This window comes from Natator depressus, chromosome 1, assembly GCF_965152275.1.
Source record: "Natator depressus isolate rNatDep1 chromosome 1, rNatDep2.hap1, whole genome shotgun sequence".
In the NCBI taxonomy this organism is placed as follows: domain Eukaryota; kingdom Metazoa; phylum Chordata; order Testudines; family Cheloniidae; genus Natator; species Natator depressus.
The window spans coordinates 81899597-82016276 of NC_134234.1; the positions used below are offsets into that span (position 1 = coordinate 81899597).

At 41.5% G+C, this 116680-nt stretch overlaps 1 protein-coding gene across 3 annotated transcripts; it reads left to right on the forward strand.

Moving 5' to 3' along the window:
- Positions 1 to 22202: 22202 nt before the first annotated feature.
- NDFIP2 (Nedd4 family interacting protein 2) lies at positions 22203 to 89209 on the forward strand. Of its 3 annotated transcripts, none has more exons than XM_074962370.1 (9): positions 22203 to 22426; positions 48036 to 48189; positions 49401 to 49528; positions 50390 to 50449; positions 57893 to 57980; positions 76330 to 76454; positions 79792 to 79858; positions 86945 to 87050; positions 87956 to 89028. In XM_074962370.1, the coding sequence occupies exons 1-8, from the start codon at positions 22391 to 22393 to the stop codon at positions 87046 to 87048; spliced, it is 762 nt and encodes a 253-aa protein (XP_074818471.1). In that variant the 5' UTR covers positions 22203 to 22390; the 3' UTR covers positions 87049 to 87050; positions 87956 to 89028. The 3 variants fall into 3 exon arrangements, with proteins under 3 accessions (XP_074818471.1, XP_074818470.1, XP_074818472.1); XM_074962369.1 differs by lacking the exon at positions 87956 to 89028 and adding an exon at positions 89101 to 89209 and having other exon boundaries at positions 22204 to 22426; XM_074962371.1 differs by lacking the exons at positions 50390 to 50449; positions 87956 to 89028 and adding an exon at positions 89101 to 89209 and having other exon boundaries at positions 22207 to 22426.
- Positions 89210 to 116680: the final 27471 nt, after the last annotated feature.

Below are 116680 nucleotides of genomic sequence, written 5' to 3' on the forward strand. Positions count from 1 at the left end.
TCTTAGCACAATGGCTGATTAGTTTCAAAGCTGGAAACTTAAGCCTAACCGAGAAAAAAACCATGGTAACCATAAAATAGCTAATACCATACTTGATGTGCAGTTCTGTGGCAAGAGCGTCAGCCACAAGGCTAACCCAAATTATCTTGGCATCACACTGAACTGGAGTTTGACCTTTCAACAATACCTTAAGAACACCCATGATAAGGTCAGGTCTCCTGTCCCGCTTATTGGAAAACAGGCTGCAACATCATGGGGCTCCAGTCCACGGACCTTACAAACTGCAACAATTGGCTTGGTATATTCTGCAGCTGAATATTATGCGCCAGTGTGGTCTCACAGCAGTCACACTAAATTCCTTGACACTCAACTCAGTAACGTTATGCGCATATTGTCAGGAATGCTTAAATCAACTCCAGGCAACTGGCTCCTGGTCCTATCGCACATCCAGCCTTCACAATTAGAAGAGCTACTCAGATATCTCGCTTTCTTAACCATGTCAATGCAAATGCAAGGATTCGAGTGCACGATGACCTGCAGAACCCACCAAACACAAGATTAAAATCCCACAGCCCTCTATGGAACCATATGAAGACCCTTACACCCAACTTTGACATTGAGGCTGTCAGGGTTCCCTCCCCTCTCTGAACTCTAGGGTACAGATGTGGAGACCCGCATGAAAGACCCTGTAAGCTTATTTCTACCAGCTTAGGTTAAAAACTTCCCCAAGGAGCAAATTCTTCCTTGTCCTTGGAACGGTGTCGCTGCCACCACCAAGTGAGTTAGACCAATATTTAGGAAAATGACCACTTGGAGTTCCTGTTTCCCCCAAATATCCCCCCAAACCTCTTCACCCCCTTTCCCGGGGAGGCTTGAGAGTAAACAAGGTGAGCACAGACCAGACCCTTGGGTTTTTAGGATACTAAAAACCCCAACCAGATTTTTAAAAACAGAACTTTTATTATAAAGAAAAAAAAGTAAAAGAAACACCTCTGTAAAATCAGGATGGAAGATAATTTTACAGGGTAATAAGATTTAAAACACAGAGGATTACCCTCTGGACAAAACTTTAAAGTTACAAAAAAACAGGAATAAACCTTCCTCTTAGCATAGGGAAAATTCACAAGCTAAAACAAAAGATACTCTAACATTTCCTTGCTATTACTTACTATTCCTGTAATTTTAGATGTATCATTCAGTAGGAGCTGGATTACTTGCTCGGTCTCTGTCTTTGTCTCCAGAGAGAACAACAAAAGCACAAAACAAAAACCCTTCCCCACAGATTTGAAAGTATCTTCTCCCCTTATTGGTCCTTTTGGTCAGGTGTCAACCAGGTTATCTGAGCTTCTTAACCCTTTACAAGTAAAGGAGGCATTTTATGCTACCCTTAGCTGTATGTTTATGACAAAGGCTCAATGGAGAATCAGATGGAGTGTTTTGACCACTCGAAACAAACAGCCCTTCATTGACCCTGTCAAGGAACCACTGCATTTTGATTCACATCAGAAAGACTGGTGCAGATTGAATCACATTCGGACATCTCATGGGAGATGTGGACAAACCCTCTTTAAATGGAAAATGAGGCAAACACCTGTATGCAACTGTAGTCACCAGGCACAAACAATGGAGCACATCATATCTGATTGTCTCCTTCATTCTTTCACCGGGGGTCTGAAGGATATTCACCAGCTCGCTGCTGTAGCAATGTACTGGCTATCAAATCTAGATATAAATGTGTCGTCGTTGCTTCCTACCCAAGCCATAAGAAAGAAGAAGATGTATAATATCTGTATTCCATGTTATAAGGTAATAGTTCATTGTTTGCTCTGTAACTGTAAATCATCAGTCAGGAGAGAAGAATTACCAAGTGTGAAATACGGTTTGACACAGAAAGTGTTATCTCCTTCCCAACAAAAGAAGGCCCATCAACACCAGACAAGCCATCAGAGGACAAGAGACTTTGTTTTCCCCTTCCACTCCCCCATGAAGAGGGGAGGAATTCAGTTGGACATCTCAACAGCTGAACTTGCAACATGAAGCAGAAGAGGGGAAGAAATAAAAGGCCTTAACAAGGAGAAACAATCTTTTATGCTGCATGGACTCTGAGGGGCAAGGATTACTAAGCATAAGGAAAAGATTGCAAGGGTTTGGCCTGGGTTAGCCCTAAAGGATATATAGAGTTTGTTTATAGAAGCTTGGATTACCTTTTCAGACTTAAGACTGGAACTGAGTTATGTGTGTACATATGCTTACTTGCTTTAACCTTGTAAATAATAACTCTCATTTCCTTTTCCTAGTTAAACTCTCTAAAGATTTATTATTATAGGATTGGCTTCAAGCGTTGTCTTTGGTGTGACATCTATGGAGCAATTGACCTGGAGTAAGTGACTGGTTCTTTGGGACTGGGAGTAACCTGAATATAGTTGTGATTTTTGGTGTAAGGGGCCATGTATCATAAAGGCAAGTTTGCCTAGGTGGCAAGATAGATCAGAGTATCCAAGGAGACTGGCTGTGACTCCATGTATAGGTTGTTACAGTGCTTGAGGAATTTACACTTGATACTTGGTTGGTGAAATCTAACTACAGAACTCTCAGCCAATTCAGGGTCTGTGCCTTGCTTATTAAGTCTGCCCTGAGGTTGGTACTCATGCTTTTGAGCCACTGTAGGACAGCTTGACATGGGCAATTCAATTAATTATTATAGATTGGAAGGCTCACCCAATCATAACGGAACACAACAGTTTGAGGTTTATGGGTCACATGGCCTCTTGCATCTATGTGATTAAAAACCCCAGACTGCACCTCAGAACTCTGCAGGGCTCACTGGCATCAGTTACTCCCAGTAGTAAGAGTGCCCTCCCATGTCTTCACCTCCCTAAATGGTGGACAGCTCCAGCCAGGTATGTGTAAGCATTCTTGTTTGCCCACCCACCACTGACTCTCATGCTAGTGACAGATGCTTCAGCTCTGGGATGGGGAGCCCACCTGGGTTCTCTACAAATGCAGGTCTGTGGTCCTCAGAGGTCTTTCATATCAATGTCAGAGAACTGAAAGTAGTTAGATTGGTGTGCCAAGTATTTCTACTGCGATGAGAAGAAACAGCCAGCTAGTCCTCACAGACAACATGATGGCAGTGTTTTACCTCACCAAGCAGGGGGAAGCCTGCTCTTTCTTCACTTTTTCAAGAAGCGACTCTGTTCTGGAAACTCTGTATTGCTAACTCAATAGATCTAGAAGTATCTTAGCTGCCAGGTGTATGGAATGACCCAGTAGACCATGTGAGCAGATAATTTCCAAATCACCATATGTGGGGTCTTCCAAGGTGGTGGTGGTGTTTCTCAAGTGGACCCACTTGCAATAAAGTCCAATAAAGTATCAGCAGTTCTGCTCCCTACAGGGTGACAGCCCAGATTCCATAACATACATTTTTACTGATGTGATCAGGCAGGCTCCTCTGCTTTTTCACCAGTCCCATTTATTTACAAGGTATTGCAAAAGATGAGACAGGACCAAGCCAGAGTCTAATACTTATAGCCCAAGCAAGGGCCCGTCAGCACTGGATCTCCACTCTCCTATCAATGATGGTGAAACCTCCAATTTAACTTTCACTGGATTTAGCCCTAATCTCCTACAATCATAGTCACCTATTCTACCCTTCACTTAACTACATAGATATTCCATGGCTAGAAACTAGAGAGCAGCCTTGCTTGAAAGACATTCAAGAAGTCCAGCTAAACTGTAGAAAGCCTTCTATGAAAGCTACTTACATTACTAAATGGAGGTGTTTCTTCATCTGGTCATCTTGCCAATATGGAGTATCACCAACCAGTTCTTCATATTTTGGACAACTTATTATACCTGAAACACTTTGCAGTTAGTTCCATCAAAGTACATCTGGCTACTATTTCAGTGTTCCATCCTAAATTGGACAATCACTGTTTTCTCCAGTGACATGTCCACAAGGTTTTTAAAGGGCTTAGTCAAATTATACCTTCAAGTGCAAGACCCCCAGGGATCTAAACTTAGTATTGCCAAGACTTATGGGTCCCCTATTTGAACTGTTGGCTACCTGCTTGTGCATCTATCACTGAAAGTGACATTTTCAGCATCCGTTACCTCAGCCAGAAAAGTCACGGAGCATTAATGTGGGCCTTAATGTTGGGACCTCCATGTGCAATCTTCTTTAAGGACAAGGTTTACCTGCGTCCCCATCTGTAGTTCATCCCAAAGTTTCTCACAAAACTGGGTGACTGGGGAACAAAATGGCAGATGAAATTCAATGTTGATAAATGAAAGGTAATGCACATTGGAAAACAGAATCCCAACTATACATATAAAATGATGGGGTCTAAATTAGCTGTTACCACTCAAAAAAGACATCTTGGGAGTCATTGTGGATAGTTCTCTGAAAACATCCACTCAGTGTGCAGCAGCAGTCAAAAAAGTGAACAGAATGTTGGGAATCATTAAGAAAGGGATAGATAATAAGACAGAAAATATCACATTGCCTCTGTATAAATCCATGGTATGCCCATATCTTGAATACTGCCTGCAGATGTGGTCGCCCCATCTCAAAAAAGATATATTGGAATTGGAAAAGGTTCAGAAAAGGGCAACAAAAATTATTAGGGGTATGGGACGGCTTCCAAACGGGGAGAGATTAATAAGACTGGGACTTTTCAGCTTGGAAAAGAAACAACTAAGGGGGGATATGATAGCAGTCTATAAAATCATGACTGTTTTGGAGAAAGTAAATAAAGAAGTGTTATTTACTTCTTCTCATAACATAAGAACTAGGGGTCACCAAATGAAATTAATAGGCAGCAGGTTTAAAACAAAAAAAAGGAAGTATTTTTTCACACAATGCACAGTCAACCTGTGGAACTCTTTGCTAGGTGATGTTGTGAAGGCCAAAACTATAATAGGATTCAAAAAAACAACTAGCTAAGTTCATGGAGGATAGGTCCATCAATGGCTCTGAGCCAGGATGGGCAGGGATGGTGTCCCTAGCCTCTGTTTGCCAGAAGATGGGAATGGGCAACAGGGAATGGATCACTTGATGATTACCTGTTCTGTTTATTCCCTGTGGGGTACCTGGCATTGGCCATTGTCGGAAGACAGGATACTGGGCTAGATGGACCTTTGGTCTGACCCAGTATGGCCATTCTTATGGTTTCCTCTTTCCACATCAATCAGCCACCTTATTTTCCTGTATTCTAGACAAACCCACATACAACCAGGAAGGAAGAGCGTTTGCATACCTTGGAGATCAGAATAGCCTTCATGTTTTACATGGACAGAATCAGTCACTTTTGTAAGTCCTCCCAGCAGTTGGTAGCAGTGATAGACAGAGGTCAATGAGTCTCCACCCAGAGAATGTCTTCTTGGATCTCATTCCTGCATGTATATGTGCTATGACTTGGTTAATGTCACTCCATCCAACTGAGTCACAGCTCATTCAACTAGGTCACAATCGGCCTTCCAGCCTTTCTGGCACAAGTTCCAATTGCAGACATTTGTTGAGTGGCAGCCTGGTCCTCTATCCACACATTTGCCTCCCATTATGTTGTGGCTCAAGATTGCAGAGATGATGCCAGAGTGGGATGAGTTGTTTTCCAATCTTTATTGAAATGGACTCCAATCCTGCCTCCAGTCTTGTGGCTTGTGAATCACCAAGAGTGGAATGCACATGCGCAATCACTTGAAGAAAAAAACTGTTACTAGCCTGTTCCATAATGGTTGTTTTTTGAGGTGTGTTGCGCATGTCCATTCAACAACTCATCCTCCTTCCCCTCTCTATCAGAGTTACAGGAAGAAGGAACTGAATGGGGGATAGAGGCAGCTCTGCTCTGCCCTTTATACCCATGCACAGTAGCAAGCAATAGCTGAGGGAACTCTAGCTGCCCAACAGGTACCACTGAGGGGAAAAGTTTCCAGTGGCCATGCACTGGGCACACCAACACCAAGAATGAAATGGACATGTGCAACAAATCTCAAACAACAGTTACAGAACAGGTTAGTAACCATTTTCACTGGGGGACAGGGGTTGTTTGTTTGTATCTGTCTGCCTGACTTGTATATTTCATTGCAGAAAGGTAGTCAGCTAAACTGAAGTGTATGTGCAGGGATCTACAGCAATCTAGTGTATATTAATGTTATTCCTACGATGCTACATGCGGGAGAAGTAGACGGGTTACGTTTTGATACAGGTGAGGTTTTTCTGCCATGTAGCGGGGTGGTCACCCGCTCGGGCCTTAAAGGGCTTAAAATAGCCCAGGAGAGGGCTATGGCTGGGAGCAAGCAGTTCCCAGGCTGACTTGGGGGGAAGCAGGCTCAGCTGTGGCTACGCCCCAATCAGGGCTCAGCTGGCCCTTATAAGAGGGCAGTGGGCCAGGGGTACAGAGTCTCCTCTAGCTTTGGAGGGAGACAGGCCTGGCTGCTGGGGAGCGTACCAGAGTACCTGAGGTGGAGCAGGGCTGGGGGAAGGCCAGAGGAGCTGGGGAGCTCCGGCCTGGAAACCCCCAAGGCTGCAGGCCTAGTGTAAGGCTGGATAGGTACTGGAGTTGCAGGGGGCCGCCCAAAGGTAGGCAGAGGCAGCAGGTCCAAAGCCCCCCTTGTCTGTGATGACTGGCTTATATACTGCAATCTGCCCCAGTGTGCCAGGGCTCAATGGTGACTGGCAGTAGCCAAAGACTGAGGTGAGGTAGGGATAGTGGGTGAGGGTTCCCTGCAGAGGGGAGACCCAGAGACTGTGGGGGTATTGCCAGGGGCAGCCCCCTAGGTAAAGGGGCACCGGGGTCTGGGAGGGACACGGGGGCCAGCAGTGAGCGGACACCAGCCTGCAGAGGGTGCTCCAAGGCTGGAAAAGCTAATTCCCTGGATGACCAGCAGGAGGCGCCGCAGGATAAGTCACCGCCCCGCTACACCCCCCTATTCTACATCTGGGAAAACACTTCAAAAATATTCCACGTGTATTTATTCAAATTTAAAAATACATTTGCTTTGTCCATGCTTGTGCTCCTTTCGTATTTGCTTGACACAAACATCTGAGCAATCATGTTTTACTGACATGAATGCTTGCAGAAAGAAGTTTTAAACCCAGATGTTAGTCTTAAGGATAGCAAATTTAAAACTTGCCCATCCATGTATTTATACATATCTGCAGTAGCAATTAATTCAGTACTAACTTCTCCCATCTCTACAATGGAAAGCATACTTCATTTTTTTGCACTGTCGAAGCAAGATGCTAGGCACTGTACTACTGTTAAGCCCTTTTTCTTGTCCACTTCTAGAACATTCTGTGATACTCTGCCTCAACAGCAACTTGCTCTTCCTTCTCATGTATAATAACCCTGAAATATGCCATCCTCAGATCAACCCTCTTCTCCAGAATACACTGACATTATCTGCCTCAGACTTTAATTAGACAAACTGGACTATGTCCTGTGGATTCAAAAATGGTGCCTAGTCCCTGAAATTGGCAAAACATTGAATTCCCCATGGGACCTTGCTGCGCTGTTTCTTGCAGAAATGCCAGACTGTAATGTAATGTAATTGGTGCTAATGTGAGGACTGGCTCCTTGCATTTTCCTGAAACCCAGCCATATCTGTTGGCAGACACATTTCTCCTTCCTGTTCTTCTATGATGATTTCTTTAAACTGTGTGCTGATGGTATATGGCTAGGGTCTCTCTCTCTTTTCATAAATATGGTGAGAAATTAAATTGAAACCCTGCTAGTAAATCTTACAATAGCCCAGCTTCCTAGCAATGATGGGTCTGGCAAGGTCTGTATGGCCTAGGGGGGAAATAAATATGAAACTTTCTAAAACAGTCTAGTCTTGTTTATTTGTTTAATCTCTTCCTGAGACATTCAAAGCCGCAGTTGCTTCTTCAAGTCCCCTTCCTGATAACAGTAGTTATGATGTTCAAATCAGATACCAGAACCAATACAAGACTTACATAACCAATGGCAAGTAGCTACCACAGCTCAAATTTCAAGTTAAAATATTTTTACAAATACATTCAAATAAGTACTTTCAGAGAAATCATGACCTGCTTTAAAACATTCCATGGGTAAATTAGTTAAATAGATCTAGCAAATTATTTATTTCTCAGTTGTATTACATATTTCAATAATAAGTCTGAATATCAACATACTTAGGATGCAAAATGAAGCTATGAAGAACGGAATGTTCTTTCACCTTTATTTTTGTGATGGTTCAGTGTTTGGGGATGGAAGAAGAAATGTGTGTTGCTTTTTGCTCTCTCTAGGTACTTATATTGAGATGGTAAAAAACGTATAGTATTCTTTCTTTATTAGAAGAGAAAACTGATTTAGTTCTGCTCTCCAGCCATTTCAGAAGAGCTGTGATAAAACAGCATTAAAGATCTGAATTAAATTTACACAGACAAGGAAGTGTAGACCTAAGGCTTTGAGCAGGGGGTTGGACTAGATGACCTCCTGAAGTCTCTTCCAACCCTAATCTTCTATGATTTTAAGGTTAGCACGTCTTTCTTTACTCACCGTTGACATAGCAGTAGAGACCAAAGACATGTTTGCTGTTGGGAAAGAAAAGTATGTGATAATGGAATTAAAGACTGTATCATACTGCATTTGCACAAGGGGGAGGAATTAAGGTTGCACAGGCAACCTTAATACTGGAATTTCCTAACTTTTGAGTGCGTCAGTTGGGTACTATAACTTTCTTTTAATGTAGGTGAGGTGTTTTTTTTAAAGTAATAGTGAAATAGAATGAAAGCCCCAGATTGTTTCAGTGCACTTCCAATCTGCAAACAACAATTCTCTTTAGAGGTGACTTCCTGTTACAATCAAGTTTCTCTGCAGAATCAATGACATCACTTATAAAACTTTCCACTATATATTTCTCTTGCCACAGCAATATGCAAGGCATCAGAATGGTGTCCTTAAGTCAACTGCATTTAGAACACACACCCCTCTTAACAGTAATACTGAATTTGCAATAACTATTACTACCAATAGTCAGAAAAACATGCCAACCAATGAGTAAGAGCTAAGTTCAAAAGTAATAATCTTGCCAGCAAAAAGCAAAGTAAAATCTCCTTATTCTGTCCTAAAACAATCATAGGACTGGAAGGGACCTCAAAAGGTTATGTAGTCCAGTCCCCTGCACTTACGGCAGGACTAAGTATTATCTAGACAATCCCTGGTGGGTGTTTGTCTAACTGCTCTTAAAAATCTCCAGTGATGGAGATTCCACAGCCTCCCTACACAAATTATTCCAGTGCTTAACTACCCTGACAGTTAAGAAGTTTTTCCTAATGTCCAACCTAAACTACCCTTGCTGCAATTTAAGCCCATTGCTTCTTCTCCTATCCTAAGAGGTTAAGGAGACCATTTTTTTTTCTCCCCCCTCCTTGTAACAACTTTTTATGTACTTGAAAACTAATACGACTCTCATTAAAATATATTGTTGACACTTTGTTTTAATTTTATGCTGAACAAAAACAGATGTCTGCTTAAAGTAAACACTAATATGATCAAAAAGACAATGGTAACTCATGCTGGTAGTGCAGGCCCCTGATTCAGGAGTTTGTGACAATCAGCTGGTGTGGAATCACAGAGATCATCATGTAGAAAACAATAATTCCTCAAAATGTCCCTAACCATAATAGCAACCAATCAAAATGTGCCACCTCATCTACACCTACATTTAGCAATGATTTGTCTGTTTAATACAGTAAAAAATTTCCAATTGCAACATCAAATTGTGTCAGAAGACTGGAAAATCAATGCAAGTAACTATTACTCTGATGTCCACTGCAATTGTTTGACTGAGATGCATCAGGTATGTGGATTAGCATGGTGGGGGGAAAAAGGAATCTCTTTTGCCCTGGGCACCTGGCATATTAAGTCACACAGAAATAGTTAAGCCTTGAAAACAAAGTGACTTTAAAAAAATTGAACAAACATGATAAATTATTCTAGGAGAGAGAAAAACAAAAACAAACCACTAACAATTATTTCATTTGTTTAAGAATTGAAGCATGATAGTCCTCTCACCTTCACCATCTACTCAACTAATTGTACATTAATATTATCATGAGTGCTTACCAATTATACATACCCCCAATGCACTTAAGATCAGTATTTTCCAACCAGCTCTAGCACTAACATTACTGTGGGACTCTACACTGTCAGTCAAATCCCCACTAATAGAGGTTAATTTGGACCTATTGGAAGACCTATTCACAAGTGGAGCTACAACTGAGGGGTTAATTAGTGGGAGAACCAACCCCAGCATCTGGGAGCAGATAAAATCAGAGGAAGGAGGCTCTGAAAGGGGGAAGCCAAGAGTCAGAATGGAGGGGGTAGAGGGATGGGCTCACTCCTCCATGCCATAATTGGGGGATGTGGTGGGGCCTTGTAAATAGCACTGCAGGTGGAGGCCTGCTGCAATAACAACATAAAACATAGTAGTGGTGAAGGAGACCTGAAGTGGTGTGGTCTGCAGTTAAGGCATGACAAGACTTAACAGGGGACTAGCCCATTACATGCTGTAACATGTAAGGGTAAAAAGCAAAAGCAAAGGAACATATAAACCAGACAGTGGTGCTGATATGTATAGACACAACAGTATTTTGAAAATAAAAACTACCTGGGCAGAACCACATGACACTTCCTTTTATCCTTTAGGATATCAGTGCACTAGAAGGGCTAGCCAGCTGTACAGCCTTAAAATGGAAGAGCTCAGTATGTCAGAAGGACCAAGGGCTGAAAAGGAAGCTTTGCTTTTTGTTTTTAAGAACCTGTCTATGATTAAAATGCTGCAGTGGCACAGCTGTGCTGCTGCAGCTATGCCACTGTAGTGCTTCACCTATGCGGACAAGAAGGGTTTTCCTGTAATCCACCTTCCTGAGCGGTAGTAGCTAGGTCAATGGATGAATTCTTCTGTTGATTTAGTGCTGTCTAAATGGGGATGTAGTCCTCTTAATTGTACCATGGAGGGCTGTGGATTTTTCAACCCCTTGACATGTTGTTTAAACAGATATAATTGTCTAGTGTAGACCAGGCCTAACAGTTTGGAAGTCTTTAAAAGCACAGTGCATTGATTAAGGATCAATCACATAAATACATTGTTCTTCTTAATGGAAAAAAGGATGAATTAGCTGTTTTTAGACGTGGCAATTAATTTCACTAGGATTAGGTTCAGAACCCCTATATTCAAAGGTGTTACAGATGTTTGCAACACTTTGCATCCATCCACATCAGCTCTGGAGAGGTTTTGATAACAGTTAATTGTGCTGGTTGGCTGCAGTACCTGGGCCTATGGACCAGATCCTCAGATGGTATAAATGATTGTAGTGACATTAACTTCAATGGCGCTACACTGGTTTACATTAGGTGAGGATCTGGCTGAAGTTCTTTTAAAAACAAGTTGGGCTGAACCACTGCAATATGTGATGACTTCTCAGTGGTGCTAGGAAACATCAGCATTACAGCGTCACTGGTTCCACGGGTCCTTCTAGTTCCATCCCATAATTCAGTCCCTCTCCTCCAGCAATTTTTTGAAAAATCCATGCTCCAAACAACACTCGGACACTATGGCATAGCTGTGTCAGGAGTCTCGGAATGTGCCAGTATAACCATGGTTGTAAGACGTACTATGTAGGGAAGCAACAAAATCATTCTGGGAGGGGCAGAAATAGCTCTGTGGATCTGCTAAAACACTGAAAAGCCATTTAATATATGTCCGGGCAACTTGCTTCTTGCAGTGGAAAAACCCACACAGTATGTTACAGTAGTTGGATACAAAAGGTTAAGTGATTTACCAAGAAACAGCCTGGAGTTGAAGCTTTGACTCTGAATTTTCCTTGTTTTTGTAGCTTCACTAAAACAAGTTGAATAATACTTTTTAAATAATCAAAACAAAAGAAGTCTCAGGGGAAAAACACCTTCCATGTTTTAGATAGAATTTTTTCAGGCAAGTTATGTCACCTGACAAACATGGCTTGTAGTACAAATGGTGACGGAGCCTTAATTAAAAAGCTTTAAGAGATACTACCTTGAGAACATAAATCCTTTATAATAATACTCAGTTGTCTGTTTGGTTTCTATGAGCAGCAGGTGCCTTCTATAATTTGGATCCAATCTGGAGGAGTGGCATGTCTTTTGTACTGCATGCCTCATAGCTTCCATAAAAATAAACAAATGTTGTAACCTAGTCTGGCAGCCCTGCTCCTTGTTTCTCAGTGACCTTCGCTAACATCCTCACAGCATCATAGAGAATTCTTTTTGCCCTTTTATTACTTGTTACATGACTTGTACATACTCTTGACTCGGCATCCTCTGAAATGTAGGTGCAATTTTCTTCCCTCTGCAGTGCCAAAAGGATAACTCTGTCACAAGTCATCACATCCTAATCTAGTTATCTTTAAGAGAAACAAAGTATGTGTGTGTGTGGGGGAGGGGTTGGCAGGCAGTAGAAACAAAAAAGAAAAATCAACACAGTAAACATTAAGCAGAGTGTAAACCTTAGTAGGGCAAATAATCCCTACTATAACTCAATATACTTCTCTGGAGTTACTCCTTAGCCCATCTCATTTAATGACTATGAAACATCTAGCTAGGTAAGCTATATGTTGAGTTATTTAGTATGGTATATATGAAAAGGGTTGGTTCTGACTCAATGCACAGGCTATCTATGTGAGCCATGTACTTCTTTCTCCTCTCTTTGGCTATAGTCTCTTCCCTTTCTGATGCAATAATAGTCCAAAATTCAGTATACCACAGCATAAATCACAACTGTTATTTTCCACTGCATGCATCCAATGAAGTGAGCCGTAGCTCACGTATGCTCAAATAAATTTGTTAGTATAGGTGCCACAAGTACTCCTTTTCTTTTTGCGAATACAGACTAACACAGCTGCTACTCTGAAACCTGTGTTCTTTGAGTCAGTTCCCTTCTAGAATAATTTCCTCCTGTTTCATCCTAAATTAATTTTGAAGGTAGTGGAGTTACATCAGAGGTTAATTTGGCTCTTTCTGTTGTGTAACAGCCACCTCTCATGAGTCAGCAGCAAGGTTTGAATTCAGGAACTTTGGTACTAATGCACAGAGCTAAAAGAGTAATGCCATTAGGATTTGATCCAAAGCCCCTTGAAGTCAGTGGGTGCAAAAATATAGGCAAAGAGCTTCTAATTAATCCTTTCCCTATCTACCTTATCATAGGGCAGTGGTTTTCAAACTGCGGGTTATGACCCAGTATTGGGTCACGGAATGTAAGGCACTGGGTCGCAGCAGCTCTGGTCAGCACCGCTGACCGGGCTGTTAAAAGTCCTATCGGCAGTGCTGCCCGGCTAAGCAGGCTAGTCCCTACTGGTTTTGACACCACGCTGTGCCCCAGAAGTGGCCAGCAGCAGGTCCGGCTCCTAGGCAGGGGGGGCCCACGGAGCTCCGCGCGCTGCCCCCGCCCCAAGCACCAGCTCCACACTCCCATTGGCCAGTTCCCAGCCAACGGGAGCTGGGGGACGGTGCCTGCAGGTGAGAGCTGCAAGGAGCTGCTTGTGCGGCTCTGCCTGGGGCTAGACCTGCTGCTGGCCACTTCTGTGATCCTCTGCGGTCTGGACTGTGCAGGAAACAGGTCCTGTTCGAGCGATGACAGTGGCAGGGACCCATTTAGCTCCAGAAGTATAATTCCGAGCCAAAACTGGCTGTCCTGGGCTAAAGGTTTGGTCTCTTGCTCTGGGTGCACGCCTGATGACATGATCTTTCTGCTGATGTTGCACAATTTGTTGGGGTTCAGAAGGTTTCAGCAGATCAAAGCAAGTGTGCAGCTGTCGTCCCATCATTAGAAAGACTGGGTATGCCTTGGTCATAGCATGAGATGTGTTTCTGTAGGATAGTTAGAAGGTGCCCAGACGCTTTTGAATGGATAATTGTCCCCTTGCCGATTTCAAAGCTTGTTTCATTGTCTGCGCAAATCTTTCAGCTAATCCATTGGTGGATGCATGATATGGTGCTGAAGTGATGTGGTGTATCCCAGTTGCCTTCATAAAATTTTGAAACTCCTGAGAGACTAACTGGTTCGTTGTCGCTCACAAGTTGTTCTGGCAGACCAAAATGACCAAAAAGTTCCCGTAGTTTTTGGATAGTACTCTGCAGTAGTAGACTGCATTATAGAGACTTCTGGCGATTTAGAATGGGCATTTACCACCACCAAGAACATGCTTCCTTCAAGTGGGCCAGTGAAGTCAACGTGAATACGTTGCCACAGGTTTTCAGGCCAGTTCCATGGGTGTAGGTGTGCCCACTGGGGTGCATTCCTCACATCCTGATGACATACAAGCTCTTGCCCTCTCTTCAATAGCACGGTCCAATCCAGGCCACCAAAAATAGCTTTGCGCAATTTCCTTCATGCGCACTATTCCACAGTGACCAGAATGAAGCTGTTCTAACATCTGTGATCTCAGTGGTGGTGGGATAATGACACATCTCCCCCACAACAACAATCAGATTGGATCGATCACTCCATCCTCCTGGACATGTAGGTAACAAGGTTGGGTGAGACCGGAGAGATTTGTCGATTTTCCATGCATCAGCAGGTCCCTAACTTGGACAATACTGGGTCAAAGAGAGTTACTTTCTTTACTGGAGTAGCAGTGATGGGTGTATACTCTACTTGTTCAAATTTAAAAAAAAATCCTTCTGGGCAATATCTTGATTGTTTGACTGGCAAATGCAACCTTGAGAGACAATCCGCATTACCATGCAGAGTGGATTTCCGATATTTGATTTCATATGTGTGCATGGAAAGCAACAATGCCCAACGTTGCATACGACTAGCCACTAATGGAAGAATACCTGTGTGGGGTCCAAAAATTGAAGTCAGCGGTCGATGGTCTGTGAGAAGAGTAAACTTCCATCTGAACAGGTACTGATGAAACTTAAGAAAACCATTCCCAATGCCTCACGTTCGACTTGGGCATAGTTAGTTTCTGCTTTGCTTAGAGTGCGTGAAGCAAAAGCAATAGGTCTCTCTTCTTCCGATGTGTGACACAACAACTTCCATTACATAAGGGGAGGCATCGCAGGCCAACTGTAGGTAAGGATGGATCAAAGTGCATCAGAACTTCAGAATTTAGCAATGAACCCTTAGCTTTGTTAAATGCAACATCACAGACTTCAGTCCACTTCCAGGGCTTGTTCTGCCCAAGGAGTTCATGAAGTGATTTTAGCAGTGTGGCTAACTGTGAGATTAACTTTCCATAATAGTTCAATAGTCCTAGAAACGAGCGAAGCTGGCTAACATTTCGAGGAGGGAGCCTCCACAATAGCCTTAACTTTTGCAGGGGTCTTACGAAGACCTGTAGCATCAATGATGTGTCCCAAATGTTCAACAGAGGGCTGAAAGAATTCACACTTGTCTTTACGGACTCGTAGGCCATACTCTTCCAGTCTTTGTAGGGTAGCCTCTAAATTCTTTAGGTGATCCTCCTGATTCCTTCCAGTGACCAGGATGTCGTCCAGATAGCACTGGACTCCTGGCAAGCCACACAAGATCTAGTCCATAGCCCTCTGGAACAAGGCAGGAGCAGACATTATTCCAAAGGGTAGGTGACAGTATCGATAAAGACCTTTATGCGTCACAATAGTCAACAGCTCTTGGGACTTTTCATCGACGTGCATCTGTAAATACGCTTGACTCAGATCAACCTTACTGAACTTTTGTCCCCCAGCCAGGCCCGCGAAGAAGTCATGGATGCGGGGAAGTGGGTATTGCACACAACACCGGGTTGACAGTAACTTTAAAATCACCGCAAATCCATAGGGAGCCATCTTTCTTCACTATTGGAATGATGGGAGTTGCCCATGGGCTATGGGTAACTGGTATTAGGACTCCATTTGTGACCAGGCAGTCCAGGTCCACTTCTACTTTTGGCCTGATGGCATATGGCACAGTTCTGGATTTCAGATATTTTGGTTGACTGTCAGGTTTAATGTTCAATGTGACAGTGATTACCTTCATACTTCCCAGATCCTCTCCAAAAACAGCAGCATGTTTCCTAAGTATAGCGGTCAGGCTGGTTTCTTCTTCAGTCATTAGGTGCACTTCTGCCCAGTTTAGCTGGATCTTCCTAAGCCAAGACCTACCCATTAAGGCTGAGTAATTACCTCTCACCACAAACAGTGGCAATTTAGGAGCCTTTCCATTGAGCTCCTTAACATCAATAGTGCCCAATATGGGCACAGCTTCTCCCATATATGTCTTCAGAACAGTTTTTGTTGCCTGAAGCGGAAGATGCTGTAGCTTTTCTTTATACACAGTCCTGGAGACCAGCGAGACGGCTGCACCGGTGTCCAGTTCCATGTGTATAGGTTTGCCGTCCAACAATGGGGTTACCCAGTATTCATGTGAGCCCACTGCCAAAGACAAAACGTGGAGTGGCTCTTCCTCTTGGTCATCCTGGGTCTGCTCTAGGGTATGCAGATTTCCCTTTTTGGTCAGCCAGACCACAGGCCTCTTTTTCCTTTGATTACAGGCACACTCAGTGTGTCCCTTTTTGCCACAGGGTTGACACACCAGGTCCTTACACCAGCATTCTGATGAATGGTGACCTGGCTTACCACAGTGGTAACATTCCTGACTCCACACAGTTTTGTGGGTAGGTTCTTCTGACACCTTATGCACTCTAGGGGATGCACTGATGGATTGTGCCTCCTTTGTTGCCAGTTCCATGGAGACTACAATATCAACAGCCTTCTGTAAGGAAAGCTGTGCCTCTGTCAATAGGTTCTTCTGTATAGCTTCACTGTGCAGGCCACACCCTAACCTGTTACGTAGGGCGTCATTTAATATCTCCTTAAATTTACAGTGTTCCACAAGCTTTTTCAAAGTTGCTACAAATTGTACAACTGTTTCGTCGTCTTTTTGGTCTCTCTTGTGGAACCTATATCTTTCAGCAATTACCAATGGTTTTGGAGAAAAATGGGGCCCCACGATTTCCACAATGTCACTGTTAGATTTGGTCTCAGGCTTAACAGGGTGTAGTAAGCTGCATAGCAGGGAGTAGGTCTTAGCCCCTACAACACTTAAGAATATTGGCACCTTCTTCTCTTCTGTAATGTCACTTGCAACAACAAAACGTTCAATATATACGTGCCGTTGCACTACAGTCTCCTCAAAAGGTTCCAGTCGCCCTGTAAGTGTAGCCATGGTTTTAGTTTCAGTTTGCACAGTCAATGCAAACAAGTCAGTTCTCACCCCCTTCCAACAGCAAAAAGTTTGGTTTTTTGTACCTTGACTTCTACTTCCTTCTGTTGCTGGGGCAGCACAGGAATCCCACCCTCGTCGCCACTTTGTTGTATCCTTGAGGGCAGCAGTTTTAGGAAGAAATCACTTGAGACAGAGCTATGAACCTTAAAAGCAGCCATTTATTGCCACACATTGAACTGATCAAACCAGCCAAAACTGGCTGGGCTATCCCCTAATAATCAAATTCAGTTGCCAGAGCAACAACAAGATTCTATTACCACGACAACCAAATACACAACAAAATTTCGTTGTCTGAGTGATTGGCTGAACAAGAAGTAGGACTGAGTGTAGGCTCTAAAATTTTACATTGTGTTATTTTTGAGTGCAGTTTTTTGGTACATAAGTCTACATTTGTAAGTTCAACTTTCATGATAAAGATTGTACTACAGTACTTGTATTGGGTGAATTGAAAAATACTTTTTTTTACAGTGCTAATACTTATAATCAAAAATAAATATAAAGTGAGCACTGTACACTTTGTATTCTGTGTTGTAATTGAAATAATTATATTTGAAAATGTAGAAAACATTCACAAATATTTTAAATAAATGGTATTCTATTATTAACAGTGTGATTAATCATGATTTTTTTAATCGCTTGACAGGCTTACAAAAGAGTTAGAAAAAATGTCAAAAGCGAAGTTCAGATGCAATTTTCAAAACATCAATTTAAAACTCCTCTTCTGTTTTTTATTTTTAAAATCAGACATCCCAGAAGAATCCTATGCTGCGGTAAGATGTAAAAGTTATAAATGTCTGGAACAGTGCTTTCTTTTAGAGAAGTTAAGGGAAACAAATCAATCTTTTAATGGGAAGCTCGCTCTGATCTTCTCCATGGAGTGGCTATTGACATTCCATAATTTAAACTACATATAAAATTAACCACAATATTTTTAAATATCAATACCCACCAAGCTAGTCTGATATCTTCCAGTCCAGATAAGAATTAAAGTTAGTTTAAGTTTGGTTGAAAAAATATGTGTTGTAAAGAAAGGCCCTGATTAGCAAGAAGAAGGAAGGCCTTGAAAATAAGTGATGAGGCCAGAAGAAATGAATTGGGGATGATGTCTGGTTCAAAGAATAACTAATGAAATAAGGGGACGTTTCTAAAAAAAAAGGCCTTTGACTAATAGGGGTGACTGCAGATGATTTTCAATAAGACAAAAATTTTTATCTTTCTTAAAAGGAACCAACATGGATCTTCCCACCCCACAGACCAGTGTTATCTCCTATATGAACCCAGGTGCAATAAAAAAGATGTTGGTCAGAAACAGGGAGAGGAAGAAATAAGGAGGAAAGGCACTGGGAAGAAAGGAGGTTGTAAATCTTATCTGGATTAAGACTAGAAATAAGGGTGAACCGTCTCAAATTGGTTTTTAGCTGAAGACAGTAATGGCAATTATATCTCTCTCTTTTTTTTAAGAGTATAAAAACTAAACTCTTACAGAGCTCATTGTTAATATCTGCTTGAGTATGTTGGAGCTGACCAATATGGGTCTAAGTACCACTGCGTTTAGCCGTTTGTAAGTATCTTGATCAAATGTTTATAAATGTTTTTTGTTATTGTTTGGATGTAGTAAATTGCTTATTAGTTAAGGCATGTTTACAGCAATTGCATAAAATACCATTTGGATTTAATAAATAAATTTATGGTTAAATTGGTGTTTGATTTCTTGTATTAATAATTTCAAATATTAATAATTCCAACCATGTTAAATTTCCCATTAGAACACGTAAAACTCCTTTCCATAAAGCGTGCTTCTAATGGCACAGAGGCAGGAGATATTGAACCTTAAACCTAAGCTGAATAGCCCTTCCCTGTGACATTTGGTAGTGTAGTTCAGTGATTTGACAGTCAAATCACTAAACTCAACACACTAGTCTGTATACACTATTCATAAAGTCAATAACATGACCTTTAGTACTAAATCTTTCTCTTAGGCTAGAGTAGTTAAACACAGAAATCCTCGTTATGCATGGAAGTGAAGAGGAAGGAGAAGAACATCCTGATAGGAAAATAAGCTCATTAGCCAATTTCTAAACTATACTCTAGTCTCAACTTCATTTTCATGCTGTTAAGGCCCCTGATGAATGACAAAGTTCCTGAATGAGGAATACCACAAACAATAGAATAGGTGGTAATAACTTGATGTGACAATGTAAGAGGAATTTATTTATGCACAGGTTCTTGGCCTGGAGATCACGATCACCCTCCATTTTCATTATGGCTGGATGGGAAAATTGTTTCAAAATATCTTCTGTTCTAACGTGCAGTAGTCGTAGTATGGAAAAAGTTGAGAACTACTGCTTTATGGTGAAATTTTTTTTTTTTTAAGGCATGAAGGGCAGATATGGCCTTGATTAAGACTCAATGGGAGTTGGGCATCTGTCCTTTGTGTCTTTGCCCATGTCTACACTACCACTTATGTTGGCAAAATTTGTTGCTCGGGTGGGCAGGGGGTGTTTGGAAAAAAACACCCCCCCCGAGCAACATAAGTTTTGTCGGCATAAGTGGTAGTGTGCAAAGTGCTATATCAGCAGGAGAGCTTCTCCTGCTGACATAGCTATCGCTGCTCATTGCAGGGTGGTTTATTATGTTGACAGTAGAGCTCGTCAGCATAGAATGGCTACATGAGAGATCTTACAGCGGTGCAGCTGCATTGGTACAGCTGTGCTGCTGTAAGATCTCTAGTGTAGACATAGCCTTTGAAAATCTCCCACTTAAAATATTAACATGGGCACCAAGTATTCATGAGAGACAGTCCCTATTATTTTTCAACTCTGTCCCTCTATAGAGTCTTTAGACCAGTGCATAATACTAGAATTAAAAGGGAAGTCCCTATTTTTCTCCACTAATGTCCCAATATCTAGCTTTCCAATTTGGTAGTTACGAATTTAGCTTTCCATAATTCAAGTTTAATGATTAAGGTCAGCAAGTGGCTGTAATTAAAAACAGTGATTTTATGCAACTGGGCCTACACCATGAAAATTCATCATATTTGCCCAGGTCAGTCCAACGTGTTTTCTCCACAACTGATATTAGAAATGGTTCTCGGTTGGCATGGTCAAGGTGAATGCATGCGGGTATGTGCAAGAGAAATCTTTTCTCTACAAGAGGAAAAAGGCTTAATTTTCCATTGTTTCACACTTTGTGTAGTCATTTACCCCTGTGGGAAAAGGTGTTGGAATGTGGTAGGTAGCATGTGTGAATGGAAAATTCTGTTAGGATGGTGTTGTACAGGTGTGAATGACTACATAAGATCCAGGACCCCATCTGCATGAGATATAGGGGTGTGAAACACTTTAAGTCGGACTCTCCCTCACTCTGTTCAGAATCCAGTGCTTAGTGGAGATAACCTGGACAAACTGTACTGAAACCAAACATGTTTTGTGCCCTATCACTACTGGGGAGAGGAGGCAGTGCAAATCCTGTTAAAAGTAGCATAGGTGCCGACTCTGTGGGTACTCCAGGGTTGGAGCACCCACAGGGAAAAAATGGTGAGTGCTGAGCACCCACTGGCAGCCCCCCTATTAGCTTCCCCCCACCCCCTCCCAATGCCTCCCACCTGCACGATCAGCTGTTTCGTGGCATGCAGGAGGCTCTGGGGGGGAGGAGCGAGGATGCAGCCGTGCTTGGGAGAGGGGGCGGAACTGGGAGTGAAGAGGCTGGGCTGGGGGTGGGAAGAGGGGTGGGGTCGGGGGGGGCAGTGGGGGACAGGACCTGGGGCAGAGCTGTGGGTCAAGTGCTCCTCAGCACTTTAGAAAGTCAGCACCCATGAAAAGTAGGGTTGCCACCTCTGAGGTTCCAAAAAATAGGACATCCATGCTGCTCCTGAGCCCATAAAACTGGACAACTGGCAGTATGTACTAAGTACCTTTACAGATTTTACAGGACATCTCTTCCCCCCCACACCCCCAAAGCCTTGGAAAAGGTAGCAACCCTAGTTAAGAAGGGGATGCCACGTGGGTGTGACTGTTATGAAAAGGACTGGGGATGGCTGGGCTATAGGGTGAGTCTCGGCATGCCATGCCGCATGACTCCCACTGCAGCACACATATTTGCAACCTTGCCAACTCTAGCTATGACCGTCACAATAATTGGTGTCTTTCTTAAAGCCCCAGCACCTGTACGTGAACATCTCAGCTTTCATTTTTCTAAAAAAGGTATGCCCTCATGATTGCAGGAAATAAAAATTCAAGCAATCCCAGTATAAACCAAAGGCTCAGAAACCACAAAGCAAGTGTGTGTGTGACAGAGGGCTGGGCTCTGAAGGGCACAGGTTTGTGTGTATATAGGCCACTGATGTATGTGAATAGGGTGACCAAATGTCCTGATTTTATAGGGACAGTCCCATTTTGGGAGCTTTTTCTTATATCGGCTCCTATTACCCCCTGCTGTCCTGATTTTTCACACTTGCTGTCTGGTCACCCTGTATGTGAAGGGTACAGATGTGTACATGTAGGGAGCTGGGCTGAGAAGCACAGTAAGGAGCTGGTCTGTGTGCCTGTGGCAGAGGTGTGTGTGTAAAGGGCTGGGCTGTGAGGGGCACTGATGTATGCATCTGTGAGGAGGAGGCTGGCCTCTGCAAGGGGCAGAGGGCTGTGTCTGCTTGAACAGGTGTGTGTAGGGAGCTGGCCTGGGGCCCAGCAGTGTGTGTGTGAGACGGGGGGACAGGGGTGTGTAAGGGACGGGGAGGGACACAGGGTGTGTGTGAGGGACCGGCCGGGTACAGGGGCGTGAGGGGCTCAGGTGTGTTGCTTTCAGAGTAGTTGGTGTGTAACACAGGAGGCCGGGAGCGACGTGCGTCCTTCCCCGCCCCCCTTTATTATGTGCGTCACGGGGGGAGGCGGCGGCGCTTTCACCTCCGTGCTCCTCCGCAGGGAAGTGGCTGTCGCGCCCCGCCCCCGGAAGGCGGGTGGGGCGGTGGTGACGGAGCGAGGAGGCCGGCTCCGCTTGAGAGGCAGCCGCATCCGGAGGGGGAAGGCAGGGCCCGGCCGCGGCGACAGGGAACCAGGGCGGTAGCCGCGAGGGGAGAGCGGGCGAGGAGGAGCCGGGGTTGGGCCGCGCCGCCACTCTGTCCCCGCGGGCGGCCGGGATGGATCACCACCAGCCCGCCAGCCGCTACCAAGTGGTGAGTGACCGGCCCGGCTCCTTCCGCCGCGCCGCGGCCCAGGCGGCTCTGCGGGGCCGGCGCTGGGGGTGGGGGAAGCTCGCAGCGGCCACTTCCCCGGCTGCGGGGCCTGTGGCCGGAGCCGGGGAGCTCGGCCCCTGCCCGAGCCTCTCTCTGCCCCGGGTGTGGAGGGACGTGGAGCTCCCGCCCCATGCTGGGGGGCCGGCCGGGCCGGGGGGGGGAGCCCGCCCCGTGGGGGTGCCTGCCGCGGCGGAGCCGGCCTGGGTCAGTGTCGTTGATGTGCTGTCTTGTGGCCGCGGCGCTGCCGCGGGACGCGGGGAGGGGCGCCGGGGAGCCCGGCTTGTTGGGGGCACTGTATGGGGCTCTGGGGGTGGGTAATTCACAGCTTCCGCGAGGGTGGGGCCGCTCGGAAACCTCAGCGAAGCGGCTCCGCAGCGCTTAACCTTGATCCCGTCTCGTGCCCCGGCGGCCGAGTGCCTGGCACGTAGGTCGTCCTCGCCCCACTGAGCTGGGCCACCCTCCCCTGGCTCCTGAACGGCCTCGATTTTGGAGACTGGGGGGGGGGGGGGGAACGGGGAGGGTGGCTCCAGTGCTTTTGAAAGTTAAACTGCAGGCCGATGTTTCCAACCGTTGCTCGACAAAAGTTTATCCAAAGGGGAAGTGAACGTCAGATTAGTGACTTATTTTTACATCTGCCTGGAAGGAATTGAACGTGGAAGGGAAATGAAGAGGGACGGGGGGAATTTCAACAGAGGCCTTGCATTTTGATCAACCTCGTTTATGAAAAGGGGAGAGGGTTGCTGGTAGAGCATTCTTCATATGGGTCCCTTCCTTTTGAAATGCCCCATTGCTCCAGGGTCTGAAATAGGCTTAACCTTCTCAGCATACTGTAATCTGAACAGAATTGGCAGAGGGCGGAAGTTGTTGAAAGTGTAATTCGTGTGGTAGGAGTTTGAAGTTGTGTTATTCATTTGATACATCTGCGTATGAATAAGGTGCCCCGATTTTTGGATGAGTCTCCTTTTGGGTTTCAGAGTAACAGCCGTATTAGTCTGTATTCGCAAAAAGAAAAGGAGTACTTGTGGCACCTTAGAGACTAACCAATTTATTTGAGCATAAGCTTTCGTGAGCTACAGCTCACTTCATCGGATGCATACTGTGGAGTTTCTATGAGTGAAATTGAACTATGTCTTGCGTTCATTTCCAATAGCTCACCACATAAATTATCTGAAAATGACTACATAAAGGTTAAGTAAATGAATTTTTGTAATTATAGCAATATTTGCTATTAACTTCATTAAAGTTTTTTACATTAAGAGTGTGCACTGAACTTGAATTAGGTCACAGTGAGAATAGCATGCTTAATTTGTAGTATATACTAACGAGATTTTGATAGTGCTATTGTAGTGTCCTAGGAAGAACCATGACTGTTTCAGTCATATTTTATTCTGTTCATCAGCACGCAGACCTGACACTATCAACTGGATTCTCATATAATTGTGTATATACTGTAATGGCTCCAAAGGGTGGAAGAACCAAAACTGTTTTAGATTCACTGTACAATATTAGCACCTTGCCATGAAAGCACATTATCTTATTTTTAAGATGGTAATAGGCTTTTCTAATACTTGGTTTTGTGAGCCTCCCACTCCTATTGGTAAGCTCATTAAATCCAACCAGTACCATAACTGCATTTGTGTGTTTTTTTTTTTCCCTGGTATATGAGTAGTAAACATGGATTTCTTTTCTTTTCTTTTCTCCCTCTCTAATTCTGAGCTGTTTTCTCCCCCACCTTTCCTCTTGCTGTGACTCCAGGATATCTTTTCTGATAAATACATTGGGATGATTGAATAATTAATACTTCTGTGGCTTTCGAGGACGTAGATCATCAACTCCCTGTAAAAAGTTTTTCAAAAAGATCATTTTTGTTCAGTCTAATGAACATTATGTTAAATTTTTAACTCAACACACTGTTCTGTGTAAGAACTTTGACTCCAACCATTTCCTTGCTTTATTTCTTTGACAGAAGAATTGATTGAAGATTCAAAATATTAAAAACAAAACTTTCTCCACCGTTTTTGGGTAAAAATACAAATATATTTAAAAAATGTTAAAAAATGCAGCATTTTAATGGTTGTATTTGCAAATGTATCGGGGAGGGTGAGAGTTGCAAACTAAGTCCCATAAGTAGATCAGAGTGTTATGTAACTTTCTCTCCTAGGTTTGGGAGTAGCAGTTGTGTTAGTCTGTATCTGCAAAAAGAACAGGGGTACTTGTGGCATCTTAGAGACTACACATTTATTAGAGCATAAGCTTTCGTGGACTACAGCCCACTTCGTTGGATGCATAGAATGGAAAATATAGTAAGAAGATATTTGTGTGTGTAATACACACACAGATAAGTTGCCTTAACTGTGAGAGGCTAATTAGTTAAGATGAGCTATTACCAGAAGGAGAAAGAAACTTTTGTAGTGATAATCAAGATGGTCCATTTAGACAGTTGACAAGAAGGTGTGAGGATACTTATCTTAGGAAAATAGATTCAATATGTGTAATGACCCAGCCACTCCCAGTCTCTATTCAGACCCCTAACCTGAAGCAAATACTCTCCAGCAACCACACAACAAAAACACTAACCCAGGAATCTGTCCTTGCAACAAAGCCTGATGCCAACTCTGTCCACATATTTATTCAAGTGACACCATCATAGGACCTAATTACATTAGCCACACTATCAGGGGCTCGTTCACCCGCACATCTACCAATGTGATATATGCCATCATGTGCCAGCAGTGCCCCTCTGCCATGTACATTGGCCAAACCAGACAGACTCTACGCAAAAGAATAAATGGACACAAATCTGACATCAGGAATCATAACATTCTAAAACTGGTTGGAGAACACTTCAACCTCTCTGGCCACTCAGTAAAAGATTTAAGGGTGGCAATTTTGCAACAGAAAAGCTTCAAAAACAGAGTCCAAGGAGAAACTGCTGAGCTTGAATTAATATGCAAGCTAGGTACCATTAATTTGGGTTTGAATAGAGACTGGGAGTGGCTGGGTCATTACACATATTGAATCTATTTCTATAAGTTAAGTATCCTCACACCTTCTTGTCGACTGTCTAAATGGGCCATCTTGATAATCGCTACAAAAGTTTTTTTTTCTCCTGCTGATAATAGCTCATCTTAACTAACTAGCCTCACAGTTTGTATGGAAACTTCCAATTTATCTGTGTGTGTGTGTGGTCTTACTATATGTTCCATTCTATGCATCCGATGAAGTGAGCTGTAGCTCACGAAAGCTTATGCTCAAATAAATTTGTTAGTCTCTAAGGTGCCACAAAAAGAAAAGGAGTATTTGTGGCACCTTAGAGACTAATCAATTTATTTGAGCATAAGCTTTCGTGAGCTACAGCTCACTTCATCGGATGCATACTGTGGAAAATACAGAAGATGTTTTTATACACACAGACCATGAAAAAATGGTTCTCTTCCCCCCCCACCCCACTCTCCTGCTGGTAATAGCTTATCTAAAGTGATCACTCGCCTTACAATGTGTATGATCAAGGTGGGCCATTTCCAGTACAAATCCAGGGTTTAACAAGAATGTCTGAGGAACAGTGGGGGGAAAGGAATAAGCAAGTGGAAATAGGTTACTTTTTATAACGAATCAACCATTCCCAGTCTCTATTCAAGCCTAAGTTAATTGTGTCCAATTTGCAAATTAATTCCAATTCAGCAGTCTCTCGTTGGAGTCTGTTTTCGAAGTTTTTTTGTTGAAGGATAGTCACTTTGAGATCAGAATTTGAGTGACCAGAGAGATTGAAGTGTTCTCCAACTGGTTTTTGAATGTTATAATTCTTGACATCTGATTTGTGTCCATTTATTCTTTTACGTAGAGACTGTCCAGTTTGGCCAATGTACATGGCAGAGGGGCATTGCTGGCACATGATGGCATATATCACATTGGTAGATGTGCAGGTGAACGAGCCCGTGATAGTGTGGCTGATGTTATTAGGCCCTGTGATGGTGTCCCCTGAATGATATGTGGGCACAGTTGGCAACAGGCTTTGTTGCAAGGATAGGTTCCTGGGTTAGTGGTTCTGTTGTGTGGTTGCTGGTGAGTATTCGCTTCAGGTTGGGGGGCTGTCTGTAGGCAAGGACTGGCCTGTCTCCCAAGATTTGTGAGAGTGTTGGGTCGTCCTTCAGGATAGGTTGTAGATCCTTGATAATGTGTTGGAGGGGTTTTAGTTGAGGGCTGAAGGTGACGGCTAGTGGCGTTCTGTTATTTCTTTGTTAGGCCTGTCCTATAGTAGGTGACTTCTGGGAACTCTTCTGGCTCTGTCAATCTGTTTCTTCACTTCCGCAGGTGGGTATTGTAGTTGTAAGAATGCTTGATAGAGATCTTGTAGGTGTTTGTCTCTGTCTGAGGGGTTGGAGCAAATGCAGTTGTCTCGCAGAGCTTGGCTGTAGACAAGGAATCGTGTGGTGTGGTCAGGGTGATAGCTGGAGGCATGTAGGTAGGAATAGCGGTCAGTAGGTTTCCGGTATAGGGTGGTGTTTATGTGACTGTCGTTTATTAGCACTGTAGTGTTCAGGAAGTGGATCTCTTATGTGGACTGGACCAGGCTGAGGTTGATGGTGGGATGGAAATTGTTGAAATCATGGTGGAATTCCTCAAGGGCTTCTTTTCCATGGGTCCAGATGATGAAGATGTCATCAACATAGCGCAAGTAGAGTAGGGGCGTTAGGGGACGAGAGCTGAGGAAGCGTTGTTCTAAGTCAGCCATAAAAATGTTGGCATACTGTGGGACCATGCGGGTACCCATAGCAGTGCCGCTGGTTTGAAGGTATACATTGTCCCCAAATGTAAAATAGTTATGGGTGAGGACAAAGTCACAAAGTTCAGCCACCAGGTTAGCCGTGACATTATCGGGGATAGTGTTCTTGACGGCTTGTAGTCCATCTTTGTGTGGAATGTTGGTGTAGAGGGCTTCTACGTCCATAGTGGCCAGGATGGTGTTATCAGGAAGATCACCGATGGATTGTAGTTTCCTCAGGAAGTCAGTGGTGTCTCGAAGGTAGCTGGTAGCGCAGGGCCTGAGGAGGGAGTCTACATACCAACAGGAGAGTGGGTTTTTGGTGGGGTGGGAAGAAAACCTGGATTTGTGCTGGAAATGGCCCACCTTGATTATCATACACATTGTAAGGAGAGTGATCACTTTAGATAAGCTATTACCAGCAGGAGAGTGGGGTGGGGGTAGAGAACCATTTTTTCATGGTCTGTGTGTATAAAAACATCTTCTTCTGTATTTTCCACAGCATGCATCCGATGAAGTGAGCTGTAGCTCACGAAAGCTTATGCTCAAATAAATTGGTTAGTCTCTAAGGTGCCACAAGTACTTCTTTTTCTTTTTGCGAATACAGACTAACACGGCTGCTACTCTGAAACCTAGCGGAATTGTAACAGCAGTGATACATTTCTTCAGTTTTCCCCCAACTTCTTATTTATATGATCGTTTCCTTTTTCAATTTGGATACTATTATCCAGGTGTCTCATTGTTTGAAGTTTTTTTATTCAAGTATGTCTGCAGAAAAATGTTTTTTGTTTTTGTTTTTTTAATGACATTTTGGTCCCTATTGCAGAAGAACAGTAGAAATAGAGTAGTTAACTGCAAATATACAGAAACTAGAGCTGCCAAGCAATTAAAAAAATTAATCGCACGATTTAAAAAATTAATGGCATAATTAAACCATAATAGAATACCATTTAAATATTTCTGGATGTTTTCTACATTTTTCAAATATATTGATTTCAATTACAACACAGAATACAAAGTGTACAGTGCTCACTTATATTTATTTTTGATTGTAAGTATTTGCACTGTAAAAAAAAATCTAAAGAAATAGTATTTTTTCAATTCACATAATAAAAGAGATTGCACTACAATACTTAATCATGAAAGTTGAACTTACAAATGTAGAATTATATAAAAAAACTGCCTTCAAAAATAAAACAATGTGAAACATTAGAGTCTGCAAGTCCACTCAGTGGGACATAAGTGCTTAAGTCTCTTGAGGAATCTTTAAAAATTTTACCCATAGTACTTGACTAATTAAGGTCTTTGATTATCTTTGGGCAAGCAATGTTTTTTCACTACTGAAGAGTTGCCATCAGATCCAGAACGAGGTTATTGTGGGACCCAAGGCAAAGTAACGTGGTTCATTCTGTCTTCCTCCTCAGCTATAAGTAAATTGACCATGTTCATGTACAGTTACACCCCCCTACCTGCCCATGAGCACCCCTTAGTTATCATGAGGTTCAGTGGTCCCTGATGAGCATGCCTTCCCACTTGCAACACATAGAGTGGGAAGCCAGGAGATTTAACCAAAGCAGAACCCTCTATTAGGAAGGTTCCATTTAGCTTATAAAACCTGTTGCAATCTGCCATCTCAGAGTCACATAAAACCACGTGTGGGAATTAGGGATGATGCTCTGGCTGTTAGGTCGTGTGTGTGGGATGTCAGGCTCTAAGTACGGGGTGCTATGCAGGGTGTAGGCTACTGATGATGGCTGTGTTTTACCCTAGTAGCAGACACATTCATTACTCTCTACATTTTCTAAATAACTTACCTATATTGATGAAAGTCATTGTATAAATGTAAGATCATTGTTCTGCAAGGTACATGCATCTGAACCTCTTGATGTTACCGTAGAGGGAGGTGTGATTTAGAAAACCTAACACCGTCCATAGTGCATTCTTTCGCTTTGCATGCAGTTGATATCGATCTAAACAAACTTTCTTTCCAACTTCTTCACATGCTAAATTTTCTCAGTCATCTTTTCCATTCTGTGAAGTTGTGCATCTTTCTGTATCATTACAGTATGTTAAGTGCTTGTAGGATTTTTGGTTTCTAAAACATGCTTCCAGTGCAAACTCTGGCTATATTTGCAACTAATTAAAATTCCACATGTTAGAAATAATATACATCCAATGTTAATTCAGCTTCTTCAGTTGTCAGCGTGCATGCACTGAAATGAAAGTGAACCTACTCAAGAAACTCGGGAGAAGCCTTAGTCAAGTCTCCTCTTCTTTCCCTCCCTCATCCCAGCACCCCATGGCACTGAGCCTAAAATTTGAGTGCCAGAGAAAGATATTGGCTTTCCATTTTTATTGCTTTATTTTATATATATAGAGAGAGACTGAGGTTGTTTTTACATTAGCAATTTTGATCCTGTCAATCTTGGAGACGCTTCTGATGACTGGTATCACTGAATAGATCAAGCTAATTATATAATGATATTCCACTGTTTTTTTTTTTTCCATTGACGCAATTGTGATACAGTAGATACAAGGTGTTGCTGCAAACAAGCAAGAGCAACCACTGCTTACAAGCAACATTTCCCCTGGAAAGCTTTTCCCTACTGTTTCTTTGAGTTCTTGACATTCCCTCTCCTCCCTAGGAGCAACAGCCACTTAAGAGCAACATAGTGAAAGGACACCGATATGTTGCTACTATTGCGTGTCTGCTGTACCGTAAATTGAAGATAGTGGTTTGCTTTTAAATGCCTGTTTAAAAACAATGAAACATTGTCACATCCCAGTGACAACCTTTACTGTCTTCATTGTAATGCCTAAGACAGTCAGTCATACTGACATTTTTAATGAGTATAAATCCACTGTCCATTGAAGGTGAAATTTTCTTCAGTGCAGTGGACTTGTGCAAGACTGTTGTCCCCCTTAAGCTCCATGTTGTATAGCATTGAAGAACTAATGCAGTGAGATGAGTTGTACCCTCAAAGAACAGGCCTCTTTCATACTAGCTCAGTCTGGAATTTAGTACTGTACTAAAAACTGAAATACCTAGAGTACCTTTTTAAAAATGAGAAAATTAGTTGGTGTAACCATGAATGGACAATACTTTCAGCTGCAAGTAAAAACATCTTTTTTGTTTAATGGCCTGAGTAGGTACATTTTTTGTTTTGAGAACCTTTAATCAGTTTTTTACCCCACAATTGAAAAAGACCCTCTCATTAGTGCATGGAGGAAGATAGCTATCAAATTTCCTCTTGATATAACTTCAGATGGGGCGGAGGGTGCTGTTTTAAATCTTTTTTAAAATATAAACAGCAGATTCTGTTTGACCTGCTGTTTAACTTATGGATGTATACATAATTTCATCTGTAAGCTAAAATTAAAGTACATGGTTTTTATATGCATGGTAAACTTATTAGTTTATATTCTTGTGGTAATGCATGTCTTAGCTTGACCGTGTACACCTGACAGATCAGGCAAATGGAGTGGTACACTTCTACTTTGACTAATCCAGTAAATTGAGCGATATAAACCAAGAAGCAAAATAATTCTGAGTTCCTCCACTGTTCTGGGTTTCTCACCTTAATGTTCCCCAAACTTTTTATTGTGAAATGCAAGTGCTCATTGACCTCCAGTTCCTTTTTGAATAGTCAATCTGTTCAGTAACGAGCCAATGTATGCCTTGGGTCATTGTGAAAGATAAGGTCCACTACTTTCTTATGATTGCATCATACCTTATTTTTGGTATTAGCATAGTGCCTAGAAGTCCCAGTCATAGACCGGGATCCCTTGTGCTGGATGTACAAATGCAGAACAAAAAGACAGTTCCTGTCCCAAAGAACTTACAATCTAATATGTCACAATCAGGTATGAATGCACCTAAAAGAATAACACCAGCGATAATTGTGAAAGGCTTGAATTCTTCTTCCAAATTATTTTCTGGTGATTAAGTATTCTTAATACTGACTGGCAAACCCGTTGGCTAAAAATGATAAAGTGTAGCATTGTGACATACCATGTATTTTCTCAATTATTAGTATCTTTTCAAAGGTGATGGTTATATGCAGGGTGGATTTGATTTAAATCACTAGTCAGGAAGACTTAATTTAATCATACTTTTCTACATAAAAGTGCATTCTTGTTGGTTGTTATAACCTTAACACACATTCTTCACAACTCAGAGATGTAGGCTTCGTTTTCAGAAGGTACACACTATACATTTTTAAAGTGATTTATTTTGAAAACTTTTCAGATTAGTTTTACAGCTATATCAGAAAATGAATGATTAGTTATTTTATTTACCAAAGGTAACTGACACAGTTCACCTTCCAATGACTTCATAAATATCTATCTCCAATTCAACAGTTTAATCATTAATATTTGGAGGATTTTCTTGTCATGTTGTATTAGGAGAACATCACCAGACAGACATTTAAATTGTTCTATTCAATTGAAACAAGAACGTTATGTATTCTGGATTTTTTTCTTCAACAGCAAATATATAATTTAACAAAACAAGCATTTGAATTTAGTTAAACATTCCAGTTTTTTAACAAAAACCTGTTTTTAAAATTAACTAAAATAGTTAAATGAAATATTAAAAAAAAAAAAAAGTAAATAAACTATGTCAGCCAGGTCAACATGAGAAACTTAAAATATTGGCTTCTGTAGCTAACTCAGTTGTCTTCACCTTCATTTTCCTGTTAGTTCTGGAAAAGAAAAACAAGCTTTCCTGCTTTTTCGGGTCCCAAATGATTTCTCCATTTGGAATGAATTAGTCCAAGGAAAGAAAATATTCTTTCTACACCAGCAGAAGAAGCTACTGCTGTTAAAAGTGAGATTATCACTTCAACAGTCTCTGAATCCAAGTTCTTAAGTGACTTCCACCATTGAACTGGTGGAACTTTCCCAATTCCATGATGAGATATCTTTGAGCTTTAATGATCTTAGTTTTTGTCTCCAAAAAATCTGATTTTTTTATTTTTTTATTTTTATTTTTTTTAAATCATTGATTTTTTTATCTACCCTAGATCTATGTATTTTTTTTTTTTTCACTCATTACTTGTTTTCTGGGCAAGTAATAGCATTTTTTACTCTGGTAAATGTGATTGTCTCAGTGTTTGAGGAAAAAATTATCCTCTCTTACTCAGCCTATACTTGGAAGTTGTTAGTATACTTAGGTTATTTTCTCCTGTGGGCTTTCTGAGATGCCACATTTTCTCAGTCCTGTACAGTTCTTACAACTATCATAAGTTTGCAATCTTCAGTACTTGAAACAAATTTCATTTCTTTTATCATTTTACAAGTAAGATGGTTAATTAAGGTACTGTAACATTTTTTTATTATTGGCTCATTTTATTATCCTTTTATTTTTAACTCCTTTAGCAGAAATTTACATTAGAAGTATTCATGGATTGTGTGTCAAAGCAAAGAATCTTATACACAGAGCATGAATGACACCTCCAGTTAAGGTTGCACAAGCTTTTCCATTTTAATGGATGACTTTTAGCTGCTTAAACTTTGTCACTATTCTACCCTTGGGTCTAAAATTTAGCAGATATGTTCTTATTCCTGGGGGGGGGGGGGCGTGTTTTGTTTTATGCAAAATCAGATTTTTTGATGGTGAAAAATTATTTTCCCAGTTTAAAAAATCAACAATATTTTTATACCAGCTTTAGGTGATCGATTTGAAATTTGGCGAGGAGACAGTTCTTAGGTTGTGGCAGAATCTTTTGAATAATCTAAGACACCTCACCACAACCTGCACTTAGTGTGAAGCAGTCTTGTCTCTGTCTGCTGTGGATCAGCTTGCTGAAACCACCAGCCTCTGGCAGCACAAAGTTCTACTTTCCAGGCTCACTCTTTCTGTACTGGTAGCGATAGGCACGCACCAACCCCCGCATTGTCGGAGTATTCTATACAGTGTCCAGTCCCTTGTCCCCTGAACTCTGAGAATACCAGGCCTGGTAATTCTATGAAAGTAACAATATACACCAGCTTGTAAGATTCTCCCCATGACCAGCACTTTGCTTACCACAACAGCACTTAGGTATATTTGTAGGGAAAACAAGAATAAGTTTTGTTATCAGAGAGAGAGAGTCAAACAATAGTAAGAATATTGAAAGTAAGTGATTATATATAAAAATAAAATCATAACTTGCTTTCTAGAGACTAAATTTAACACCTTTTGACATGAGAATAACTTAATATCACACAGTTCTCTTCCTTGTTTTCAACCAAACCTGGTTGAGATCCCTTTTTCATGAAGCAAAAGTACTACCCCCCGCCACCCCCGTCCCGCCAAGTGAAGGGTTCCAGCATGTTGTCTTGTCTCCAAAGACTCAAGCAAACTTTTGGAGTGCACCCACTAGATAGGATTTTCTCTCGCTATTATTTTTTTCCCTTCCTTTTTGATTCTTTTTGAAGTCTCCACAATTCTTCTTTTGCATTCAGTTCAGGTTTGTAATGTGAGACTTGTTATGAATGAGTCAGTACTCAGTTTGCATGTACATTTCTTGTCTGATAGAACCTGTTTGGCACCTTTGGTGACTAATACCTTGAAACAGACTTTAAGATCATATTTTCAGTGTATATATAGATAATTCCTTACATAGTATCTGTACATAATTTCACAATAATATGAATAACCAGTGACACACTGGATTTCATTTGAGACTCACATGACATTGTTTGGTGAACCTGAATGTACATACCAAAATCAGAAGATTGCTGTAACCCCTTTGCCAGTTGGCAGTAAGGTTCTTGGGACATGTGTGCATGTGCAGAGCCAACCATAGGAAGTTCATGGGCAGATCTGTGCATTTCTCTGTGCTGAGTGAAAGAGGCACCACTAGTATTGAGACTTGCATTTATGCCTTAGATAAATAGAGAGCATTGAGAGAACAAATCTAGGGAAAATGATTCTGCTCAGCTGCTTTCCCCACTAAAATGCCATGGGGGTAAGAAACTGCAATTGTAGCAGTATAAGGAAAGGTGTTCTCCTGGCTCAGAGCCTAGAACATGAGTTACAAAGGTAACTGGGTTTAATAAGGCCTGAATGCTCGCAGCCCATATTTAGCAAGGCCTCACACCTCTAAAACAAATATTATCTGATCTACACTTTGCAGATGAATAACTGAGGATAGAGGTGGCCCAAGGTTAAAGTAAGTTTTTGTGAGAATTGAGATTAGACCTGGGGTTTCTGATGTAGTTCCAAGTCTGCTCCATTATGCCCCAATATATCAAACAAACAAAAAAAGATCATCTCTATGCATAGCCTTGATATCTGAAAGATGTGGCGGCTACTTTGTGCTCTCTGTTGTAATGCACTTAAATCCTCAATTGAAAAAACACAATGTAAATGCAAACTGACATTAACTCTGTATTTTCCAGATTTGGAGGGGGGAAAACCAGGGATTGAGGATAAGAATTTAAAAAAATAAAGGTCTAAAGTTAGGCCCTTAAGTGAGATTTTTAGAAATGCCTAAGTCGTTTAGGTGTACAAGTTCCAATGATTTTCTGACAAGATAATTAGGAGTTTCACAACCTACCCCTAAATCTGTACTGAACTTAAACAAGAAGTAAGACTGAGTGGACTTGTAGGCTCGCAAGTTTTACGTTGTTTTGTTTTTGAATACCGTTATTTTTTTGTACGTAATTGTACATTCGTAAGTTCAACTTTCATGATAGAGATCGCATTACATTACTTGTATTAAGTGAACTGAAAAATACTATTGTTTTTTACAGTGCAAGTATTTGTAATAAAAAATATAAAGAGCACTGTACACTTTGTATTCTGTTGTAATTGAAATCAATATATTTGAAAATGTAGAAAACATCCCAAAATATATAAATAAATGGTATTCTGTTGTTTAACAGTGTGCTTAAGTGCAATTAATTTTTTTAATCGCTTGACAGCCCGAGTTTTGACAGTTTAAGAAATTTTTTTGGAGCAATAATACTCTTCTGAAAATTCCTGAGCTTAATTGACCAAGTTGATCTTTTTTCCCCAGCCTATTACATTTATTGAAAGCTGTCCTTTTTTGGATCCACGTCAAGCTCTAAAACATTCAACTGACTTCCTATAGTTGGGTGTCATTCCAAGTTGAGTTAGTGCTGATAGTTGCACAATTTCACTTTCTGCAACATTGAAGACATGACAGTTGCACATTTTTGATGAAGAGAAGGCCTTTAAAGTTTCTTGATCTTGTAGTAGTTGTAAAGCAGTGTTTTGTCTCTCTCAAGTTTTAATAAAGAAAACATTGTTTCCTGACAAAAATGTTCACAAACGACAGAAGAGACCATATCTGATGGATTTGCCTTTAATATGGAAAAAGTAGTGCTTTTTCAGTTTTCTGGTAAAGAATTGTTACATCTGGTGACTCTTGCAGATGCAATCTCTAATGTATTTTTCTCCAAATGTCTTGAATGGTGAGCTCACTGTAGCTTTGTGTACTCTAGTCCTATAGTTCTTAGTATAAAATTAAGAAATTGGTGAGTATTTCAAAGGTCTCTAATATGCTCTTTAGTGTCTCAACACTTTTTTTCTAAACTAACATTATGGAATGTGGAATCAGTTCTTAAATATAATTTAATATTTTTAAACAAAGCCTTTTTTGAACTTATAGAATGGTCTAATGATATGTGGCTTTTAAAGTTAACATTGCAAACATTTATTATTGCATAGGCATTACTAAAGTTATCTCCATTAGTCTGTGTACTTCTAGCATTACTGATTTTCACAGTTCCCAGGCTAACCGCACCTCTGACTGCTTTTGGTCTCCTTGAGTGCACCTCCTCAGGCTGGATAGAATCATGAGATTTCTCAGGATAGAATCATGAAATTTCTCCCACTCTTGTACTGGGTTCTGGGTGTAGCCCTCTGGGTATCAATTGTGATTACCTTGACTGGTCTGATGTTTGCCCAGCACCTAAAATCTGTTGCCTCTGGCAGCAATGACAGTGGTAACTAGTGACCAAACAGCCTTCCTAAAGTAAAATATTATTTACTTAAAACAAAACTATCTCTGTGAAAACATTTTAATACAATAAACGTTCTACGTGCATGCTTGCTTCTTTCTAAGGCTTACCATTCCCTGGAACTGGGGAAGGCTCAGGCTTGTTTACACTTCTGCAGGACATGTGGCTGTCTGAGGTCACTGACAACTTCCTAGCCAGCTCCTGGCAATCACCCCGCCTCTTGTCAGAGGGCTTTTAGCTGTTCAGTATCCTCTTGATCTCCAGGCTCCCAGCCTGGAAATATTAAGACTTGTTTATTTGCTGGAGACAGAATATAGGATTGTGGAAGTTGGTAGTTTCACCCATTGTCTTCCAAGTGTGTGCTGCGATAGTCTTATCTGACAGGTTTCAGAGTGGTAGCCGTGTTAGTATTTATCAGCAAAAATAATGAGGAGTCCTTGTGGCACCTTATGCACAAATAAATTTGTTAGTCTCTAAGCTTTTGTGGGTTAGAATCCACTTCATCAGATGCATGGGATGAAAATACATGAAAGAATAGGTTCTAACCCACGAAAGCTTATGCCCAAATAAATGTTAGTCTCTACGGTGCCACAAGGACTCTTCATTATTCTTATCTGAGGAGCAATTGATTTGCCTCCCTAAACAGTCCCCATTGCATTCAAGCATTATAGGTGAATAATAAACATATTGGGGCAGTAGAATAAGTTAGTCTATTTCAGTAACTAGGTTACAGATCTGATCTTAGACTATTTAAAAGCATCTCCATGTCATCACACTTCATTTCAGATTTATTTTGAGGAGGAGTCTCATCTTTGACTCACTGTTGCATATAATTATTCTGATCTAGGAAAGGGCTGTACTTTGTACAGGTCACACCAGACTCACAAAGCTACATGCAATGTAACTGCAGTCAACTACCTATTACTGATAAGGATTGAGCCAAGGAACACAGGTAATTGAATGGTGGAAGCTAATTCAGTTTGCCTTTTTTCCTTTAAGCAATAGCTTTATACAGTTATTTCTGTGTACATCAGCAAGCATACACAAAGCAGCTTCAGGAAGGTACCTTTTCTATAAGTAGTTTTCATTTCTAAGTTAGCATGTTAAATAATAGAATTTAAGATTTAAATGTTACAAATTTGCATGTGATTTAAGCTAATGTATATGCACATCAAATTTAAAAGTAATAAAAGTACATTTTTATCGCATATGTAACTTACATCTAATGTCTACCTTATTACTCTGTATACTGAAACTATAAAAATAGTTCCTCCTCCCCACTAGTTTGGGTATGCAAAGATGAGCAAAAAGTTGAGCTGTGTGCATGCATGTATGAAGTGTTCTTATATATCATTGGTTCTCAACCTGTGGCCCGCGGGCCACTTGCAGCCCAATCAGCACACAGCTGCAATCCATGTGACCTCATGGACATACAAGTAGTGTTTATATATATTGTGTGGATGCTGCTTATATAACACAGAGAGAGCTGCATATGCAGCCCACAATGGTAAATAGGTTGAGAACCACTATTATATATGAACACACATGACCGCAGTAAGCTGGAGTTGGGAGTAGCAGGAAGTTCTGCTCAGGGAACCCAACCTTCAGACAGCAAAGATGTCCATTGAAGAGCATAAGGAGGATTTGTTTACAAATGTCTAAGGCTGTGTGTCTGTCATGAAGGTCACGGAAGTAACAGATTCCATGACTTCTGCAGGGGCCGGTGCTGGCTCAGGGGCTGCCTGAGCTGGGCAGGCCCTGGGCCAGCAGCAGCAGTTCGGGTGTGTGGGAGGGGGCTCAGCGCTAGAGCCAGGGGTTGGAGTGTGGGGCGTGATGGCTCTGGCCGGGGGTGTGGGCTCTGGGGTGTGGCAGGGGTCCTGTGACCACAGGGTTGAGGGGTGTGTGTGTGTGTGTGCGCGCGTGCGTGCGGCGGGAAGATGAGGGCTCTGGCTGGGGTTGTGGGCTCTGGGGTGCAGGCTGCCCAGGGGCTGCAGTGGGGAGAGAGGACTTCCCTTAGCCCCCTCTCATTGCAGCAGCCTGGGGCTGGGGGAGAGGCGCATTTGTGCAGTCTTTGATAGCCTGCTATATGGCTGTGCAGCTTAGAGGGAACTGGGGAGAAGAGGGGAGTTGGCTTCTTACGTGGGGACCGATGCTGGAGACTACAGATGCCAATATTTTGTATTTCTCTGGGACTAGCAGGTTTAGTCTTCTGGTTTGTTTGGAGTGTGGTAAAACATTCAATACATATGTTTGAGTAGATGAATGTTAAGGCATGTGAGGGGACATGTGGAATAGAGAGAGTCTATAACAAGTTAAAAAGTGAAGTGTTGAGCGATTTGAGAGTGAAAAGTGGAGGGAAAAAATAGCTCCAAAGTAGACAATACAGGAAGATGGGGGTGGGAGGGGCAAGACAGAGAAAGAAAAGAAGAAACAGATTCTAAGGAGAAGAGAGGGGGAGAGATTGCAAGATTTCTTTCAGGAAAGAAGGGAATAGAGGAGTGAAGCCAGGATGGAAAAGGGGGGATAACAAAGATGAGAAATAAGTTACACTTTTAAGTTAATAAATAAAAAGTTTGACAGCATTAAATACAGTATACAACAGTGATTCTCAAATTTTTGTACTGGTGATCCCTTTCACATAGCAAGCCTCTGAGTGCAACCCCCCTTTATTATATAAAGTTTTTTTTAATTTATAACACCATTGTAAATGCTGGAAGCAAAGCGGGATTTGGGGTGTAGACTGACATCTCACAACCACCCTAAGTAACAACCTTGTGACCCCCTGAGGGGTCCCCAGTTTGAGAACCCCTGAAGAAATGGTGCACAATTTTATTCCTTTAAATTACAAGGGTCTTGACTGCTTAGATATTTTGCATCCTGGCCAGTAGGCACAGTTCTTGGGCCAACTAGGAGAGTCAGGTAAATTTCCAGACCTTGGTAATGCATACAAATGATGGGAAATCCTGAATAGGTTCTAAATTGGGCTGGCTAGAAACACACACGTTCTGTTTTTGTGAAAAACTTTGAAGTTTTTACATTTGTTTCCATTCTGATGAAATTTTTGAGCGCTTGAGCCACTCTAGAATAGCCAGTAGCCTGCTGCTTAAAGCTGTCATTTGGGAAGTGGAGGACTCAATTTCAGGTCCCTGCTCCAAATGCATGGAAGAGGCTGTAATGTACATGTACAGACTTACACATTTTAAAATGTTCATGAAATTTTAATATAATGAACCAACTTTAATCAAACTTGGATTCTTCCTCCATCCTATGAGGAATATGAAATCAAATTTGACATCGACATCATCCCTCATTGCCTTAAGCAAAAGGTCACCTAGAAGATGTGGAAAAAAGTCTCCTGTGTATTTTTCCCACCATCTCTGGCTTCTGTAACTCAAATTATTTAAAATGTTTTGCTGGAACTGGATAAATACTTCATTTTTTGGCTGAGATCGGACACTGAAAAAACTTTCAGCCCAAATTAATTCTTTCAAAATTGTTTTTAGTCCAAAGTATCTGTGTTTCCCAGTGTTAAGCTACCATATCCCCCTGATTTTACAAAAGTTTTGTCCCCTTCCCCCCCACCAAGATGCTTGATTTTACAAAAGTTACATTGTAATAGCCTAAGAAAAACGTTGAACCCCAGCACAATAGAGATGCTTATTGGCAAACATAATTAATTCTTAATGTGGAACTCCTGCATCTAAAATGAGTTGGTATTAAGAATTATTTTTCTTAATTTTATCCAGATTTTCTACCTGTCAAAGGCATATGCTCTCATTGAGTTCCGACTAGGTGGTGAATTTTGTGTTATCTGGCAAACATAAAATGCTTTTTTTTTTTTAAAGCGAGCTTGTTTTTAACTGCAAACATTTTATTTGCAGCGTAACTCTACTTGATCTTGCACAAATTTACCAGAAATATTTCTTCAGACAGACTAAAATATGAGAAGCTTTAGCACAAACAACCTTTTTAATATAAATGATTAAAAAGAGTGGTTTACTGTTTGACTCTGACAGATTTATTGATTATATGGTCATTGGAATGAATTTGCAATAAGGAATAGTTTTGGTCTGACAATTATATTTTATAATTTCTTGCTGGATATCTAGCAAACATATTGATGATTAATACTTGAAAACTGGATTTTTGGTGCAATCCAGATTTAACATTGGCTAACTATAATGCTTAGGGAAGAGACATTCTGAGTAAAGTGAAGGAGAAAAAAGGGAACAGTTAGAAAAGAGGAAAAAATAATGGTAAGTAAAGATATTTGCCCTTGTCATTCAGACTAGAAATACTGTTTTCTGAAAAGCCATTTTGAATGTTGATATGCAGAAGTATTTGTGGGGAGGGATAAGTAACCTTAAGGGTAGGAAAGGAATGTGTACATGACCTTCACTTCTAAATATTGACTTTTCTCTTCTCCCCTCCCCCCCACTTTTATGGATGGATAAAGCCTGATATAAATTTAATTGTTAGACGCACAGACATTGGGGTCTCCTTATTTGGCTATGTTTGAAATTTATTTTAATGGTCTCTGTCCCTATCTAAATGCTAATACATCCTGTGGATTTTAAGGACAGTGTGTCACAATGTGACACCTGTTTGTGTGCAATTTACTTAATGGAAGTCTAATTTCAGCAGAAAAGCTTTTGTTGCAACATATTTTCAACCATATTCAATCAAATATCCCTTTGAAGTCTATAGAACAGATAGGTGTCCATGGTACCTAATACTTACTTAGCTGACACACAGCTGTGGAATACCAGCACTGGCTTTCTGTTCTGTTTCCTTGCTTGTGTAGACATTGAACCTATGATGGTATAATGGTACTGGCTACTACTGATACTTCTCTGATGGAGGGTATCTAAAAAACGAACTATCAGTGCAGGCATACCAAATCCAGATACACATTATGGCAAATACTTGTAGAATGATGGGGGAGGGGATCGGGGGAAACTTGCATCAACCATTTGAAGCTAGTAGTTCTGCTCCCAGAACTAAAAGATTGTGTATCAGTTTTACGCATTTTGATACACTTTGCAACTTTTTATTTAGTAATCATTTTGTTGCAGGATACATATGCACAAAGCAGTGAATGCACCACATTGGCAGGAGCCGATGTGCTTTTGTGAGGGTTTTTTTCTGTACTTTTTGAAATGCTTTAGCTATAGAATATCTTTCATCAGTGTATTAGTAGGGAATTAATGCTTTGGAAAGGTCCAAGACCAACATCCATGGATAGTGAATGGTTCTGTTGGGTAACAGAACAACTATGAGAATATAGGATTTGCCATAGTAGAACAGACTGGGGGTCTCTAACAGTAGACAGTACTAAATGTTTCAGAAAGAAGTGCATTGGACAGTTATGAAATAAACTGTCAAGGGGGGAGGCTTCTTCCTAACTCCTGTCCATCAGGGATTGTCTACACTGCAGCTGAAAGGGTGTTTCCCAGCATGGGTAGACAGACATGCTAGCTCTGCTCCAGCTAGTATGCTGAATACAGCATTGTGGCCATAGTGATACAAGCGGCGGTGGCTCAGGCGAGCCATCTGGGTACAAACTTCCCCAATGTCATGGGTATGTACTTAAATAGTTAACTGATGCTGCTGTGACTACGCTGCTATTTTTAGCACACTAGCTTGAGTGTGTCTGTCTGCTCATGCTGGGAAGTCAGTCCCAGTTTTTGTGTAGATGTACCTGTAGTGCTTGAAACCATGAAGCTGAAGGATTTGTCTGGGTTGGGTGATACCATAGTAAAAGGAGACAGTGCTTGATGGGAGGTAGGAATCTAAGTCTCTGTCAACTTCTCATGGGAGTCCACAAGGAAGAAGGCAGGACAGATGAACCCAGTTCTGTAGTTGCTGCTCTGGTTGATGTTGGCAGCTGTTGCTGTGGAGCTTCATGGATTTCAAGGCCAAAAGGGAGAATTATGATCATCTGCTCTAACCTCCTGTATAACACAGGCCATAGAACTGCCTGGATTACTTCCTATTTGAACTAAAATATATCTCTAGAAAACAGATCCATTCTTGACTTAAAAGTGGCCAGCAATAGAGAATCGGTAAATTGTTTGTGGTTAACTATCCTCACTGTTAAAAATGTACACCTTATTTCTAATCTCAATTTATGTAGCTTCAACTTCCAGCTATTAGACCTTATTAAACCTTTGTCTGCTAGACCAAAGAGCCCAAAAAGACTCTCAAAGACTGTTTTGTGGTGACTGTCTTGAAAGAGAATTATTTCTTATAAAGCATTTCCTATGTGAAGGTCATTGGTACTGGTATATGGCACAGTATCCCTTAGGATAAAGTTTATCTAGTGTAATAGGATATTTTATTTTTAATTGTTTGTATTTAGTAGCTCATTATGGCCCAAATGCACCAACAGATGGCCAATCCAATTTTAAGCCACTACTCCATGAGATCAGCAAAGGTGGTAAAATACAATATTACGTTATGACTACAGCAAAATGTTTGAAATCACATAAGCAGCAGATAGTTTGAGGAAAGGATTGACAAGTGACAACCACATCCTGTATGGCTGCATGATTTGTTATGAAGATAGCCAAAGTATGTTAACTGACTGGAAACCAATAAATGTCAATGATGGAAATTCATCTCTGTAGTAACTACCAGCTCTAGTGAAGTAACAACAGGGATGAACTGGGCCGTATGTGTCACAGGATATGTCCAATTCTCTTGTGTAGTTTGCATTTTCGGCTGTCATGGGATGTAACTGTGCTTAAAGAGATCTGCAAAATGTCACCACTATCTCAACAAGTTGAGAATTCGACATGTTTGAATGAGATCCTTATTCAACTGCGTTGTTGTTCTTTCAGCAGTCAGTCAGCATTACAACAGAGGAGAGGCAGACTCAACTTACGCAAGTAATGAGATTTATGCAAAACACACAAAACCTTCTGAAGGTAAAATGAAAGTTATAGACAGAGTATACGATATAGATTTTTTGGTTTGAATTTAGATTTAGAAATATAATGGGTGGGGGGGGAGCAGGCCACCTGCAGCCATTTCCTTTTCTTCTTTCACCCCCCGCACTCTGAAGACTTTTGCAGGTGTAAGCAGATGCCATATTGCGTGTTCAATGTTATATTTGAAGTCATAAATCATTTGACATCACATCTGGCTGCTGTGGAAATGATGTGTCACAAATAGAAAATGAGTACTTCAGTTAGGGAATAAACGATAGAAGGAGATGTGGTGTTGTCTTTTTGAAGGCACATGGTTATGGTAATCAGAAGTCAAGTGTGAGAATCGCAGGTAATGGTTCTATCATGTATTTTATATATAGTGCCTTTCATCCTAAAAGATGGAAAAGAACAGAATGAATTGCAGATTCTGCCACTGAAAACAGCCTGTCCTGGAATTGAGTATGGCTGATAATTTTAAGTTGTCTGAGGTACAAATTCTTTATAACGTAACTTATAATTATTCAGAAAAAAGAAACTATTCTATATGTAAACATTGTGTGATAGAAATGAATGATTTGGACTGTTTTGTTCTCCAGTGATCTCCATATGTCTCTGAACCTTTGATTTCAAAAGAATCATTTATACCTAACTCGAGATCAATTTAGAAATCCAAAGTATTTAGTTCATGTAACGTGACCTTTGATGCCTCCTGAGCATGCAGCGTGTGGCAGCTTTGACAGGGGGATGGGAAATCAGGCAGCATATGGTCATGCATAAACAATTCAAGGGGAATCCAAACCTGCTAATAGAGGCATGTGCTGCTTTAACAGTAAATCTTTGTACGGTCGGCACGCTATCTTGATAAGTGTGTGACCTGCCATAGAATGTCAGTTAACTGCTGTCAAGCAGATTGTTTTGTACTGGAGATGGCAAACTGAATTAAGGTTAGGAAAACAAAATGATGTTCTATTATCTGCTGCCTTTAACTAACAGAAGATTGTAGACATGAAAAAAGGAATATACCACTGTTGGAAACCTGTACTTAAAATGCCCTGGTAACTGAGAGTGTTCTTCAAGTTGTTCAGTTAGTCGTAGGAGACTCCTTGTCTCACAGTGGTTAGCACAGAAAGTCTTCATAACTGCTTGGCAGCAATTCACTTGTTATGATGGCAAAAATAAACAATCTGTTTCCTCTTAATGGAATGGCATAAATCAGATTACTGTTTTAAAGCAGTATCCCAATGTATTTTTTTTGAAAATGCTACTATTAAATATCAACTTCTCAGAATGTAGTGACTTAGCTGACAGAGCAATTGATATACCATGTCAGATCATTTACTCCAGGAGGATACTGTGTCTGCCAATGATAGCATCAGGTGCTTCAGAGAAGGCCCAACAAATCCTGTGGTAAAGGATCATGGAAAAACCTGTAGACTTCTTCCTAATCCTCATCAGTTAATGATTGGTTCACGTCTTGGAACATGGGGGCTGGTGTAGTTAGATCCCTTCTGATTTTTCTGTCTAGTATAACTGGCTGATCTTTTTAATCATACTAAGCTCTGGCCTCCATCACATCTTGTGGCAATGAGTTCCATTGGCATTGCTTATTTAAGTGTTGCCTTATATAACTTGTTTTTCAATTTCCTAGAATGACTCCTTGCTTTTGTAATACAAGAGAAGTTAAATGTGTTGAATGAGACAAGAATTATTTTGTGTACCTCCTATTATGCTTCCTCACTACACTGAACGTCTTCAGTCTTTTCAGTCTCTTCATATGGGAGTTCTTCCTTGTCTCCTTTGCCACCTTTCTTTGGATCTCTTCTGTTTTTGTTCCTTTTTGAGATAGGGTAGACAGAACTGCAGAGAGTATTCCAAATAAAGGTGTACAATCAGCTTCTATAAAACATATTTCCTGTATTCCCTATCCCTTATGCATCCCAACACTTGAGCTGTCTCCAATAAAACACCCAAATGTTTCTTCTGAAGTTATAGTTAATTCAGAACCCCGCCGTTTGCATTAGTGCAGTCTGGTTTTTTTGTTCCACTTTGCCTTGATAGTCCTGATTGAATTTTGTCTTTGTTTGCTACCCATATGCCTAAATTGTTAGGTCATTCTGAAGTTCTGCAGAGTTTTCTCTAGTCTTAGCTAAGCTAAATAATTTTGTGTCATCTGTGTATTTTTCACATTAATGTTCATTCATCCACTTGTCTGGATCAGTAATAAGATACTACTGGTCCCAGAATATATCCTTGTGGTACCCCAGTATTAACCCTTTGTCATAATGAAAGTTGATCACTTATTCCTACTGATTTTCTGTTTTACCCACTTCCTAATTCATGATATTTTTACTTCTCATCTGATGCATACGTAGTTCCTTGAGTAACATCTTGTGCGGGATTCTTGACCAAGAATTTTTTTGAAAGTCCAAATAAACTATATTTGATCTGCTATTTTGTGAAACATTTAAAGATTTCTAGTGGATCATAGAGAAACGGTTTTCCTTTACAGAAACCATGCTATCTTGTCCTAAAAATCATTTTTCTCAAGGTGTTTTATAATTACTTGGTAACTGTCTTTTCAAACAACGTATCTGCAATGGAACTAAGTTTTATTGGTCTGTAATTCCCACAATATCTCCTAATACCTTTTGAAAAAAAGATAGGCACTGGAACAATATTTACAACTTTTCAGTCCTCTCTGGCATATTAGGTGATCTGTTTTATTTTTCAAGTTCCTCCACATGTTTGCTGTCTGTTTGCAGACTTTGTTATCCCTTACCAAATTTATTCAACAGTCTCCTCTTTGGCATACCAGTCTCCAATAGCACTTTATCTTTCTTACTTAATCAGAGTAAGATTGAGATAGGTATCTCACCAATATCTCTTACAGTGAAGGTTGATGTAAAGAAATTTCTTTTCTCTAATATCTTTATCTTCCTTAATTCAGTTAATCCAAAGAAACCACTAGTCGTCTTATGCTTAATTTCATATGTTTTAATCTTTTTAGCTTTTTGCTCTTCAAATCTTTTAGCCCTCCTAATACCAGTACTTTCTCCTTGCCATAGTTTTGTGCTCCTTTCTGTTGAATTTGTTAGATTGGATTTTCATTTTCTGAAGGATATTTGTTTTTGGCTCCAATAACCGCAAGGATTTTCTCTACTTAAGGGTGTTAGTACAGCATCATGGCCAAATAAGGTTTTGTTTTGTTTTTGTTTTTTTGTTTTTTTCTTTTAAATCCGTATACTTGCCTACCCAAATTCTTCTCCTATAGATCATGTGTACTTGTATACTTCACTGTAAAATAGCTCTAAAACACAAAGTTTAAAAAATAAACCCTGCAATACCATAACTGATTACAGTAAATGTATGTGGGAAAGAGATTATTGGTAGAGGCGGGGCTTTAATAAGAATATAGGCTGTCTCAGAATTTGAGTTGACAAGACTATAAAACAGAATACGCATGGGTTCAAATAATAAGGAGATAAACAGAATAGGGCAGCGGTTCTCAAACTTGGGGTCGGGAGCCCTCAGGGGGCCGCGAGGTAATTACATGGGGGGTCGTGAGCTGTCAGCCTCCACCTCAAACCCCACTTTGCCTCCAGCATTTATATTGGTGTTTAAATATATAAAAGTGTTCTTAATTTATACGGAGGTCACACTCAGAGGCTTGCTATGTGAAAGGGGTCACCAGTACAAAAGTTTGAGAATCCCTGGAATAGGGTGTTTTTGGCATGTAGGCCACATCGGGGTTCCGAAACTGTATGGAGGGCCGGGTGTAGTGTATTAAATTGCTCCCTGTAGGAATGTGTTACTTATGGTGTACTACTTACAGCTGCAAGTCCTGGCGCTCTGAGCGGCATGGTAAGGGGGCGGGGAGTGGGAGGGTTGGATAAGGGGCAGAGGGTTCTGGGGGGCAGTCGGGACAGGGAACAGGGGCAGTTGGATAGGCGTGGGAATCCTGGGGGGCCTGTTGGGGATGGGGTGTAGATAGGGGTCGGGGCAGTCTGGGGACAGGGAGTAGGGAGGGTTGGATAGGGGGTGGGATCCAGGTTGGGGTGGGGGGTCCTGGGAGGAGGCAGTCAGAGGACAGGGAGCGGGGTGGGGCGGTTCTGAGGGGAGCAGTCAGGGAAGTGGGAGGGGTGGATCGGGGTGGAGGGCCAGGGTGTTCGGGGAGTTGTGGTGTGTTAAATTGCTCCCCATAAGAATGTGATGCTTACTGTGTACTACTTACAGCTGCCAGTCCTGGTGCTTAGTAAGTAGCACATTCCTACGGGGAGCAATTTAATACACTACACCCTGGCGGCTCTTGCAACTGTGCTGTGTAGCAGGAGCTCACAGCCCCACCACCCACAGCACTGCTGGCATAGCAAGCTGAGGCTGTGTGGGAGGGGCAGGGGGTTAGCCTCCCAAGCTGGGAGCTCGAGGGCCGGGCAGGACGGTCCCATGGGCTGGATGTGGCCCACGGGCCATAGTTTGCCCACTTCTGGTTTAGGATCTTCAATGCTCTTTTTAAGAAAATACTTTGCACTTCAGTGAAGCCCATTTTAAGCATCAGAAATCAGTTTGATAGCAGAGGAGGTTTTAAAATAGAATGGAATTGTACTGAACATTTTGAGGTACTTTTGAAGTGATTGCTTAAGAAAGGTTGCTGTTAGAAGTACTTGGATAAAGCCTCTTGTGTCTATTAAATCTTAACTGTTGGGTATATTAGCTTAGTCCCTGAATTTATTAGCAGAAGTTTGAAATTATTCCACTAACCTAAAAATAGTGCTAAATTTCTATTCTTTGGTAACATCTGAAGAGGTTAATGTCAATAACTTGTACATAAAGAATTCCCTGAACGATTTTTGATATTTTTGTGTTGGTGGGTTTTTTTAAGCTTCACAATGAAGATGATCCTCCAGAGTCAACTGTTGAAGAGCCATCGACTTCGACAGAGACTGCACAAAATTCTCAACCAGCAGCTTTATCTGAAGCAGATGTTTCTCCTCCACCTTATTGCAGTATTGCTGTAGAAGCAGCTGCAACCTCAGGTATTTTCCCTTTATTATATAACAGCTCTAGGTAGTATTACTGTTGGAGAAGTACAAATATCATGAGTCAGCTACTGATTTGGGGGAGTATGATGCAAACTTCCCCCCCCCCCATGCTTACTGTTACCTGATTAAAGGTGACCCACAGATGTATGTTTCTCTTTTTTGTGTGTGTTTTAACCAAAACCCAGGCAACTTTTTAGAATTGTGCTGACTGCCCAAATTACCAGACTCTGCAAGTAGCATATTATTAGCTCAAGATAGTCCATTTTTTTTTTTTTTTTTAAATTCTGTGTACTTTAATTCCACAGGCCTTCTTTGGCTCTTATTCAGAATAGTCCGCAGGTTTGCAGGATCAGGGCCACAGTGCATACATTTCGCATGTGACTGCCATGAATAAATTTTCACGCATATGAAGTATTTGCAAGAGAAGCACCTCTGCTGGCATCATTTAATCAGCTGCAGAATCCTGTTATATGCTGATGGGAAGCCAAGTACTAGACACTTGTTAATATTGCTTGGTTTTGCAATGTATTAATAATTTGTGCATTTGGTATATAAATAATGTCATAAAACAAAATTTGTTGTTCACGTTACTTTTTTAAAAGCAATACTTTACATACTAAATTGGCAAAATTGAGCCATTCCAAGAACAAGCAGTTGTCTTGCCTCAGTAGACCAGCTGCAGTTTGCAACAGCGTTCTGCAGTTGATGAGATGTGACATGACCAGGATAGGCCTCAGTTCATTTTTTTTTTTAACACTAAGAACCTGAAACTCTTCTTTTAGGATGTTTCTTTGCACCCTTCTCTCACCCACTCATATGCAAATTATTGTATCTGATGAATGCTTGCATTTGCTTTTCAGCAGAATGTAATCTTAGTTCCAAAACTCTTCGCCCTTTTGCAGTATCTAGGTCAAACTTTAAATTAATTACTTTTGAGTTGCAGGAGTAGGCATCTTTAAATTGTGATTCACTCTTTCCTGTTCATTAAAAAATAAAAAAAAACGAAAATTCTCACAATGTCTGTAAGCACTTATAGGTCAAGTTGCTGTAGAACAAAGAGACTGAAGTTTATGACTGGACAGTTTTAAATGTCACCAGGCTTGCTGTTACTTTATTGCGCGTTTTTTAAGATTGCTGTAGTCTATTGTTCCTGTTGATATTTTTCTGGGATACAAAGCATGAATCTCATTTTTTGTTTTTAACAGAAACACCTAATGAATTTTACCCTGTACCACCTCCATATAGTGTAGCTACCTCTCTTCCTACTTATGATGAAGCAGAGAAAGCCAAAGCTGCAGCAATGGCAGCTGCTGCAGCAGAAGCTGCCCAAAGAGTAAGTGAAATATCTCTGTAAAAATCTTTTGGGGAATCTGTAAACGAAGTTGATTTTGATAATGTACAGTACTCTAAAGTAGTGTTTAAAAAGCATTTAGGCCCACACTTCAACCTTTTTTTAATAATCATTGTTATCAAGTGATGTCTTTTGGATGCTAAATAGCTTTTAAAATTTAGTTAGATGTTTGCAAGACATTCTGAAGATGTGAAGTGCTATAGAACTGAAGAGCATTTCTTTGAAGTACAGCTGTTTGCTAAACACTTTAAAAAGCCACGTTCTTGGTTAGATTTTGACTCTATAGCTAGTACATATCTGGAGGGAGGGGAGGATGCAGATTCACTGAGTTAACAATTCCAATTCCTGGGATAGTGCTGTGATATTATGAATGGTTTCTGTTAGTAGCAAAGAGGTAACTTAAGTCAGAGAAGTATGTTGCTTTTTATTGCTGACAAAAAATAGACCAATTGAAACAAATATTTTTGATCTTTTTAGAGTGTTAAGGGTAATAATGTTGCCCTGGCAACCTTAATTATGGTATTTCCTAACTTTTGAGTGCTTGACTTTTCAACCTTACTGTTTTTTCATGTTGCGTTTTTTGTGTGTAATATTGGTATATGTGTGGTATTCCGTCCTCTCCACCCCCAAGTTTCCCCTCGCTAATTCATTCCTTTTGAAAGTGTAGAATTTAAATGTATAATGAAAACCGGGGAAGTGCAATTAGAATCTAAGTGACATTTTAAACGTCATTTAAATGAAAACAGAATATTTAAAATAATTAAATGGTTGGTTTGTCTGTAATAACGTTCTCTTAACACTGTTCTTTAGTTCTTTTGTCTTATGTTTGTTTTACATGCTTAGCACGGCCAGTTTAGGGAGTCTAGGAGTCTGTTTGATGAAATATTCCTCAGTCCACCAGAGGTATGGTACAGTTCTATTTAGTTGAGACGTTGCTGTGAATTTTCCTGCTGGTAAATAATGATGGGTTCCCTTACCCACTTCAGAATTCTTATTGAAGTCTCAGAATTGTTGCATACGCTAAATATGTGCCATTTTAGAATCTATATTTGAATTCTGCTAATATGTACGTCAACCCTTTTTCAGGGGATTATAAATCCAATTAAAAAAAATTACTCTGAAAACCATTTGCGTTTGTATAGAACTGCACCAGCTAACTGTCAAACGGGTTCCTTAAGAATCAGCTTTCTTAATTGACTAGCCAGTTTTTCTTAGGGTAGACCCTACATTCCAAGTTTCAGTTACAAGAAAGTTATAAACCCCTGAAAAACATTCATAATGGAGCTGATGGTAGAACCTTACTCATAGTGGCAATAACAGGTGCTACTAAAATTGAAGATGCTGGAAAGTTAGTGCCTCTGTGTACAGGATATGCTATTGTATTTGTGATACTTATCCAGATAGTTAATGGATTGCAACATTTAAGGAGGTAAAAATACTTTAGTTTTGGTCTTAGAAACCAAATCAGTTGTATAGGCACAAGTATATCATAAGATCTATAACAGTTACAAAAAATGTGTATGAATCTTTCGGGCTGCATAATCCACTATATGAACTGTGCAATAAAAGGGGTTAAGTGATTTAAAGCTTTTGTTTAGAGCGCAAGAGACATCAGGAGTTTACAGTTGGGAAGCAGAGACATGTCTTTAATTTTTATAGAATGTTGTTGAAGCAACATTTTGCATTCGTAGCAGTTTCCACATAGTTAAAAAAAAAATTATGAAAAGATGATATTAAGGAATAATTGGGATTCAGTTCAGGTCACCACATGACCAAAAAATTAAATTCAGAGACCCCATTAAAAACACCAGTAAGAAGCTGGGGGTATTTATTTTTGCAGAAAGACTGAAACATCTAAAACAAAACTAAACAAAACAAGATTTGCTGTCCAGGGCAAACCTGTATTAGTGGAGGCATGATTACTGGCCTGAAAGGTGTCTTCAATCTGTCATTTCTATGATTATAAAACCTTATGCTGCCAGATGGCTTGTATAATCTGGGGTTACTTAAATTTTACATGCAGCTATAACCTCTTGCTCTAAGATGAGTATGACAGTGCCCAATTGCATTACTTTCAAGGTTATCAGAATTTAATATGTAAATGTTATGACACTGTTAGTACAGCCTGGTCTTGAATTGCACTATTCATACAATAAGAGCCCTCAAATTTTACAAAATAGATTAAAATTATTAGAATTATGCCAATTTCTGCACTCAGATTCCCCAGGAAAGATCTTGATTTCACTGTGTAGTTTTCCATTCATATGTGGGACCTAGACATGTAAAGATAGCAGAAATCTGAGTTTATAATGCTTTCATGGATCTAGACAGAACTTTATCATTTAATTTTATTGGGATAAGAGGGAAGGTCCTCTCATGGATTGGTAACTGGTTAAAAGGCAAGAAACAAAGGGTAGGAACAAATGGTCAGTTTTCAGAATGGAGAGAGGTAAATAGTCGTGTCCCCTAGGGGTCTGTACTGGGACCAGTCCTATTCAACAGAATCATAAATGACCTGGAAAAAGGGGTAAACAGTGAAGTGGCAAAATTTGCAGATAATGCAAAACTACTCAAGATAATGAAGTCCCCGGCAAACTGCGAAGAGCTACAAAAGGGTCTCTCAAAACTAGGTGACTGGGAAACAAAATGGCAGATAAAGTTCATTGTTTATAAATGAAAAGTAATTCACATTGGAAAACAGAATCCCAACTATACATATAAAATGGTGGGTCTAAATTAGCTGTTATCACTCAAGAAAGATATCTTGGAGTCATTGTGAATAGTTCTCTGAAAACATCCACTCACTGTGCAGGGCAGTCAAAAAAGCTAACAGAATGTTGGGCATCATTAAGAAAGGGATAGATATTAAGATAGAAAATATCATATTGCCTTTATATAAATCCATGGTACATCCACATCTTGACTACTGCAGACAGATGTGGTTGCCTGATCTCAAAGATATATTGTAATTGGAAAAGTTTCAGAAAAGAGGAACCAAAATGATTAGGGGTATGGAATGGCTTGCATATGAGGAGAGAGTAATGAAACTGGGACTTTACAGCTTGGAAAAGAGATGGCTAAGGGGGATATGATGGAGGTCTACAAAATCATGACTGGTGTGAAGAAAGTAAATAATGAAATGTTACTTACTCCTTCTCATAACACAAGAAGTAGGGGTCACCAAAAGAAATTAATAGGCAGCAAGTTTAAAACAAACAAAAGGAAGTATGCTCACAATGCACAGTCAACCTGTGGAACTCTTTGCCAGGGGATGTTGTGAAGGCCAAGACTGTAATAGGGTTAAAAAAGAACTAGATAAATTCATGGAGGATAGGTCCATCAATGGCTATGAGCCAGGATGGGCAGGGATGGTGTTCCTAGCCTGTTTGCCAGAAGCTGGGAATCAGCGACAAGGAATAGATCACCTCTAATTACCTGTTCCGTTCATTTCCTCTGGGGCACCTGACATTGGCCATTGTCAGAAGACAGGATACTGGGCTAGATGGATCTTTGGTCTGACCCGGTATGGCTGTTCTTATGTTTGTATATAAAAATATTAGCAAATTACTTTTTGCTGTTCAAAAAGTTGTAATCCATCTGTGACGGGTTGGATCACAGAAACCCCCTTGAGAATTGCTATCTGATGTGCTGGGACTGCCTCTGAGCCAGTTTTCCCTAGCAGCTTGGGACTTGAGAACCCTGCCTGGTTCAACCCAGACACGCTAGCCTGTTACAAACACAGACCCAGGTCTCCCACAAGTTGCAGGCTAAACTGAAAACAGCTTAAGAAGTGTTCCTGTCTCCAACACTCAGGTATCCAGTTCCCAAAGTGTCCAGACCCCCAATAAATCAGTTTTTTACCCTGTATAAAGTTTATACAGGGTAAACTCATAAATTATTTGCCCTCTATAACAGTGATATAGAGAGCAATGCACAGCTGTTGGTGTCCGTGCTCTCCCCCTCCCCGCCCCCCTCAGGTATTAATACATACTCTGGGTTAATTAATAAGTAAAATGTGATTTTTTTATTAAATCAAAAAGTAGGATTTAAGTGGTTCCAAGTAATAACAGACAGAACAAAGTGAATTACCAAGCAAAATAAAATAAAACCCACAAATCTAAACCTAGTACAGTAGAAAATGATTACAGATGAACATCTCTGAGGGTGAGATTTCCAAGAAGTTTCTTTTACTGACTAGCCTCCTTCTAGTCTGGGTCCAGCAGTCACTCACACTGCTGTGGTTACTGTCCTTTGTTCCAGTTTCTTCCAGGTAGCCTCTCCACCCCCAAAAGATCTATTGAGCCAGCTGAAGACAAAATGGAGGGGTCTCCCAGGGGCTTAAATAGACTTTCTCTTGTGGATGGAGACCCCCTCCTCTCTCCTATCCAGAATTCAGCTCCAAGATGGAATTTTGGAGTCACCTGGGCAAGTCACATGTCCATGCATGACTGAGTTCCTCACTAGCCAGGCCACATTCCTGGGAAAGCTTAGATGTGGATTGGCGTCTCCAAGTTCATTCTTAGCTTAAGTGTTTCTTGATTGGGCACTTACTGAGAATAGTCTTTTCTCAGGAAACTGACCAACTGCTTCACTGAGGCTACTTAAAATTAAACAAGTACATAGCCAGTATTCATAACTTCAAGTACAAAAATAATGCATGCATACAAATAGGATGAATATATTCAGTAGATCATAACCTTTACAGAGATGTTGTGTGGCATATGTAGCATAAAACACATTCCAGTTATGTCATATATACATTCATAAGAATATTCCCATAAAGCATTATGGGGTGCAACATCACACCATCTATGTAGATACACCATGGTGCACTATGGTTAAATAATGAAGAATGTGATTCTCTTTCCACCTTTTCAAAAAATAAATAACTAAAGCAACATTGAAAGAAAAGGAGTACCTGTGGCACCTTAGAGACTAACAAATTTATTTGAGCATAAGCTTTCGTGAACTACAGCTCACTTCATCGGATGCATGCAGTGGAAAATACAGTGGGGAGGTTTTATGTACACAGACAACATGAAACAATGGATGTTGCCATGCACACTATAAGGAGAGTGATCAGGTAAGGTGAGCTATTACCAGCAGGAGAGGGAAAAAAACCTTTTGTAGTGATAATCGAGGTCGGCCATTTCCAGCAGCTCACAAGAACATGTGAGGAATAGTGGGGGGTCGGGGGAATAAACACGGGGAAATAGTTTTACTTTGTGTAATGACCCATCCACTCCCAGTCTTTATTCAAGCTTAATTTAATGGTGTCCAGTTTGCAAATTAATTCCGATTCAGCAGTCTCTTGTTGGAGTCTGTTTTTTGAAGTTTTTTTGTTGAATTGCCATTTTTAGTTCTGTAATCGAGTGAGCAGAGAGATTGAAATGTTCTCAAACTGGTTTTATAAATCTTGACGTCTGATTTGGGTAACATTTTTGATTTAAATCAAGAAGAATTCTATTTTGTGCCATCAAAGACTGAGAAAGTAAACTTTGGCACATGAATTTGAGAAATGTGCACATTGTATGTAAACTTTTATGTAATGTAACTTCAAAAACATGACCCTTTTTTTTTTTTAAAGCTATAACAGCAGTTGGGCTAAACGTTCAATGCCATTTAGGTGCCGAAAGATGCACACAGGCTCCTAGGGCTTGTGCCTAAATGGTGAGCCTATTTGGCATTTACAGAGATGCTACATTCTGCCTAAGTTCTCTAGGGTGCCTAATTTTCCAAGCTATGTTTTCAAAGCAGAGTGATTTTTCTGCGCCGAGGGGTATTTTTACCATGAATTTTAAAAAATGGCTCTGGGCACTTAGTGGCCATTATGAGGCCAATGTGCACTTAGTGGCCATTGTGCACGTTGAAGACGACCACCTTTTGCAAATGTGTCCCAGTTGTCTGTCCTTCCTTTTTGTAATAAAACTTACCTGGTAAAAATGAGTGCACCCAACCCTCTGTTAACAGGAGATGCATTAGTCAGATGTCTCATCTATAGATCACATAGTGTTAGTTTAAAACACTTTTTTTTTAAAAAAAAGTGTTTTAGATGTCATAGAAGATACAAAGCAAAGGTTAGAACAGCATCCGGGAAGTATTTTTGATCACAGAATATCAGGGTTGGAAGGGACCTCATGTGGTCATCTAGTCCAACCCCCTGCTCAAAGCAGCACCAATCCACAACTAAATCATCCCAGCCAGGGCTTTGTCAAGCCTGATCTTAAAAACTTCAAAGGAAGGAGATCATACCCTCTGAAATATTACTTCATTTGTAAAATTGATAAGTTTATATTTTGCTGTAGATAAGAACAGTAAATAAGCAAATTAATTTTGCTAGTTTGGTATTATATGTCTGTTTTCCCCTTTAATGTAGATGAACTAAAATAGTATTAGGGCTGATGGGTGGGGGGAGAGACTCTTTAAGAAGCTACAAGAATTTATATTTTCTCTCCTGACCATTATGCTATTTTCAGCTAGAGGAAGCCTGTCTTGCCACTGTTAAACAACTGCATCATTATTTTTAGCTTTGCATCACTTTTTATTCACTTAGCCTTAAGTACAAATCTTAAATACTCATTTTCAAACCTTCTATTAAAATTCCTCTAACCAGATAATACAGATTTCACGTGTATGGATAAGAATTTTATTGTGTGAAAGTTGCTGTTTCTAGCTTAGCATTTGAGTTTGGACCTGGAATAAGATCAAATAGCAGTGAAAGGGTCAGTGTTGGGGTGCCCAAAGTTACATGAAGTGACTTTAAAATGTGTATTTTCTGTACTTTAAAGAGGACTGTTGTGTACTATTTTTTTTTGTTCAGTTACAACTTTGCAGTTTTGCCATGTAAATTAATAATTATCAAATTAAATGAATATTTTTTTCTTACTGTATCATTACACCTACAATTCTTAGTTTGGCATTTGTCTTGCCTACACGATGTATACATTTTCTCTTATCAAAATCAAAGATTGAGAAGAAACATTTAAATCATTAAAACAAAGCAAGGATTAGGGATTTCAGTGTCTTAATATGAATTTTGTGGATCATTATCTTGTAGGTGTCTCCTTGTGTGTGACTTGACTTCTTAAAGAAGTTAGAAAATAAACTGACAGGTTTCAGAGTAGCAGCTGTGTTAGTCTGTATCCACAAAAAGAAAGTTTAGCTTCTTAAGAAACTAGGTACTTCACTGTGTGCTATATTAAACTGATTTTTCTTATTCCAGATACTTAAATTTAGAAGCTTAAAAGATGGAACTTACCTTAGTTTAGTCTACTTTGGTAGCGTAAAATGTTCTTATGTCAGCTGTCCCCCTTCTGCCCCAACAGCTGAAAACTATATGAAGATCTCACTTTAAAAAGATGAATTAAAATAGTTTCTTGCTTCTTGTATATAAATAAATATCTTCATACATATTATCTCTTAGATTTTTGTAGGTCACACAACCTGTACAAATACAAACTTATTGCTAGTTTTGGGATCTGAGGCTTCCAAAACAGACCCTTAAAATCCAGTCTTCTACGGTATTTAAATGTGATTGAACTGTCGTTACATAAAAACTGTTTGGAAATAAGGAGCTAAAATGGTGGTCACAGCTATGGGAATTATTTAAAAATGTCTCTACAGTAGACATCCTTGTGTATAGTTTATAAAGTATGTTGTGATGAAAGATGACATTTTACTTAAACAAACAAAAAACAACACCAACAAACAAAACCAGAAACCTCAGTTAATTCTGCGGTTCTGAAAATGTGGTGATCCCTTGAACTTTCGTAAGTCAAGGATTTCTAATATGGTAAATATTAGTCAACATACAGAATGTGAATTCCGTGACAACTTAATGATATCCTCTCAAGTTGGAAGAAAATAATTACCTGATACATGAGGATAAATGGCACAAACAGTGAAAATGGATATTAGCTATTATGCCTACATATTTGGTTGGCAAGTACACTGCAATTATTTTCTTCTGTTTACACTGAGTACATGAATAGGGTATGTTAAAATACATTGGGCTAAATTCATCCATGGTATAACTTAACTACTGAAGACAGTGGAATTACATTGAGAATGGATTTTTTTTCTGCTCGGTGTTGAACATAATTTTTTGTCTCAAATAATGGTCTGTAGCTCAATTTAAATTATCATAGTAAAGCAATAAACTTCATTTTTCTGTAGCTTAATAGATTTAATAGTATTTTGTTCTTTTGAGGTTCATTTATGTATATCTGTCAACAAATGGCAGTCTGACTTTTTTAAAAACACAATTAACAGTTTAAATCTACAAGAGAATGCATTAGCCTAAAGTTAACTTTCCTTCACTAAAATTTCTCCAACCTATAAATCCAGGAAGAAGAATATCCACCTCGGGATGACTTCAGCGATGCAGATCAACTTAGAGTTGGCAATGATGGCATCTTCATGTTGGCATTTTTCAGTGAGTTATTTTTACATCCCAGATCTTTGAGGTGTATAATTTAGATTTCCATTGGAACAGCAGATTATGAAAGATAGCCACAGTATCTGCATGAACACACTGTAACAAATGGAATCTTTTTACTTATATACAGATGTAAAACAGTACCTGTTACTCAGAAAAAGCAAGTATGTTGTGTTTTTTTCAGTCACTTCTGAGAATGGTGTTAAAACTAACTTACACCTATCACAGATAGGTCTGAACAAATCCTCAGTTGATAACCTCAGGAATATCAAGATTATATGGTGGACCGCATCATGAAATTCTAACAGCTGCAGAACTGCTAACTTGAATTAAAAAATCTGGATGTCAGAAATGTGATTAATTACTCTTCTTAAAAGATCTGGAGGATGGTGTGGATTGCACCCTCAGCAAGTTTGCAGATGACATTAAACTGGGAGGAGAGGTAGATATGCTGGAGGGCAGGGATAGGATACAGAGGGCCCGAGACAAATTAGAGGATTGGGACAAAAGAAATCTGAGGTTCAACAAGGACAAGTGCAGAGTCCTGCGCTTAGGATGGAAGAATCCCATGCACCGCCACAGACTAGGGACCGAATGGCTCGGCAGCAGTTCTGCAGAAAAGGACCTAGGGGTTACAGTGGACGAGAAGCTGGATATGAGTCAACAGCTTTCCCTTGTTGCCAAGAAGACCAATGGGATTTTGGGATGTATAAGTAGGGGGCATTGCCAGCAGATTGAGGGACGTGATCGTTCCCCTCTATTCGACATTGGTGAGGCCTCATCTGGAGTAGTGTCCAGTTTTGGGCCCCACACTACAAAAAGGATGTGGAAAAATTGGAAAATGTCCAGCGGAGGGCAACAAAAATGATTAGGGGAGTGGAACACATGATTTATGAGGAGAGGCTAAGGGAACTGGGATTGTTGAGTCTGCGGAAGAGAAGAATGAGGGGGGATTTGATAGCTGCTTTCAACTACCTGAAAGGGGTTCCAAAGAGGATGGATCTAGACTGTTCTCAGTGGTAGCAGATGACAGAACAAGGAGTAATGGTCTCAAGTTGCAGTGGGAGAGGTTTAGGTTGGATATTAGGAAAAACTTTTTCACTAGGAGGGTGGTGAAACAGTGGAATGCGTTACGTAGGGAGGTGGTGGAATCTCCTTCCTTAGAAGTTTTTAAGATCAGGCTTGACAAAGCCCTGTCTGGGATGATTTAGTTGCAGATTGGTCCTGCTTTGAGCAGGGGGTTGGACTAGATGACCTCCTGAGGTCCCTTCCAACCCTGATACTCTATGATTCTACCTGTAATATACTTATATGGGCAACCTACTAGACTAAATAGCTATGGAGGGATTTGTTCAGACCTACATAGTATTAATTTTTTTCAGGTTGAACTAACTTAGGTATGTAAAATATAACTTTTTAAATTACGATAATAAGTTTAATAATGTAAAGCACTCTGCCTCCAGATAATCTTTGGATTGCCACCAACACTGCCTTAGCACTTACATTCACTGAAACTGTGTGCTGTGCACCATTTCTTTTCTATCAGATATACAGTAAAAGCTTTATCTGGCATGTTATGGGAATGGGGGGTGCTGGTAAGTGGAAAAATTCCCGTTAACTAGGAGGGAGGGAGGTTGGATGTGGGAGGGAGTACGGGAGCGGGTGCAGGGTGTTGGATCCGGGTGGTGCTTACCTTGGGCAGCTCCCTGTAAGCATCAACCTGTCCCTCCTGCTCCTAGGTCAGAGGCATGGCTAGGCGGCTCTGCGACTGCTTCTGCCTGCAGGCGCCACCCCCAAACTCCCACTGGCTGTGGTTCCCAGCCAATGGGAGCTGTGGAGCCAGCGCTCGGGTTTAAACACCAACAGTGAAGACGGAAATGATTTAAAGTTCTGCAAGTGGTTGTGTTAAAGAGGAATGGGGTGAAATAACGAAAGGGGTACTTCAGCATGGAAATAAAAACCAAACACTTTCCAGAAGGTGAGATCTGTAAGAGCTTGGAGGATTGTCCCCATTCCTTGGGGTACAGTAACTCCTCACTTAACGTTGTCCCGGTTAATGTTGTTGTTTTGTTGTTACATTGCTGATCTATTAGGGAACAAGCTCGTTTAAAGTTGCGCAGTGCTGCCTGCTTTGTCCACTGCTTGCAGGATTCTCTGGAAGAGCAGCCCCTCCTGGTGGGGATTAGATCCAGAGGGGGCCAGCAGCCCCTCCCCCCATCAGCTCCCCTAAATTCTCTGTAAGGTATGTGGCTCGGCAGCTGCCCAGCAGCAGTTCAGCTGTCCCTCTTTCCGCTGTGCTGCTCCTGCCCTGCCCTCTGCCTTGGAGCTGTTCCCGGGAGCTTCCTGTTTGCTGGGGGAGGGGTGCTGATACCAGGATGTCCTCCTGCTCCTGCCCCCCCACTCGTTACCCCCTCTCCACAAACCAGAGGAGGGGGACAGGGCTCAGGGACAGAAAGGAGGGAGCTTGCTCAAAGCTGTTGCTGCCTATCTGAACTGGCTGATCTGCTTAAAAGAGCAACATACTTGAAGTGGGGTCAGCATACTTAAAGGAGCAATGCACATCTCTCTCTCTCATGCATGCGCCCCCCAGCACTTTGGAAAGTTAGCACTTGTGCAGCCTTGCACGTGCTGTCAGGAGGAGGGAGTGGATAGCATGGGCTTATCATCATGTTCACTTTTTGCAGGGAAGTGTTTGCAGCTACTGCCTTGCATCTGTTGTGTTTCCTCCCTCCTGCCTCAGTCCATGCTGCGTTGTAGAGCGTGAGGCTACATTAACAGCAGCGTATTAACCCTTGAGGGCTCAGCCGAGTGCTAGTTCATCATTTAGCAGCAAGGCATTCCCTGGGAAATACACCACACTCTTACTTCACCACCTCAACCAAGCATTACAATCATTCATTGCTGTGTACAGTATTAAACTGTTCATTTAAAACTTATACTGTATATGTATATGTCTTTTGTCTGGTGAAAAAAATTTCCCTGGAACTAACCCCCCTATTTAAACTAATTCTTATGGGGAAATTGGATTCACTTAACATGATTTCGCATAAAGTCGCATTTTTCAGGAACATAACTATTTTAAGTGAGGAGTTACTGTATGTAAAACTAGATAATTCTGACTTATTCCCTACAGTACTTTTTCTTGTGGCTTGCCCTAACAGGGACTTAACTCATTTTCTGTTGCTGTGTTTACACTGCACATCACTGGCAGTGGTATGTAGGGTATGTTTTGGTACACACCACAGTGAAAAGTAGGTAGTGTCCACACTGCACTGTGGAGCTACATGCTTCTGTGAAAGGCCCTGGCAAGGGGTGGTAAAAAGGAAAGGCTTGGCAGTGGGGAGCTGTTTGAGCAGTGGGGAAACTACACTGCTAAAAATAGTGTTGATGTGGAGACGCTGCTTGAGCAAGTAGGGTTCAGATGTGTCCTTACCTGCACTGCTAGTGGTAGGGTTTGTGTAGTGCATGTGCTCTTCATGCTGCTGAAAGGAGTGTGCGGTGTAGACAGACCCTATGACTGACTGACTAGTTTCCAGCATTAAGTTGTGATTTTTGAAACCAAAGATCCCCTAAAACCAGACTTGCTGCTTTTAGTTTTAGTTGTGTAAAACAGCAAAGGGGTCATTCATTATCTACGCTTATTTTAGCCCAACTGAGCGAGAACCAAACGAGCTTTTACTGTCAAGCTAGTGTTCAGAATCAGTTTATGATCTGTAGCTACCATCTAGTGGTAAAACACTAAATTACATTGAAAGTCATGTTTTCAAGCCATCTAGCGGCCATGTCTGTATTTTACAAATGGGGTGGGGGGGGAACCTCAGTGCTAGTACCAAAAAAAAGTCATTTTATCTAGAGTTCTATATGAGCAAACATGTTCCCTCGTAGAAATATCAATACAGCATGCGCTGGAAATGGTACATTGTAGGAGTAATACAGTGATTCATAAAAATTACAGCAGAATGAAGAGTAAATACATCTTTCATAGAAGCTGCTGACATTAGCTGCCTTTGCTTCATGTAAAAAATGAGACATGGGCGTTCAGTAGCATCTTATTTTAATGCTGTAAAATATTTGTTTCAGAAGTGTTATAGCCGAACAGAAAATCTGGACATATATTAAATGATTAAAAGTAAAAAGTATTGAACATAACTTTTTTTTTCTTCATCCAAAATATATAGCAAAATTGTATGCGTCTCTAGCTCAGCCCTTTTTAGGATCACATCTTAATGTAGACTGGTTATAATAATTTCAGGAGTTGATATAAAGAGTAGCAGATTCTCTTCATATCCCATTTGAAGGATCACAGGAGACTCAGCACAAATTGCTGGTGTTTTTCACACGCCATCTTCAGCACAAGTAGCCCTTCCAGTGAACCAAGTTTTGTTAAATACTGCCAAGACAATTTGGTAGGACCCCCCCCCCCCCACTACTGACTCCCTGAACAGCTGAGAGAACAGACACAGTACTACATTAGTCTGAACCACTAGCCATATCTTCCCATTCTGTCCCAAATTCCTTAGTTGTGGATTCAGCAAATGACTGTAACAGGTAACACCATTCGCAAGCTGTCCCAAATGATAAAGATCAAAAGTACAAAGACTTCGGTTGCAAAAGTTAGTTGTCTGCCACCCTGCATACAAAGTTGCTAATTGCCAGGCGATTTTGACAAAACATAACCACATTAACTATTCAAAATTTAATTGCTTTATTGAACACCACCTGCAAGAGCAGAGGGAACATCTTCAGGCTCTCATCAGAGGGACAGCTTCTTGCAAGGACATCTTTGTGAGCTTCTCTTGATTCTGCGACACAGCAGCCTACTCTGACTTCACAGCTGTAGTTCTGTATCCAGTGTTGTGGCTGCAGTCTTCAAGATTTCCACATGAAGTCTAAAACACTGTAGAGGACCTCCCTTGTGGTGGTCATAACTTACTCGAGTCCACAGTGATTCCCTGCATTTGTTGAAGGACTATAGGGCCACCCTTTGATTGATGGGCATATATAAGCCTGTAAGCAAGGAGATTTAGTTTGGTTTTAGACAGCTCAGTTTCCCATCTCTACCATAGGGTGCTGGAGCCACCTAAAAAGAAATCTAGAATGCAGAGGTGAAAGTCCTCAATCATTGCACCTGAATTGATGCAACAGCCTTCATCTACACAGTTTTCATTCTGACCACAAACATCTCCGTTACCCAGATCTGATGCTGTACATCCCTGCCCCCTCAGTCCTCTCACTTTTGGGGATAATCAAATTACCTCCAACAAATTGATTTTGGAGGTTATAACGTTCATTTTTCAGGACCACTATCAGTATAGGCTCCTCTCTTGTATTCTCAACTGTCCCCACACAGCTTTGCCAATGGGGAGTAATATTCTTCTTTGAGTGCTTGTACGTGTCCATTCCAGTGTAGGGGTGTGTGTCTCCCTAGCATAGTTGCTGGAAATTTTTCCCTGAGTGGTATCCTTTTGGGTCTGCTCTAGCACCCCCTGGTGTTGCACACTCAGTGTCTGTATAAAGAGCCCTGCTGAGCCCACTCCCCTTCAGTTCCTTCTTACTGCCCATAATGGTTGCTGGCACCCTCACTGCTTAGGCAATTCTTCTCGTAGTGGATTTTCTGTCAATTTTAGTGTAAATAGTTATTGTAGTTTTTAGTAATTAGTGTAGTTTTAGTAGTTCTATATAGTTTTGGGCTTTTTGGGCTCCTCCGTTCTTAGATGGTGGAGTTGTCCACTGTCCCGGTGCCGAGGCTTGCCTCGGTCACTGGGGTTCAAGCCTTGCACATCATGTGATAAGTCTATGCTTTTGAGCGACCTGCACTTGACCTGCCTCAGGTGCTTAGAGGAAGCTCATAGGAAAGGTCACTGCCACATTTGCAAGGAGTTCAAGCCCTGGACCCAGAAGGACTGAGTTGCTCAATTTTGAAGGTCCTCCTCTTGGAGGCAGCCCTAAGACTGGCCTTGGAGCTGTGCTTGGAGTTGGCACCAAGTGCCTTGACCTCGGTGCAGAGTGCTCCTCCATAATCCTGTGTCTCCTGGCATCGATCATCTTCCCCAGTGCCCCAGAAAAAACGTGTCCAGTAGTCCTCCCTGATCCCTATTCAAAGCATAGAGTTCACGGGGGGGGGGGGGGGGGCAGTACTCGACTCAGTGCAAGCAAGGGCTCTACTTCTGGACAAATGGTTCCTTTTGATCGTGTCCCCGATAAGATCTCTCCAGGGTCATTGGATGATGACACTGCAAAAGTGCCCGAGTCCCATAGGTTACGTGGAGTCATGCACATACATAGTGCAACATGCAAGACTCAGACCTCTACAAGCCACAGTCTACTTCCCCTCTCACCATGACCTGGACTCTGTGCTCATGGTTCTGGTACAGGTCCTCGAGTTGCTGACATGGTGGCTGCACAGCCACATGGTATGTGCTGGTGTACCCTTCTCAAAACCCCAGCCATCCTTGTCGCTGGTATGTGACACATCAGCCTTCGGCTGGGGAGCCCACATGGGGCTCCTCAGATCTCTAGGTCTTTGGACTCCAAGAAGAGCTCTTCTTGCACATCAATGTCAGGGAGTTCAGGGCCTGCCAGGCATTTCTACCCCACCTGTCACACACATCTGTTTTGATCCTCACGGACAATATGACTGCTATGTTCTAGAAAAACAGGCAGGGCATCGCGTGCGTTCTCTCCCCCCACTCCCAACCAGGAAGCAATAAGCCTGTGGGAGCTCTGTATCAGTCACTCTATCAATCTAGCGGTATCTTACTTTCCCAGGACTCAGGCCTGCTGACGCAGTCTGCTAGCTGGTTCTTTCTCCTCTCGCCACGAGTGGTCTGTCTAGACACTGAGGGACATCTTTCAAGGGGGGCGGGGGGGTTCTTTGATGCACTTTATTGCATGAGTCCAAATCAGCCCATGGGTCACTGCCAATTCATGCCTGCAGCTCCTCAGGCATATGGCAGCATGAGTCTTTTTCACAGTACATGCCTGTTTACATTTACTCTGCTTTCAGGATAGTTTATACCCTTAACAGAAAGAAAAGGCGTACTTGTGGCACCTTAGAGACTAACCAATTTATTTGAGCATAAGCTTTCGTGAGCTACAGCTCACTTCATCCGATGAAGTGAGCTGTAGCTCACAAAAGCTTACGCTCAAATAAATTGGTTAGTCTCTAAGGTGCCACAAGTACTCCTTTTCTTTTTGTGAATACAGACTAACACGGCTGTTACTCTGAAACCTACCCTTAACAGAGACACTCTGAACAAGTTGCTCTCTATTCCCAGCCACGTGCTAATTTCTCTCAACTAGTGGAAGAATCCGAACAAGGTATGCTCAGGAGTTCCCTTCATCCATCCCCCTCCTGCTTTCGCAATAGTTTTGGATGCATCACTCCTAGGATAGGGAGCTCATCTACAGGACCACACTGTCCAGGGCACGTGGTCCACCAAGTGGTCTTCCCTACATCTCAACTTTCTGGAGCTCAAGCCAGTAAGATGCTTTCCACCGTTTCCTCTCCAGTACAGATAATGGAATTTTTTGGCACAGTTCTGGACTCAACAACGGCCAGAGCTTTCCTACAATACAAAGCTTCATTCTAGACTTAAAGGCTCATCCGCTCACCACAGTGAGAAACTGTTCAAGGGTACTCAGTAACCTGTCAGAGTGCACTTAGGTAGTCCAATACACTGGACTGCATTTCAGACTTCTGCAAGGCTGGTTGGCTGAGGTGCATTCATCAATGAGGCACCACAGAGACATGTTAGTGCACATACCAAATTGGATTCTATCCGCCTTACATTGGAGGATGGATCTAGCCCATGTCTACGAAGAATTTCCCTTTGTCCTGTCTCAGATATCTTTTACCTTAGTCACAGATGGCTCGGACCTGGGATGGGGAGCTCACTTGGGATCCCTGCAGATGCAAGGTTTCTGATCTCTCCCAGACTTCTGTCTCTCAACTCTCTCTGATTAGTTTGCATGGCATTCCTTCTGTGCTTCAGTGGAAGGGACATGTTGATGCTGACTGACAATACCATGGTCATATTTTATGTAAACGGATGGTGGGACGTCCAGTTCTCATTACTTTGTCTCAGAGTTATTCTGCTTTGTCTTTCATGTCTTCAACTCAGTTGTTCATTGCATTTGTGGACAGAATGCAGGCCAGGCCTGTTTCCATTCAAAGGATTTCTTCTTTGATATCCAGTTGAACTTGTCTGTGTTACCAGTAGGCTAACCTGAATCTGCCAGCTAACATTGGGTCAATCAGCTAGGTCCCAAGCAACCTCTGTGGCTTTTCTGGCCAGCAAAGCGGCAACGTGGTCGTCATGTCATGTTTTGGCTTTCACTACACTATCTCTCAGCAACCTAGAAATGATGTTAAATTTGGACAAATGGTTCTCCAGTCCCTATTTAAAATAGACTCTCAACCCACTTCCTGTTGGGATTGCTTGTGAGCAGCTCCTTATAGTGGAATGGACATGTTCAGTCACTCAAAGAAGAAACTTTCTGAAACTGTTTTTTGAGATGTGTTGCATATGTCCATTCTACAACCTGCCCTCCTTCCCCTTCCTATCAGAGTCTTCCACTAGAAAGGAACTGGGGTCGGGGGGGGGGGGGGGGCGGCGTTAGAAATGGCTGCACCCTTTATGCCTGAGCTCTGTGCACAAGGCACCAGAGAGTGCTCGAGCCACCCTAACTGGTACCACTGAAGGAAAAACTTCCTGAGAACTGTGAATTGGAGTGTGCACGCACTTGCAGTGGAATGGACATGTGTAACACATCTCGAAGAACTGTTGTGGGAGGGTAAGTAACTTTCTTTTGTTTTTTTTTCAAGGAAAACCAGTCTGATCTGTTTCTTTACCATTTCTCCAACCCTGCTGAAGTTGCTTAGGAAGACTGTTGTCCTAATTTGGGCCCCTACATTGTTTAGTAGTAATGAGAAGGAGTGGTTGGGAATCAGAATAATGGTGTATTTTCATGTCATCATTTCTCCTTGAGCAATTCTATAAAGTCTCTCTTCATACAGCAACGATTTTTGTATAGGATACTGAAGTATACACAGAAGAGTAAAATGAAACAACTTCATGAAAAATTGCTCATATCGCTTTTCTCTTTTGACTGCCAGATGTGATCCCTTGATATTTTTAGCCTGGGCCTTGGCTCATAGGTTAATGCATCACTATTTAATCTAAACATATGGCCCACCTCCTATGTAAATGTCTTCTAATGTAATATTTCAAAGAAAGATGCAGATACAAACGGCTATCTTAACCCAATGCCCTGTGTTGGGATATTTTTACATATAAATCTTTTACATCTTTTTTTTGTGAGAATCTTCTTAGGATGGTTCAGTATTACACTACTACAATTTCATAAGCCTGGGTTTGGAACTAAGCGTGACTGTATCAGATGTTCAATAGGCAGTAGAGTGGAGTATCTTTTAGTTTTCATTTTGAAATCCAAAGACTTCGGTAGGTGTTAATTTTGTAGGAGCTTTTAGTGGAAGTTCTAGTTGTTACTTATCTATTTGTTCTAAAGATAAAGATCTACCATTCAAAAATTTAAACAATATCAAAAGTTAATGTATACACCTGCCAAGTATCAACTCTTGGATGTAAATACTGGAATAATATATTTGTATGTATTAACAGTGGGCATGCCAGCATGTGAATTGGCTAAAAGAAAACCTTAAATGTCAGATATGCAGGAATGCAGCTTTAGATTTGCTTCAGCTCTTCAGTGTTGAATGAAGCACAGGTACATTGTAGTGATGCATCATACTTCTTGAAGGCTTCTGCTCTTGGTTAAGGTTTCAAGAACAAACTGGATTCCAGTGTTGTCATTGCAGGTAAATTGAAAAATGTTTAATTCTGAGAGCGACTTTAATGAAAGCCAAGAAATTGATCAAATGACCGGCAATCTGTACTTAACTTTAATGTTACAGAGGGGTGTCTGCAGGAGTGAGGGATAGATATCTGCAAGTTCAGAGGACATTAACATGCAGCTGTGTCTTGAAGTTAGCTGAGTGCTGCCTTGCCACTTGCTATTTGGGTAATTCAGCAAATTACTCTGAAGTCTAATGGTGTTCTTACCCTACTTACAGACGAGTTTTAAACATTAATACAAATTTTTTTCTTTGAACCTTTTTTTATAGTGCAAGTTTAGTAGACAATTAGACCTTTAATGTTTTTTTTCATGTTTTATAAATAACTAAACTATTTTTGGGGAAAATGGCTTTAAAACTGCTGCAGAGACCTTAGCTCAAATAATAGTTTTAAGCCCTGGAGAGACCCCTAGATCATCTAGTCTGACTTCCTGTATATCACAGGCCACCAAAACCACCCTGAACCCTCTCACTAAATCCAACAAACAAAACTAGACCAAAGTGTTACAGCTCAAAGGAGACTAAAATATTGTATGCTCAATGAAGAGACTAGGAGGGACCGCGGTGCACCAGTGTCTGAGCTCCCTATGATGGCAGGAATTAATTGAGATGATCAGAATAAACAATCCAAATTCCATGCTGCAAGAAGAAGGTGAAAACCCTCCAAGGTCACTGCCAGTCCCGTATATGGTGATCAGCTAGACCCTGAACATGTGGGCAAGAACCAGTCAGCTAAGCCCAAGCGGTGTGGGGGTGGGGGAAAAGAACTGGTGTCACTTCAGAGCACTCATCCATTCTGTAGAGTGTCCTCTGTCCACCTGTTGCAAGCTCTGATCCCTCCGAGCAAGGAGACCAAAATAAACAACAACAAAACAGAATACACTGGCAGTGGGGATAGGAATCCCTTCCTTCCCTGCAGCCCTGAAGCATGAGATTTTGGCACCGCTGAACCCTATGCCACGTCCTCACAAGCAACCCAGTGATATGACCCTGCTCATAAATTTGTTCATCTTTCTTAAAAGTAATTACATTGTTTGTCCCCACAGCTTCTAGTGGAAGGCTGTTCCAAATCACATTTGCCTCTTTTGCAGCTGCATCCCATTGGTGGCTCAACATCCTATGATGGACCAATACCCCCAGTCTCTTCTCCATTATTTCCAAATGATGAGCCCCCACTCGTAGCAGAAATTATTAGGCACTAAGTGCATAATCTTGCACTTTATGCTATTGAATTTCAATCCATTTCTGTTACTCCCGTCTTCATGGTCATCCACTTTCTGTCTAATATTCCGATACTGCTCTGTATCGACAATGCTTCCCAACTTTGTACCATCAGCAAATTTCATTAGGACATTCCAACTTTGTGACAATAATAAAAATATTAAATCACATTGGTCCTTGAGGAACTCTGCTAGTAACTTCCTTCCAGTCGGATGGTTTACCTTTTAGCACAACCTTTGCCTTCTCTTTAAGCAGTAACTTACTCACCTTTACTGTTCTTTTACTAAACCCCATTTTTCTAATTTAATTAATAATTTCCCATACGGTACTGTCAAATTATTCACTGAAGTCCAAGTATTTTGAATCTGCTATATTTCTCTCTCCTTGAAATTTAAAAAAAAAAAAAAATCAGTTTTACCTTCTCAGAGGTACTCTCTACTTTCAGGAAACCAATGTTGCATTTTACATCTGCTTTTCCATTTGCCTCCATGAATTTTCTTTCTTTTCATCATTTGTTTAAAGCTTTGCATACTACTGAGGTCAGACTAACAGGTCTGTAATTGTCTGGATGACTTTTTCTGCCTTTCTTAAATATAGATACAAGGTTAGTTCAGTATGACTGGACAATAACTAACCCCAAGTAGATAGAATTTATTTAAAATCCTTGCTAATGAACTAGCAATCTCATGTGCCAGTTTTTTCAGTATTCTGGGTTGAAAAATATTAGGTGTCTCCTGTTCCATCCTGTCCCGTCTCCACTCCTAAACCCGGATTTGAGTGCATTAAACTGTTAGAGTTTTTCTTCTACCTCAAATGTGGTAATTTCCATTTCTATACACACGTTGCCATCAGCCGTCTTGCCTTCATATCCATGTTCCATCTTATAATTATTGAAAACAGAGGCAATGTATTCATTTTGTTTTTGGACTGTAGAGATTATTTTTAAACTCTTCCCTATCCACACTGCACAGCAGCCCAGCCATATCCATCCTTCCTTTTTATTTATATAACAATCTTACTTTTGTTACTTTATTTTAATTTCTTTGACAATAGCTAAGTCAACTTGACTTTTGGCAGTTCTTACTTCATTCATACATTTTCTAAGCTCCATGATGTAGCTTTCTTTGCTGATCGGTCCCTTTTTTTCCATTCCCTAAAGGCTTTCTGCTGACTCCTGATAACCTTTTTGAGGTGATTATTCATCCAGTTGGGTCTGGAGACTTTCCCTACAAGTTTTTTGCCCCCAACTTGGGGTACAAATTTCAGATCGTAACAATAGTTCAAGTTGTGTATCCCTATGGGTGCTCCACAACCTGCCCTCCTCCCCTCTATTTGGGGGTTCTCATTTGTCACTCTCTGGTAGAGAAGGAACTGCTGGGGGTTAGCCCAGGCATGGTGGCTAGCCTTGTAGCGCAGCACAAAGACAGCACATGCGCGGGCCCAACAGACACTGCTACTGAAGTTCTCCAATCAGTAGCATAGGGACGCAAATGCACCTACAGTGGAGCACCCATAGGGACACGCATCAAAGAACCATCGTTACTGCACAACATGAGTAACTTCTTCATCTGAGTAAGAGGGGCAGGGGGAACCCACAAGACCTGTCTGTGGCCTTCCTTGTTATCTACTAAGTTTTTATGTACTACTTGTTTTTTCTTCAACCTTTTTCTCCCTTTCATTTTCAGTGGCTGATCTGTCTCCTTATTTCAGCTGTCATAGTATCCCTACCATTTCTGTATTACTGTAAAATTTGTCCATCCAATCTTCATAAAGCCAGTATGCATTTCTTTATAAATCATGACTTTTGGATTATGTATACTCATCTGAATATGAATCCAGAAATCATTTTCAAAGTAGACTTTGGGCCTTCGATACAAGCTCCTGAATATGCACTAAAGGTATACAACTGCAGAACACTTATAAATATTTATATCACTTAATCTCACTTCATGTGTTCTACTCGAGAAGTGTTATTGCCATTTAGATTGTGCTTGTGTATATTCTTTTAAAGCTTAACATTTAAGTGCTTGATATTACTCTTGGTTCTTTAAGTAGTTAATGTTTTTGCAGTTCAAATCATTGAATTGTTTTTTAATTTTTAGTTTTCTTTGATATATTAGATTTGTCTTCAAAATGTGATCCTAAACGTAGACAAAAGTCAAGTTGTCATCAAAGCTGTTCTAAAGATGTGAGGGATAATCATACCACTAATGCTTGCAAATCTTACTCCTGCTTGATTCTCTCAAAATCTGTATTAGAGAGAGTGACTACATTATGTGATTACATTTGTTACGAATTTTTAGGAGCTTCTGAGCCCCAGTTTCTCAGAGCAACAGCCAAACTTTTTAAAGAGCAAAAGCTGAGTTTTATTGTTAGTATTGATAAATATAAGTTCCAGCTTCTTCTGGGCCATTGAGTCTAATGACCGCTTCGCCACCAGAATCCATCTCACTTCTCTCTTCTGTCAATTTTGATGATGATGAGATTTGAGTGTGTGCAGTTTTTAAACAAAACTTCAAAACCACAACCCTACCAATCAAAACACTAAACCCTCAATTCTCTCCCTGGGAAGAGGATATGAGAGAGAATAAATATGTATCAGATGTTAATCTGGTCATTTAGTGTACTGCTGAGAGAGACTCAGATGGTGGTGGGGGCAGTATAACAACCTGTGCCGGACAGAATGGAAAGGGAGTAGAGTAGAGCGCCTTTGGCACTGAAAATATTAATGGTATTTTAACTGCAGAGACTTTCTTTGAGACTTAGGATTTTTTTAACCTTCTGCATCCTCTGTTGCATGCAGTTCTTCAGAGTGAAGTTGGCCTGTTTCCCCCGCTCTTAAGGTTTACGACACAGAAGGCCATGTCTTAAGGACACAGAAGGCCATGTTTGATCCAAATAGGATCATAATAGGAGGTGGCAAAAAAGTGTCTTCATAATTTTTCTTGAGTGCCAGAGAGATGTTACTTGTAAGGGGTTTTTTCAATGTGGCAACTTGTGTTGCTGACTCTGAGTTCTTAAGGTATATTCAGCTGTTTCAATACTGAGTGAAGTGGTAATGTTTTTGGCAGATCCTAGATGGGCAGTCCTGGAGACTGAAATCTCTCCATGGTACGGTACAGTACAGTATGAGCAGCAGCAGTGACAACTGCTCTGGAATAGGCTTCAATTGTATTTTGGAACAATCCTTCTACTGAGAGCGAAGAATCTAGAACTCCCTTTTGTCCCTTACACAGTGGTGCCTGCTAGCCCCACAAGATGGTGTACTGTATACAGAGGACCAAAGAGAGGCTGCATTGCAGCCTGTCTCCAGGTTGGCAGAGGGTAGAGTAATTCCATCCTCCCGTCAACTTAATTCTGTGCACAAATCCTTTTTTGTGCAAGACAGTTGGGAGGTACAACCCTAGAAGGTAACTAAACTGTAAGTGAGAAACAGCATGGGCTTTATATAGCACTAGTAATGCCAGACAAACTTACTCTTTTTTTTTAAAATCAAACTACAGAATTATTGGAAGAAAGGCAACAGATGTTGCTGAATTTCAGAAATCCATCTTATATCTTTCTTTAAAATTTCATATTAGCTGGGGTCTGGGAGGAATGTCATTTAGAAATGAAAACTGGCAAGAAGTAAAGACTACAAAGGTAAAAAGAAAATTGCACTTAGTCAGTAAATGTATGCTGAACACTACCTCTAATCAGGAGAGGGCTTTGGGTGCAGAAATAGGTTTGGTGGGTTGTTTTTTTTAAACTTACAAGTTTTAAAGGGTAATCATGTACATTGAAAACTGTTTCCACAGCCTTGTTATAAGCTTGGTGAAGACTTGAGGGCTTTCAGGACAAATTTCTGGCTTGAATTCAATTTCATTTCATGTGTGCGCTTCACATATAAAGTAAACAAAATGTAATGATAGATACAGGTTCCACTATAGTAGATAGCAAGAGTGCTTTATATAATAAAATTAAGGTTCCCCCCCCCCCCTTTCATTGGTATGCTTGGGAGATTCTTTAACCTTGATGCATGTTTGATAAAATAACTTTGGACTTCTGTCATTTTCCCCTCAAGATATTTAGGCGGTTCTATATCACGAAGAGAAATTTTGTCATACTTAATTTTCACTTGAATTTTCCCAGGTGAGTGCAGAGAAGTTTGTAATAGCTTGAAAGTAAGCTCTATATTTTGAAGTAAAACATCCACAACTTCGTATTTTTTTTTTGTCAAACAATAAAAATCTCTACAGGAAAAATACACTTCTTTAGACCATTTAAAAAAAAATGCTTTTAAGAATTCCAGGATGTACTGATATCTAGCTCTATTGTACCATACTATAGAAGTGCTATTTATTATTTATTAACTATTGAGTGAAAGAGTCTGCACTTAATATCAAATAATTTGCTGTCTGAATAATTCCTCCCATTGAAAAACCTATTATTTTCAAGAATGAGTAATAAAGTAAAAGGGCTTTGATCAATGTAGTTGTAAGAGTGGGTGTCAGAAGTATTTATTAATTTTATTTTGTAAAGCACCTTTCATGTTTCACAATTCTGAGTACAAATTGCAGCAAACTAGTGAGATTGACTGACTGCAGAAGCGATATAGTGCTAAAATGAATGGCACCAGCCTATAAAGAAAGCAGGATATAAGTGCATTAGTTAGAGAGTAGCTGGATTAACTGAAACAGGGGGTGGTCTGTATTGTAGAGTTACTTGATTTTTCAATGAGAGCACCCAGCGCAGGAACACATGGGCAATGTTCCTGGAGCCCAAGGCCTTGTGAGAAGGAGCATGCAGCAGCTGCTCTATCAACTTTTGCCTGTCTGTCTAGATACTGTCATGGACCCACTACTGTACTTTGATGTCCCAAAGAGGGCAGTGCGACTGGCAGGCAAGGAGGTGTCAATAGGGCCTGTTGTGCTGGTGGGGAGAGCTGGTCCCTTGACAGTGGGGCCTGGCATGTGTCTGGTCAGTACCCACAACAGGCACTCCCATTGCACAGCATAATGAGGCAGCCGTGTTTCTCATTGTCCAGCACGTGGCCCAGACCTGCTCTTCTAGCTGTATCCCTTTATTGCCCTGGGGGGGTTCTGTGGGGAAGAGTCACCCTGATGTGCTTTTACACTGTCCTGCCAATAAAGTTACTGCAATTGTAACTTACATCTGTGTCAGCAAATGCTTGAAAGGATTGTGTTTAACAAAGATAGCACCTGCGACTCAGCTTTACCTTGTGACCATGCCTTATTCAGGGCAGAGTCCTCCTTTCCTCTTGTCCCTATGCAGGAGGTTGATTTAACCCTTGCAGGACAAGAGCCAGTGTTGCCGCTGAATCTGTTTGAGGGGAGGAGCAGCAAATATTAAGGGGGGACTGGAGAGGGAAAGAGCCCCATGAGGCGTCTCAGTATTGGAGAAGGTGGGGATCCCTGGACATGGGGACCTTAATCTAACCCTGGACTCAAGGTGCAAGGACGTGCATTATGGAAGGGGGCAGGCAGAGGTCACAGACCGTTCCTGGATCTTGGGCTACTGTATATCTGGAACATTGGGGTGGGGGTGGGGGGCTAAAAGTAGGGAAAAAACCATATGCAATTATCTCCAGTGTGTTCAAATATTCAGAAACCAAGCATTTGAAGTGCTGCTTTCCTGACAAACTTTAAAGTAGCTCCAGTCAGCTAAGTTACAGTACGAAGTATATTGTTTTACACTTGATTTCATTTATGGCTAGAAATTCTGGCTACTGAAAGATAGCTCCCTTTGGAATATAAATGTACTGGACAGTAATCAGAAGGGGACAAGCTCAGCTCACCTCAACCCTGTATGGATAAGTCATTGAAGCTTACAGCTAGATATTTGTAAGGCGACCTTACTGATATCCCTTTCTTTAAGCTAAGCAAGCATTCTGGCAGACTGACTTAGCCTCTGTGGTCTCTCCCAAGTGGTTGATGAATCAGGAAGTAAGACACAATACGTCTGCACTGCAGCTAGGACCGTGGCTCCAGGCCCAGGTAGACAGACATGTACTTCCTTCATGTGCGCTAACATGCGAAAATAGCAACAAGGATGCTGCAGCACAGGCAGGGGCACAGACTGTCCACCCAGGTACATGCCCAAGGGGGTAGGCAGGTTTGTATTTGGGCAAATAGCTTATGCTGCACCATCTGCGCTGTTCTTTTTCACACATAAGCTTGAGCAGAGGTTGCATGTATCTGTCTACCCAGGTTGGGAAATTATGCTCCCAGCTGCAGTGTAGCCAATACCCTTTGATCTCTTCATTTTCCCACTGTCTCGTCCACTCCAGAACTCTTTAAGCTTTCTTGTCCTACTTCTCTCTCCAAACTGTTCTGGTCCCTCTAAAAAAAGAAAGGCACAAAGCTTCCAGTTATTCCCCTGCTTGAAGACTATTTTATTGAGAATTCACGCACTTTGTCCATCATGTACAAGCTGATGTCAGTACAGACATCATTCTCACTTGCTGACTGCTGCTAAAAATGTTAAAGGCCAATCATTGAGAACTTCTATGAAGAATGAGGTTGGTCTGTTAGTGAGAGCAGTATGAAAACTTTAAGCGCAGTGGTATTTTTGGTTGACTTCCCATGAAAATAAGAGAGATTATGAAAATGTATCCCATTTACCTGAATAATATATTGCAGATTGTATTATACCACCAGGTCCTGGTATCAGATTTCATTGACACCAAATCATGGTGATCACAGAGTCCTGTTCTTGTAATATGTCAGCCTCCCAATAGATTAGCAAAATAAATGTGTTTTTTTTAATCCAGACTAGGCAAATCTCTGCATAGAATCAGTCAAGTGTTTGTTATTGCATTTTCCTTATGGTTAATCTTGCTACGCTTTTCATAGTTCTAAGACAAATGTATCACTTCATGTATTTATCTAATTCATAGTGCTTATTTGATATTCATTCCTGTGGTTCTGTAGCTTACAGTCAGAATTCTGTGGCGGTTATAACACTTTTTTTTTTTAAAAGAGGGAATCTACTTTTATTTGGTTTTCTTCTCTCTTTAAAATAGCTGGCTGATGGATGTTAGCTAGTGTACTTTCTAAGGTTTATATACCATTAGGAATACCTACATTTCTGAAGGATACTATTTTTATCTGAAATACCAATAGGGATCTCTAATCTTGTGAATATACTTGCTTATTAGTTGGTTAAAGTAAATTAGTTATATTTATTTTATATGGCTAAACAAGAGTGCACTGTCACTAACACAACTACTGTTTCTCTTGGTCTTAGTGGCATTTATTTTCAACTGGATTGGATTTTGTTTATCCTTCTGTATAACTAACACCATAGCAGGAAGGTATGGTGCAATCTGTGGATTTGGCCTATCGCTGATCAAATGGATTCTCATTGTACGGGTAAGGTTCTTGATGCACATATTGTTCCTGTGTCTCTGTGGAATGAAACTAGAAAAATGATTCATGGTGTCTAGTTTCTTTAAAATACTTTTTAAACTGGTGTATTGACTTTTATTAGATGTTCTAATATTTTAAGTTAATGGAATAAATGTTTACTAAAGTGGAAATTGCAGTGTTTTATCAGTGAACTTGCTTGTTTTTATTCCTTTAACAGCTTTTACTGTCTTCTAATATGTAGATTCTTGAATGTTCTTTCTAGTTTTTATCTGCTGTAATATTTGATTTTTGTGTGTGTGTGTGTGTGTGTGTAAAGGTGCATAATAAACTTAGGTTCTTATCTGCCATCAAATCTATCAGTACAAGAGCCTATGTAGAATATAATAGAGAACTTTTAAAAATGGTTCAGGGCCTCCTTTGACCTTTTGGGAGGTGAAGGCATCTTAAGGCTCTGTCCCCTTTCTAAATAGCTCCATTTCTGTTTTCTGTGACATTCCCCAAATCTGTCAACACAGTGACTCCACCAAGAGACCTTTGTTTTCCCACTAGGATGCTTGCTTATACGTTTGTCTTTTTAGATTTCCCCCAGGGATTATATATATATTAGAAGAAAATAGACTAAGAGGAGACAATATGGTAAAGCATAGAAAATAATGAATAATAAAGAGGAGATAATATAAGAACAAGAAGGCGTTAAATGAAACTGAAAAGTGGAAAATTTAAAACTAAAAAGAGTAACACTTTTTTTTAAAAAAAAACTAACTAGAACTCATTACCACAGTCTGTTGTTGAAGCCAAGAATTTGTCAAGAGTTGAAAAGGACTTGGACATATATATGGATAACAAGAATATCTAGAGTGATTCTGGAATACAGTATCCAGTTCTGTTGTCAACATTTTAAAAAGGATTTTGAAAAATTCAAGTGTGTGCAAAAAAGAGCTTCAAAAAATGATTCATGGACTGGAGAAAATGCCTTACAGTGAGAGACTTGAAGAGCTTACTCTCTTGAGTTTATCAAAAAGATGATGAGCGGTAACTTGACTAGTGTATAAATATCTTCATGGGGAGAAAATGACACACATGAAAGGTCTTTTTAATGTAATGGGAAAAGGCATAACAAGAACCTGGAAGCTGAAGCCCCCTACAAATAATTTAAATTAGAAAAAAGGCACGTTTTTAACAGTGAGGATTATTCACCACTGGAACAAACTACCAAAGGAAATGATAGATTCTCCTTCTCTTGATGTCTTCTCTGGATGCCGTTCTAGGGGAGATGCTTTATCAGGGCACAAGTTACCAGGCTCGATACAGGGTTAACTGGGAGCAATTTAATATCTGGTGATCTACAGGGCAGATTAGATGACCTAATAGTCAATTCTGGTCTTAAACTCTGTGAATCTATGAAACTGCAGCACCTCTTCAGAGGCACAGCACAGAACTTTCAGCCCAATTCAAGGAAGCTGGAGGCTAAGGTATTAAGCTATCTTTTGTGCCCTCCCAATTCTGGGCTGTTCCAGGGGCTGCAGCAGCTATTGGTGTAATTCAGCCCTGGAGGATTGTCTAATTTATGACCTCATTTGGCTGCCTTGAATGCAGCATCGTTGCCAAGAATCTCTGTAGCACTATGTGCTGTGGCCTCTCCCTAATATGTCCCACTCCTCCCAGCCATGCCTCCTCTCCAGTACTTGTGAGCAGCTTCTCAGAAAGACCGCCTATAGCTGTTTCCTCAGTTTCTGTGCCAGGGGAACTTTCTCTTGGCTGATTTGGGACTTTGAGTCCCTTTTTGTGCTACTTTTGTACACTAGGTAAAAAGGACCAAAGCCAGAGGGTGGGTGTGTGGAGGGGGGTAGGAGGGGGTCAGAATCTCACCCTTGTTAGAAATTAGAAGGAGGCTCTCCTGAGATTATACAAAATAATTCTACTATGGGGTTTCTTGCATACAGATGGTTTGTTTACTTGGTCCTGTCTCAGTGCAGGGGGCTGGATTTGTGACCTCTTAAGGTCCTTTCCTGCCTGCATTTCTGTGATTCTGTGTGTCTGAAGCAACTGATGCTAATGATCTAGGAATCCATGAGAGATCGATTTGATAACTGAAACAATTATAAAAATGTCTCCACTCCCAATTCCAACACTGACTCTTCCATACATGAATGCTTGATTTTATTTATTTATTTATTTATTTAAAAGAAGTTGCTTGGAGTGAGTGAATGCTGTTAGAAACAGAAACCTTTTGTAATTAACTTTAAATAAAGAATGAAAATTTTCACTCTGGGGAAAAAAATGAATGAGGATCATAAACCAAATCATCACTGGTCTAAATTTATAGAACTCTGTTGATTTACATCAAGTGAGGCTCTGAGCACATATCTTCATTTTAATATAAGTGATGTCTGAACTTAAACATTAATTAGCTACTTTACAAAATGTGCTGGAAATGACAATATAGGCAAACTGTGTGACAGTATGCATCAAGCATGCTGAGTAGCGGTAGGACAGGAAATGTACAGAAAATTATAGAACTGCTACAACAAGCTATTTTTGTTCGTTTTAATAATCATTAGAAAAGAGTTGAAAGTGTAGGAGTAGCAAGAGATCTGAAGTGAGCTCTGGAGGCATTTGATTAGCGTTTTTTATCAGTGAAGCATGCAATCTGGTAAAGGAAAAGATTCCGGTCTCCAATACCATCACACCCTACCCTCCAGCTGCCTGTTCATATTCCCACATCACAGAGAGGACAAGACTGTCTACCATGGTCACTAACAGGAACAGATGAAATGCCACTTCAAGGTTCATTTAGCTGTGTTCGGTTCACTGTTGGGAACTGAATGCTGGAGCATCGAGTTTGAAAATGAAAAGACTTTTTAATGAGTTGGGGTCTTCATGGGACTGGTATTCTTGGCAGCGATTAACAGTTGGGGGTGTACAGAAGGTCAAAAGCTCTTCTTTTGAAGGGTCAGCAGAACATCCCCGTCTGATAAGATTAAACTAATGTGGCTTTTAGTCTTAATATCTAAAGCAGCAGGCTGCTGCAGTGTGTTTTGGATGGCAGACGTTGAAAAAGAGCTGACAGTAATTAATTATAATAGAAAATGTCAGATGATTCAAATGAGTAATATATTTTTTCATGAGAGCTTGGGAATTCTTTGTTTAAAACACAGCACTGAAGGTATTTGTATATTTTACAGCTTCTCGAAAGACGTATTTGCTTATCTACTCCAGTACGTTATTTTATATTTAAATGTGCTAGTTTCACTGTTTTTCTTTTGTTCTAGATGCATTTAAAATATTAAATGTAATTTATATTGTGTGTGTGACTTTGGTTAATCCTTGTCTATTCTAGTTCTCAGACTACTTTACTGGATATTTCAATGGACAGTACTGGCTTTGGTGGATATTTCTTGTACTGGGTGAGTTATAATTCAAAACACATCTTATTTTGATGGAAAATTTCTTAAAGATGAGTTGGGTATATGTTTAAAAAAATCGAAACATTGCAATAAATACTAGAAAGCTGTATGGTTTTTTTCTCTAACAAAAATCTTTTGTACTTTATTTCCAAAGTCTTGGTTGCCATCCTATTCCTGTGTGAATTTCTGATTACTCTATTAATCTTCAGTTCAGAGTTGTATGCTGGAAATATTATAATTAGGCAGATGTCTGTGATTTGTAACTTGTGTTTTAAAACAAAAATAAACAAACATGACTGTTAAGAGTGTAGCGTTATACAATTAAAGCTATAAACTTAAATTAAAAAACATGTTAGCCGTAGGTGTTAATTTTCAATATCTGCATGTGTAACTTGTACGTATTCAGTCATTAAAGTTCTCAGAAGATTTTAATGGATATGACAGATACTACTATTCAAAATCAGTCTTTATTTGAGTCATGAAAGTATCCTTTTTTGCCTTTGAAATGTGTATTACATTAATCATTACTCAGTCAGTCAAGGGGAAAGGCGTCATGTTTTTTGATCACAGTACTTCCGTTCAGTCTGGTTTTTTTCTTTGAGCATGAAGTTAAACTTTTGAGAAGTTTTCATAGATTTCTAATTTTTGCTCCTCTTGTCTCTGCTTTAGTTAAATAATTATGATGTATAAACATACTACCATTGTAGCTTTTTCCTTATGTGAGAGTTCAGCCTATACCATTAATTTATTTTAATACCTGCCATTTTCTAACTTGAGAAATGCACTAAAATGTGATGTTGCTGGATCAGTAGGTGGCAGTCTTTCCTCTGAGATGTAAGGGACCTGGCAACAGTATGTTAGGGGCCTTACGCTGTTGGGCGAGATGTAGAACCCAGTTATTGACTGTTTATGATCATTAAAGATCCTTGGAACACGCTAACATTTCCCCTTTCGCTTTCAGTCGGATATGAGGGGTATTCTTCACTTTTTATCCTCAACTTGCTTTTGTTCCGTTGCGGTGCACTGTTGGGGCCAGAAATCAATGGGAATCTCAATTGCTGAAAACCTCTTAGCACCAGGCCTTTAAATAGCTTTCATGTTTCATCCCAGGGGTGACTGTATTTCAGGAGTGGATGAAATGATTCCCTGCATACATATAAAACTCAATATTTTTATACTCTTCCCTGGTCATATGTCCAACCTTCCACTTCTTGTAAGCTTCTTTTTTATGTTTAAGATCCGCTAGGATTTCACCATTAAGCCAAGCTGGTCGCTTGCCATGTTTACTATTCTTTCGACTCATCGGGATGGTTTGTCCCTGTAACCTCAACAGGGATTCCTTGAAATACAGCCAGCTCTCCTGGACTCCCTTCCCCTTCATGATAGTCCCCCAGGGGATCCTACCCATCCGTTCCCTGAGGGAGTCGAAGTCTGCTTTCCTGAAGTCCAGGGTCCATGGGGCCGGACGAGTTACATCCGAGAGTGCTGAAGGAATTGGCGGCTGTGATTGCAGAGCCCTTGGCCATTATCTTTGAAAACTCGTGGCGAACGGGGGAAGTCCCGGATGACTGGAAAAAGGCTAATGTAGTGCCAATCTTTAAAAAAGGGAAGAAGGAGGATCCTGGGAACTACAGGCCAGTCAGCCTCACCTCAGTCCCTGGAAAAATCATGGAGCAGGTCCTCAAAGAATCAATCCTGAAGCACTTACATGAGAGGAAAGTGATCAGGAACAGTCAGCATGGATTCACCAAGGGAAGGTCATGCCTGACTAATCTAATCGCCTTTTATGATGAGATTACTGGTTCTGTGGATGAAGGGAAAGCAGTGGATGTATTGTTTCTTGACTTTAGCAAAGCTTTTGACACGGTCTCCCACAGTATTCTTGTCAGCAAGTTAAGGAAGTATGGGCTAGATGAATGCACTATAAGGTGGGTAGAAAGCTGGCTAGATTGTCGGGCTCAACGGGTAGTGATAAATGGCTCCATGTCTAGTTGGCAGCCGGTGTCAAGTGGAGTGTCCCAGGGGTCGGTCCTGGGGCCGGTTTTGTTCAATATCTTCATAAATGATCTGGAGGATGGTGTGGATTGCACTCTCAGCAAATTTGCGGATGATACTAAACTGGGAGGAGTGGTAGATACGCTGGAGGGGAGGGATAGGATACAGAAGGACCTAGACAAATTGGAGGATTGGGCCAAAAGAAATCTGATGAGGTTCAATAAGGATAAGTGCAGGGTCCTGCACTTAGGATGGAAGAATCCAATGCACCGCTACAGACTAGGGACCGAATGGCTAGGCAGCAGTTCTGCGGAAAAGGACCTAGGGGTGACAGTGGACGAGAAGCTGGATATGAGTCAACAGTGTGCCCTTGTTGCCAAGAAGGCCAATGGCATTTTGGGATGTATAAGTAGGGGCATAGCGAGCAGATCGAGGGACGTGATCGTTCCCCTCTATTCGACACTGGTGAGGCCTCATCTGGAGTACTGTGTCCAGTTTTGGGCCCCACACTACAAGAAGGATGTGGATAAATTGGAGAGAGTCCAGCGAAGGGCAACAAAAATGATTAGGGGTCTAGAGCACATGACTTATGAGGAGAGGCTGAGGGAGCTGGGATTGTTTAGTCTGCAGAAGAGAAGAATGAGGGGGGATTTGATAGCTGCTTTCAACTACCTGAAAGGGGGTTCCAAAGAGGATGGCTCTAGACTGTTCTCAATGGTAGCAGATGACAGAACGAGGAGTAATGGTCTCAAGTTGCAATGGGGGAGGTTTAGATTGGATATTAGGAAAAACTTTTTCACTAAGAGGGTGGTGAAACACTGGAATGCGTTACCTAGGGAGGTGGTAGAATCTCCTTCCTTAGAGGTTTTTAAGGTCAGGCTTGACAAAGCCCTGGCTGGGATGATTTAATTGGGAATTGGTCCTGCTTCGAGCAGGGGGTTGGACTAGATGACCTTCTGGGGTCCCTTCCAACCCTGATATTCTATGATTCTGTGATTCTATGAAAATAATTTTAAGTCAAAATGTTCAAACTTGGATGCCTAAAGTAAGGATTCTTAACTCATCTTTGCCCACCTATATAAAAGGAGGATGCTTTTCAGAGGTTCTGTGCACCTGCAGCTCCCATTAATTTCAGTAACATTTTGTGGGTACTCAGGACCTCCAAAAAAAAATAATAATAAAATAAAATAAAAAATCGGGCCACTTTTGTTTAGATGCCAGATACAAATTAAGAAGCTTAACTTCAGTCTCACAAGTTTGAAAACGTTGACCTTAATTTGTAAACTTTATAATATTTTTTGGAATCCTTTTGGGATGAAAGGCACTACCTGGCATTTAGATGTATTGAATAATTATCATTCTCACTTTCTAAAGATCGCTTTGTCAGTCCAAACGTTTGTTTATGTGTGAATATTTTAAAATTACAGTCTTTAACATCTTGGCCTATGTATTACAGTGACAAAAATCACAGTGTCAGAATTTAACTAAGTAGAGACTTAACAGAACATGGAAAAGAATACTCTGAGTTTGAAGGGACAGAATTATTATTATTTTTTTTTACTACTTTAAAAAAACCACAACTTTCTGGTTGGAACACCGTTTAAAGGGCATGATCTGTCCTTTTTTTAAAAAAAATCCTTTTAAAAAAGGAAAAACAACTGAAAGTTTTTCTGCTGTCTTGCTTATGTTCAGAAGGATCTTTTGGACAATACTTTGAGTGGCACCATCAAACATGCTCAGGCTCACCCATCATCTCCCTTTTCTTTTTTTCATCGTTAGATGCCTACTGCATGCATACTTCCCTTTTTTAGAGCCTGAAGAGAGGGGTGTACTACCCACAAAAGAGTCAGACTGGCTGCTCATGAAGTACTGTCAAATGCACAAAGTAAACACACTGAGGGGGGAGAAAATACTAATTTTTAAAAAAGGTGCTTTGTTTCTTAAATAAAAAAATGCACTGCTGGCTAAGTTTCCCATCTGGGAGAAATGCAGAAAGTTGATTGAGCTTGGATCTGCTGCTCAATATACATGCTATGCAAAAAAGAGCTTTCAGCTGTGGGTCCTTGAAAGCCACTTGCCCTCCCTTCCTGCTCTTGCACAGCCCCTACAGCTGGACATGAAAGCAGTTTGTGTGCATGGTTGCAGGTTCATGCAGTAGAATGCAGTCTAAACTTCTCTATTCCCACAGCTTTCAGCTTAGTCACAAAAACCTATGACTTGCTCTTAGGTAGAGCTGGGTGAAATGGTTTGGCTAAAACTTTTTTCATCAAAAAATGCCGAACCAGGTCAACTGAAATATTTCATGAATTCATGTTTATTTTGGTGAATTGTTTCACTTGAAAAAATTAAATGTTCATTTTACCAGAAAGAGTAAGTGAGAATGAATTTTTTTTTTTTTTAGTCCAGTTAACAAAGCGCACAGTTTAGGGATTGGTGGGGAGACACCAATGTTCCAGTCCCTGCTCAAATGAATATTTAATTTATACAAAGCAGAACAGCTGCAATGGGGGTGGGAGACCTGGTTTCAAGTCCTTGCTCTAGAATGGGAATTTGAATCTGGATCTTCCACATCCCAGGTGAGTGCCCTGACCACTGGTTTATTAGGCATGTTGCAAGCATCTCTGTCTACTCAGTCTTGTGAATGGCACCAAAGTTCCCTTGTGAATCTAGCCCTTTGTTTCAAATTTCCTTTGTTTTTGTTTTAAAAGGTTAAAAATGCCCAGAAATGAAACATTTAATTTCAGGTCAAACAAATGTTTAATTTGACCCTGAACTCCCCCGTTTGCTGAAAACTCAGGAAAATTTTGCTTTGGGTTGATCTGACATTAATTTTTTTTCCACAGGTTTTTGGAACTGCCCATGAACCAAACAATGAGTTATTCACATAACTCTACTCTCAAAGTCAATAATCTGCAAAACTTTCCCTAGCCCCTGGCACCATTTATTGGTGGCTGGGTGAATGAGTTTAGTTTTTTAGTAGGGTGATTTCTACACAACAAAAAGCAAAAAAGAGTTCAATAGGGGAAAAAACACACAGGAAAGAAATCACAGTGAAAAGGAAACAAAAGTCCTTGGCCAGCATAGTGTGGGGGCGGGGATGAACAAAAGCAGGGCAATTACAGTAACTGTATTGGGACATAGCCTGTTGGGATACAGGGGAGGGGAGAAAGTGTGCCATTCCCATAGCAAGAAGTGGTTTTGACTAACACACAAAGTTTGGGATCCGCTAGTATAAACTTCAAGACAACTGTAAAATATTCAGTCCTCAGATGAGCATACAGTTCTAATTATGACCTGGTCTACACTACAGAGTTAGGTTGACATAAGGCAGCTTACGTCTATCTAACTGTAACCATCTACACTAAAACGTAGCTCCGACTGATGTAACTCTCCCACGACACCAACTTAATAACTCCACCTCTGCGAGAGATATAGTGCTTAAATTGATGTAGTTTGTGTCGACACAATGTCATTGTATACACTGTGTTGCTTACATCAACTGCTCCCTTTCAGAAACACTCCCGCAATGCCCTACGCTAGCAGTTAAATTGGTGCAAATGTTCCTGGTGGGGATGTGCACCACTAACACAAGGCATACTGTGGATGTGTAAAAGCGATGGAATTACTGCGGTGGCAGTACATTGATGTAACTTAGGTTGACTTAATTTTGTAGTGTAGACTTGCCCTATGTAAGCTTACATGGGCTGGTGAAATTAATTTTTCAGTATTCTAAAAGAAGCTTGCTAATCCTAAAGGGGCACCATTATCTCAAACATAGGAGTTGCTGTGCTCGATCAGACCCAGAATCCATCTTGTCCATTATACTGTCTCTGACAATGGCCAGCAGCATGGAAGAAAGTGCAAAAAACCTCACAATAGGCAGATGGAGTATTAGTGTCCTTTTAATGCCTAAAAGTTAGAGATTATAAAACCACAATCGTGAAGTGCGATGTACCTTCTACAACTACTTTTTTCACTATTTACTATAATAATAATTAATAATAAATTAATACCACCTAGCTCTTAAATAGCCCTTTTCATCAGTAGATTTCAAAATGTTTTGCTTACCTCTTTTATATCATTATCCTCATCTTACAGATGGGGAAATGGAAGCACAGGGAGGTAAAGTGACTTGCCCAAGGTCACCCAGCAGGGGAATAGCGGAGCTGGGAATAAAACTAAGGTTTCCTGAGTCCCAGTATACTTTCTCCCCTAGGCCATGTTACCAGCCTTATACTCATTGATAGTCTTTTTGTTAAAAAAAATGTCCAGTCTGTCATTGAATTGCTAAATTGTCATCAACATCATATGACAGTGAGTTCATTTAATTATACATTGAAACTTGAAAAATAACTTCCATTTGACCAGTTTTTGTACCTACTGTTATAAGTAACTCCCTCATCTTTCAGCTCTAATAATTTAGAGAAAGGGTGGTGTTACTTTCTAAGCGACTTACACCAAAAAAAGCATGTATTTACAACTAATGCTCAACAAATCTTGTGTTAATCAGTCAACACTCTGCCTCTTCTTTTAGCCAGCCAAAAACTTCACCAGTCCAAACATCAAGCAGTCATCTATTGCCATTTATCATCTTCCTGCTAGCGCTTTTATTTTTATTTTATTTATTTGTCTGGAAATACATTTATTCTCCTACATCTATATATTTCTGGTTTATGTTTTAGAATTCAGATGGTCTTCTGACACAGCAGCAGTTTTATTGTTCTGAGTTAGAAGCTATATTTTTTTAAAAAAAGGAAGAAACGGAGCAATGTTGTAAAACTGTATAGCAAACATTCTTTGTGTACTTCAAAAAAAGAATTGTTTTGTATGTTTGTTTAGTAACCTAAAACCCTGAAGTTCATTGTAAAATCTTTCCTGATGTTGGAACTATATATCTAGATACATAAATTTATATAGATATGAATGGGACAAGACACTAAAGACTCACAACTCATGGTTGGTTTGTGGAAGATCAGGGTTATACAAATAATACTGACTTTTTCCATTATTTTAATACAGCTAATACTCTAACCTATTAATATGACTGGCTACCTTAGCTCTTCTCATGATATCTATTTTAAATATTTTCAGGTCTCCTCCTGTTCTTCCGAGGATTTGTCAATTACCTTAAAGTCCGAAACATGTCTGAAAGCATGGCAGCTGCTCATAGAACAAGATTTTTCTTCTTGTATTAGAGGTAAGCAATTTTGTAAATATTTAATATTAAAACTTAAGTCTCTAGAGCAGTGGTTCTCAATCTGCAGCCCAGTCAGCACACAGCTGTACAGTAGTATTGCATGTGGACCATAATGGTAAATAGGTTGAGAACCGCTGTTCTAGAGGTAAATGCTGAGCACAGAGAAGCTGAAATCAAGATTTATTTTAAGGAACTTTAAATCTTGGCCACCAAAAAAAGAATTGTGTTGTGCCATGCGTTCTGAAGGTACTTTAGAAGTATGATGCTTTTTATAACGCTACATTTTGAAAGTAAAAATATTGTTTTCTTTTGAAACTAGCATTCCAAATCTAAAACCAACTTAGAAATTAAGGTGAAAATTGTTCATCTTGTATAATCAATCTGCAGCCAATCAGGGTAGTCATTAGCAAATGTGAACTGATCAGTCAGATCAGTGCTTCCTTACTGGTGATCTGAATATTAAGTCTGATTGATATTGGTCTGGAGAGATAAGAAAGACAGACTAACACGGCTGCTACTCTGAAACCAGACATATATTGACTTTGTACATGACTCTTTTAAGCCAGTTGTGAGCCACGATTTTTATGATGTATCTAACAGTGTGCTCTGTATAACCTTAAGCTATCTGACTAATCTGTTTGGCACATGTCCACTTTTTTGCTTCTGTAGACTTTTTATCCATTAGGTAGATCTTTTGGATTTTGCTACATAACTTAATACAGGGAGACTCAGTTGCTTTTAGCATTACTAACCACTATCTTCATGTCCACAAGTAACTATTGTAGCATTTTCCTTATTTCATGAGCAACTTGAAATGTTTGGTATTGGTTCTTAATCTGATTTCATTTAGAAGTTATGTTTAACTTCATAAAGATGATTTTCTTAACTTTTTTTTTTTCTTCAAGATTGGCCTCAGGATCAGTATGAAGTAACCAGCAACACAGTATTGGAAGTCTGGGGGGAAAAAAAACGGAGACACTTAGTCTAGAAATGATGGGTCTCTTATTTAAGATGGTGACATCCACTTAGACACCTTCTCATTTAAAATATGCAAAATAATTACTTATGCTATGCTTTACAGATCTTGATCAAGAAATAAATCTAAGTGAGCGAAATTGCAATGTACTGTGTGTTTACTTTGTGCCATTTTGTCAAAACTATGCAGTAAGGTAAACTTTTAGGCTGATTTTTAAATGCCATATATTACTAAGTTAGTGGTCTCCACACTGCAGTATTTTATTCTTTTCATAGCAGTAACATCTTTCATTTTCTGAGCAGTACAGTGGCCTCTACATAGTAAGGAAAAGTATAGTAAACACTGCATGAAAACATCTAGTATCTATTTTGCTAAATTAATTTATGGTGATTAATAAAATATATGTGCAGGCATAAAACTTTTAAAACTCAGGGGTACTAAAAATTAACTGCATACATTGTATCTGAACACAGTGGCTTCAAGGAAAAACTGAGAGAATCTGTGATGGTTTGGTCGGTGAGTCTTTCATCTGAGATGGAAATCTGGTATAGGATCAAAGATTCAGGATTTATGCAGCACCCACTGAAGTCAACTCATTGACTTCAGTGGGTGCTGGGTTGGTCCCCAGACTTCTGACCTCGTCACAGTGAGGGCTGTGGGGAAAAAAAGCTCTCCAGCTCTTGAAGAGACTTAATATTTGTTCAAAGGTTTTAAGTATTAAATTGAAATAATACAGTCAAAGCAAATGCCAACAAGCATAAATGAATGAATTTTATTCATTTAATACAAGGAATAATTGCACTGGACAGAAAGTTACTTACTTGTCAATGTTAGCAGCTCTAAAATATCATGACACATACAAATCGTTCAAGAGGAAAAACTATAGAATATTTTTGAAAGTTAAGGGTTGTTTTTTTAATCCTGTCACTTTCTCCTGTTATCCTGATTTGGGGAGTAGCTGCTTTTTTTTTTTCCCCCTTCCTCCCCCCCGCTGTAAATCTTAACTCGGTTATCAGTGTTGCTTACAGGTAATCAGTCTGAAGAACTGAAGTATGATTCTTTCTTTATCTCCAGACTGCATCAACCAGACATTCCTTTCCTTTACCAATGTGAAATTTCCAGATGATCGGTAACCCTCCAAGTTAATAGGATAGAAGACTACTAAAAACAGAAGACAAATTTGTGAAGAAAAGATACAGCTTCTAAAACGAATGACAGGGTGGTTTTTGCTTAAGTGCCAGTTCTGTTCATTCTAGTAAATATTTATATTAAGTATTGCCTTTTTGTTTTTGCACATGTGCATATGTGCTAGCTAAAGGATAGGATTGAACTGAGAACAAACCCATACATACAGTCTGATGATAGAGATTAAGTACAGTCAGATTGGTTAATCTGTGCTTGTTGTTTGTGAAAGATTTAAGTGGTTTTGTCTCAGCATGTATGTACCACTGTCTTGTTGATCTGAAGTTAAATTGAGAGTAAAAATGGGATATACTAAATGATTCAGATTAACCAGGTCAGACTTATAGTTAGTTTTTTTATGTAATTTAGATTCATCGAATGATTGCGCAACATACAACATTTCTGTTATAAAGTTTACTAAACCTGCAGCTCCTGATTATTATAAACCTGTATTGATCAGCTTTTATCAAACTCTCTGACCAAAATATGTATTGATTTAAAAATGAAATACCCCTTCTAGCTAGCTCCTGTGTAAATAACTATGCATAGATTACTGTTTAGATTGCTTCTTAGGAACTATGTCAAAATATATTTGTAACCACACTATTTTCTCATTCACTGTAAATTATGTTTAATCTTCATATGGACAATATATATACACACACTATTTTTTGGCTAATTTGGATGTTAAAGTATAATTTTATTTTAGATATAATTCTAAAAGAGGGCAAAAGCTTTTAAATGTCCATCGGAACAATTTAGTTTCCTCGCAGTATGATTTGAATAACTAATTTTGGGCTTGATCCTGGAAACCCGTACGCATATGGAAAGTCTCATTAAAAGGGATGGCGCTACTCTCACAAGCAAGCACTGGGCCATTGGGCCCTGATTCTGCAATTGGATCCATGTAGTTGGGCCTGGGCGTCTGCATAGGTGCAATTGCAGATCAGTTCCTTGGTTTGTAACACTGATCATCTTAATTAAGAAGGTTTGTGTTATATAAACACAATCTGTTTTATTTAAATTTCTCAAAAGGGCTTTTATAGCTGTCTTACCATGCTTGTTTAGAATAAATACTCCAGTGTTACATAAGAATGAAGCTGATGAGTACATTTTTATTGTCACTTTGGAAATAACATTTTTTTCTTCATGGGTGTTTTGTTTTTTTTAAGGCTCTACTAGCAAAAATAGGAAATGGGTTCTTGATCGTATTTACTTAAAAATAGCAGTATTACTCTTTAAAATATATCATCTCTAGAAGGTGCATTCTCCTGTTCATAAACATACGTAACTCCCACTAATATCTGAGACTTACAATTCTGACACAATGGGAGAATAGACCTCTTAATTCTTTACTACAACTGGAATCTGTTGCAACCAATAATCGATATATTTTGCATCTTTGAAACACATTTATTTTCTTTGTTTTTTATTGGAGCTTTGCTTTAATACTAACATTAAAAGAATGAGATTTGTTGTCTTAAGTTAGTGCTATATTCAATTTTGTATCTATACTGAATGTTTTAAAAAAATGCATATGTAAACTGGTCACATTGTTCATTATTCTTAATCTTTTAAAACTACCAGAAAGGTAAATGATCATAGACTAACACTTCAGGGGAAAACTCCTCCTCTTTCCAGCCTTTCTTGAAAAAATAAAATAAAATTCATTATGTTTAATAGTTGATTTGCATTTCCCTTTGAAATTCATCTGTTTTTTTCATTCATTGTCCTTATGAGAGAGAGAGAGAAAATAAAACATTACTTTTTGTTTTGCTAATTATGATGTTTGCTTTTGGATTTTGCACCTTACATTAGAGAATTACCCATTTGCAGTATTCACGCATGTCAGTTAGCATGTAATTACACGTAAATTTCTGGCTAAATGAGTACAAATCCCAGACTCCAGTATTTCTTCTCCCCTTCATTCCATGCTTTATTACTTAAAACTTACTACATTGACATTTCTTTTCACTACTTAGTACAAACATGAAAAGCATGTAATGCTGATTTCCTTTTTAAATTTACCTTGGTCACCTAGTACAGTAAATACCAATTTTCCCAAGTTAAATATCAACCTTCCAGTTCATTTCTCTGTTTACGCCAGTACATTTCACAATATTCTTTCTTCTGAATCAGGATGTTTGTTTTTTTCCGGGCTAGCTTGAAAAATTTCTCCTTTGTTCTGACAAAAAGAATGGGTATAGCTAAAGCCTACATGTTGTCTAATCCTCTGTAGTTGATGTAGCACTTTAGTAGCCTGAAATATCATCAGCAGGAGGAAAGGAATTAGGACAGTATTTTCAAAGACTGTGCAATCTCTTCCAGATGTGTCAAATGCTGTGTACTTTTCTTGCTATTTCCTGTGAACTTGGATAGGAGCAGCTGCCTCCATGGTTTGGAGAAATTTGGCCAGCTTTGCTTTTTGCCTTAGTTAGAAAACAAACTAATATGAGGTTGACTGTAAACAGTTTTTGTTTTGAATGCAGAATAGAGCTTTGAAGTTTGAGGAAAAAACATTAAATTTTTAAGTAACTTGCACAAACCCTATTTATATAGCTTTCTTCTTGCCTGTTTCCTTTGTCCAAGACACCAGGAATGTGGTTCAGCTAGGCTACAGTTTATTAATGCATCTGGGAAACAATCTGGCAATAACTTGCCTGATGCAGGTCATCCTTTCGTAATTTGTACCACCTGGTGAGGGCTCCCTTCACCCATCCTTCTCAACTCATTTAAGCTGGTCCCACCACTGTTGCTGGGACCCTGTACTGCCCTTCCCATGTATACAAGTTAATGAAGTGGGGGAAGAGGGGTTGAACCCTCGTTGTACCAGTCATTAGGAGCTCCAGCCCCATTCTCCACATTCTTTTGGAGATGCTGTCCTCTAATCCAGCTCTGGTTTATCGAGGAACCAGACTTGTTCTGGACATCTACCAGATTGCAAGAACATGAACTTTACGACTGACCCTAGCCACTGGATCCTGGGTTGCTTCAGGCCAATCAGGCAGTGAGGGAAGTATTCTTTCCAGGCCAAAAGCAACTAGTGTGATGCCCATTGTAAGGACCCGAAACAGCTAATCCCAAAGGGGGAAGGATGGTAGCTATTGCTCCCGACTGCGGAATGGTCCCCAAGCAAGGGAAAGGGCTTATAAAAACAAACAAACAAAAAACCCACCCTCTTGGATGCCTAGGAGTCAGTGGGCTTCTGATGTTCCCTTCCATGCAGCCAGTTCATTAGGAATCCCCAGATGCCCATAATGAAGCTGAGCTCCCACAAGGAGTGGAAGGGGAAGGGAGCAATCCTTAAAGGTGCGCCAGTGTTTTCTTTCCCTACTGACCCAGATAGTTTCCCCACTCCTGAAGTTTGGAGTGGGGAACATTTTAGCCATATGGCATATCTGTCTTGGATAATACTTAGGGTGTTCTGATAACGTAACTGCAGAAAGACCCTACTGACTGTCAACCATTTTGCTGCATTGTTTTGATATTTGTAAATGGCTGGATTGGTGTTTTTTTGTTTTCTATCAATTTCTAGCTGATTTGGTTTTAATACATACTTAAGCTAATACTAAATATGGGTAGTTAAAGGTAGTCTCGTACAGTTGAAAAGCAGACTACTTACTTAGGGGGCTACATATGTATTGGGAGCTTAATTTTAACTTAATTCTTCTCCTGAAAATCTTGCCTGAGCTTTTAAGGGGGTAACCCTTCACACAAATGAACTCTGGTCCACAACCTGTTGTGTTTTTTTTTTTTTTATTATTTATTGTATGTTTCTTTTGACCTGAAGTGTAACAGACTATATTACTCCACAACGTAATCTAGGAAGTTCTTGTTGCATGTTTTTTTATTTTTCACTATAGAAAGTTAAACCATTTTAAATATATTAGTCAAACACTAATATATCTGTTCCTGGCTTGACAGCTAATCCAATGGATCTCAGTTCTATAATACCAACGGAAAGCAGTTGTCAGCTAGCAATGTCAGGCTTGTATCTATGTAGAGATTTTCAAACATAATTTGTGTGATGGTACATGGGTAGGAGTAGTATAGTGGTTGAAGTTAAACATTTTTTCACCAGTTTGATAGTTTTTACTAACATTATTGGTATTGCTTATTCTTTATGCATAGATCCTTATTTATAAAGGGAACTCTCTCAAACCAGTGACTTTTGAACTAGTGGAAATTTTACATATAGCTACCATGTGGTTGCCATTCTCCACCTCCTAGAATTGATGCAGTGTTGTGTGGTCACTCACAGATGTAGGTCAGTACTGGCTTGAGAATTATGGTTCGGGTGGGTTTTTCTTTGCTTCCACTGCATGGTCAACCTCATGCCTTCTGATATCACACAAGGAAGAACAATTAAACAGTGACAATGTCCTACTCCTTTTCTGTATCTTGTGCTCTGTAACCTCTTTCTAGACTAGCAAACTAGTTACCAGTGAGATTTTAAACTTACAAATAGCAAAGGCTGTGCAGCAGTGGTTAGTTAATATTAGGGCTGGCGATTAATCACAGGTAACTTACGCAATTAACTCAAAAGAAAATCACAATTAAAAAAATGAATCAGTTTTAATCACACAGTTAAACAATAGAATACCAATTGAAATTTATTAAATATTTTGGATGTTTTTCTATATTTTCATATATTGTGTTGTAATTGAAATCAAAGTGTATATTTTTATTACAAATATTTGCACTGTAAAAATGGTAAACAAAAGAAATAGTATTTTTCAATTCACCGCATACAAGTACTGTAGTGCAAACTCTTTGCCATGAAAGTGCAACTTACAAATGTAGAATTTTGTTGTTACACACCTGCACTCAAAAACAAAACAATGTAAAACTTCAGAGCCTACAAGTCTACTCAGTTCTACTTCTTGTTCAGCCAGTCGCTAAGACAAACAAGTTTGTTTACATTTACAGGACATAATGCTATCCTCTTCTTATTTACATCACCAGAAAGTGAGACCAGGCATTTGCATGGCACTGTTGTAGCTGGCATTGCAAGATATTTATGTGCCAGATGCACTGAAGAGTCGTATGCCCCTTTGTGCTTCGGTTACCATTCCAGGGGACATATCATGCTGATGACACTATATATATTTTGCCATATATTTCATGTTATAGCAGTCTCAGATGATGAGCCAGCACATGTTCATTTTAAGAACACTTTCACTGCAGATTTGACAAAACGCAAGGAGCGTACCAGTGGAGATTTCTAAAGATAACTACAGTATTCGACCCAAGGTTTAAGAATCTGAAGTGCCTTCCAAAATCTGAGAGGGATGAGGTGTGGAGCATGCTTTCAGAGCTCTTAAAAGAGCAGCACTCCAATACAGAAACTATAAAATCCAAACCACCGAAAAAGAAAATCAACCTTCTGCTGGTGGCATCTGACTCAGGTAATGAAAATGAACATGCGTCAGTCCATACTGCTTTGGATTGTTATCGAGCAGAACCCGTCATCAGCATGGACTCATCCTCTGGAATGGTGGTTGAAGCATCAAGGGACATATGAATCTTTAGTGCATCTGGCATGTAAGTATCTTGCGACGCCGGCTACAACAGTGCCATGAGAATGCCTGTTCTCACTTTTGGTGTGTAAACAAGCGACAAATGTAAGCAAACATGTTTGAATGATTCGCTGAACAAGAAGTAGGACTGAGTGGACTTGGAGGCTCTAAAATTTTATATAGTTTTATTTTTGAGTGCTGTTTTTTGTACATAATTCTACATTAGTAAGTGCAACCTTCATGATAGAGATTGCACTACAGTACTTGTATTAGTTGAATTGAAATACTATTTTATATTTACAGTGCAAATACTAGTAATCAAAAATAAATATAAAGTGAGCACTGTACACTTTGTAATTGAAATGAATATATTTGAAAATGTAGAAAACATCCAAAAGTACTTAAATAAATAGTATTCTTATTGTTTAATAGTGATTAATTGTGAATAATTTTTTAATGGCTTGACATCCCCAGTTAATATCCATCTCTTATTGAAAATGGGAATGGACACCTGATTAAAGAACACATTTTAAAGTATTTTTGGTTGGATATAGCAAATATAATGTAATGGGATATGATTATCCCAACCTTATACCTCTTCTCCTATCTGCCCGTCTTTGTTGTTCATTTTTCTTTTTCTGTGGTCTAAACTCTCTCTTGGGTGGGACTCTTAAACAAATGAGCAGTTACTCTTTGGTTCCTCATTATACATGACTACAGACGGATGTCCCTTTTTGCTTGTAGTTTTGTAGATTGGTATCATACTGTGATTTGCAAATGTCCAGATGTGGTCTCATAAATACAGACTGCTGCTGGCATAATTTGTTCTGTTTAAAAATAACACAGCTATAAAGCAAATTGGCACATGTACACATTCATCTGCAATACTCATTTGGCATCTCCCCGTTGCTCACTTTGTTAAATGTGCTCTCCGTCTTCCTTCTGTCTGCTGTAGTACCAGTCAGCTGCTGCTGCAGCCACTGTAGTGGTCTTGGCAGCTTCACAATCCACATTCTGAAGGGTGTATTACATTTTTCTATCAGCGGTGTCTGGGTGTTGCAGAGTTAAGTCGGCAGGCCTTTCTGGGGCATCTATTGGAAGAAGTCACTGCTTAACTATTGTAAAACTACTGATGGGAATGTCTGTGGGATCAGTCTGCAGCTAGTTTGTCTTTCCAAGTGTGTTTTTTTCTTTAAATTACTTACCTCTGCATTTGAGAATGTCTCCTGCAATTTCCTTAGAAGCTTAATGTGCAGTTTTATTTTATAATCGACATCCGGGATGGGCAATAATTTTTGCAGGGGGGAAATTTGGTAAGTCGTTATGGGCCGCACATTTCTACCATATTAATGGAGGGGGTGCAGGGTCTGGGAGGGAATTTTGGGCGCAGGAGGGGGTTTGACCTAGGACAGGAGATTGAGGTGCAGGCTCTGGCCAGGAGGTGCTCACCACAGGTGGCTCCCGGCTGTTGGTGCAGCAGGGGCTCAGGCAGGCTGCCTGCATGCCGTGGCCCCATGGTTGGGGGAGTGGCTGCGGCCAGCTGCTGCTGGCATGTCTCTGCGCACTCCTTAGGAGGAGGGGGGCAGTGGGTCTCTGTGTGCAGCCCGTGCCCACAACCACCACCCCCACAGCTCCCATTGCCTGGTTTCTGGCCGCTGGGAGGATGGTGCTGGAGGCAGAGGCAGCATGTGGAACTGCCTTACCTCCCTCCCACCCCCACCCCCCGCATGTCTCTGTATGACCTTGGGGTGCGCACGCGGGCGGGGGGGAGGTAAGGCAGTTCCACGTGCTGCCTCTGCCTCCAGCACCATCCTCCCAGCTCCCAGTGGCCAGAAACCAGGCAATGGGAGCTGCGGGGGTGGTGGTTGTGGGCACGGGCAGCACACAGAGGCCCAGAGACAGCAGCCGGGAGCAGCATGGGGCCGTGGGGGACTTCTATTGCCCTGGAGATCACGAGCGGGCAGCCAAAGAGCCTGGTGGGCTGGACAGAAATGTTAGACGGGCCGGATCCAGCCCGCAGGCTGTATTTTGCCCACCCCGATCTATATGAATGAAGGGGGCTAATTATTTTGCGTGGGTCAAATTCACCCCTGATGCAACTCCAGTTAAATCAGGGCAATACACTACTGCTGAATTTGGACCAATGTGTTAATTTTATGCATATTTCTTGCTTTTCAAAGTCATTGTGCATCTCATTGACAACCCAAAGACATTTATTTTTGGTAAATTGAGAATGAAGTCTGTTCTGGGTCATAAACTATTTCAGAGCATGGTCTGGGTCTGTGATTCAATATGATCTGGAATTTGCATTTATAAATTACTTATTTTTGAGTGATTGCTCATGTGTATTCCACAATAGGTGTGCGTGCTCACCATGTGCACTGGTGCTGGAAGTTTTCCACTAGCAGTACCCACAGGGGGGAGCACCCCCTGCAACTCCTGGAGTGGTGCCTGCCTGGCGCGGTATAAGGGGAGCTGTGCGCTCCCCCACCCTCAGTTCCTTCTTGCCGCCAGTGAAGGTGCGTCGGAACTGCTCTGCTCCAGCTTTGCTGTAGCTCGTCTCCAGAACTGTTCGTTCGTTCGTTCAGCGTTAGTACCTGTAGTTGTTCAGCTGTTTAGTCAGTGAGCCCGGGCTGGGGCATGCCCCGCACCCCAGGGTTTAAGTCGTGCGGCTCTTGTAGGCATTCTGTGCCAAGAAGTGACCCGCACGCAGACTGTTTGCGCTTCTTGGGAGAAACCCATATCAGCGAAAGGTGCAAGATTTGCAAGTCGTTTAAGCCTCTGACCAAAAGAGAAAGGGACATTAGGCTCCGGGCCATCCTGAGGGAGTCAGCGCTGACCCTGATCCTGGCACGCTGCTCCGAACCGGTACCCGGCACCGTGGTATCGGTACGCAGCAACCCTGCAGTGCCATGGACTAGTCGGCACCATTCCCCATCCATGGGGCAAGCCAAGAGGGCCAGGAAGACTCCCCGTTAGTAGCGGCACCAAGGGATGTCTGGGGCAGGGGCTAGGCAGTGCTCGATCACCACTGGGGCCCAGGCTTCCGACTCGTGTTGAGCGGAGTAGCCTGTTCCCTTCGGAACTGGCCTCTCTGGATGCTGTCCATGCTTGCTGCCTCCAGGCAGCCTGGGATGTTATGTCCATGCCGGTGCCTAGGGCACCGCTGATGTCAGCCCCGTGCTCCAGAGGCAAGCCGATGCTGGGATCTCTGCAGTCGCCTCCGGCCTGGTACCAGTCTGGGTTGAGGAAACGTTCCCGACACCGATCACCGCTCAACAATTGCTCGGGGCAGAGTCCAGGTGGATCACCTTCAACGCCGACCAGACTGGCTGGGTTCTGTCCACCGCTTGTCCTCAAGGAGTGAATATCAGCAGGACTGTGGTGGGCATCGCCATTGGTCCTAGTCTCGGAGAGGGTACCACAGTCAATCACGGCAGTTCCTGCTTGGACGCAGTTCCCGCTCGGACTCCCACTCCAAGTCTCCTCCAAGACATCGCAGCCCTGGGCGTCAATTGCCAACGTTTCGCCGTTGTGTGTCTGCCCATCGAGGCCGTTCACGGAGCAGCTGTTACTGCCGGTACCAGTCCTCCATGTCGAGATCGCAGTCCCTTGGCTGTCATTAGATGCCAGGACCGCCGCTCCTCCCAGTCCAGAGACAGCAGCAGATCTTACACCAGCCCGGTCTCCATTCATAGTCAACCCGAACAGCTGGCCCCGCCGGTGCCACAGCAGGTGCAGTGGTACAGAGTGTCATGGCCAGCCCAATGGTATCAGTGGGCACCATGGCCTGCGGCGCAGCCCCGGTGGGAGCTTGCTCAGTGGCCGAAGAGGGAGGCCGAGAGTGCCTCCACAACTCCAGACTCCCGAGAAAGGAAGCGGTGGGACGTGTGTCCTCAGAACCGTGCCCAAAGTCCAACCAGGAGGTGGCCCCTTTAGTGCTGGCCGACACCCAGAGCACCGCACCGGCCTCTTCACCCCGCCCAGAGGAGGCGATTGTGGGACGGAGGGGGGCCGGGCCGCAGGAGGACTTCAGGGCCCACCAAGAACTCTTAAAGAGGGTGGCAGCAAGCCTCCATCTCCAGGCAGGGGAGATGGAGGAGCCCTCAGACTCCCTAACGTGTTGTCCCCGTCGGCACCAGGTATGGTGGCCTTGCCTTTCCATGAAGGGGTGGCCAAGATTTCAAACACCCTGTGGCAAACACCGGCCTCGTTGGTCCCCATCTCTAAAAAGGCAGAACGCATGTACTTTGTACCCGCTAAGGGGCATGAGTACTTGTATACCCACCCAGCGCCCAACTCCCTGGTGGTCGAGTTGGTCAACCACAGGGAACGGCAGGATCAGCCAGCCCTGACCCCAAAGAACAAAGACTCTCGGAGACTGGACTCTTTCGGAAGGAAAGTTTATTCATCTTCAAGCTTCCAGTTACGAATGGCAAACCATCAGGCCCTCTTGGGCCGGTATGAATTCAGTCTGTTGGGCTCCCTGCCCGAGTTTGAGGACTCCCTCCAGGAGCGCAATAGGAAGGAGTTCAAGGTGCTAGTGGAGAAAGGGGCAGCGGCTGCTAGGGCGCCCCTGCACGCAACCTCAGATGCTGCGGACACAGCCACACGATCCATGGCCTCTGTGGTGTCCGTGACACGGGCGTCCTGGCTCCTGCTCTCTAGGCTGTCCAACGAGGCGCAGTCTTCCATGCAGGATCTCCCATTTGACGGGAAAGCTCTGTTTGCAGAGCAAACAGATTCAAGGCTGCATGGCATGAAAGACTCCTGCACAATCCTCTAGACTCTGGGCCTCTATGTCCTGGCTCCGGCAAACCCTAAGTTCAAGCCGCAGCAGACTCCTGCCCAAGCTGTCCTTCTGAAGTACAAGGCCGCCCATAAGAAGCAGTGGGACTATGAGACGCCCTCCAAGGCAATCTCAGCCTGCTCTCCAGCTTGGGTCCTCCAAGGGCAAGCAGGCGGGGACGCTCGGGGGCACCCCACCAATCCTTATCAGGGATCCACCCCCCAATAAAGCTTCCCTTCTCCAACTGGTGGTGTGCTTTCCTTCCGGAATGGTCGCGGCTAACCTCCAAGCAGTGGGTCCTCAACACCGTCTCCCAGAGTTACACCCTCCAGTTTACTTCCTCCACGCCCAACCACCCCCTGCCCCTATCCCCCTTGGGGGACCCCGCGTATGAAGCTCTGCTTGAGCAGGAGGTGGGGCGGCTCCTAGGTCTAGGAGCGATAGAGGCGGTGCTTGAGGAGTTTATGGGCAAGGGGTATTACTCCTGTTATTTCCTTATCCCAAAGGCCAAAGGGGGGCTCAGGCCCATCCTGGACCTCCAAGGTCTGAACCAGTACATGGTGAAGCTCAAGTTCCGCATGGTCTCTCTGGCTTCCATCATCCCCTCCCTGGATCCCAAGGACTGGTATGCTGCTCTCGATCTACAGGATGCGTACTTCCACATACACGTATTCGAGCGGCACAGGCGCTTCCTCAATTTCGTGGTGGGACAGAATCATTACTAATTCACGATCCTCCCATTTGGTCGGTCCACTGCCCCCAGGGTGTTTATAAAATGCATGTTGGTGGTAGTGGCCTACCTCAGACGGCGGGCAGGGGATCCAGATATTTCCCTATCTGGACAATTGGCTTGTCAAGGACACCTAGCGGTTGCAGGTGAGGGATCACGTGGCGCTCCTCCTGTCCACTTGCACCGCCTTGGGCCTGTTGGTAAACAACACCAAGTCCATGTTAGTCCCCGTCCAACGCATAGAGTTTATCGGGGCACTCCTGGACGCAGTGTCGGCCAGGGCTTCTCTCCCGCCAGACAGATTTGAGACCCTGAAAGGTCTCATTGACTCTGTCACAAGGTTCCCAGTGGCAACACCCAGGGTTTGCCTACAACTCTTAGGTCACATGTTGGCGTGCACATAAGGGTCCATTACGCCATGAAGCCCCTCCAGCTCTGGTTGGTCTCGAAGTTCTCCCAGGCTACAGACAGGATGGACAAGGTTATCACCATGCTGGACTCTGTGATCACCTCCTTACGGTGGTGGTCCGCCCCCAAACAACCTGCTCCAAGGGGCCCATTCAGGGACAGGGCCCTGTCGTTTGAGCTGGTGATTGACGCGTCATACGTGGGTTGGGGGGCCCATGTGAGGAACTTTCAGACCCAAGGCCTGTGGTCGGCTCAAGACCTGACCTTACATATAAACGTCAAGGAGCTCAGAGCGGTGCAGCTGATGTGTATGGCCTTCCGCTTGCACCTGGAGGGCAAGGTAGTCAGGGTCCTCACAGACAACACGGCCTCAATGTTCTATATCAACAGGCAAGATGGGGCCTGATCCTCTGCCGCGGAGCCCTCAGGTTGTGCGACTTCTGTATAGCCTTCCAACTACCGGGTGCCCAGAACGAGAGGGCGGATCGCTTGAGCAGGGACTTTTCCTCGTAACACGAGTGGTCCTTCCACCTGGAAGTGGCCCACCAGCTCTTCTGAAGGTGGGGAACTCCCCAGGTGGACCTGTTCATGACTCGACCGAACCGGCGATGGCCCGGTTCTGCTCCGGGGAGGGGGGCTCAGGAGGGGTGGTATCTCTGATGCCTTTTTCTTGTCCTGGTCTGGCCAGCTTCTCTATGCCTTTCCCCTGTTCCCTGTAATCAGCAGGGTCCTGGAGAAGTTAAAGACGGACAAGGCCCGGGTCCTCCTCATTGCCCCGGCGTGGCCCGGGTAACATTGGTTTAGGACCCTCACGGGCCTGGGGGTAGCTCTGCCGTGGCCGTTGCTGCCCTGCCCTCTCAGGACCAGGGCAGCCTCTTCCACCCCAACCTGGCGGCTCTTCACCTCGCGGCATGGCTGCTCAGTGGTTAGGTGGAGAGGAAAGGACGTGCTCAGAGCAGGTTCAGCGTGCCCTCCTCACAAGTAAACGGCCCTCCACTCTCCGTGCTTATTTGGTGAAGTGGTCCCGGTTTTCTAAGTGGGTGGCAGACCAGAGTGTCTCTCCGGTGACCACCCCAATCCAGCTTATCCTTGATTACCTCTTCCACCTAAGGGCCCAGGGCCTGGTGCCCTCATTAGTCAGGGTGCACCTGGCAGCCATATCTGCCTTCCATCCGCAGGTGCAAGGGCACACAGTATTTTCCCATGCAATGACTGGCTGGTTCCTTAAGGGTTTGGACTGTCTTTTTCCGTATGCTAGACCCGCAGTCCTGCAGTGGGACCTAAACCTGGTGTTGGTTCTTCTCCTGGGGCCCCCGTTTGAACCACTGGCCACGTGCTCCTGGTCTCTCCTCTCATGGAAGGTGCCCTTCCTGGTTGCAATCATGTCAGCCAGGCGAGTTTAAGAGCTATGGGCTCTGAGCTGCCGTACACGGTCTTTCATAAAGACAAGGTCCAGCTCCACCCATGCCCCACTTTCCTCCTGAAGGTGATCTCTGCCTACCACATAGCTCAGGACATTTTTCTACCAGTCCTCTGCCCCAAGTCTCACACATCCAGTGAGGAGTGCCGTCTCCACATGCTCGATGTGCAGCGGGCTCTGGCTTTCTACCTTGAGTGGACCAAGCCGTTCAGAAAGTCCTCGCAACTGTTCATCGCCTCAGCTGAGCGCGCTGGGCCCAGCCGATTTCCACTCAGTTGCTTTCCAATCGGATCATTTCATGTATCCGTTCCTGTTATGAGCTGGCGGGTGTCCCTCTGCCACCCATTGTGAGGACACACTCGACTCAGCCGCAGGCCTCGTTGACTGCCTCCGTGGCCCACGTCCCGATCCAGGACATTTGTAGGGCTGCCATGTGGTCTTTGGTTCACATGTTCACCTTGCACTATGCAATCATCTCCAAAACCAGGGATGACGCCGGGTTCAGCAGGGATGTCCTCTGTCCTGGGAACTTGTGAACTCCTACCCACCTCCAACAGATATAGCTTGGAATCACCACCCTCCTTCCCCTCTGTCGGAGTTGTCTGGCAAGAAGGAACTGAGGGTCAGGGGAGCGCGTAGTTCCCCTTATACCATGCCAGGCTTGAGCCACTCGGGGGGTCGCGGCGGGCACTTCACCCCCTTCCCCCCTCACCCCCCCCACGGGTACTGCTAGGAGAAAAACTTCCAGCACTGGTGCACGTGGCGAGCACGCACACCTATTGTGGAATTGACATGAGCAACACATCTCGAAGAACACCAGTTAAGGAAAAGGTAACTGTCTTTTACTAGCTAGGTAACTTTCTATTTCCCTACATTTTTGAAGTGGTGTCACTCATGCCGTTAACATGCTGGAGAGTCAAGTGTTCAAATTTGCTGGTTAGCGCATCCATTCAAAGTATCTATCCATGTTTCTAAGGCTGGTGCTCAGCACTGTAACATTGTTTAACGAAGTCCATAACATTTGGACTTACTTTTTCATTTAATACATACTTTTGTAATGCTAACGTAATGCCGTGGTTGAGGAATCCAAGTATAGGTGTTCAGGAAACTCACTTAAGGGACCAAATTCAGATCTGGCGGAATTATATTGGGTCTGAATTTGGCACATTGTTTCTCATGTAGTGTTAAGTTTGCCACATTACACATCCTGGCTATGTTAGGGCGGGGTCCCCAACGTGGTACCCGCGGGCGCAGTGGCTCCTGCCGGAGCAGTTGTGTGCACCTGCAGGACACCGCGCCGCGGAAAGGCCGCTGCCGAGTGCCACCGCCGGTGAACCACCTGCTGAAATGCCGCCGAGAAGTGTTGCCATTTGTCGGCGGGATTTCGGCAGCGATGTTTCTTGCTGTTGCTGCTTCTCACCGGCATTTCAGCAGCGGGGTGTCTGGCGCCTGCCACAGTCTTCTGGGAATAGGAATATGCTATTCCTACAGAAAGGTTGGGGACCACTGTGTTAGGGTATTGCAAACCTGATTAGTTGCCGTTTAGTTTATTTTCCACTATTTTGTACCAGAGAAGTGTACAAAATAAATAACTAGCAGTTTTGACTTGCCGGAGCCCAGCAGCTATGAAACAACCTTCCCTGCATTCTGGACGCTGAGGGAGACCTCCCATTTGTTGCCCAGTAATACTCTGAGGCTTTGTATACGCTAGAAAGCGTTTGCTGGTTACAGAGACAACCCAGGCCTGCAGATAGTGGGGGAGCAGAGTGAAGGCAGCCGGCTTCAGCAGTGTTACTGAGCATGCTCAGTACAAACCAAGCAGCAAATCTGGGGTGCACATGATCCTACATGTTCCCCTACACGTTGCTTCTGCTAGGACAGATACACAAGTATAACTGTATTAGCAAACTTTCCTAGTGAAAACCCAGCTTGCAGTGCCAAAAGCACTGTTTTGCTGGTATAGTAGCAAAAGGACTCTGCCAGTATAATCTCTCTAAACCAGAGCTTTTGTTCACACAGGTGTTGGGTAGGGTGTGATTCTTTTTCTTCCCCCCAACCAACATAGCTACGATGGCAAAAGTTTTAGATGTAGGCCAGGCCTCAGTCAGTTGTTAGCTTGACCAGTGGGAACTATGTTGCTGTACCAGTGCCTCAGGCCTCTCCCAGCCCCGCCAGTTGCAATGTAATTTGCAGTGCTATATTCAGCTAGAAAATCTGCAAATTATACCATAGTCCTCCTTTTCAACTTTTGCAATATTAGGTTTACATTAAATAGTGTTGCCATTTCTTATGACTGTCACAAGTATCACAATACCTGGTGATTTTCTTCTCAATTTCCGGAGTCTGGTGGTTACATGAGAATCTCAAGTTTGTTTGTTTATTTTTATGTTTCTAGTCCAGTCATAGTTGTCAAGAGAAGCATGGAAACATGAACTCTAGAGGCTTAAAAAGCAGAAGACGAATGCCCCACTTTTCCTCCTCCCTCCCCAATTTTTTTTATTTTACTTTTAAAAATTTTATGATTCGGGGGGACCTGACTAGACTTTTTTTTTTTTTTGAACATTCGGAGCAGGAACCATGTATTTGTTCTGTGTTTGTACAGTGCCTAGCACAGGGGTGGCCAACCTGAGCCAGAATTTACTAACGTACGTTGCCAAAGAGCCACAGTAATATGTCAGCAGCCCCTCCCATTAGCTCCATCCCCCCCCTGCTCCAAGCACCTCCCACCCACCGGCAGCCCTGCCCATCAGCGCCTCCCCACACCTCCCAGTCAGCTGTTTTGTGGCATGCAGGAGGCTCTGGGGAGGGGGAGGAGCAAGGGCCTGGCAGGCTCAGGGGAGGGGGCGGGAAGGGGTGAAGTGGGGGCAGGACCTGTGGCAGAGCCAGGGGTTGAGCAGTGAGCACCCCCCGACACATTGGAAGGTTAGCGCCTGTAGCTCCAGCCCCGGAGTCTGTGCCAATATAAGGAGCCACAGGTTGGCCACTCCTGGCCTAGCATAACAGGGTCCTGGTCCATGACTGGGGCTCCGGGCTCTATGGGAATTCAACTAATGTGTGATTTGGTTGAGATAATGTTGCAGCAGATACGTCAATTTTATGAATTTCCTGACGTTTGAGTGCTTGTCTACTCCGCATTAACTTAATTTTTTTGCGTTTAATTTCCCTGAGGTTTTTCAGGGAAGAAATACTGAAGGGTGAATTTACACCTTTACTCCTGAAGTGATGTCACTTAAATGTTTTAAAATGTGGCAGTTCTTTGAAATGTGAATGTAAAGATGGCTGGGGGGGAGGGGTGTCCATATTATGAGTCTCAGTGATTTTTAAAAATCATATTTGCTCAATGATGCATTAAAAAAGAGCTTTTTTTCTAGGGTTGCCAGCCCTGCAAAACCCACCTGAGTTTCATAGATATTAAGGTCAGAAGGGACCATTATGATCATCTAGTCTGACCTCCTGCACAACGCAGACCACAGAATTTCATCCACCCACTCCTGCGAAAAACCTCTCAGCTATGTCTGAGCTATTGAAGTCCTCAAATCGTGGTTTAAAGACTTCAAGGAGCAGAGAATCCTCCAGCAAGTGACCCATGCCCCATGCTACAGAGGAAGGCAAAAAAACCTTCCAGGCCCTCTTCCAATCGGCCCTGGAGGAAAATTCCTTCCTGACCCCAAATATGGCAAAGATTCACCAGCCAGATACTACAGAAAATTCCTTCCTGGGTAACTCAGATCCCACCCCATCTAACATCCCATCACAGGCCATTAGTTCTGCAACTTGAGTTCTTATCTTGCACGTCATCATTAGTAATAAAGGTTCTGCTGGCCAATATATGCTTCCAGTTACACTTGTACAGCTCAGTTGTGTTCAAATTCTTCCCACAGTTAACACCTGTACAACCTGTTATAGTCCAAAGAACTATACTGATAATTTTGTAACTGAGGGAAGAATTCTGCCCTGCAATAGGAACTAACAATTCTGCATCATTCTCAATTGTTGAGAAACTCTTTTAATTACTTTTTGTTCCTCGAGAGAGCTCTTGTTAGGGGACAGGTTGAGTGGGTGGAATCCCTAAAATGTAGGCATGTGTGACAGGTCTGCCAAATCTGAGAGTGTCTTACGAGATGATACCTAGCATCCCTAAGTCTTTTGACAATGCGGAAGAAGAAATAGAACCCAGCTATCTCACCTTTAGCTGTGCTGACTGCACCATAGAGTAAAAAGGTGCTGTTTTAAAAAAAGAAAGCAACACAAAAGACAAACTTTTGTCACAAAGACCCTAATATAACTCTGAATACACACAAAGAACAGATTTCTTGAGCAGGAAGGTGTCTTTTACATAGTCACTTCTCTAAATTCAAGCACACTCCAAGGTCTTAAGCAGTTAAGATTAAACTCCAGTTAAAGTGACTCAGTGCGTATCTACCATTCTAGACTTTAGAAAACCTGCCTCATCTTGATAGGCTCATGAAGCTATTTAGCTTAACAGAGACAAGGATAAGGGGTTGACTTGATTAACCAGTAAAATACCTATATGGGGAACAAATAATTAATAATGTGCTATTCCATCTAGTAGAGAAAGGTATAACAGGATCCAATGGGTGGAAGCTGAATCTAGACAAATTCAGGCTGGAAGTAAGGTGTACATTTTTAATAAAGTAATTAACAATTGGAAAAACTTACCAAGGGTCATGGTTAGGGCCCTGCCAAATTCATGGCATGGACTGTGAAGTCGGGTCTTCTGTGTACTTTTACCCTAAACTATACAGATTTAATGAGGGAAACCAGCGTTTCTCAAAGTGGGGGTCCCAACCCAAACGGGAGTTGCAAGGGGTAGGGACGTTACAGTATTGCCACCATTACTTCTGCACTGCCTTCAGAGCTGGGTGGCCAGAGAGCAGCGGCTGCTGGCCAAGGGCCTAGCTCTGAAGGGAGTGCACAAGTAAAGGTGACAATACTTTGACCCCGTCACAATCATCTTGCGACCCCCCCTTTCCCCCGAACCGTCTCTTGGGTCAAGACCCCTACAGTTACAACACCATGAAATTTCAGGTTTAAATATCTGAAATCATGAAATTTACAGTTTTTAAAAATCCTATGACCATGAATTTGACCAAGATGGACCGTGAATTTGGTAAGGCTCTAGTCATGGTGGATTCTCCATCTTTTGCCATTTTCAAATCAAGATTAGATGGTTTTTCTACAAGATCTGCTCTAGGAATTATTTTGGGGAAGTTGTGTGACCTATGTTCTACAAAAGTCAGAGTAGATTATCACAGTGGTCCCTTCTGGCCTTGGAAAATATGAATCTGAATTCCAGGGCACCCCAACCACAAAATGTTTCCTGATTTCAATGTGAAGATCTGGGGATTGCACTAAAACAAGCCCACTTCCTGTCCCAAAGCATAGAAAATTTTGGCTTAGAAGGAGATAGTAACTGCAGAATAGAATCAAAGAACTCAAAATTAATGTGTTTGTTGTTTGGAAATGATATCAACAGAAAAATCAAGTATTCTATGAACTAGAGAAACTATAAAAATGTATAATTTCTCTCTATATTGGGGTAGAGGTGCCAAAGCGCTCTCGCTTACACAGTAGGTCACCTTGTAAACCTATACTGTATTTTAAATCAGTATTTAGGTATGTTACTCTTGGTATCATAAACTTTGACGGTTGCAATATAGTTTCAGTGAAACAGAATTGTAGCTAAGAGCCTTCATTTTCAGTTTTTATTAGGGTTGCCAATCACTGTTAACACAGGCGATTAACTCAAAACAAATTAAAGCATTTTTTTTAATGAGCATTAATTGCATGCCAGGTTGCTGGGCTCCCACCTCCTCCTCCCCTGCCCACCACCCCCTAGCCAAGCTGCTCCAGACTGGGATCCTGCCTCCTCTGGGTGTGTGGGTGGCGGGGGGGGGGTGGAGGCTGACCCCTCCTCCTGCCCATGTTCCTGATCATCGCTGACTCTAAGCTGGGGTTGGGGAACAGTGGGGCCTGTGTGCTGCTGCTGGCTCAGGAGCAGGGTCTCAAACTCAGTCCGAGTGTATATGTTTTTAATATATAAGGCAACACCACCTCCCTTTTTTCCCCCTGCCTGTCCTTCCTGAGCAAGCTGTACCCTTCTATACCAGTACTCCAGTTATGTGTATTATCCCACCAAGTCTCCATGATGCCAACTATGTCATAGTTGTGCTTATTTACTAGCATTTACTAGCTTGACTGTGAACCACTGATAACTACTCTGATGCTCAGATTCCACTAAGAATTTGCCGTCTCGTAAGACTCCTACCCAATTTTTGGACGGTATTTGTAATTAGGGCTGTCAAGCAGTTTAAAAAATTAATCGTGTGATTAATCACACTGTTTAACAATAATAGAATACCATTTATTTAAATATTTGTGGATGTTTTCTACATTTTAAAATATATTGATTTCAATTATAACACAGAATACAAAGTGTAGAGTGCTCACTTTATATTTATTTTTATTACAAATATTTGCACTCTAAAAAACAAAAGAAATAGTATATTTCAATTCACCTAATACAAATACTGTAGTGCAATCTCATTATCATGAAAGTTGAACTTACAAATTTAGAATTATGCACAAAAAATAACTGCATTCAAAAATAAAACAATGTAAAACTTTAGAGCCTGCAAATCCACTCAGTCCTACTTCAGCTAATCGCTTAGACAAACAAGTTTGGTTACAATTTGCAGGAGATAATGGTGCCTGCTTCTTGTTTACAATGTCACCTGAAAGTGAGAACAGGTGTTCGCGTGGCACTGTTGTAGCTGGCAATGGAAGATATTTACGTGCCAGATGCGCTAAAGATTCATATGTCCCTTCATGCTTCAACAACCATTCCAGAGGACATGAGTCGATGCTGATAACTGGTTCTGCTTGATAACAATCCGAAGGACTGCGGACTGACGCATGTTCATTTTCATCATCTGAGTCAGATGCCACCAGCAGAAGGTTGATTTTCTTTTTTGGTGGCTCGGGTTTTGTAGTTTCTGCATCTGAGTGTTGCTCTTTTAAGATTTTTGAAAGCATGCTCCACACCTCCTCCCTCTCAGATTTTGGACGGCACTTCAGATTCTTAAACCTTTGGTCGAGTGCTGTGGCTATTTTTAGAAATCTCACATTGGTACTTTCTTTACGTTTTTGTCAAATCTGCTGTGAAAGTGTTCTTAAAAGGAACACTGGGTCATCATCTGAGACTGCTATAACATGAAATATATGGCAGAATGTGGGTAAAACAGAACAGAAGACATATAGTTCTCCCCCAAGGAGTTCAGTCACAGCTTTAATTAACGTGCATCATCAGCATGGAAGCATGTCCTCTGGAATGGTGGTCGAAGCATGAAGGGGTATACGAATATTTAGCATATCTGGCACATAAATACCTTGCAATGCTGGCTGCAAAAGTGTCATGTGATCTCCTGTTTTCACTTTCAGGTGACGTAAATAAGAAGCAGGCAGCAGTATCTCCCGTAAATGTAAACAAACTTGCTTCTCTTAGCAATTGGCTGAACAAGAAGGAGGACTGAGTGGACTTGCAGGCTCTAAAGTTTTACATTGTTTTGTTTTTGAGTGCAGTTATGTAACAGAAAAAATTACATTTTTAAGTTACACTTTCACGATAAAGAGATTGCACTACAGTACTTGTATGAGGTGAATTGAATAATACTATTTCTTTTGTTTATCATTTTTACCGTGCAAATATTTGTAATAAAAAATAATATAAAGCGAGCACTGTACACTTTGTACTCTGTGTTGGAATAGAAATCAATATATTTGAAAATGTAGAAAAACATCCAAAAATATTTAATAAATTTCAATGGGTGTTCTGTTGTTTAATAGTGCGATTAATCACAATTAATTTTTTTAATCGCAGTTAATTTTTTTGAGTTAATCACATGAGTTAACTGTGATTACTTGACAGCCCTATTTGTAATATATTAATTTACCAGTTGATCACTTGCTGGATAAATTTATCTAAATCTAAATCTAAAATGATTCAAGTCCTTGAGATGCTGCAGGTCCCTTAGATTCCTGAATTAATCCCCCTGCAAAAAAAGGGCAAGGGCTCTGCCAGTGATGAGTCCTAATGTTCAGCTTGTCATATAGGGATTGCTGAATCCCAGTGAAAAAGGATTGCTCTGGAAATATTAGCAAACAGTGTATGGACAAGGTTTAGGAAGGTATGAGATGTTCTGTTTGTTACGAGTGAAACTAGTTTTTGCATGTGTTCTGGGGGACGTTTTTTAGACCCTTGTCTACTTATTGTAAATTTATTCTGTGAATTTACTCAATTGCAAGTTCAGGCAGGTAATCCTGGAGCAAGGCCATACATGCATTAAATAGGTAATAATAAAACTCTTAAACCTGTCTCTCTGAGCTACTGGGAGCCAATTCAGTATCAAGTTGAATACAACCTGCACTAATAAAAGAGAGATTTCTTTAAGGTATTTCTTCAGATTCTTTTATGTATTTTAATGACTAAATCTGAACATTTTAATCTTTTACATGAAATGAGAACAAGCTTAAGGAGAATGAAGACCGAAATTACTAGTACTGTAATAAAGTATAGAGAGATGTCAAGCAGTACTCCACAAAGGTCAGTATGGTATGGGATCCAGGATTATGGAATATTTTAAAACCTTCAAAACCATTAAGGTTGCAAAATGCAAGTCAGGTAGCAGGAGATGCACATTGTGCAGTCTAGATTGACAGGCATTCTCGTTTAATTTACCATCAGGCCCCAAATCTTTTTCTGTAGCCTCAATTTCTAACCCGTATTCTTGGTGTAGAACTTTAGGTGGTGTAAATTTGTCATAGCCCCATTGAAGTCAATGGGGCAACACTAATACTTGGGCCTTTGTTTTGGGGAGTTTGGAGAATAACTTGTGTTTTGATTGTTTTCAAATTCCACTGTGAGACTATATAGCTAGTTTCACAAATTCTAAGGCCCCCATCCTGCAAACACTTACACGCATGCTTAGCTTTATACGGGCAAGTAGTTTTACTGATGTCAGTGTGTGCACAGAGTTAAGCACAAGGGTAAGCGTTTGTAGGATTGGGGCCTAATTTGTTAGGGTCATTCCTTTGTTTTTCAGGTTGCTTGATAACATTACCTTATTGGTAAGAAGCAGCATGAAGGTGACTTGTTTAATATTGTAGCCAAGTTTTACTACTTAAGGTTTCCCTAAAGAGGAACAAAAATGATTACTGAGTTGTTTGCATAAGGGTAAATAATAACTGAATGCTTACTGAGTGGCTAGATAAGTATCTGAAAGGTAATGTTTTATGTAAGCTTTGGATTCTGCCTGATGGTTGTGCCCACCCAGAAGGCTCAATAAAACCCTTTTTTCTTTACGGTTGTTCAGCTTAGAGGTGGCCTTCCTGAATTCAGCTATATAAACTTTTAATGAGTGACCTATTTGCGAAACTCTTTTCCGGATTGGCAAATAAGAGTTGATATGGAACTTCTAATGCCTTTTGTTTTGTAACCTCCCTTTCCTCTCTTTCCCCTCTGGCTGGAACATGACCAAGGCAGGAATAGCATAAAGTAAACTTAACAGCAATGAAATATAGTGCTGACAACAGCTGTCCACAGCATTTCTGCACTTTGCTCTCACTGTGCAGCAAATTAGGCACATTGTATTGATCCTGATGTTGTGTGTGCTGTCTGCTTCGGTCTATGTGGAAGTTTTTCGGCTAAAAGTAAATTGCTCTTGCTAAATGCTAGGCCCTGTGCAATTGTTGATATAACGATAAAGCAGCATTCATAGAGTACAGTGTTTTCTTTCAGTGCTCGATTCCTTTTTTTAAAAAAAGGTGGAATGACTCCTGGAACTAAAAGAGCAATGGATTTGGAGCTGGAATGTGTTCTTTAAAAGGAAAGCACTAGTGTTCATCTTGATACGGATAACAATGTTTAAAAACAGCGTCTTTCTTTTTCTTGCTGCAAACATAGGAAACTTTTTTTACTTTGTCCGAACAAAGAAAAGGCTCTTTACCTGTGGTACTGTTTACTGTACACTTACATTCTTCAGGTGTACTATATTAATTGCTTAAATGGGTATTGTGGACCATAAATTAAAAAAAAAAAAAGATTAGACTAATGGATAAAAAGTGACTTTTAAAAAATAGTTGAGTTGTCTTGGCTGCAGGCTATATAGGAAAACATGGTAGAAGTAGTTTCTTATGGAACAGCCAACATATACTATGGCACTCCAGCAAATATTGCAAGAAGAGCATCACTGCACAAGTACTTGCAATTAAGTCCTTTGATACCCTGGGCGGGAAATAGGGAAGAAGACATCCAGACTTGCCTTGAGGTTCTACTTACACAATTGAGAGTAAAGTGCATGCTTTAAATATCCACTGAGACACTGTCTTAGCATCTAGTTTCCTCCAGTCAGCAGCCCTGTGTGTATGTCAGCAGTTCAGTAAATACGATATAAAAATATTTACTCTGGGCGTATGAAATGATGATTTGCACGCACAGTTGATTGTGTCTGAATATTCCTTCAGCAGTTGACTTCAGAGACAAAATTAGATTGTTTTTGAAAGTTTGGCCCCAAAACGCCAACCTTTTGGTCACTATGTAATGCTGGGGTTTGCGTATCTGTCACCTTGAAACTTGAGTTCAAATAGTAGTTCGGTCACATGTCAGAAAGAGTTTGCTGGTTTAGTTGTGTGCCTCTCAAAACCACTGCATAATTTGGCACTGGTCATGAATAGCTGAGATTTTGCAGGTCAAGAATTGAGGTCAATTGGCAGAGCTGTGAGGAAGCTTGCACAATACCTCCCCACAGCGTTTCTGGCTCTAGCCAGTACCAGTAGTCCCTTACTTCCATGAACAAGATATTCTGCACCCACAAATAAAAAACAAAAAACAAAATAAAGAAAACCTCAACAACTTTATAAATGTTTATATGAAACTGCAAAGCAAGATGTGGTTTATCAGTCATCTGGGGATTAGAGGGGGAGAGACTCAGCCTTTTCAGTCCCTTTCTGTCCTGCTGTGTGCATGTATTTGGACTCCGGTAAGGTCTTCTGGAGCTTTGCTGTCAAAAGCCTTTGTGAAGTTCTCTGCAGGAACATGAGGTAATAGAACGGAGGTTCAGTGAGAAAACTGAGGGGACAGAGCTAGGTTTATAGAGCTGGCCCGGCAGACCCTTCTTCCGTATGTTGTTAGCATTAGCTGGCTGGAGAAATTAACTGTTGCTCCCTGTCCATATTTTGAGCCAATGTAACTTGAAAACAGCTTATAATAAATGGAAAAGGTAAAATGAGGCTTTTTATCAAGTGAGAACTGATGGCAACTTTCCAGGCTCAAAAAGTCAGAGCAAAACTTACCATGAGCAGGGGCGTGTGCACTGTATGACATGATGGGACCACGTTCCGCTGCAGGAACTCCTAAATTATACAACAACATTAGTTCATCACCTTGACCTACTTTTTGTAACCATCCTCCCTCCCACAGAAGCATTCACAGCTATGGCTTATAGCTGAAAACACTCATGGGACATAAAATTCCTTGATGACTTTTTGCAACAATGCTTTCTATCGTGGATGGTTCCCCGCCACGCCCCCCCCCCCAGCTGCCCCCCATTCTCCAGTGGCTCTGACTCCCCAGGAGGGAGCAGTGATGTTGTCTAGACAGAACAGCTCAGATGCTCTTTTCCCTTCATGTCAGGGAGCTTGTAGTTGGCTTCAGCAGCTCATCTTCCCAGCATGCTGGACCTCAGCAGGCCAGCCTACACTTCTGGCTTCCTCCACGCACTGGTTACGAACTGGAGACGAGACTAGCTTTGGTTCCCCAGACCCCTACTGCCTGGCTCCATGGAACAATGCAGGGAGCACACAGTGTAATCCCTTGTGGGGAAAGCCGGAGAGTGAGAGGCAGCTTCAGGCATTTCTCCATGCGAAAGGGAGATTGAAAATTAAATATTGTGAACTGGGCTGCAGCAAATTGGTGAATTCCTTGAGGTCTTGGAAAAATGCCAAGTGTCGTGGTTGTAGAATCACAGACCCAATATGACCCTGAAGGAGCTGAGTGGAACAGAGTTATTGTTTTAGGCTGTCTGCAGACACGGGCAGACATCACTGCAGCACTTTTGCACCAAGTTCATGTTTTCAAGCTTATCTCTGGCACCAGAAAGGCTAGAAAAATAATGTTGTTTTCAATGTAATCTGAGGTTCTGGAGCATAGTTCTGCAGCAAAGGGTGAATTCTGGGGACTCATGGAATGCACAAAGCCTTGAGTATAACTCCTGTTTGCCAACAACTGGGCTCTCATTTGGTCTACATCTGCCACAAGTTAAGTAAGCATACACCACTTTGAAGCCTCAACAAAATGATGTGGACTTGGAGAAGAAGACTGGTTGCACCAACCAGCACTAGTGGACTTAATATTACTATAAACAAACTTACTCATGATTCCAGTGTGTATCTGTCTAATCTACAATTTTACTTGGCTCTCCACAGTGTAGTACCTGAACTTCTCAGGAACAAATTATCCAGTCATGTAACAACGGGCCAGGAAGTTGGTTGTTTATGCTAAAAAGTCTTTCTTTCATCAGACAAAAGAAACGAGCATGGATGAAGCATAATATTTGTCTAAAGATGGAGATCAAAATTTACCATGCAGACATGATGATCTTCCATGATCTGAGGAAAGTAGGACTCAGGTGGTGCCTCCCCTCCCTCAGCCATGTGGTCTTGGAGGAAAACTTCAGCAATGACCCAGCCAGTAGGACCAGATGCAGCCAAAGAAGAGACCTCTGACAGTCTGAGCACTTTCTACAGTTTTGACTGGACCCTCTCTGCCTTTTGCTGATTGACTGTTTTGCTCTAGCCCCCCTTCTGTGCCACAGTGTCTTCTCAGCTTTACTCCACACCTGCCCCTTTGCCCTTTTCTGCGCTGCCCTGCCCTGCTCAGCCCCTTCCCCTCTCTATTCTTTTCATTTAGCATATCCCTTCCTAACTAGCCTCCCCACCCCAACCTAGAAATTGTGGAACAAATATGTTTGCTGCCATCACATTGAACACTCTGCTTGTACGTTTGACCCCTTCCCACACCCTTTGTGTCCATCTTGTCTATTTAGATTGACATACAAATATATTTGGGCAAGGATTCATAGCACATTGAGTGGATGTTTTCAGAGAGCTATCCACAGTGACTCCAATATCTTTCTTGAGTGGTAACCGCTAATTTAGACCCCATCATTTTTTATTTATAGTTGGGATTATGTTTTCCAGTGTGCATTACTTTGCATTTATCAACACTGAATTCATCTGCCATTTTTTTGCCCACTCACCCTGTTTTGTGAGATCCCTTTGTAACTCTTCACAGTCTGCTTTGGATTTAACTATTGAGTATTTTTTTTACTACTGCAAATTTTACTATCTCACTGTTTTACCCCTTTTTCCAGATCATTTATGAATACGCTGAACCGTACTGGTCCCAGTACAGATTCCTGGGGGACATCACTATTTACCTCTCTCCGTTTTGAAAACTGACCATTAATTCCTACCCTTTGTTTCCTATCTTTTAACCAGTTATTGATCCATGGGAGGACCTTCCCTCTTATCCCATGACAGCTAACTTTGCTTAAGAGCCTTTGGTGAGGGACCTTGTCAAAAGCTTTCTGAAAATCTAAGTACACTATATCCACTGGATCCCCCTTGTCCACATGCTTGTTGACCTCCTCAAAGAATTCTAGTAGTTTGGTGAGGCATGATTCCCCTTTACAAAAACCATGTTGACTCTTCCCCAACAATCATGTTAATCTATATGTGTCTGATAATTCTGTTCTTTATTATAGTTTCAACCAATTTGACTGGTACTTAAGTTAGGTTTACCAGCCTGTAATTGTCGGGATCACTTCCAGAGCCTTTTTTAAAAATTGGCATTACATTAGCTATCCTCCAGTCAGCTGGTACAGAAGCTGATTTAAATGATACCACAATTATTAGTTCTGCAAATTCACATCTGAGTTCCTTTAGAATTCTAGGGTAAATACCATCTGGTCCTGGTGACTTATTACTCTTTAATTTATCAGTTTGTTCCAAAACTTCCTCTAATGACACCTCAATCTGGGACAGTTCCTCAGATTTGTCACCTAAAAAGAGTGGCTCAGGTTTGGAAATCTCCCTCACATGTTCAGGCATGAAGACTGATGCAAAGAATTCATTTAGTTTCTCCATAATGGCCGTATTGTCCTTGAGGGCTCCTTTAGCATCTCAGTCGTCCATTGCACTGGTTGTGTAGCAGGCTTCCTGGTTCTGATGTACTTTTAAAAAAAAATCTGTTACTTTTTGAGTCTTTGAGTAGTTCTTCAAATTCTTTTTTGACCTTCAAAATTATATTTTTACACTTCATTTGCTAGAGTTTATGCTCCTTTCTATTTTCCTCACTAGAATTTAACTTCCACTTTTTAAAGGATGCCTTTTTGCCTGTAACTGCTTCTTTTACTTTGTTGTTTAGCCATGATGGCACTTTTTTGGTTCTCTTACTATGTTTTTTTAATTTGGTGTATACATTTAAATTGAGTCTCTGCTGTGGTGCCTTTAAAAAGTTTCCATGTAGC

Excerpts from the sequence above, each read along its gene's own strand:
- NDFIP2 (XM_074962370.1), top strand. The coding sequence starts at position 22,391 with ATGGATCACCACCAGCCCGCCAGCCGCTACCAAGTG. Across the intron at positions 48,190-49,400 it reads AGAAGCAGCTGCAACCTCAG|AAACACCTAATGAATTTTAC; the intron begins GTATTTTCCCTT and ends TGTTTTTAACAG. Across the intron at positions 76,455-79,791 it reads AATGGATTCTCATTGTACGG|TTCTCAGACTACTTTACTGG; the intron begins GTAAGGTTCTTG and ends TGTCTATTCTAG.